Raw genomic sequence first — 125,750 nt, forward strand, 5'->3', positions numbered from 1 at the left:
CACATTTACACATGGGGAGGTACGAAATTACGTTGTCAGGTCTCGTTTTAAGCCACAATAAAGATATAGAAAAATGGGCTTAGAAGTCCAGCTGCTCTTCTTAGCCCACACAGATGGTGTGGAAGCGTCCTACTGGAATCACAGTGTGGATCCCTTTGAACACTGCAAAGGCTGAAGAAATGGTCAGCAAGTAGCACCGATTCAGTATCCGACCAATTCTAGCACTCAGTAATGAGGTCATTAAAAGTGTTTCTGCAGAACACTATGATGTCACAGTGAAGTTGACCTTATATAAAATGTTATCACATCATCATTTTATCCCAGACGGCATTCGTGTGACATGTTTTCGTGTTTAGTGTATTACTGAGTTATGACCAAAAACAAAAAGTGTTTTGTGAGGCAAATGAACTGTTAAGCACCTTTCTAGTCTTCTAGTATAGATTCAGATTAAACACTTAAACAAATGAAACCTTTAAAAACAGAATCATTCTAAATGACAGTCACAGATCAGTGACAGTAACACACTGAGCCCGGCTGAGCAGGACTTTTTTTGGCGCATTCAGTGGCACTATTGAAAAAGACACTGCTTTCACTTCTCACTAATCTTTAACTTTTTGTGAAATATTGGATCATCTGAACGGTTTGAAATGAAACCCTGTGAGATGTTCAGAGGGGACAACTGCTCACGAGTCAGAGACCTCTGAAACATGACAAGGAGCCAAAACTACTCACGGATTTCAAACAGGAGACTCCTGGAGAAGAAGTCTAGTAAACAATGCGTTGTATTTGTTTCTTTTATCCGTCTTTATCAGAGTGTGTGCCAGAAGTGAGGAGCCCCATGCTGTGTACAATCTCCTATGTCCTCCTGTCATCTGATTCCAGTTGATACGCTGATTGTAAACAGCAGATGGCACCAAAATGTTTTGAACAACGGTGAACAAGGTACTTTGGTCCCGTGCAAACACCTCACTATAGAGATGCTCCATTACAAATAAAAGTCTTTCATTCAAAACCAGCAAAATGCACTAAATGCATCAAATTAGTATTCATTTAGCAGTAAAATGGCCATGTGATTGATATCTTATTGTTGATTATTTGATCCAGTATTTCCCCTCTGGAGCCCCTCCAAAGGGTCCCCTGATTCATCTGAGTGTCATGAGATGATTAAAGGAAGAGTAATGAAGAAAAAGTTCTGACAGCAAATTTGTATTAACTTTGATTTGTATTATGAAATACTGGATCGTTTGAAAAGTTACTGAAATGAAACCATGTGAAAAGTTCAGAAAGAAAATGTCTCTTTAGTGGAATTTCTGCTGACAGCTCAGAGACATCTGAAACATGACAGGGAGCTACAACTACACACAGTTTGTTGGAAAGGTAACCAGCCAAAAAGGCTGGCAGCCACAGCCATTGGCTTTGGATAATCATATGTAGATCTTCTAAAATCTTAGATGTAACTAGAACCTATATCTTTCCATATTGATTCATGTCTCTGTCATATGTTGTATATGTGGTGTTTAAATATATTTTGGGATTTTGGAAACCAAAATTAGGAACTGTCCCAGCCAGCATAATACCAGAGCGAGCCCTGGAATTTGCTCTTTTAAATGGAATTCAGCCATTATCAGTATTGTTAATTCCAATTGTGCTTTTTCTTGATAAATCAAAATGTTACAAATCAAAATTCTGTTTATTTAGAGATTTAAAAATACTACAATACATTTAACACTTAAATACTAAATGAATATTGAAACAAACTAAAACACTGACTAGATGAGGGATGGATATTCTGATGTGACACAAAGCTGTCTTAGTAGGTAGAACTACTTCAGAATGCATTGTGGGTCCGTTAAGAAACTTATGAACCAAAAGTCATGACCAAAAGAGATGAACTGATATTTCTTTACTGCCACTTCTAACATAAAGGATGAGCTTTGAAGCTGTACTTCATAAATTAGAAGTTCCTCAAGTGCTCAGAAAAAATGGACATTTCAACATCTTTTATTCCATGACAAATGGACAAAGGAAGCAGGGTCATACAAGGTATCCATGTCTGGTGCTTACCTCAGGTACACCTTATACATTTCAGCCACAGATCTGCTCATCACCGGTTTGTTTGTTATTGTTGGAAACATGTGCCTTGTGGAGGAATTAACAAGAGACAGATAGAAGAATGTATACTTTTACTTTTACCTGTCTGTCAAATTCAGAGAAAAATCCCCCCCCGAAAAACTCTCGTCCTTCTAGACACAAATTAAAAGTAATTACATCGAAGATAAAAACATTTTCTCCTTTCATACTTTAGAAACAGGTGTCATGGTTGCCAGAGAGCCTGTGCGCAGGGAGGATATTAATTACAGACACACAGAATAGGGTCAGTAACTTTAACAGCTTAAAATAAGTCCTCAGCCTTTATTTCCGTCCAGCGGTCTCAGTGGTGTTAGACTGCCCTGAGAGCAGGAAGTATGGAGCAGTTAACAGATGTGTGTGAGGCACTCAGTCACGATGTCCTGCAGCTTTGCTTCACACTAAACACTGACTAACTTCTGCTGGAATGGAACATGCCTTCAGGAGCCTTTCTTGACATTTTAACAACTATAGAGCACCATCAATATTGACATTCATAATGTTTACTGTGATTCAGCCGCTGATCTCAACACTCCATGCTCCAGCTAAAGGATAAATGCTGGTTGTGCAGCCTGGTGTGTTAGTTGACAACAAGCAGCAGTGTGTACAGGGTACCCAGAGAAAACTTTCCACTCTCACAGTGGCAGTGACCCTTTATGTGCTGATTTGTTGGTCAATAATCACTGACTTGCAAACCCAGTTAAAGAGCTTTTATATCCATTCCATCCATTTCACATCTCTTCACTGTCTCCATGCAGATAGTTTTGGTTTTATCTGTTCAGGCTTTGAGGTTACTCTCTCTGAGACCTTGCCTCAACCTCAATAGAAGGTGGTGAATTAACTGCTGTTCTGTGGATTTTCCAGAATCAGGGATGTAGCCAGTATAAGTCCTCCAAATTATAAGTCAGAATACACTGCTTGTCACCAGAATAGCACATAAAGGCATTTTCTGATCTGATGACAACTTCAGTGCCTTCAAAAACCATTACAATGAATCTACTTTATGATGTGACAGCACCATGGTTAAGGTTTTAATTGGTTTAGGTAGAAAAACAACTATGGTAAGTTAAGGGAAATAACACGGCTTGGGTTTAAATTACCACTTCATAAAAAGACTACTCCACTGATTTAGCATTGCACTTCCAAGGCATTGTCGGACACGTTTGTCACTTGAAAATGCCTTTTTTTATCCCTCACACTCTTCCTTCTTTTGTAAACTGGCTACATGATCCACAGTGCAACTCAAACTGCAGGCAATTCTGAAGCCTCAAGCAAACACTACAGAGGTCTGGTTCTTTCTACTCCATGAATAGATTTTGTCTCCTAGATTCTAGAAATACAGTCACCAGGAGAAATTGAATTCCTTCAAATCCTCCAAATGTCCAAATATTTCCTTGTCCTTCTTTAACTGTTCAGTTATATACAGTATTCTGTCAATCTGATCCCATTACATGATACTTAAAATGTAGCTTCAGCCCTTCTTCACACTGCCACAACGTTAAAAAAAAAGGTGTCTGAGGTAAGTAATACTTTTCTTATCATTCTTACAAACACCATGTGTAATTTTTCCATTTTCTCCTAAAAAAAACATCGCCTCTGTCAAGAGTCCTCAATGGCACTCAGGACTCTGTCCAGAATTAGGGAGATGCTGATGCTGAAATTTTGAATGTCATTTCTCAGTGCTGTGAGCACCACAGATTAAAGTGGAAGGCAGGCAGAAAGACAGATGATCAAATCTGCAAATAAGAACAAAACCACCACCACCACCGTTTTTATATTTCTGGGTGAACTTGCCCTTTAATATCTCCATTTGATGAGATTGGCATGATTGAATCTTATCATGAGAGGCAGCTGGGGACAAAAATCAACAGCACTTGTTCTGTTTAAAAATGTACACTATGGAAGCTTCAGCTGCAGACTTGGAGCACCTAAAGGACCTTGCATTAGGTTCATTTTATTTAAATGAGAAGCTTTTTATGTTTAACTGTAATGAGAACTGCAGCTATTTTTTGCCCCAGAGCCCAGCTGAATGGATAACAGAAGACATTTTGCTTTGTCACAGTAGGAAAAGCCCAGGTGTAGATGATCAAATGAATGATGGCTGAATTACATTTAGCTGCTTTACTCTAAGGGTGCTTCCCTTGTGCAGGCTGGCCCACTGTCACAGCTTACTGGGCTACAGCCTGTCCGTCCTTAGGAGCTGGATCTCTCCTTCACTGTGGTGCTCCCAGAGGTTTCTCTTTTCCCACTGGGTTTTTTGAGTTTTTCCTTCCCGAAGGAGGGTCATAAAGGGCAGGTGATGCCTCGGACTGATCCATCGGACTGATCCATTGGCCTCATCGACTGCTGGACTCTTTATTAGATTGTTTGTTTGCTTACACTTCTTGTTTATTTCAGTGAACTTTGTAAAGCACTATGAGACACTCTGTTGTGATATTGGGCTATACAAATAAAATTGAATTGAATTGAATTGAATTGAATTGAATTGGTGCACAGAGTTTTGATTCATGATTAAAAAGATTAAAAATTAAAAAGAAAAAGATTCATCAATGCAAACCTGCTTCCATTTAACACCAAGTCTGTTTTAAATCATCCACAGTGAACTCCACACCTCACAGACCTGACATGGCTGTTGCAGTGGTTTCTGGGAATGTGAGCTGCCTCTCTGGGTCAACTATGTGCTAATAGTCTTACAGTGTTCTGAGAGGTCATAGTGACACTTGAGGCTGAAACCTCTCTCCTCCTACCGCCAGAAATAGAAAGCCACTCTCACATACTGTAGTTTCATAGGTATTGTTGGACAGTTTTAGGTGTACTTTACCATTATCCTGAATTTGAAATGTGTGAATTGTGTTTTTATGGTTTAGGTATTAGATCTGGGTCAGGACATTAGGACTTAGGACTCAATGCATGTGACGTCTGACGTAAATATTTTCATTCCTTTTGAAAGTTTATGGAATCCTGTGAATGAAATCTTGCTACAATCAAAATGTAGTTCATCTGTTTCACCTGTGCACTTTCTATTGAGTGCACTCTAATACTACAGTATACTATGTTTTGCTTCTGCTCAGAACCTCTGAGTGTGTGTAAAAACATTTTCACCTGCATGCCGTTTGTGATGGCAACCCACTTGTTTTGTGTTTGGCGATGTATCTGTGCATGAGGAGTAGTAAGACGCATTGCATTAATCAGCTATTGTCAATGACAATTCATGAAAAAAGAATCACGGTGATCACAAGTGCATTTTCCTATCCACCAGCAAACAGCATCTTACTTGAGTGAATGTCAAACTATTTAATAAATAAATATGAACCAAACTAAATAATAGTCAAACTTGAATAAGAGTCAAACATAAATGCAAACTATATTAAATATATATCACACAGTAATATATATATATAGCATCACAACTTGAGTATGTCAAGTATTCTACTTTTTTTCAACTTTGAGTTAATTAAACTAATAATATCCATCCATCCATTGTCTATGCCGCTAATCCTTAAGGGCCGCGGGGGGGCTGGAGCCAATCCCAGCTGAAAGGCAATAGATGGGCTACATCCTGGACTAGTCGGCAGTCAATCACAGGGTTAAACTAATGACATTTATTGTTGTTCACATTAATGTCTTAAAATGTGGGTGCTTTTGGATTTGTTTACACACATATTTTCATGCAGTCATTCAATCTCTTCCCCACAGTTTGGGCACTCATCTGGCTCATAGTCACCTTGCAGAGAACGAGCTGTGTTCAGAGGCGGGTAGCAGGTAGAGTGAAGTTGTGCTCAGTGAAAGTCACAGTACCCTGTTAACTGAAAGGCCACAGATATGGTCAAAACAAACGAAACAGTGATGATACATAAACTGCACCACACCACCATGCAACGTAGCGTCCTGGTGGGAAGTTCTAATATCGTTTGTCAGTCATCCAACTGCAGAGCTGAAATTAATACTTTCATCTCAAAATATTCCATGTGTGTTTTGCGAGTGTTACCTGCAGTTCACTGCTTATTTCATCACAGATACCTACGCCCTCTACAATGCTGCAGTTTTCTGAACGTCAGGCTCTATGACTGTAGAATTATTTGACTGTGACTTGGCAGAAATGCTTCGATCAGTACATGTGAACTGTTTGTACGTGAATTGTTTTATTAGAATTATTCACAAAACTACTCTAAGCAGATGCAAAACGACCACAAAGATATGCAAAATGATTATGAAGAAACACAAAACGACCACAAAGATATGCAAAATGACCACAAAAGGACAACAAAGTAGTACAAAGATATGCAAAACAGGTTGTAAGAGAAACAAAATGTCCCCAAGGCACTAAATAATTACAAAGTTACAGTCATACAGTCATAATGGCAGAGGAGCATCATTAAAGGAGATGTTTTCTGCTCAGCTTCATACTTGTATTTAGTTGTCCTACTAGAATATGTTTACATGTAATGTTCAAAAAACATATTATTTTTCCTCATCCTGTTGAACCACGCTCTTTTGGCCCTCTGTCTGAATGCTCTGTCTTAGCTCCCGTGTCCCTAAAGCCCACCCTGCCAAAAAGCCCTGTCTGCTCTGATTGGTCGACTCCCTTACCAGATACCGCCCAACACCTCCTGTATAATATTTATAGTATCCTTGATAGAATAGCTGAATCATTTTCCTTATCTTTCCAACTGTGTGGCTGACTACTACAGTTGAATTGCAGTGCAGTGTGCTCCAGAACTGACAGATGAAATAACCAGTGACTGCTCTATTTCTTAAACCTTGCTTGAAACATACAGCAGACATTCCCAGGGTACGTGGTAATTTAACATGCCTCTGCAGTCTGACACTGAAGGTCACAAAGGTCAGCACCAATACCTTCTGACTGGTATGGATGACACTGCAGGGGGTCCATCTGTAGACCTGTTGATTTAGACATGGTCACAGCAGAAATAACCCAGGGGGTCGAAACCTGTGGCACACTTCTCATCTTACAGTGAACTGAGAGATGACGGAGCAGCTAGAGAGCAGAATGAGGATGGGAGAGAATTCTGTCTTATTATTTGACTAAAGACAGAAGGTTTCTGATAAAAAATGTCATCCTGGTCCTCATTTTTGCCATTTTGACCACCAGCACCATCAGTTATGATAAATAATGCGATTAGAAATGAAAATAGATATCTCAAAACTGTGTATTATTGCTGTAAAACTACAGAGGACACTTAAGGGGAAAATACACAACAAAATGAGCAGGAAGTTAAGGGAAATACATTATGTACCAAGAGGATTACTGCATAATCCAGCAATAGGATTGCAATGGGTCCAGTTCACAATGAGCAAATCCAGTAGGAGGTCCAGTGAAATGTGTCCATAAGAATGTCACACTCTTTCAGTTTCAAGCTTTGGCCTGTACCTGGATCTATGTGTTGCTGTAACACCAGCTCCACTGTACATTTGGGAATTAAGAGTTTGGTATGGTCCCCATGCCAACCCCCACACAATCCCTTCTGTGGCTGTGTGTGCATGACAGTTACTGTGAACTAACACACAATAACTGTGTGTTATTGCAACCATCCTTGCAAGAGTTGCCGATGCTGTAAAAACACTGTAGAGATGCTGTCAGCAAAAAAAAAAAAACAGCAAGCACACAGAAAGACTTCTCTGGAGGACTATTTTAGGGCATTTTTTCCTTTTACTGATAGAGATGCTGGAAAAAGACAGTGGGTGGCAAACAGTAATGGCAAGCAGCAAAGGATCCCAGCTGGAATCAAACCAGTGACACTGCAGAGAGGTGGTTTGTGTCTTCACCACTGGCTACCAGTAGGGTTTCTGCCATTTCTGTTATCTCGGTATAGCAGACCATTGCCATGTATAACAGACTATAACTATGGATGCAGTACGGATTGCAGAAGCAGTAAAATCACTTTGTGTCAGTATGAAACGGTGTAATTAGCTTTGATAAAGTACAGTGAGTGATGGTTGTTATTGCAAAACAAAACCCTTCATTATGATTCAAGACCTGCACCACCCTGTTGGGGTTTGTTTTGCAGTAGTGACCGGCTCGCTGTACATTATCCCTTAGGCAGGCGTCACAGGTGCTATGGAGTGGTGACGGGTCTGGAATGGGGTTCGGGATAATGGTGGGCAAACTACACTCTGCAGTGGGATCTATCTAAATTTAGTATAGTTAGTCACCTGGGCCAGTTTTTGATGTTTCTTTGTGCCACATATGTGCTGCCAACTTGTTGTGAATGTGTTTGCTTGTTTTTTTTGTCCATTCTGTAATGTTTTACGTACTTTTCATAGCGTTGAGCTCTCTCAGCCCCCTAATGTTTAATTTCATTCCAATCATTCTAAAATCTTTCACCATATATGGAATTAGCTGTGTGTCGGTCATGCAACAGACAGTGATTATCAATGGAGGAATGCTGGCTTCACCCAGTCCTGACTGTTAGGTGTAACCATGTTGTTAATGACAGCAGCTCCAAGGTGTTGTGGTGATTGCTGAATATTTGTTTAGAATGACAACATTTGAAGGATTGTTACCACACACCACATACAACTATATCAGTGATCTCACCCACAGGTGTCTGCTGAGTGAATATTTCTGCGGTTTACCTTTTTGCAAATGATATGTAAAAACAGTATTTAACAAAGGAACTTTAAAACCCAGAATATTTGATCATTTTAAATCATTTTTGAATGGAAATATTTTCAATGATAAGCTCTATTTTTTCTGTAATCACATACTCCCTTTTAACTGTTTTAATTCAAATGATAGTATTTGTAGTGTAGTAGTATTTTAGAATACTTGGACTTCAACTGTTTGGATGAACACAAATTGAAGTAGCATGTTAAACATACAATACTGACTGAAACATTCATTTCATAAAAATAAAAGCATTATATTAAGGGATATAGAAAGGATAATAATAATAATAATAATACATTTTATTTATAGGTGCCTTTCAAAGCACTCAAGGACACCATACAACACACAGATAAAAACAAACAGTGAAAAGAACAAGTTAAAAGTTAAAATAGTTTTAAAAGGGGGGGAGATCTGCAGAGTGATATCACAGTGAGTAGGCTTGTTTAAACAGGTGGGTTTTGAGGTATGATTTAAAGATGGTCAATGTTTTGATGTTCTGGATGTCCGGTGGGAGGGAGTTCCACAGGCGGGGGGCAGAGCGGCTGAAGGCTCTGGACCTCATGGTGGTCATACGGGCAGGAGGGATAGTGAGGTGATATTCTGTAAATTTGCCAACAAATCTCATGTGCAGAGCCAAACCAACGCTGAACGTGTTTACTAAAAAGTGTTGTGAGTGCGTCAGAGCCTCCTCCCTCTGTGCCACAGAGCTCCGCTGTTGTCAAAAACTGCTCAAACACGTCAGTGAGCCACACTGTTGCACTGGGTGACGTGTTCTTTCATTACATACAAGCATACATCCTGTTGCCCCAAATAATCACTAGAACACCAAAGGTGGATTCATCGCTGAATAAAGCTCCCAACAAATGCACTGTTTCCTCTTGTTTGAGTAACTCTATGTTTGTGATCGATGTCTTCAGTAGCAACTAAAAAAAAAAAAAAGAGTTGGGAACTCAGAAAGTAGTAGACACATTAGACTTGTGTATATAATGTTTCTTTTTGTGTATATGAGGTTTTTTCTGTATATATTATGCTTATTTGATTTTCTCTTTCTTTGACTGTGTGCTTTATTTCTGTCCTTTGAGCTGCAATAACAGCGAACTTTCCCCACTGCGGGATCAATAAAAAGGTTTATCTTATCTTTTATCTTTTATCCAGAATAAGTATGGTGATTATGAGGAAAAACAGCAGACACGCTGTGACTTGAAAGTCACAGCAGCAGCTCTTCCTCAATGCTGCCACTTTCCTGGTGTAAATCACACAGGTTGCTACACAGGTGAGTCATATTGAAAGGCTGAGATGATATTTCACCAGTACTGGTTTTACACAGTGTTGTATTTTAACCATTAATACTGTATATTATATCTATTTGTGTAAAATGTTTTGTTACATATTAATACACATCCACTTTTCTGTACACTTCACTCGTTGCATTGTAACTAGTACCCAGCACTTTCATTATCTGTCATTTTCACCTTCCTCTGCTTCCTTTTGTCAATTGTGGATTTCGTTTATACTGTATGATGATTTTGGCCATACAGTGTTTGAACGTATTATCTGTATTCCAAAGCTCCCAGGAACAGTCCGACGCTCTGTAGCAATTTTAGTGTAGAAGTCACAATTAGAATTGCAGGTCACACAGTGCCCTTGAATCAAGATGTAAGTGTCAAGGGTCTGTCTAGTCTCCAAGTCTCTGACGTTGTAGTGTTTCCTGTGATTTTTCCTGAGAAACTTACCTCCTTTCCTGTGCTCCAGGTCTCCCGTCTCCACCAGACTCGCGCACCCCTCTCTGGATCTTTGTCTCCTGTTCCCTCTGCTCGCTACCAGGACTCCCAGATCTGAACTTAACAGATCAAATACAGAGCTGCACGTAATTTAAACTATCAGGCCAATTCTGTATTCTGTATTCTGTATTCTGTATTCTGTCTTTCTACTCACAGGCCTCACATTATGACCAGCCAGGTCTTCAGATGGCAATCTGCATTTTAGAACCCATTCATCCATCCCTAGTCAGGATGACTCCTATAGGCCATCAGCCTTTTTGACCTGCGTCATGCTCCGTGGGATATACTGCTCATGTGTTCTGGGAACCCACCGTAGGAGGTTCATGTGGTTTTTATGTACCACTGGAGATGCAGACTGACGTTGTAGTGTGAAGTGAAGGGGGATAGACATGTCACTGTGTTTAATATCCCTGTGCTGTATTGTGCTTTGGGGGTGAAGAGTAATATGACATAAGAGGAAACGGGAACACCACATGTGCTGTATTGACATCCTCCATGTTCACTTTACCGACAACTTGCGTTGACAAATTCAAGTGTTTGCACGCAGGCTTTGAGAGGCTCGGCTTGAATGAAATCATTAATTAGAACTAATTAAGAGATGACATGGATTATTTATGAGGGGAATCCAAAATGATGAGGAGGGAGGTCCTGAGTGTCACTGTGCACAAGGGAGATATGAGGAGAGGTAGGGAGGAAAGATGAGAAGGAGAAAGAAAAGCTGAAAAAGTAAAAACCCCATCCACCCAGAGATGGGCAGTGTTGCTAATAAATATATTTAAAATAAACATTTGAATTGAATGAATTAAATAAATAAATGAAAATAGATGGACAGATGGATTTGATAGATAACTTTTTGCCTATTCTATCAAAATATCATATTGTCCATCTATTTTCATTTATTTATTTAAAGTAAAAATACAGTGTTGCATGTTCCAGTGTATGGGCAGTTAGAAGAGCACAGGATTGAGTGAGTGAGTGTGTGTCACAGTAATGATCCCCTGCTGTAGAGAGCAGCATTAACTGGATTAGCAGTCCTCCTGGCTAATGAGCAGGAGCAACTATCTATCTGGGGGGTCTAACCTTCCACACGGCTGTGAACAGATACAGCAGAGTCTGTCACAGTGTGATTATCAGCATAGCACCCTGCTGCAGTACAGGCAGCCAGCTAGACCAGGCTAGGAAACTTTAAACCTGATGGAGGATGGCATGGAGCAGCATGAGCTCTATTTCTGTGTACTCATGTCCTACTTGTGGTCTATTCCAGCAATTTAGAATGTTTCCTGTATTGTCCCCTCTAACATACATAGTTCTTCACTCATACTCGTGTATTTTTTGCATTCACATATCCTATATTGTAATGAACAAGTTGATGTATATGTGTGTATATGTCAGCAGGATGACAGTAAAAGAATAGTGTCACTGTAGAGAAATGATATTCCACAAAAAAAGCCGACTACATGGATTGTCTGGTTTGAGAGAGACTGCTGGTTGAGCGGAACTCTCTGCACCAGCGAAAGCCAAAGTACACCAAAAAAAAGTCGAGAAGTGTGCACAATATATAGAGTAAATGTATAAACATGTTACAATGCATGTATGTGAATAGAAAGGCTGAAAATATATGTATGAGGGAAAAATTGAAATATCTATGTTATTGTTCTGTCTAGTCTCCCTTCATTCCCCGTTTTTTTTTCTGTTTTCCCTCTTCCCTTTTGCCGTGTGTGTGTGTGTGTGTGTGTGTGTATGCAGAAGATCAATCACCTACAAACCATTCAGCTACATTCACTACACTCATCGCCAGTTTGTCAGTTATCCCTCAGTGGTATAGACACTACAGCCAAAGGTTTCTGTGTGTTCCTGTGTGATTTTCCTGAGATGCTTACCGTTACTGTCCTGTGCTCCAGGTCTCTCGTCTCCACCAGCCACTCACACCCCTTTCTGGGTCTTAGTCAGAACTCCCAGATCTCCAGCCTCAGCCTGCCTTCCACTGCCTGCCCTGTCTCCCACTGCTAGGAATCTCCTTGTCAGCCATACCCATTCTCTCTCAGTAAAACCCTGTTTACAACTCTCCTTCGGCTTTGTGAGTCTGCGTTTGAGCCCAGCCTAAGAACTGACCTTAGCAATTTATTTGAAACAAAAGTACAGTGTGTTTACTGTAGTCCCAGGAAATTTGTTGGTGGGCCACACACAAACTGAGCAAGAAATGCAAAGAGAGAAAAAGATAATCCCACAAAAACAAGAAATTTACAAAACGACATTGAGCAGTGCCCTAAAATAGTAGAGTGGATTCAGGACCAGCTAGTGAGTCTAGTGTGAAAACATTAACAACAGGGATAATACAGTCCAGGTTTGGCAGGATTACTTTGTGCAGCTCAGTTTTATGCTAATGCTTCATCAGAAATTTTAATATGCTACTTTACCAAAGCACTCAAAGTATTTTGCTGTCCTTTAGGGGAAACCCAATACATACAACCCACGTACATCCATGGACCCCAGGGGATTTGGGGATCAATAACTTACCCTCTGACCTTTCCTTGAGTGTTGTCCTCAGGTCACGCAGTCGTACCTCGAATTTAACAAATGTTACAAAATATGATGCAACAGTAATCACACACAGATTTTGAAAAACCTAGAATAAGGCTGGGGTAGCTGCTTAATGTGGGCCGAGTCAAACATTTGACACGCTTGCACTTTTTCACACAGTAGTGAGGGGAACCAGGAGTCGCCTGAATCCTACATCCACCTCCTCACCTGTTCCTGTGAGCTCTGACCTGTTCCTGACCTGGTCTCTAGTCTTGGATTCGTGTAGCTGTTTGGACTGACTTCCTGTTACCAAAATGTTGTTGGTGCCCCCCTGAGCTCTCTTCTTGTACCACCAACATTCCACAATTTCTACTTGTGCGCAAGCAATATCACTGACTAATGGGAAATACAATATATTTATCATGACATTTATTGACTTCTAATTGTACAAAACACATTTGTGACACTTACGTCACTCAAAGCTTCTTCAGTTTCATCTGAAGTTGTTTCCTCATGTCCACACCCATCTCTAATGGAACCGGCTGTTTGTGGGTTGTTAATGTAGTAATAACATTATTCATGAGTCCCAACTCTAATTGACTGGCAGCCCCTTTGGCCCCCACTCCTTCCTTTGACGGAAACAACAGCTGCTTATCCAGAGAAAGGATCCTTATCAGTATATAAACAAACTTGGTTAAGAATTATTTACACACTAAATAGCATGAATTGTTCCCTATGTGAGATGATGTGGAGGGTGTGGTCAAATGGTGCGGCTCTAGTTTCAGACTTTTACAGCAGCTCCGGTAACATTGCTGACAATGGAATCAAGCACAAGAGGACATTATACTACACTATCTTTCCATGAGCAAGACAAAGCTTTCAGATGTCAAATAAGAATATTGTAGTAAATGTGATTTTTGTGTCCAGCAGAGATAGGGTTGGATTAATAACCAGGCAAAGCAAGCAACTGCCCTGAAGCCCCTGACCCCCAGGAGCCCCCAAAGCCCTATAGGGTCACTAGCAACTGTTGTAGTAGTTCAAGAAATAAAGTGCAATATCAACTGGGTGCATTTCTACATTTTTACTTGATGCTGTGGCCTGTCTTGTGGATGGGCCACACAAAATCAGTCATTGTTCCCACATCATGCTTATTCCTACATATATTTCTGTTAAATCAAATTACCAAAAAATCAGTCGACGCAGAAAAAAAATTGAGAACATGAAGTTGGCAGGGTACAGAGAATGGGGCCATTAGCAATGTGCAGGGAGATAGTACGGTGGCCGGGAGGTGCAAAACAATTTTACAATACGAGAAACACTTTTACAAAGCTGGAGACAAATTTACATTTTAGAAAACATTTTTACAAATCAGAAAACAAAATTACATTGCCATAACACATTTACAAGTCCTGAGACAAATTTACATTTGAGAAAACAAATTTACAAGACGTGAAACACTTTTACAAACGCCGAGACAAATTTACAAGTGACTAAACACTTTTACAAGCGGCCGAAACAAATTTACAAGTAACTTTTTCAACCGGAAAGGGAATGTACCGCGTTAATCGGCTCATATGTTCGCCACAAAACGGGCAAAAGACCGCTTGACTGCCGTCCATCGTGGGTCGCCATGAACTCCTTATCACTTCCGGTTCTACTCGACAGTTGGTACATTCCCTTTCCGGTTGAAAAAGTTACTTGCGGCCGAATATCAACCGGAAAGGGAATGTATCAACTGTACAACAACTGTGTTTCACGTCTTGTAAATTTGTTTTCTCAAATGTAAATTTGTCTCAGGACTTGTAAAAGTGTTTCTTGTATTGTAAAATTGTTTTGCACCTCCCAGCCACCGTAAGATAGAGTATAGGTCTAGTACAATCCCAACAAAAGTGGAATCGCTTGGAAACTGTGAAAACTCTAAAAACAGCTTTCCTATATTTTAAGTCAGACTAAAATTGTATAATTGGAGCAGATTTTGATACCAGCTGTTCTATGATGAAATGACATTTCTTGCATATGTTTTGGTTGTTCATCAACAGAAACATTAAGGCGCTGACTTGACTCTGTGTCTTATTTCTCTTTTTGCTTGTTTTATATTGTGCTTGACTGTTGTGCATGTGTGTGTGTCCTGGCTAAATTATATATTGTTCTGTACAAATGTGTAATATCTCATTTCTAAAAAGACAGCCAGCAGGTGTGTTACTCTTGTTTGATATGTTTTTGTCCCTTTTTTAATCCATTGTTTATTGATTACATGTTGGCGGCCTTATTTGTATGAAAAAGATTGCTTCAGTCTGTATTTCATTGGCTGGCATTACTGTGACACTAATTATACTGTCAGCTGTTTGTTTGCATAGCTGGATTTTTCATTCTGATTTGGAAGTACTTGTTATCACACACTCCTTCTGTCCTTGGTAGCAATAACAATGAATGCATATGACATCAAAACTAATATGTTGACACAACGGTTGTGAGCCACAATTGTATGTAGTCAGCTCTGCAGTCTACACTGTTTACAGAGCAACACGCGCTTTACACTTAATTCTGAGCTTGTTCAGCCTTCAGGTTGGCTGTAAGATATCCATAGGAGTATTAAGGCACTTGGTATTTACAAAAGCTGTGCAAAAAAAACCCAAACTCTATAATTCATAATAAAGGTCTTTGTTACAATATCACGACGTGCCATGCATATCAAGTCACTGAGCTATCCCTGGTCTAATTTGATTTACCACCAAAACAGCCAAACCCAATTACTGTGATTCAATTTGTGGGAACAAAGTGGAGCAATGATGTCTCACAAGATATTATTATAAGGTCAGTGTGATCAATAGGTCGGTGTACCATCATTTCAGGGGAACACTGGTCCTGAAGGCCCCTTAAAGTGACTTCTGCCTGATATTATGATAAAACGTAACAAATTTAGACTCATTTTGTAGAGTGAAACTTCTTGCAACAGCAAGATGATGATGGAGAATGGAGTTATACTGTACAGCTCCAAAGTACAAACAAACTACACTACACTACGTGGCCACCACTACAGCATTAGCTGGGAGGTATCTAGTGTAACAACCTCCACTCCTCTGGTTTCTTGGTTTTATGTGAGATGTTGGGACTTGGCTGAAAAGATTGTCTCCCACTCAGCCTCAATTAAGTGAGCTCCAACAATGATGTTAGGTGCTGAGTCCTGATCCCAAAGGTGTTGGTATTGTCCTCATGTTGTTGTCAACTCAGACATTGGGTCCTTCTACTAATTTTGTATATGAAATTGCACTATATTAGATTCTGTTCAATGGCAATTTGAGTCAAAATTACCTGGTTAAGTTATCTTTCCTTTTTTTCTTATTCTGATAGGCCTACTTTTTTACATGTCAAGTCAAGTCAGTGTTATTTATATAACCCAGCAGCACAAATAACAATTTTGCCTCAAGGGGATTCCCGATCTGTACAGCATACAACAACCTCTATTCTTAGACCCTGGATTCAGATAAGCAAATACTCCTCCCAAAAAACTCATTCATAGAGAAAAAACTTGTGTTCTCTGTGGTAGTGATGATGTGCTGGGGCCGAAGACATAGGTGTGTGGAATCAAATTCTTGTTTGTGCCCTAAAAGTGCTAAAAACACCATGGTGTTAACGGTTGGGCCCTACAGTATGGAAGCAAACACTGTGAGGCCACATGAAACCATGCAGGAAGCTTCTAGACAGACAGACAGACAGACAGACAGACAGCAGCGCACACAAAGAGTATTGGTGAGCCTGTTGGTGCAGTTTCACCCCCTCCCTCCCTCTCCCTCCCTCCCTACCTCGGCCCCATCTCTTCCTCCCATAGGAGCCTAATAACGTCACGCCTACTGTTTGGGTATTGTGATGTCTTCTCGCGACATTTCCGTCCCACTGAAAAAAATAGACGCGATCGATGACATCTCGCGAGGTCCCCCTCAGCGGGAGCCCACCCTTCGGTGATGCCGACTGCAGTGTGTATAATAGCGGCGGGGGAAGCGCTGGGAGTCTAGGAGGAGCTGCGGCAAGGTCGACAACAGCATCCTGCTCTGAACGACAGACAGACCGTAAGGTGGACGGGAGTCCCGCGGCTCCGAGCGAGCGAAAGTAGTCAGGGGAATTTTGGATTTACTGCCGCGGAAGAAGGAGGAGGAAAGTGGCTTAAAGTTTCCAGCCTGTAGCCTCATGTTCCGAGGCGGCTAACGAGCTATCCTTCATTACTGCCGCTCTCCCTCCGCACTGCCCTGCGCCTTATCTCACTCTTCGGAGCGGCGTGTTCGTCCCTGTTTATAGGAAGCCTCCCGGGCTTTCACACTTCCTCTACTTAGTTTCACGGGCCATAACGTGTTTTCCTCCTCACGGTTTTCACGTCCATCGGGTTTTTTGTGCCATGTCAGCACCATCCTCCGCGCCTTCCGCCCCGGCAGAGAGCGCCGCGACGGAAAATGATTTTCTAACCCAGGATTCGGGGCTGAGGCCGCCCGGTCCGACCCCCAGCCAGAGCCGGTTCCAGGTGGACCTTGTGGCTGAGGCAGCGGGCGCCACTGAAGAGAAGTCCCCGAGCTCCGACGCCTCCACCACTGTCCCATCCAGCGATAAGGCCACTGCCTCCGCTCTTTCAGATGGTCCGGGTGCTGATTCGGGGGTCGGCGGAGAGGAAGCTAAAGGCCGATTCCGAGTGGTGAACTTCGCGGATCCGAGCGGAGCGGGGAGCGCGGCCTCTCCGGAGGCACCGCAAGCTGAGGGGCTGCAGAACGGGGACACGGTGATGAGCGAGACCAGCTTGCACTCATCCACAGGGGGCCAGCATCACTATCACTATGACACCCACACCAACACCTATTACCTGAGGACTTTTGGCCACAACACCATCGATGCCGTGCCCAACATCGATTTCTACCGGCAGACAGCAGCCCCTCTGGGGGAGAAGCTCATCAGACCCACCCTGTCGGAGCTGCATGACGAGCTGGACAAGGTAAGCTGCCACACATGGCTGTGGGAACACTGCCCGACACCGCCATGGCGGTTTGCATTTATTTTACTACTAGAATGAAACGTTGAAATGACCTTACAACGTCGTTAAGTGTTGTTAATGAAAAGAATGGCACACTGTGACCATCAGGTGCTCACATCCTCATTTCATCCCCGGACACCCCATCATGTTATTCCAGGTCATGGATACTGAGGGAGTGCACATGTGCAGCCAGAGACAACATGTGCTTTTCCTTGCTCCTACTAGGTCACAGCAGGCCAACACACTGCTCTGTGTTATTAGTAGCATTTGCAGAATTAAGTCTAAGACAGAAGCTGTGGCTGACAGAGTCTGGGTGGTGTCCTTGCAGCTTGGTTACCGCTGATGTTTTTGTGGTCCTCTTGTCAGTTAATTTACCTGGTGAACAATTAGAGTATTGAAGGAACAGCCGTTAGAATTGGTCAGGTGAGTCACTTGTGAATGGCAAATGGCCATTTTTGTTACAATGGGCGGTTTGAAGTGTGTAGTGAGAACTTAGTGGCCCGTTTGATGTTTTTAAAGGTTCTATTTAATTAGCTCCCACCTCATTTGTTGGCACACTTCAGTGGAACTGGGGAGGCCAGACCAAAAGTACACGCTTTATGTGGTCCTGGATGTCCACATACTTTTGGCCACACTTGTAGCTCTTCCTCAAGGGTCCTCAAACTAACATTATAAAGAGAACTAATCATTTTGAAATAGGCCAAAAGTGTGTGGACACCCATGTTCACACACCGCTGGCTGTACAGTGTGAGTGACGTAACAAAGATCTTGGTTGCATCACATGCACACATGATGTTTTCCTCTTGCAGGCAGCTGTGACAGGGACTTGAGCCCCTGTTTGATGTACCTAAATCATGCCCCATCATGCAAGTGTTCCGTCCAGGCAAAGTCAACAGCAGCTGACTTGACAGATTTAATTTCTCCTCTGTAGATGTTACTTTCAGTGAAATCAGCTGCTGCGTTTGGTCGGAAGGACATTCGGGTCACAGGGGCATGTGACGGCTCTCGACGATATTTTGTTGAAATAACCACAGGTGCCCTGATCTCTGATTTTAGTGAGTCATTTCAACTGGAGCACAGTGAACTGGAGCATGTTATCTGACCCTAAGCAGCCTTTAATTGTCAAGGTCACATTTTGATAAACTTCAAAGTGACTGTTGGCAGCCGTAGCCTGGCTAATGCATCATAGGCCTGATGAATTTGCACTGGTTACTCACTCTGGAATAGAGACTTATTCCAAAGCCTTTACTGTAAACATCTAGGCTATGAATAGAAGACATTCAAGAAATGCAGGACGTAATCTGTGGCTGCCCTTAACTTTATATCCCTATGTGCTTTTTCTAAATTATAAATGCAGTTCTTTGATGCAGCTCAAGCAGATGATTCTCATAACTGATAACAAATCTGGTTAAAAGCATGACTCAGAGGGGCATTGTGAATGTAGCTGCTTGATCTTGTCTAGTAATTAAGCCAGATCCCATAAACGAAGCCAATCTTTGTTTCAGAAGTTATTAGAGTTGTAACCAAGGAAGTTAAAGGAGATGGTGGATGCCAACTTCAATACGAGTTAGTATTGACAAGGAGTTTTGCAATGGAGAGATCTTGGCGATGAAGCTGCTGACTTTATTTCACTGCAATGTTGGTGTGCAAATTTGCTGCAGTGATTTGTTAGGTTGGATGTGTTATCAGACCTCTCATAATTCATCCACATGGGGATCACATTCATGATCGGGATGATTGAAGATGCTGACTTCATTTCCAGCTTCAAGTACTGAAGGTTGTTAAAGAAAGTGTGGTCAGATTCATATTCTTGTTCCTGACTTTAGGTGAAGTTCTTGTACACAACATTTGCAGAAGCTACAAAGTCTTGTGCTGGTGCTAGGTAACTTCCCCTTTTGGCACGTCTTTATGTCATCACCAGCGGTTGATGCAACGCATGAATAAATTGCCTGGCACTCTGCACTGCTTACATGTGTTTACTGCTTATGCCCCTGATGATTTGGAATGACAGTACTGCCCGTATCCTACAGTGTGAGTGGACAGACGAATGTACAGCTGTTCTTCAAGCAATAGAATCTGAATGTTGGAAAGTCAACCACTGCAGTAGACGCTATTTATTATTGTGTGGTGGCAAACGAATTTGTACAGACTTGACATTGGCATCAGTTAAGATAGATTTAAAGACTCTGTACCACACCACCATATAACAGACCAAACAGGTTTACTGTTCACTGTGATTGATGACCTAACTTAGGCAGGGCTCATGTCTCTGCAGGCTGATTTTCATAGTGTGCAGAAAATAGTAGAAATGTGTCTCAGAATGGTGAGAAATGCATATTGAAAAATGGACAGCCACAATATGGTTTGGAAAATGATGCAAGTACATTTGATTTGTAATAAATATAAGTAATTCTGAAATGCAGTGGTGTACTCCTTTTTAAATATGGTAGCGTAGTGCTATTTGGTACTTTGTTAAAGGCCCAATTTGGCCCAGTCTAAGATCACTGTACTGCCCCAGTGGTCACATGATGGTTGTCTACATGGCTCACATTCCAGTGCTGACAGCAGTCATGGACTGGAGCACTACACAAAGAAGTTGGCTTCATGCTTTGCAGTGGCACAAATGCAGCCAGTAGACTTTTTTAAAATAATGGAAACACTCAAACTAAATCACCAGGACAAATACTGGTTGCCTTTAGGTAAACTGTTTTTGCTCCTTCCCAGTTTAATAAATTTAACTTGCTAATTTAATACACTTCAGGTGGATTGAAAAATATATCTCAACGTCCACTTAGCTGCTCTTGAACTTTTGATCCTGTCACAAAATCTTCATTAGTGATGGAGTCTGCTTAGCGATCATGGAACTGAAAATGTCCAAATTAAAAAAAAAAAAAAAATTCTGAACATTACAAGGGCTGTTTCCAAGGTCAAGAGTTTACTTTGAACTTCATGCTGTCAGCCAAGATGTAAGAGAAGTCATAAAAATGGTAATAGTTTGTAGTATAATAATTAGTTGTCTCATGTCAAAGTTCCATGTGTTTCAAGTGTTAGTTGCCTCTTGCAAATGTAACAAATGTCTCTAATTGGTATTTGACCCTTCTTTTTGTCAGTTTTTAGACATTTGATGAATTGCTTCAATGTTTTTCTTGAGGGGTTTGTACTATTTAGTCTACCCATTATTAATCTGGAGACGGCCAAAGAAATCGTTTTAAACATAACAAAGGAAGTGATAAGATGTTCAACACAAGCGCTTATTATCATGGCATGTCATGGGTGCTTGTTTCTACCTAGAGGAAAGTGCTCACGGTCAGGATATTGAGGCAATTTGGAAAAGCATTGACTGGCCTACTGTTCACGGTCCAAGCCATCGTCAGAACTGATTATTATTAGTAAAGCAGTTATTGTTGAACAGTTTATCTAGCAGTAGTTAAGTGAGTAGTGATGATCCCACTGTCCTTTTTTTCAGTTATCAAATGAGTGAGCAGAAATATCAGGCTGTTCAAGGGAAGGCCATTGTGTGGAATGCCATGTTAACATTCCAGAGTGAGATATAAGGCCCCCCCCCCCAAAAAAAAAAAAAAGTCAGCAGCATATAGACTACATCTGTTAAGAATATGGCAGATTTTTTGCCTTTATCTTGACACCTTTTTCCACTTAAATTACCTTTTATACAAAGCCATCACAATATATTGTGAAATACCAAAAAAAGTGTAAGTAGACTTAAATAAATACTCATGAGTAAACCATTTCAGAGGAAAAAAAAAAGACATTAGATATTTGTAGTTTTTAAACTCAGAAATATCAACATGATTATCACCGGTAATGGATGGACTAATTGGTCTGGATGGGGCCATACATGCCGACCTACCTAGAAATAAAGTTACTCCCCTGAGCCATACTGTTACTACTGGAAATGCAGACTATTTAGCCAATCGATACACAGGAAGTAAAGTGAACGCCCAATGGATTATGCAAGTTGTTAATGTATTGAGAGCAGTAAAACACAACTAAGCAGAGGTGTGTCAGTTGTTCGTGAAGTTGGAAGTTGGCCTGTTGTAGGGTTGAATCTTGACATATCAAGGTCAAGGACAACACTGGTTTCTTATAAAGCTTTAGATTTACTTTATGTAGTTTTCATGTGTAAGATGAAGTGGAAAATTCTGTCTCCAACCCATCACTGTAGGACGCAGGAAGCAGGCTTCTGCTTATTGTGTTTGCTCAGCTCTGGGACCAGTGAACGCAATAAGTTAGAACAAACAGTGTTGGTTTATGGTTCTACAGTTGGTGGAGGAGGAGGTGAGACCTTTTTTTACGATTGACCCGGACTTTCATTGCATAAATTTGAGACTCGAACTCAACCTGTATTTTTACTTAATTTCATCTATTGTGGCTCTTTAGTTTTGCTGGCTAATGCAACGCTCTGGCCTTTTCCACTGGGCATTGCTTATCTATTGAACATGCAACACATGACGCATGCAAGTAATTGGCAGAGACAGACAGAAATGTCTTAATAAGTTGAAAATAACTGAACCCAGTGCAAGCCTGAAGCTTTTTGGAAGAAAATGCAACAAACTTGAACCTAGGGAGTTCCGGACTGCAGGTCATGTTTGGTTCGGTTTTTAATTAAGGGTCTTGAATCAAGTCAGACTTTAATTTGGCATCACCAGTTAGGTTTAGCTGAGCAGGGCTCAGTTGGGTCGGGTCTTAAAGACAGGCTGTATTCTGGACTGACTCTAGGTTGTCCAATATGTCCCTCATAAGCAGGATACCTTTCTTCCTCCAGTCAGTTGTATAATTAATGAAAAATAGTGAAAAGCAATCTCCCTTCCCTTAATCTCTGAAGCAGCTGATGAACTGTTTCCGTATCCATCCAAGTAGTTTGTGATGAAAAGCTGGCCTCATATTTTCTCAAGGTTGTGTAGCGGAAAGAGGGCTTCTATTGTGTCCCCTAGTTGTAATATATTGGGTCTTGAGAGAAAGTGTGTAGTACGGAATCCGGAGGGGAGCCTGTTTCATCACTCCAAAATTACTGCTGCTAGCAGATATGCACGATCAACAGATGGATGACAGGATTTAATTAGCTGCTGGGCTCATTTCACGATCATGGAGACAGCACTGTTTGGCTCAATATCTGGGAAATGGCTTTTGGACCTTGAAATTCAGGGGGTTTGTGGTGGTTTGAAGGTCATGGTGAATGTTGTTTCCACTGTATCATGTCTAACATTGAACCGTTTCCCCCTCTCTGTACCACACACCCAGATCGAAATGTGGGATGGAAATTCCACTGTACCAATTGACTTTTTTTCACAGCAATCAATGAGTCATTCAGTGTACTCTTAGGGTAGTTAGAGACTGAGTGCTGCTGCTTTTCCCTGATTAATGCTGGACACTTCAGGTTCTTCATGTAACCTGATAGGGGCAGTGATGCTGAGCTTTACAAGTAAAAAGTCAGGTGTATTTGGTGGGGTGACCAGCAGGAAATGTCTTAGTGTCTTGTTGTAGTGGCCGTTGATCAGGTGGCAGCAGCCATAATAGCAGTGTGCTGTATGTCCATATTGACAAGTCAGACTGGAAATGGTGACAGGGCAGATTTATTCAGTCGGGAGCGGCCAAGCATACATGCGTTGTGCTTAAATATTGATGCTACCCTCTGTGCTACTCCAGCATAGCAGCTCCACTGTGTCTGAAAAGACATCATACACAGTTTCCCTTTACTTTTTAAATAATTAAGGTGATGTTGACCATGAGCTCAACGTAGACCTCTTAGTTTGGAAGTGGCATGTCAAAACTAACATATGTAAAACCATTTCTTTGATGTGCTGTTACTGCCCGTGCACACATTGCACAGTTCTTGTGCATGTTGTTGCAATAGCATTTTGCTTAACGGTAGCCCAAAGTGACGTAATGTAAGGTGGCAATGGAAGTTACTTTCTTTAGGGAGTAACCTATTAATTTCCTCTTGATTTATTCGATTTGCAGTATTTGATTTTCTTTGTTCTTTTTTTCTGTCAATATCATGAAGTGCCTTGATTTATCAGGTATTTAGTTCATGAGGTGTTTCACTGGTCATTCTTTCTGAAAATGTATTGTATCGCAATATATATCAGTGTTGCAATATAAGATTACATCTACCAGGATAACTTTATCCATATGGCTGATTAATAGGTTAATAAGTTTGCGAATCAATTCCCTAAAATGAAGTGTTTATTGCATTTGGTTGGTGCTGTGTGATGCAGTGCAGATTAACAGTGAAAGTTGTTAGGCCTTTGAGAATCTTAAAGCTCAGCACATTCACTAAATCTTCAAAAAGAAAATCCAGATGGCCTATAGATGACAGACATCAAGGTTGTTCTGTCTGGCATTAATAAAAAAAAAAATCCATGTCGCTTCACGTAGGAATAAAGGAGCTGAGGTCTAGTGTGGAATTTACACATTTAATCACATTGCATCCATTGAAAAAGCTTGTTATAGTCATCCATTAAAACTCTAACCAAACAGATTAAAAACATTACAGAAAACAAAATCATGAAAGAAACCATGTTCGACCTGCAAACTAGAAGCATGCGAGATAATCTCAGCTTCTCTTGTCCTAAAACTCCACCGACAGCCCTGAGACAAAGTTTAAAGACTTCATAAAATCTCACTTGAATGGAGTACACTGTATTGGTACGCGATCAACTAAAGGATCCCAATCAGTGATCGTAATATTTTCCAATTATTCCAATATTGTCAAGAGAATTAACTCATCAAAGCAAAGAGAAAGAATGAAAAGGAAAAAACACTTATCCCTTGTTTTTACAGCAAACCTATGCAGTTACTGATCTCTCAGAATTTTTGTTTCAGCATTATCTGATATTACTGGTCTCCAGTTACAGTGTCTGAGTGAACAAGACTTGCTTGTGGCTTTTCCTTTATGTCCTGTTTACATGTGACAGTTGAAAGCTGGGCGCCTCTAATGTTTTTCATTCTCCTTCTAATGGAAAAACCCGTAGACTTGTAAGTGAAGTGGCTCAGACATCCTCCAGTGTTGTTATGCGGATTGGTCCGATATCACACACACATAATGAATGTGAATACTGACGCATCGTCTGAAACTAAACCGAGCCTCAGATTATGTTCACATTCCAGCGATGGACTTGATGCTGAAGTTAATTACTGCTTTTCTTCATTGACCCACATTATGGTTGTACACAGCACTGCTCAGTCTTCCCTACCATTAGCCTCCAGCAGCTTACATTTGTAGCATTAGGGGAACTTTTAGCTTTGTGTGCCTCTCATTCACACATAGGCTTCATCATTTATGGTGAACATGGTGGAATATAGTATGAACGGCAGGGACAAATGTAATATCATTTACTCTTGCATCACTGACGTTTGAAGTAATTATCAAGGATACAGTTGCTTAGTTTGTATATACAGTATATGTAATTAATTTGTTTCTAATTTAATGTGGAATGCAGGACTTTAAATGACTTTCCCTTTTGAATAAAAAAACGTCTAACTTGATATATGATGACACCTTTTGCACGCTAACTGCTTACCGTTTTATTAAATGTAAGTTTTTTTTCAGGTAGTGCACAACTACTACAGCATAATTGCTGTTTTTAGTCAGTGCCCAAGACCAATTTTTTGGTAACCGCTGAAATGTGTTTGAAGCGGTGAATTAGAAACTGTTAAATACTATAAGACAACATTGAATGTCTGGTTAGATTCTTCCCTCCTTTGATCAGATGGTTCCGTCAGTTTTTGCATATGTGAGACTACATATCACTTATAAAGTTCTTGGCAGTTTTACATGAATGGCTAGATAACATTGAACATTTTGATAGTCTTCTATTTGCTTCTTTTGTTTAATGGAAAAAAACGAAAACTTTGGGTTACTTGTGTAACCCCAGTTCTCAGATGATATGGAAAGAAGTATCATTTTGATGTTTTACTGACACATGGGTGTATTTTCCTCACTAAAAAGATGATATAGATGCACCACTAGTTTTCACTCCTTTTTTCCTGGTTGTAGTCTTAAAAAGGTCAAAGATTTGGTACGGGTTGGTCCATTGCAACAAAGTTTATTATGGGGAGCATAACTTGCATTAAAGCCTATTCAGCACAGCTGAACAAAATGTCCTGACATTGGTCCAGTCTACCGATTCAACCAGGTTATTGCTCAGGGAATCTAGGCACACACCCATGTCACCCTCATGAATGTTTGTTACTGTGAAAGTTTTAAAAAAAAAGAACGAAAATGAGAAAAACAAGTTGCCAGGTTCTCTGCTCTGAGCACATGCTTCCTGACAAACGGTGACGTACAGATGTTTAGTTCGCTGCTCTGTACAGGAGATGTTGTAAGCTTGCACAATGGAACCTCTGTTTGAGTGTTAGGAGGCTGTTTTTTTTTTTACTCCCTCCCTCTATGTCTATCCTGCTCCCCCTTCTCTTTGTTTGCTGCACAGATTGTACACAGAAACAGGAAGCGAAGGACGCCCTGGGCTTCTGGTGTGGCCTTTGACAGGAGAAGGGAGTCCTTTTGTCTCAGCATCAGCCTTGGCTTATGGCCTTACAGCTGTTGTAACACAGACACACAAGCGGCAACAGCTCGTAAACCTCTGTGTGTCAGAGAGTGTGTGCTTTTTGTCTGCCGAAGACCTGGCTTCCTTCTTATCCCCACATCTACGTGCGTCACATGCAGCCTGATGTCAGAAATAACTACCCCACCCCCCTCCTGAGACCATTTGTAGCTTCCCTGTACGCTAATTAAAGTGGGAGTATGTAGTATGAGTATGAGTTGGGAATTTTTGCCCTACCTTACAATAAGGTGATGTATCAGCAGCAGTCATACAGATTCAGTGTAAAGTAAAGAGAAGTGTTCAAGCATGAATGTTGTGTCCATAACATTCAAACCTAGTTTGACATTTCTGTCCTCACATTTCTTGGTGGTTGCAGCCCCAAATCACAGAATTGTGTTTAGTTCATTTAGCCTGTTGAGTAAAGTAGAGATTTGTTAAATGCTATCTAGAGGTGAGATGAGTAGATTGACAACATATCTCCAAACTAACATTTTCTTTGAAAAAATCATCCTTGAAGACCTTACTGATGAAAGACTTGTGGAATGATTTTCTATTTTTTTGCTATTAAACACTGTCCACAGGCTTGTGAGAATATGCATTGGTGCACTTTAAAGAGACTGGTGTCCTGTTCAGCCAGTATGTCTATCACTCTAGTGAATACAGAGAGATGAAGCTTGAATACTATCAGTGCTTCAAATGGAGCAGCTGGTAGCAGCTGCAGCAGTGACAACAGATCAGCTCCTGTCAGATGTACTCTGATTTGCAAACACTGTGATTGTATTGACTAAACCAGACATGCCAGGGTTTAACAGTAATTATTGCCTGCTGGTCTGAGGACAGGAGAAAGTACACTCAAGAGCTTACTTTGCCAATTGGACCAGTGCTGAAAAAAAAAAAAAAAAAAATCTAGCCTTTATGTTTAGCCTACATAATGTCACTCCTAACCAGACCCCGACACTTGACACCTAGCTCCCCATGTTGGAGACCTTGGGCTATGCATACATTCCAACCAATCATTTTTATAGCTGTGTCACTGAAATTGTGAGAGCGACGGGTAGGAGTCTGGATGTCAAAATAGGAAAGTTGTACGAGGGAACAAGTGGGTTCTTATTGACTTACTTACTTTAATCAATAATGCCTGTCTTCTAAAAGCTATTATAGCAATAAACATTAATTGTATGCATTTTGTTAAATAAGCCTAATTTTATAATAATGCGGTCCAGTCTATGAGAACACTGACATGAACATCGAAGGTTCTCTACAAACTGCAGAGACACATGGAACATAACAGGAGTAAAATGTGGGTTACAAAAATATTTTACAACACTCCCCACAATATTCCTTTTAAAGCTTTCTCACATCATTGGCATTTTGTCCGCTTCAAGAAACGCGACAGTGATGACCTTCATAATCACATTTCCTGTTGCCTGCAGTCCTCGCTCCTGCAGCACTCGGCACTGCACGACAGATCGACTGTCCTCCCCCAGCACTGCTAAGCTCAGCACTTCACAAAGCACATGCACTATTTTCACTTAGGGGCACAGTCACGGTATGAGGGGCAAATGTTGACATCACTTTCTCACATGATTTCACCCCCACCCACCCACCCCTGTAGAGTGGCACAACAAACTCGCCACATTAAACTGTTAAAGCCCACAGAATTGACTGCAATGTGCAACATACAGAAAAACAGAGTGGGTTGTGCTTAGAAATGGAGCCTTCTGACAAATGTATGTGTATATATATATATTCAGTTCAAGATCAATTGTCTCAAAATGCCTCAGTGCTCAAGATAGCAAAGCCTTGCTCAAAGTTGTAGCCTTTCCTTATTTTGTTTTTTTTATGCGAGTTTCTGGTTTGCTGTTGCTAATTGAAAAAAGGTTTTTCAAAAAATTATGTTAGTTCCTCATATTTAGGCGTTGAAAAAAAAGTGTACCAAAACTCAAGTATTGTACTCATACTTGACACCAAGCCCTCAGTATATCTAACATGAAGTCATCAAAGCACACAGTAAAAGACAGCACACCTTTTTTAAGAGCATTTTTCCCTTTGCTCACGTTAGCTTTGTCTCAGGAAATGACTGCTCCCTCTTGTTCCCTTCAATAACCCGCTAAGAAAAAAAGTCAAGGTTGCCAGCTCTTAATTATTCACCTTGACCTGAGGACACGTTGACAATGAGATCTTTTATCTGTGTGCATCAGTTAACATACCACATGTCTGCAGCGCTGACATGTGCATGTTGTTCAGAAAGAAACCGTTGGATGAACAAGTCAAAGATATTTGAAGGTCAGGTTGACGTGACGGCAGTAGCTCACTGAAGCAGCCTGTTTCACAAGGAGGGAGCTGAAATCAACTTCCTGTGAGCTTGTGGTTAGCATCATGGAAAACTGGCAGACATTCCTTTTTATATACATGTTTATAAGCCACCACATGTGGGCTTGTGTGTACACATGCAAGCCGTATGGCAGGATGTGCCGACAGTCCGGTCAATTTGCATTCAATTGCTAAATGAAGTCGTTCTTGGAGGCTCTTCCTTGAGCACATGTGATGGAAAGTTGGAGATTAATGAGGCATAGGAACGAAAATTCCACCGGAATAGTACAGAAAACTTAATCTGAGAATTGTTTATTGTTGGCAAGTGTTCCTGTCAGTGTGGGAGTCAATATTGTGCTTATAGTCATTAATGTAACGGAACAAGAAAGCACAAAGCAGAGAGCATGAGTAACTGAGATGAAACATAGTGCACACACCAGTCCGGACAAAACCACCCTATGAAAGTGTTGGGAAAAAGTCACAAGTAATAACTGTGACTTGACTTAAAGGAAGTGAAGGTAAGTACATTGGATTCCAGCCATTTTTAAATCATGACCTATTTGTGCGACAAGAGAGAATTTCCGACTACAGACCCCCAGTGGTGGTTTGAAAAAAAGACAAAGTAGCACACATTTGGATAAATACGAATTATTCAAAGTGACTATAATTGATATTTTTCCAATAACAATATATCAAATGACAATGTCAAACAGAGAGGATGCTCACCTGAATCTGCGGCTCCCTTCAGCTATAGGGAGCGTTAGAACAGCAGACAGCAGTTGGTGAGTTTAGTGGAGATAGAACATCTAAAGTGCCAAAAGCTTATTTCCCCCAGCAGCTGGTGGAGACAAAAAAAGAGGGAAAATTCAGTCAATAGCATTATTTTGGGAAACGTTTTGAGAAAATGCAGTCCTTATGGGGCAAGTTTTCACTTTAGATTCATCAGTGCAAATCAAATACAGTAGAGTAATACTGAACCAGTAATGGGGCCTATCCTTGTATCCAATACCCAACACATCCTCCCTTCCACCCTAAACTAAAACTTATCAGTGCTCCCAAAACTGTGTCCGCGTCAGAGTAAATTCACAGACGCCGTTAGCTTACTGAGCAACAAAGCTCCTCACTGTTTGCAGGTGCCTCACTCATCACCTCTTTCACGCTCATGCCAGAGTCAAATAGTAATTTGACACAATTCCAAAACAAAAATCTCTGCAGTGTGAGGCCAGGCCATTTTGGTTCCATCAACAGGTCTCAGTGGGCAGCAGGATATCCAACTCTGGGAGAGTTTCAGTGCAGTAAAAGAATAATGAACTGTGTGGTGGGAGGTTTTTTCAAACAATGGTGAGATGTCCGAGACGGTGGACATCTGATCGTTCCCCTCAGTCACTGATGGAGTCATGCAGGGAGGGCGAGGGACTGTTAGCCTGAAATAGGTATCTGAGAATCCATCAGCATCAGCCTGGCTCAAAAGATGCTTAGCACTGCGATGTAAACTAATATGTATATTGGACACAGTGTACCAATACTCTCCTAACACTCTAAACCTCAGAAATGTAAATGTAAAAAACTTCATATTGGAGAAGCTACAATCAAAGAATGTCTGTTAGTTGTATGTAATAAATTAGTTAAAACAATAAATCAATTATTGAATAGTTGTGGGCTGATTTGAATGAGCGTTGCTATTGTTAATTAGTTCAGAGGCGATGTCCCCTCACAGATCTGATCAGAAATATTGCAAAATCTGTTTCCAGGAGTACAGAAATTAATTAAGTATCCCAACTCCTTGCTTTAATTGCTGCCATGATGTGAGTTCAGTATGTAGCTCTCAGTTCAGAAGTGCTCTACTCTTACGCAACCCAACACAATCCACTCTTCAGTAAAACTAAGTGCCTGTAGTGATGTCTGTTTTTCCGTGATGTATCTCAGAGCCAAACTGGCAGTTCCAGCCCCCCTGTCACAAACAGGAGCCGTATTTGTTTTTTGATTAGGTGTTTTGCGTCAGTCCTGATAATTTATGGGGGATGAATTATTTATTAGCATGTAGTCAGCAGAACATGCCAGTGTTTCCTGGAAATGAAGCACCGTCCTGGCTTTCTCGTCAAGTCATACAGGATTTGTAGAAGGTCTTGAAACATTTCTTTAAACCTCACTTGACTTTTTAGTCTTTGTCCAGCGGTAACTTTTGTGAAATCTAATTGCATCATTAGGTTTTCTTTTTTGGAACAATGTCGTCCGTGGCAAGTAATGGTACAGTTAGGACTGCCGTGCTAAGCTCTCGATGCTTTGGCATTGTTGCGCAAAGCCAGTCTTTGTGTAGCTTCAGCCATGTAGATAATGTTCACTAACTCGTCCTGTGTCGTCTGCTCTGTTCTGTGCCGTGCACTCAACAGTAAGAGCTCTCAGCCACACCAGATACAAGTCTTGAGTTGAAGTTACTGTCTGCTTCGTACATACTAGGCAGCATATAGAGCTTGTGCTGCATAAGAAGAATACCAAACTGTGGACGAATGTTGGGGCCGATGGCTTAAAGCTGACCCTAAGATGGTGTTTTGTGTAGTGTACTGTAGTAATTAAGATCTATTTAGTGTGGAACTGCTTTGGCTGGAAGATTTGGACATGCTCTCTCGATCCCCATTGGCAGGACTTTCACAGATGGAAAAAATGGTGGCTAGTTAAAAACGCACACAAAGAGGTTCTTCTAAGAACTGCAGATGACACGAAGAACACCATACCGCAGTGTTGGTCCAGACTGTGAAAAACTAGTTGGAAGCTGTTTTCACAATATTCAAATATATTGAATAGATTTGATACACAAGGAAATCTCGGAATAGGTTTTCCAACACTTGTATTTTGACATTTTTATCCTTTATTGCTACCAAGGCACTCCTCCAGCTCAGTTTTTGATTTTATACTGCATGCTGTGGTCTAATTTCAGACCTTTTTTTTTTAAAAAAAGAAGAAACACTGCATCTCTGTTTTATCTTTACTGTGTCTCTTTTGCAAATCAACCCAATGGACTAAATTTGTCAAAGCACATGATCATTTTTCAGATTTTTGCAGCATACATGTCTAATCATGAACAGGAAGCCAGTGTTTCCACATTCCTGAGCTTCATGTCATAAAGATAAATCAGTCAGAGCTAACAGATCTCATGGATGTGTTAAAGCATTCTTTCAATCACCTGTAGTTGACAAACAGAAAACACAGCAGAACAGTGTCTCATGATACTCATGATGTGAGGCACACTGCGGGTCTCCATTAGAGATGACATGAAGAGGCAGAGTCAGGCAGAAGCTGGCATCCAGTCTGACCCCCTTCTACAAACCAACCAAACAGATGCTCCCTGGTTGACAGTGTCCCTAATGCCACACAAGGGCAGCAGCCCCTCATGTCAGTGTTGCATAATGACATCAGTAGGTTGACCTGACATCACTCTTGGCTAAGAATTTTATGTCCCATAGCCCAGCTGTTTCAATAATTGTTGCCAGTAGCAGATTTAATTATCTTTGAATTGTTAAACCAACCTCATGCCACAGAATGGTATGCTGGAGCTCAGTTTGCTTTTCAGGCAGTTCAAAAAGCCACAGCCACTGAAATGAATTTCATTAAATTACACATGTCGAACCAAGCGTAGTTGTCATTTAGGGCTTTGTGTCGACATCTTTAGAACTTTTTATGGTACTGAACAACTATTGCAGTCAGTCAAGTACCTAAAGCTGCTTAGTTGTAAAGCTTTATTTACTCACTCTGTGGTCACTTAGTCCCTGACTAAAATCCCATTCTTACTAATTTTATTTAGACTTTGTGCTTGTGCTCTGAACGTCAGTTTTAAAAGAAACATGACTATTAATTTGCTGGAAGTCCAAAAAGAGGCAGAAGACGGCTACTTTATCACTTATGTTTACAACCAAGGGCAACACCATCATCAGAGAGGCTGTCTCTATGGCAACAAGCCTTTCACCATGCCTTCAAGTGGAGCCATTTACTCAATGAAGTAAGATGTGGTGACCACTGAGTCATACGACTCAGCTATAATCCATAAATCTTGATCATGTGTTCTCTTTGAACACATGTCTGTTGCATGCCTCAAGATTGTTTCTCAGCTGTTCCATTTGTATCTGCTGAAGTCGATTAATGGAGCCTCTTAGTCATTAACCAGAGTTGGACAATATCATTACTTCACTTTTGGAGGGTCACTGCTCTTCAGGTATTCTTTGTTACAAAGAACAATGTGTTAGACAGCAAATACTTCAAATGAAGGGATGTGAGTGTGACTCATGTAGAGTCAGAGACTTCCAGTGAGAGCACACTGTCCGTGTCATGGCCCATTGGCTGTTGAGAAAGGAATTCTTCCTTTAATTTCCTGCTTTGTCCCATGGGGTTATCTTTTGGACGGGTCCCAACACAGCTCCTGCCAAGAATTATGTTTTCACTCTACCTGATTTCTGTTTGATTCCTGACCTTTAGTTTGATTCCATTGGAATGTTTGCACTGCTTACTTTGTTGTGCTGGTTGATGGTAAGACAGGAAGAAGACGTCCACTGTCTCCAGTAAAGAGAAAGGTGGGATGGTAACTAATGCAGCAGATACTACATATAATCTGTCCACTATGCTCTCTAACACACAAACATGGATGTGTGTATCCGCTGTAGGGAATTACTTCTAAAGTTTTGTCAAAACTCTCTGGAAAAATATTATACCTTCGTCTATATGTTTTGTCAAGAAAACATCTGTTTTCAGTTTTTATGCTTTTGTAGTTCTTCAGAGTAATGCTGTGCCCTGCTGTAACATTTTCTCATCAGAGAGGTTCAGCCGTACACTAGATGCGCGTTTCTTCCTTCTTCTGGTAACTCAGGATTGACGAGGAAAAGAGGGTTTACAGCACGTCCTGCATAATTTTGCTTCCACTGGTTTTTTCAAGCCTCTTGCTTGTAATTGGAAGTATGGCAGTGTACATTTGAAATGTTTTGATGCCAACACAACACCTAAGTTTTGGTATACCCAAACAATTTTGCACACAAAACAAAAACCCTTTAATACAGTTAGTAAAATAAGCAAAACACATGTATCGTTTAATTTGGTATTGCTCAACACCAGTCGGTCTTCTTTTTACTTATTATTTGATTAGACTAAGCCCTTGTACTCTACACCAGTATTGCCAGTAGCGTATTCTCCGACAAAGTCCAAGCTAAGCCACTGCTTCTCTAGCTTCTGGTCCCATAGCCTGTGTTCCACAATGTGATGAGGAGTTTCTTTGACTTATCATTCTGAGACTTGATATTGGGCTATTTTCTTCAATTGAAATGCCAAAATGAGTGCTTTATGCTTAATGCTAATAAAAGACCAGATGTTTTTGTCATCCATTTCACTTCAACATTGCAGCTGTATCAGACCATTATGGTTACTTAAATGTTGACTTAATATCTTTTGATTGTATTGGCTGGTTCAGTTGTTGCCCCTGAACAGAATACCATATGATCATGTTTTGGCTTCTAAGAGGATTGATGAATAAAACTCATAATGAGCAAAAGTGTCCTTGTAAGTGTACAAATACATTTGGAACTGAAGTTAACCCTTACATGGAGGGATTTTAGCTCTCTACAGCCTGTCGAGCTACCTTGGCCAGATCTCAGCAGTGTTGCTGAGTCATTGAGGGGACACAGGCAGGGTGTTGATGTTGACAGATGGTCCACGGGAAGGGATGCTGAGTGATGCTCAAGCCCCCCCTCCCACAGCTCAGGTCTGTGCATGCCAGAGGCCTGGCACTCATGGATAATTTATAACACCTATTTATACACCCCACAGAATGTAACAGAGCCTCTCTGCTGAGATGTGTTCTTTCACATGTCACTCACGTCTCCTCCATTTCTAGTCAAGCTTGAATCCTTCAGGATGCAGCCATGTTAGTTTAGACACAGTAAGTTCTCAAATGAATGCTGGCACAAAGAAAAAAAGGCAATTCAATAATGAAGGCATTTAAGGGGGGCTCAAATTTAGCATAATCTGTCATGTAATTTCTGCAGCAGTGATTCCCTCCACCAGAGTTTCCCTTTTTAACGTAAATAGGGTTTCCATTCACTAAATGATCTACTTTTTAGTTTTCTTGTTCATTGTTCATTGCCAGACACAAGCAACCACAGTGTAAAAAGCAAGAAGACAATTAATTTAAAAAAAACGCAGAGACATGTCAAATTATACATTTAAAAAGCAGTTTGCGCCGATGTCTGTGGTGTAGATCTTATCAGTCTATTTACTGTATGTCTTTTCATCCACTTGAACGCTTTTAATGTGAAAAATCTGCAACTTTCACTTTCAGCTGCACGGATGCCTCACTAATCTATTAGAAAGATGTAAGAAAATGACTTTTCAACATTATCCTGTACCATCTACTTAATTTAGATAAATGCATTCATTACCCCTACTACATTAATCACTACCCTGTTTGTTTTTGTCCAGTTCCCTTTGTTCAGAGTTAATTTGCACAATTAGTCAGCGTGCGTCACTCTTGGGCTGTGTACACTATTGTCCTCGTCAGTGGACACGAACCCCGAAGGCATGGGCACATTACTGCTGATCAATGAACCGGGTCTGCTCAGCAGGCCAGAACTACATCACCACACTTCCTTTCTACTGCTGTAAAACGACACAGTGGAAGAGGATCCATAAACCCAAGGTCATCCATATCCAAAGGAAACTGAAAATGTGTCTTTACATTGGCATCTCATATTGAGACAAACAGGGATACGCTGAAACACATGAAATTGTTACTAATAAGTTGCCATTTTCCAAGCCAAATGTAGAATCAGATTTTGTGGCTTAATGTGCCACATACAGTCTTTTTGATAGGATCAATAACCTGCCTTTGACATGTACAGTCCATTATGACAGTATTATTCTAAAAATACAGCAGTTATAGCGGCAGCACTGTTGGCGGTGGAAATGTATTGAACAATAGCAGCATGTCGATGGAATAGTTATCACATAGCTGTATAAAATCTTTCACCAGTTTTAGGCCAAGCCGCCAACTTAGATCCACATATACTCGAACACTGATTAACAGGCGCTGATAACGCAACAAGATAATGCTGCAATGCACCAAGAAGAAGACCGCAAGCTAGTAAACATAGATGTTAACAATGCTGGATTTGAAGTGTTAAAAAATGCACTCAACACATTTGTCAAGAACAAAGACATTAGCTTTTGGCGAGAAACGCTGAATGCGAACAACTTTTGTTTTTTCCGCAAGAAAACTCCACAGGGCCCCTTTTGTATTAGCAGTGCGTGCTCACTGTCCCCATAGAGTCAATCATGTTGGGTTTTGGTGATCCAGTAGCCTTGAATCTAGTATAATAGTTATTTTCACAGACTGAACTGGTCATGGTCCTCAGAGGAAGAAAAAGCGGAGATTAAACTTTTTTAGCTTTCGAAGCAGCGAGACTTTAAAAACGACAAAATTGTCAGTATGTTTTTCATTCCAACCCTCAGTTTTATTGTGGCAGCAGTAGACATTACAGTGATAGGCTAACTAACTGCTGTTTAACATTAGGTCATGAAAAGGATAGTAATGACTCTAGTGATGACTTTTGTTCAGCTGTTGTAATGGATGTCAGAGCTGTTCTGAAGTCATGCTGTTGAGCTTATTTTTACCCGACACCCTTTTATGTACAATTTCCTCGGCCAGTGGAGGGAGGAAATGTCGTGGCAGCTTCAGAATAAGCACAGAGGATTGGTTTGCAGACGCCCTGTGTTCATCCTGAGGTCATTACCAGTGCTGTAAATGCAGAATGAACAATATGCTGTATACTCAAAGAATCATGGCAGCGAGGCCACCAACGTCACAATATTGTCTGCACACAGGAGGGGGCTTCCTGTGTTTTAACTGCTGTGGTAACACTGTCAGTGTCTCTGTTTTTAAGAGCTGGCGTCTTAAAAGAGCTTGGTTTCAAGAGAAATTAAACCGGTCAGCCACAGGATTTTTGTCACATTAACATTACATGATTATTTTGCCTCCTGTGCTGTTGATTAAAAGTGATCCAGATATCACATGGAAATGCAGTTAAGTCAGATCCATACATTTTTTTATCTTTTCCAAAGTTGCCTTTGCAGAGGAGTCTTTGGAAAATGACACAGAGCAGTCTTAATTCTCCTAAGGGTTTTCTGTCAGCCATGGGGATTGTTTCCTTGTCCTAGTACTGCTACACAAACTATTCATCCCTTTGACCAAATTTTAATGTTCTAGCTGCAAGGTCACCATCTCCAAATCCAGGACTCACAATGTCTGTTGAGCGGGCTATGGGTGACGACACCAATGTTTCGTCACATTCAGTGTTTCGCATACAAACATGATTTTATTTTTTGTGCTTAGGAGCCATTCGAGGATGGGTTTGCCAATGGTGATGAGCTGACCCCGGCCGAGGAGGCTGCTGCGAAAGAGTCAGCCGAATCCAAAGGAGTGGTCAAATTTGGCTGGATTAAGGGGGTGCTGGTGAGTCAAAGTGAAATGTTCTTTTTAAACCTTGCTTTCTCTTGAAGTTTTTGTGGTCTTCCCTTGTCTTTACTTGCTGTTTTTAAAACAAATCACCCTTATGCACTGTAAAAAATCACGAGGGTAAACTCAATGATTAGATATAGTAACATTGCTATTCTTACTTCTTTTGTACTGTTAGAGGTGTAATGAATTGTACTGTGAGCCTAAACCACTAAAGCACGCTGAAAGTTGGCAGTTAAACTCAGTAAAATGGATCACAGGTGAGCCATAGGGTGAGCCGCTACATAGTATGAACCTAATGTTCAAGTAGATGACACTCTGTCAAGGATTTTGGAGCATGAGCGTGAACTACTGGGGGCTCCAGTCAGTTGGTGGAGGAAGAAATTGCTCACAACAACAGAAAGATGTTGTTTATGCTGAATGTGTTTAATTTATTGAAAGCACAGTCGGTAGAGGATGAATCTTTCATGTTAAGATGTGTCTGGGTGTTCTCATCCAGCTTTTATTTTGACATGAGATGTCCTTCCTTCCTCTCTAATGTAAACTCAACCCCAGCACTCATGTTTCTTGGTTTTTAATGACTCTTATCAAGTGGTGTAAGATATCATCTTAATTTAATCTTCTGAAAGTGTGATAGTCACAGCAGGGAGAGGGGATCCAAGGTCAGGGTCAGTTGAAAACCTGTACCTCTGGAGCCGGGAGGGATTCTTTATTTCCTCACTCTGGTGAAGAGTCAACAAAGTGTTTTCGTTTCCGCGACTGTGTGTTTGGTAGCAATTTTGTAAGCAGCACACTTGAAAACGATTCCATCTATGTTGTTAAGTAATTCAGAAATTATTTTATTTCAATTTTTTCTTCCAAAACAAAACAAAGAAACTTAAGTTGCAATGTCAAAAAATAAAGGTAGACTTTAACAAGATCAAACATCAGAATAAAGTCTAAAAATAAAGTCTAATCAGTCTAGTCGAGTCAGTATAATAATGATAGAAGAGTAAAAGATTATTCTCATTTTGTCTAAATATTCACACCTGATTCTCATGTTAGTATTTAATTTAATATGATGTAACATGATTTTTTTCACATAGAAAATTCAGAGTTTACTCTCTCATTGTCTTCCCCATCAGTGGCCTGTTTAGACACAGCGTTGCATTTTTTTCCTTCATCTGTTTAAAAATGAGAGAACAAGCAGCTGTGTGCAGCACCGTACAGGACATCCAAGAACTGAGGTTCTTGTATTTTAGGCAGATACTTCTCTGGCTGGCATGAGCCACGTGGAGCTTTAATTTGGTTCTCAACACTTTTCTCAATCTCCCTCTGAAATGTTACAGTTAATGTGGTAGTTTTCTAAATGTTATTAATATCAAAAAATAGTTGAATCTTTGATTGGAAAAACCCAGCAGTAGAAAGTAGAACATTGAAAAACTACTTGTCTCGTTGAATTGAACCTGTTCCTTCTCTTGCACCCACATTAACAGTCCCTCCTCTCTGCAGGTCCGCTGCATGTTAAACATTTGGGGTGTGATGCTCTTCATCCGCATGTCATGGATCGTGGGTCAGTCTGGAATAGGTAAGCCGAGGTCACCTATGAGCTCAGTTTATTTACAGTATCCTGCCTTCAAAAGGAAATGATCAGCCTGTACTGTGGACATGGGAAGTTGTGTGTGCAGTCCGTGGTTAAAGGTATAAGAACACTGTTACTTAACAAGAAGAGTGGATGATGTCAGACTTGTCCTCAATAAAATGGGCAAAACTGATTTCAGTAATAAAAGATTAGACAAAACAAAAAAATTAAATAGACACAAGTAAGAGTACACTCTCAGGAAGAAAATTATATTTTAAGAAGATATTAAACATCCAGCTGTTGAGGTGGAAGTAGAAATCTCCAAACCTGCACAAATAAAAGCAAAACTGCCTGCAGGGCAGGTACCACTGGAGAGATATGAGAGAACTTTGGCACCCACCTTTAACTGATGTTAGATGATCCAGGCTACAGAGAAACAAAGTGGTCAGTCGGTCAGGCGCTTGTGTGTCCCATCAAAGGAAAACATTGGCCGTGTATCAAAGACTGCATATAACTGACACATTCGCATGTCACTGGCCAGAAAAGGGACTAATCATTGTGGCACACAGCCCATATTTACTGACACTTTGGCGCTCACTCGGTGGCCATTTTAAGGCCCGTGTTCAACTCTCTGTGTCAGTTGCTTTCTCGCTTCACACACGCAGCACAACTCCCAACTGCCCCTGACCACCCAGCGCTTGTTGATAATTCTCCACTTTGATGTGAAATATCACCACAAAGTGACACATGAGGCAGACGTGCTGTAACTTTTCACAGAGCTCCCAGAGTGATTGGAGGACCTGCTAGAAAACTGTTAACAGTATCACACATTCTTTTAATTGAAGAGCTTTGTAAAGGTCATACTGTGCTTTCTTCCGCAGCTCTCTCCTGTTTGATCGTTGCCATGGCTACTGTAGTGACTACCATCACTGGCCTTTCCACCTCTGCCATCGCCACCAACGGATTTGTACGAGGAGGTATTTATCCTTTCACTTTGTTTGCTAGAATGATCGTCCATCTAAAGTCACAAGAGAATATGTCCCAAAAGGATAATACCTCAATGAGCGGTGACTGACTCGAATCCTCCTCTGGAGCAGCAGAGATCTTGCGTAACATTTGGCCTCTTCCTGCTGTTTGGTGTGAAACGAGGTAATCCACATGTGTGATTTTAAGCAGCATGATCAGCTATCAGTCATCCATCACAGTGTAGAGTTGTGTGTGGAGCTCTACTTGGATTCAGATGAAAGAAGGGTTAGATACACATCCACCCCAGTGGCCTCAGTGAGGGGAGAAATTTAATGAGTCCTGAGATTGCAACACTTTGTGTTGAAGTGAATGGAAGCAGTGGTAGCTCCGGCTGGGTGGTCCCACATGGACGTTAACACATTCCTCAGTCATTGGATCAGGCAAAATAGGCTTGTAATTAGTTCAGTATTTCATACTGTAGTAGAAATGATACCTTTTGTCTTTGAGGCAGACAGAAAGTAGTATCAAATATTTTCCCCTCACAGACGTGCACAGTGGCCTTATTTCAATGTTAGGTTTGTCATTGGCATCCCTGCTACATAGTAATACAGCAGTTGAAAGTTAATAAAATGTCAAAACAGTCATTGAGGTAATGAGGTTTTTACATTTCAGTAAAGTAAGAGCTTTGTCAAATGTCAAAACAAATATATGTTGAGGACTGTTACATTAGTGTTGGATACACTCATGGTTACATTTTGTAAAAAGTACTGAGTTACTTTTATTGTTAAAATGAAGTTTGATTTTCTTCTTTATGTGTGAATGTAGGGTGATGTACAACTATAGCCGCTGTGCTGCTTGCACTATAAAGCCAATGTATACACAGTGTAAAAGGGGTTTGGAGCAGTCAAGGTGAATTTCTTACTCAAAAACAAGACTGTACTTAATATGTATAAGGCTTAAAGTGGTAGTTTGGATTTTTTCTTTCTCAGTAGCTTTCTCAATAGTAATATTGTTTTATAATTCCATAGATAATAGCCAGATTTCTACACACTTGATGAGTGGTCAGACCAAAATGAGCCCCATTTGAGCATGGGGACCTAAAACTTAAAAGATTTAATTCTACAACACAGTTTTCCATAGACAGATCCATCCACAACATAATGCACGTCTGTTTTCTGCTGAATCCACCATGGTCTTTTGGTAAGTCCAAGGTGGCAGGCAGGTGTAGGAGTAGAGAGTGTTGGAGGGACCATGCCTAGCCCCGCTGACACGAACACGCATGCTGTTTCAGTAAGCTGATTGGCAGTGTGATATGTGATCCTGAAACTAAAATACCCTTAATATAGAGCGTGGGCTGCACTGGGGACCTTTCCCATGAGTTGGTTTTGTGTGGGTGAACCCCTCATACAGTGTATTAAAGAGCAACTTTTGTATATCACGTCATTGGTGAACAACCCTTTTTTCACCACAAACTGTTGTCTGGAAAGAGACAAAGGAAACGAGGATTGGTGGTCTCTATCCTGGTCAGGCTGAGGAAACGTGCAAACCGCCCTTCTCTACAGAGTGTTCTAACAAATGTCAGTGGATAATGAGCTCGACAAACTCAGGAGATGTCCATACTGTCAAATGTACTGAGAGTTAACAGATAACTTGTACTAACATCTTGTCCATTACCTGTTATTTCCAGGTGGAGCATACTACTTGATTTCGAGGAGTTTGGGCCCAGAGTTTGGAGGTTCTATTGGTCTGATCTTTGCATTTGCCAATGCAGTGGCTGTAGCCATGTATGTGGTGGGCTTTGCTGAAACTGTTGTGGAACTTCTTGCCGTAAGTCTCTCTGTGTCTCAAGGTGCATTCAGGCAGTTGATGTTTAATGCTGTTTCTCATGTCTTATTGGTGCAATTCTACCACTCTGTCTGTCTTGGTGACTGTGTATACCCAACCTTTACCAACTCCGCTGAAGGTTCTTACCCAGGGCCTTCTTATTGTAATAATTCCTCCTGTTCATCCTGGCCGTTAACAGATTCCATCCTAATGTGCTTCCAGTGTTACAAAATGTGACTTGACGCTTATGTTCCCATAAAAATGATGGAATATATTTTTGTGCACAACGAGGCTTCACAGTTTGAGGTAGAAAACTCAACTTCAAAAGATACATTCCTTTTCGAGCAAAATCTATGTTTCCCATGACAGTGTTTCTGTGCTGAGCTTCTGTGGAGAGACAGTAACACACAGAGGGAATTCTGTCCCAAAAAGACCAACTTTGGAAGATACTCACTTGATTTGATGAATTCAAACTACTGAAACCCCACATTAACTTCAGATGAACTTTGTAATGTATTTTTACACAGAATGAATACAGAACATCATTTACAATGGACATGTATTATAAAGGGAATTCTTAAAGGCCACTGTGAACAGGAGGAATGATTACATCAAACAAAATGCTGGGTTTAACTTTAATATGGACACCTGACTATTGTTTTAAGACATCTTTTAATGTGGCTGCAGCAAGTAGCCGTGAACACATGCTAAAGCACCAACAGCTGTGTTTATAATGTGAATTGTGATGACTGGGATAACTGAAAATCTGAACATTTCACAATAAAGGTGTTTTAGATAGTGAGCAAAGTACCTGATCACTTAGTGCCAGATTCCTTTAAGTAAGCTGAAAGGTGTTGCTTTGTTATTGTTTCTTACTATTTATCTGTCAGTTTAATATAATTTCTCTGGAATATTGGTTTGAATAGTCTGAAGACCTCACAGTTTTAACTTGGTGACCTGAAGTTGCTTCAGCAATTTATTTTCTAGCTTTTCTCCCGAGTTCCCCATCATTGGACATTTGTCTAGACTGAATAAACCTGTTACGCCCCGGCTCGCTAGGAGTAAAGAGGCGTAAACATAAAGGACCAGGTGTACAAGAAAGGTCAGCTCACAGTTGTTTTATTACAAACTATCGACAATGACAGACGAAAAAGGAGGAGGGTGGTTGGCTGCTACTCAAACAAAATAACAAATCAGAACCGAAAGAGGACTCAACCTGAGTTTACTAAACTAACTAAATTGGGACACCACTCAAAAGTAAAAGGAAAAAAAAGACTTCCTACTCTGAGCTAATAACAAAAATACAGGGGAGTAGCACCCTTGGCGCTAAACAGCGTTTACACGAAGCTACCAACACACAAACAAAAAGGTAGCTATGTCTAAGCCCAGTCCTCACAGGATCGATGGGTTTTAACAAAGGAACTGGATTTACACGGAGAGGCAAGCTGTTTATCGAAGAGCAACACACACCACGTCTGCTAACACACAATCAAACAACAGCTGCCCCGACTGCTGGTTCCAGTCTCTTTTAAAGGAGCGCGCGGTGTTGAGACGCTCCCTCATTGGTTGGTCGGTCAGCCAATGGCATCCGGGTGTGGGCGGGCCGCAGTCCAAACAGTCACGCCTCCGGATCACAGGCGGTGCTCCATAACATACAGGAGGAGACAGGGTGAAACACTAACACAAAAGGGCATGGGCCGTAACAAAACCTCTGTGTCTAAATGAGTCTTTTGTAATATTAAGTAAAACTACATTTCAAAGAACTCAAATGTGGTAGTGGTTCATTGCTATTCCATTAAGCATCTCCTCATATTGTCTCTCAGGGCGTGGATGCCATCATGACAGATCAAATCAATGATATCCGAATCGTCGGCACCATCACAGTAATCCTTCTCTTGGGCATCTCTGTGGCAGGAATGGAATGGGAGGCCAAGGTAAGAACAGGATCCCACCTCTGATACACTGACGGCTAACATGAACTGTGTAGAACCTAGTAGTGCTTAAGACTAAATCCTGATAAAAATACCCATGAGCGGACAAAGAGCTTGATGCGTGCTTTGAGATATCAATTGTGACTAATGAATTAGTTAATTTGCTTCTCTGTAGGCCCAGATCTTCTTGCTTGTGGTCCTCATCACAGCCATCATCAACTACTTCATCGGAAGTTTCATCTCTGTCAAGTCGAAGGAAGCTGTGGGTTTCTTTGGTTACGACGGTATGGCCTCAACTGAAGCTGCTTCTTTTCAGGCAGAATTAACATCTGTACCACCCTATAACCCCGAGGGCTGATAGCTTTAGCAGTGTCGACACTAAAGGCTAAACTCTATTTTCCCGTCAGGTTCAATCATGTGGGAAAACATGGGTCCGGACTTCCGAGGAGAAACATTCTTTTCCGTCTTCGCCATCTTCTTCCCTGCAGCCACTGGTATTCTGGCTGGAGCCAACATTTCAGGGGACCTCGCTGTGAGTCACGCGTAATTACTAACAAAAAGAGATGATGCATCTAAAGGGGTTTATCCTAATGTCATACATTTCACTGAAATGAAAGCAAACTCATTATCTGTGTAGATTCTTCTGCACAGGTGCATATGAGTGGTGCTTTCATCGTGATAATTTGTTGGAACAAATAATTGTGAAAGAGCCTTCAGTGTGGCAGACACAGGATTGATGACATTCTCTAAAAACCCTTTATTGATGAGGATTAAAACATGCAGTTAAAGATTGTATGTAATCTTGAATTTGTGTTGTGGTTGTTTGTTGCAGGACCCACAGCTGGCCATTCCTAGAGGAACCCTTTTGGCCATAGTGATCACAGGAATAGTCTACCTGGGTGTTGCTGTTTCAACAGGTGCAGTAATGCCTGTTACATGTGACACCGTCTGTACCATTAACAATCAGCACTTTTTGAAGCCTACCACATTTCTGTTTTAATATGTGCAAAATACCTTTTTCATGCCAGGCTCCTGTGTTGTGAGAGATGCCAGTGGAAACCTGAATGACACAGTCAGCTCTCAGTTCACAAACTGCACTAGTGCTTCCTGTAAATTTGGCTATGACTTCTCTACCTGTAAGAGCGAAGGCAGCTGCCGCTATGGACTCCATAATGACTTCCAGGTATGAAGCTGCTCTATCGGGAGAGGAGGCTTGAATATATTTGGAACATTTCAGAAACGGAGGTTAAAATAAAAGTGTTGTTGTTAGGTGCAAAAGTCAAACAGTTTGGTTTACATTTACTCCTCCATTCAGATGATGAGCATGGTGTCTGGTTTTGGACCCATCATCACTGCTGGAATCTTCTCTGCCACTCTGTCCTCAGCTCTGGCCTCTTTAGTCAGTGCACCTAAAGTTTTTCAGGTAAGTGTTTCGTCCTAAACTGCATCAACATATCTGACTGACACAAATGGCAAGTGTTTTGAATTGTTGTACATTTTTTGATCATTAACAACTAAAACTCTAATGTTCTGTTTCCACAGGCTTTATGTAAGGACAACATCTACCCCGGCCTCAGCATGTTCGCCAAAGGCTACGGCAAGAACAACGAGCCCCTCAGAGGCTACATCCTGACTTTCGGTATCGCTCTGGCCTTCATCCTCATTGGTATGGCTGCACTGTCAGAGGTCACAATAAGCACCACTTAAACAAGACTAGAAGCCTACAGGCTGCAATATTCATTACCCTCATACACAGTACGATAATATTAGACTGAAGTAACAGCTAAATTATGATTTTGTGTTGAGGCTTTATTTCATTGTTATGTAATTTCAGAATGATTTCCAGCAGCTTTCCTGGGAAAAACAATTTATTTTGGTACAGATGAAGGGAAAATAAAGATGATGTTCCACCGATGCCTTTAGTATTAATTAATTAAATCAACCCTAAATATTCCATTAGTAAATGAAGTATGATTGAATATTTTATTGAGCTGAGCTGAGAATAAATACCAAATGACAAGGTTCTTTCCTGAAAAATGTTTGGAAATCAGTAGGAAATTATAGATCCCAGAAATGAAGTGTCATCAGTTTCACTGTTTCTGACTTTACCATTTAGCAGACTGAAAATAATCTAGGATGCATCCTGAGGGGACTAGTCAAGAAGACATTTTGAGCTGATGGTTGTATCACAGGAAAGTTTTCCATTATGACTTAACTGAGGTTGGAGTTGTTGACCGTTTGATGTTATCTTCTTGCAGCTGAGTTGAACATTATTGCCCCCATCATCTCCAACTTTTTCTTGGCGTCCTATGCCTTGATCAACTTCTCCGTGTTCCACGCCTCACTGGCTAACTCCCCAGGTAAGATCATGACCCAGAAATGACAGAAAATAAGTAAAACATGCTGTGTCCAAAAGTTAAGAATAAAGAGACATCCCCAGTCTGATTGTAAAAAGGAGCAGTTCATCAGCCATTATAGCAGAGTCACGGGTCATATGCTGTTTGACAATGATTGTGATGGGGAGGGATGGGGTTTCAAAAGCAATTACTTGAAGCTCTTAGATGAATTCTGAGCTGCAGAGTGCTTCAAAGAGCTTAGAGCCAGGGTTCTAAAGCTCACAAGAGAAATCCTATCAGACCTCACATGGAAAAACAAACAGGAAATCTGAGGTTGATTTAACGTGTATTTTCTAGTTGTACTACAACAACAGTCAGATGATCATTTATACAACTTGCCAGTTTTTCACAGGGATTCTGATCAACATGGCTGTAAATGTGCCGGTGTAAGCCAGCTGGCTAATATAAAACGTGTGAATTACCTGTAAATCAAAACAAGAGAAGACGGGTTAAACATCAAAGTAGCCACAAAGGTCACAGATGGGTATGTAAGGAGGTCATGGTGTCCGGTGGGAAATATACAGTGGAAACAATCAAAAGATGCCTTCAACATTTATGTCCAATCACCTGGTTCTTTCTTTATATTCATTAAGGATGTATCCAAGTTTGGGCTCTACCCTGGTCAGGTTATAGGTACCATAAGCCAGAGAGGTTATATCCCTTAAATGGCCTTTGGCTCTAGGTTCAATGAAAGTTTTAAATGAACTGTACCTTATTAACAACACATTTGGGGCACCAAAAGCATTAAATACAATCATTTGAGGAAGAAATGATGAAAGCGTTTGTTAAACACTAGATTTCTAGATTTCTTTTCTAATACCAGTTGCTTCCTTTCACTATATTTAATGCATGGTAATGTAAATACATGAAATCTCAGTGCAGTAATCAACTGTTAAAATTAGTCAGATATTAGATATTTATGATGAGGTTGATTTAAGATGGAAATTCCTTTATGTACCAACTTCCCTCCTTTGCCTTTGGTCCTCCAGTCACTCAGTTACTATGTTGTTCTTCAGGAGTGTGTTTGTCACTGTTACTAAGGCACCGCTGCATCAGATGCACTGGGCAGTGATGATCAGTGACAGTTGTGTTAGAACAAAAAGCCTCTGGCACTTTGAAGCCTTTTTAAATGTAGCGTACATCATTTCAGTGTGTCCCTGCTGTTTAATATCTGGTGTATCGGAAGAGTTTGCCAGGAGCTGCAATGATCGTGGGACAATACACTAGCATGAATTGTCTCTTGGCTGACATAACCTGGGTATTGTCAAATGACATACAGGTTAGGGACTGATCTCTGCTCACATAGAAGTACATAAAAATATCAGAATATATTAGTATATTCAGTGGTGATGTTGTACACTTTTCAGAAAATGCTACCCATTATGTTTGCTAGTTATTGGTTCTTAAAGGGCTGGTTCACCAAAATTACAGAAAAGCTTTCTGCTACCTCCTGTGGTATCCATCTGTACAGATCCTCCAGGTTTTGGGATGTCCAGTGGAATTAAGTTTTTGTTGGAAAAGAATCATAAAAAATGACATGCTTTAACAGCTATATCTTTTTCCAGACAGTGTTACTCTGTCTGTTTAATAAAGAAAAAGAAAAGAAATGGACGAAACATTCAGGTAATGTTAACTTGATGAAAGGCCAAAACCAAACTTAAACATACTTAACTGACGTTCATACACTTAGTTGCTTATGAATATTGATATTGATAATGTTGAAATATTGTTTTAATAGGGGATTAGAAAGGAGTAGTATCAATAATGGGATTCAATACCAGATTTAGATTAGTAAAATGCTAATGAACCTTTACGTTAATTAGTTGAGTTATTCAGATAAATGAAAACATTTTCTCTGGAAAGAGATGATATTCTGTGTACTTTGATTGTATTGGAAGCAGAAACTTTAGACACAGTTATCTAAAAACCTGGACAAATGATACCCAAACTGTCTGCATGGATAGATACCACTGTAGGTAAGTGAGAACATATTTACAGTTTTTGTAGTTTGGGAGGACTGAACCTTGAGCGAAGAGCTGAATGAAATGCATGTAGTTTTTTCTTTTTATATTGAGTTCTGTGCTTTTTCCCCCCTCAATACCAAAGCTCTAGCAGAACTCCAGGTACAGATTCTCTGTCCGCTTCTCACTCCTCCAAGCAGGTCATATAATTACACGGACTTAAATGGTACATGACTCAATTAGAGGCAAGCTGTAATGCAGACATTTACTAATGGATTTTACTGTCTGTGCAGCCACAAACTATAAGCCTCATTTGGTGTTCTGGCCTCCACGGGGCCAATCTCTCCACTCTCAGGGACACATAAAACCTCTGCATGGGGCTGAGAGGAAGAGCATTATCAATGTACCCTTTATGTCCTGCTGTGTGTTTTAGACTCTGTCATTGTGTAACTACACACAGTGTGACTGTATCCCATCACTAAATTCCCACTAGTCTAGTTTTTGTGCTACTCGGTAAACAAATGTGGTCCCTAATAGCTGGTATAACCCACTGGTCTCCAGTCTAACAGGCTGCTAACTCCCATTCTTTAACCCAAGCACATCTTCAACTTTAACTTTATCCATGCTCTTTAACAGCAACATTTACTATAATAAGACCTAGTTCATGGCGGATGACCATGATATCCTGATTTTTTTTCTTGTCATTTTAATTGCAGGTCTGATTTAATATGTTCCCACTTTGGACTTCAACTTGACCTTAACATGAAGTGCATTTCCTCAGTTCATCTTAATTATTAATATTGCAAACATTATTATATCCACACAGTATGTGACTAGCTATCTGTTTGTTTGCTGCCTTTGAATGTCCTTTGCCTTCTGTCGCAATGTTGTGACTTGCTTTCATCTGTGCTGTAGGATGGCGTCCCAGCTTCAAATACTACAACATGTGGGTTTCTCTGGCTGGAGCTGTGCTGTGCTGTGTGGTGATGTTTGTCATCAACTGGTGGGCTGCTCTCCTGACCAACGTCATCGTTCTGGGTCTTTTTATTTACGTCAGCTATAAGAAGCCAGGTGAGCCGTAAATTAATAATTTGGCACAATTAGGCCAACAAGTTCATGAAGATTTCTTGTGTCCATCCACTGTTTACAGAGTTATGGATTTATAGACATTGGTGCAAACAAACATTTATACCCTCAAAGTGTTTAAATAAAGAATATGAATTACAAAAACATTACTCATACACATAGTAACTTATTAGCACAATATATGATAGATGACATACATCATTTAATTATCTTGAGTCCAGAATCCGGTTTCACATATTTTTCAGATGACCTTTTTCAGATAACCTCGTTTCAAGAAAAAAAAAATCCAGTAAAGAAATCTTTAATAAAATAAAATGGAAAATTGAATAGACTTGAAGCAGAGTGAAACTACTAGCCTAACTTCACCAAAAGTGGAAAAGACATACAGCGTGCGTCAAGTAAATTATATTTAGAAAGCGCATTGCATTGCTACATGAAATCGAGCTGTTAAGTTGCCCCCCCTCCCCTGACATACATCCTTGCAGCTCTTCAAACACAAGCCTGGCCTTGCGTCTGAACCCACACCTGTGTGCACACTCAGTTTGACATGCAGCTACACACACATACGAGGCCTTCTCGATGCCTGTAACACCACATGGGTCAGACGGCGTTTGGCCCAGCAGGATGACCCGTAAACACACTTCCTAACTGCACTGTGTGTTTCTGCCTGCACGTGTCCTCCCTTCCAGATGTGAACTGGGGCTCATCGACCCAGGCTCTGACCTACCACCAGGCCCTGACCCACACTCTGCACCTCAGCGGAGTGGAGGACCATGTCAAAAACTTCAGGTACCAAATATGACGAGGCACCCCAACTAACCAACTAACTTCCTTCAAGCTGAACCAGCACCTATTTCTATGAAAAGCAGTCTTCTCACACTGATAGTGAAAACTTGTGTAACGCCTTTTTAGCTTTTCCACCACTCGCACGGTGCTGTAACATGTTTTTCACATTCGCCCATTCATACCCATTCATACGCTGATGGCAGGGGCTACCATACAAGGTGCCAACCTGCTCATCAGTTGGAGACCAAGCATTCACACAGCTTCAGGAGCAATATGGAGTTCAGTATCTTGCCCAAAGGTTGTTGGACTGGAGGAGCCCACTGTACCACTGAGCCACAGCCTGTAGATGGTCTCAGCGTTTTGAACATGCATACTAATTCTTTACCATGTATATATCACCATGCTAATTGAATAATTTGTTTGCATGAGCCATGAAAGCCATGAAATATGGCTGTTAGTGTATCCTGTCGTCAAATGAGCTGTGCTGACAGCTCACACACTAGTCATTGTCCAACACAATTTATAGTTTACACACAAAAGCTGTGAAGCTGCAAATAACCTTTCTGTGGCTATTTAAGAATTGTTATATGTGTTGTGGGGGGAAACTTTATCTGTGGCTAGTGCTGTGCTGTATGGTTGTAATCACTATAACAGTATTAACAGCATATTCTCCAATATGGATGTAAGGCATATCATGATGTGGCAATAGTACAGAAAATCACTCAATATAACTAAACCTATTGTGTAACGTGTAATTTGGTTAAAATGCAAACATCAATAACTGATATTGTTAGAATGATTGATTCCTACAACAGGTGTGAATAACACCGACATGATGTGATCATATCATCAAGATATGTTTGCCCTATAAGTTGCTAGGTGATAACAATGATAATCCAGCGCATTTTGGCAATATGCTTCAATAAGTGTCCAATATGAACCATATACAGTACTTATTTCATGAAACAACCAGGGGAAACGACTGGAAATTCAAAGAAAAGAAGGATGTAAGTACTGTTGATTAGCATAAGAAGAATACTAATAAAAGCATTGTTGACAGCTGGAGAAATTTTTTAATAGCATTTATTGGTATAATTGCTGTTGATGAACTTGAAATGTACCGAAAGCAGATATTCTAATTTACACTATATGTCTGCCATGTTACATGTGTTCATTGTCTAAATGCACATGGTGCAGTGGTGCTTTCGAGAACGTATTAGTGATAATGTGCCTCTGGACTGTTCCCATGGCAGCAAACCATTCAAGAGATTAAAAGGCATCTGATGGTGTCTTCGGAATGTCTTGTGTATTCCTCTGAGCTCCCTCCTGTCTCTTCTCACCGCCTCCATTCAATCCCATGGTGCTTAACATATTTGCTTTGAAGTGCGCTACTTTGCTCCCGTTTTTCTTTCTTCTGTGCTAAGGAGACTGAAGGAGGTGGCTGCAGAGCTCAAAGCGATGCTGTCATGGCAGAAGATGGAAACTATGTCATAGTTTACACGTACGCTGGCAACGGGCACTAATGCTGACGTACTGATATTTTCTCCTGGATTTGTCTGTAGACCTCAGTGTTTGGTGATGACCGGCTACCCCAACTCTCGTCCAGCTATTCTGGACCTGGTCCACAGCTTCACCAAGAACGTAGGCTTGATGATTTGCGGTCATGTTCGCACGGTGAGCAGATTATTATTGTTCTTTTTGTGTTTTAAAAAAAAAAAAAAAAAGATGTTCTAAAACCCCCCTAAATTGTTTCAGAGGCCCATGATGCTCCCACTCCAACTAATATGACATTATTGATGAAAGGATTTGATTAAATATTGAAGATGTTTTTGAAAACAAACTTTCAGAGAGACTTTCCGATGTCAACTTGTTGACTGAATGTCACACAGTCGAGAGTAATTAGCCTTACCTCAAATTCTTTTCTGTTTTTTAACCCTTTGCACTCCTGAAACACCAGCTGTCATAAAGCTATTTTAAAAAGTCAGATTATGGTCCTACTACAGTTTGCTGGCAGCAAACTGTTTTGCCCACAAAGGCTGATGTCACTTACGAACAACCAAACTGAAAGAGAGGCTTAACTACACTATGTGGGCCCCTGGGTTGGGTTACACCAACTCTGTGTAAATCCTTTACCTAGTGAGTCTGTTAAGTCCTCACTAAGCTCTTATTAACTGCAAGTTCATATGAAATGAGTGATTCATTAAATCAAGTTGCACCATGAAAACACAAGCACTATCTTAGCTTGTAGAGAGCTTTTTTTGTAAGAATTTCTTACTTTTGTATTTTTATGTTGCTGAGATATGTAGTGAGTTCAACATTTTATAGTTCAGCTGAACAAACTGTGGAGTGGAGCCACTGTTTTAAAATGATCTCAAACCTATCTTTGACATTTCTCTGCATGTGAATATAAACAAATTATTGGCTGATGTATGATGTCGTCCATGCAGAGCTCAGACGTGAGCACCTCAGTGAGCCACAGTGCTCATACAGTCAGTGCGTTTGTTCCACTCCCGTTTACACAGTGTAGAAAGCCTTTCACAAATCCCCTGCCAGGCATAACTGCTTCACAATGGAAAGGCCATTTTGATTGGATGAATGCAGGCTCTGTGCAGTTCAGCAGCTCTCTGCCTCTGTGGACCACGTAGCCCTCCACAAGTGGCCCCTGATCTGCTCTCCTGCCTCCTTCTGTTGCCTCCATTTGGGCTGAGAGAGAGAGAGAGCTCAGCTCCAGTTAAATGGTGCAAACACTCCCAGTTAATGGTATTACAGTTTCCTGGCTGAAGAGCAGCTTTGTGAGCTCTTTTCTTCAGAAATAAACAAAGTTTCTGATGAGGAGATTCAGAGCAGGTTGAATTCTTCAGTCTTCAGTCTGACCTGAAACATCTGATTAAATTAAGCAGCCTTGGAAAAGTTGACCCACAGAATTGTTGACATGTTTGTTGTTCCAAATGCACGGCTGGTTCATTAGTTATATTTTGTGTGTGCCTCCCCACAGGGCTACAGAAGGCCAAACTTCAAAGATCTGGCCACAGACCAGGCCCGGTATCAGCGCTGGCTGCTGAAGAATGAGACCAAGGCCTTCTACACGCCGGTGTTTGCTGAGGACATGAGGCAGGGAACTCAATACCTGCTCCAGGTAGGATTCAGATGAATTCTGCCTGCGTTGCTCTGGAGGATATCACAGAGTAAACGGCAAACAACTGCACTCAGATACGTCAGCCATTTACTTGCAGAGATTAATTCCCAAGAGGCGTTGCTCAAGCCTCTTGTAGACTCGCGCAGCAAGTGCCAACAGGTACCAACAGCCAGCAGTGTTGGCTCAGTGTTCTCCACTTGTGATAAATATGCCATTAGAGGCTTATCAAGACCAGCAAACACAATTGTTCAAGAATGTTGTCATCTGGAAATATTTGAAATTATTTTTCCCAGCTGAGGATAGTTCAGTTCTGTGTGTAAGAGGCTGTAATGTGTATTGGCTTTGGGACCTGCATGCCCTTAATGAGCTCAGTTCATGTCAGTTGTTACATTTATAGCCCAGAATCACATACAAGGTCTCATTAGGCTACATAGAAAACAATGGTTCCCAGGTAACAAAGGGAAAAGAAAAGAATTTAACTGGCATTATTTCATATTTTCTTATTTCCCCCAAATCCCATGACTTTACTTCTCTGTGTGACGCTCTGAGCTGCAGGCCCACTGGTTCCTTCTGACAAAGTCAATCTTGAAAAATACCTCACAAATAAAAAATTTTATTTTAAAAAAATCATTTTTTGATTAACGTTAATCGACAACTATGGCGCTCTATGGCACAGACATAAGCTATATCAGGCTTTGATACACACACAATACATGTTAGTAGGATGCATACAGTGTGTCTGTGCACTTATTGATGAGAAGAAAAATATAGAATATCACAAGAGACATCCTTATCTCTAAATATGGTGCTGATTGGCTTAAGTTTAAACAAGTGTACATTGGCACCATAACAGAAATGAGTCAATAAGTGAATTAATGTGACCGTGATTTAAATTCTTTTCCCCCCCAAGGCTGCTGGCCTGGGCCGCCTTAAGCCAAACACCCTGGTGCTTGGCTTCAAGAACGACTGGCGTGACGGCGACATGATGAACGTGGAGACTTACATCAGTATGATCCAGTAAGTTGAGCTGCTTCAAAGAGACGTCTGATGTTTGCAAACCTTAGTGGAAAAAGTCACCTAAACGGCTTGTTCTCTAATTACTCTACCGAAGATAATGTCTGAATGTCTGGGGAAACCATATTCACTTTGTGAGGAGCCCAAATATATGTTCTTTTTTCTTTTCTTTTCTGCAAATTAGACTTGATAGGTCATTTTTGCACTAATCCACTGGTTAATACCAGTTCTCTATGAAATTGAATAATTTTCTATGTAAATGCTGCGTACATTTAAAAGATGTCAGATGTATAGTATATATCGCCTGCTTTGTTTTATTGAAAAAGCTTCTTATCTTCAAAAAATTATCATTTTCTATCATCAATTTTCTTGGTTTTGCTGCTAAAGATACTGTGTTGACATCAGGGTGGTCTTATATTATATTTGGGCATCTATTTTGAGGTTATTTCAAATGAGCAGTGTTGTCAGCTAACCTGCGTGATTTTGTTTGTTAAAATAACCAATTAATTTTTTAAGTCTATAAATTGTCAACAACAAGAATCCTTGTTTTTTTCTAACCAACAGTCCAAACACAAATAGATTCAGTTTACTCTTTTAAAAAAGATCTAGGCAGTCCATTGATTTTCAAACCTGTTGACAATTGTTTTGTCAGCTGATGAATGATGGGAGTGTGTTTGCTTGGTTTGCGGCCATGGTGGTTGCCACGACACCCTCCCTGTCTTCAGACAGGCTTCAGAAACACGTGTGATGTCCCAGGCAAACTGCTGGATTTACCTCTTAGGGGGGCAAGACTTGGAATGTGGTAACTTGATAAAGCAAAAACATATTTAGGAATAGTAGTGCAGTGTCTGGAGCGTGTGGCTGTTTGGAGCGAGCTGATTGTTTGGCCCTGGAAGTGCTGCTTGCAGCGCTCTTGAGAACTGCTCATCTGTGCAGCACACTGGCCTGCACTCCCTTTAGTCCTCAGCAAAATACCCACCATGAGCGTCCTGAAAATCGACTGTGCAGTATCGCCTTACCACCCCTTTCATTTTAGTTTGTAATCTGCACATGAATTAACAGACATTTTCAATTAATTAAATTACCACAAAGTAATTGGTTTGAGCGTGCAGCCGTCCGGCCCCACGAGAGTCGGGGTGTAGAACGAGACTCACAGATATAACGTACAGTAAGAGCTGGCACCACTGCACACACTCTGTATGCATGTGAACTCCTGTCTCCCTGCTGAACCCTAAACCAGTCATGTGAGACTGCATAAAGGACTTAAGCAGAATGAGTTCCTGATTGTAAAGTGTGGAGATTATGGCATTAGAGCTGAAGGTCAGAGATGGTTCAGCCCCACAATATTAAAATCACAACTAATACGCTCAGCAATGTGCCCTTTACTTTCCCTCCGGTGAGTAGCTTCGGCAGTTAACACACTACGAGGTCCAACCTGCACGACTGAGCAAAGTGTTTGAACCAGCCACTTTTTTGTTCTCACTTCTCTCAGAGGTGCTCACTTGTCTTTCTTTGTAAATGCTGCGTGTCTTTGTAACTTCATTCTGTCCACTGCTGATGGGAATCTTTTTATTTATGTTTCTCCTGTCAGTGATTCCTTTGATTTCCAGTTTGGTGCCGTTATTCTGCGACTGAAAGAGGGCCTGGATGTGTCCCATATTCAAGGACAAGGTATCAAACACATGCACACACACGTTGAGAAGAGTTTAGCAATATGGTGGAAAGCAATATGATTTTTCTAATATTTATATATAACATTATATGGCAGATCCAAAAACCTGTACACCAAATAATCAAATTGATAAGCAATACAATGAACTAAAGCAAAACCTTGAATACTGTGAAGGCTCAAATAACCCAATATTCAAAGGTTGAGTTTATAATTATATCAGGAACTAAACAGGAAGTAAAGTGGGTAAAAAACAATCTATGTAATTCAGCATTTCCTTTATAGTTAGGGGTCAACTATAAGGAAATGCTGAATTACATAGATTTTTTTTCTCATGAGAGACAAGTTAAGGAAAGAAAACAGAAAGAAGACTGTTTAACTCTAAAGTTGATTTCCTTATTCTCACCCCCCCCTCCGCCCTCTTTTCTCTTCTGCCTCTCCTTCCGGCCTCTCGTTCCACTCCCTCCCAGATGAGCTACTGTCCTCCCAGGAGAAGTCCTCGGGGATGAAAGATGTGATCGTGTCCATAGACACCAGTAAAGACTCTGACGCTGATTCATCCAAGCCATCCTCCAAGGCCACCAGCCTCCAGAACAGTCCGGCCATACAGAAAGGTCAGCCAGCCTCAGTATGAGTGTCGCTGCACTCACCTCAATTACTTCTTATATTCCCACTTCATTTACAAACAGACCCTGGAAGAAATACGTTGTTTACAGTTCCACCGAGGAGAGAAGACCGTGGTAGGGAAATGGAAAAATGATCATTTAGTCTACATATTTTAGTAATTAACACTCTTCTATAAGAGAAACATCTTATGTAAGCTTTATTCACAGCATGTCTATGATTGGTTCGGCTGCGTGTGTGTCAGGTTGTGACAGAGGAAGGCTTTTCATCCAGGAAATCACTTTAACACCATTCTCAGAGGTCCCTCTTAATCCATCAATAGCTTCCCTTATTTTGCCCCCACACACACACACTCAATCACACACACTCTGACAGGAAGTCGCCTCTGTGACCCATGACCCTAGTTGTCCCACTGGGCCCAGTTTGTTAGTCCACAGATGTCTTCGGCCAGAGTGAGTGTGTGTGTGTGTGTGTGTGTGCGCACATGCAAACAAAGAAACTGTTCCCAGATTGTGGGAACTGTAGTACCAAACGTTCCCAACTACAGCCTGAGCCTGGTCTCGTCCAGCCTGGGTTTTAAAGGCTGATGTTCGGCGTTCATATTGGTCATCGTTACATGCGGTCAGGCTTCCCAAAATTGAACAACCAACCGCGTTGTCTCAAGTGTTACATGTAAGATGAACTATGCTCTGTGCCCACGTCATCTAGATCTGTCCGCCCATTAACACATCATTTCTGTTAGTTACAACTTGGCTCTTAGTAGCTGTGAACACAATTTCTATCTCTGTGCTCACCAAAATAACTATTCACTATTAAGCATACCCTGTTTCCTGTTTAGCTCCTGTTGTATTTGCTGCTGGTGTTATTTGCTGTCCGAGCAGTTCTTCCATGTTTGCCTAATGTCTTGATAAATTCACAGACCTACATTTCCCCAGTACTGACTGCTCTGGTCTAACAGAGATATATTCTAATTCACCCTTTTTTATTCTAATAGGTTCTACATCATTCTTTTGATTGCCAATTAGTTGCTGTTGATGAATTTCAACACTTCCTGCAGATGTTTCGGATTAGTAGTAGCTCAAATGGCACCAGCTCTTGAAACACCCACAGAATGTGTGAAGTTTCACTGACCGTAGCAAAACAAAGACGGCAAAGTAGAAGCAAACGGAACTAATTAGTGAATGAAAACAGTTTTGGAGAAAAGTAGGAAGGAGGAAGCCAAAGTGGGAGAGTATGACGTGACTGTTCTACTGATGGAATTAGTGCCGTGGAAATGAATAATGTGAGCCATTATAATGAAAGCATGTTAATAAGAACAATGTAATATAGACTATGGGCATGTACAACAGGCATGTGACTGTCCATTAGAGGGTAATTAGTGTGCACTCCAGTTGAGGGTGCCACACACATTGTGAACATGTTGGTCTGGTGAAGGTACAAGATGTAGCAAAGTGAAGATGAATGTCTTGATTTGGGTAATCCTGTTAGCACCAGCCAAAGCTCCTACCTGAGCCGTCGGTAAGACAGAATCTTTGCCCTCCTCACTGTGTGAGATTTTCATTTTAATCCAAGCCCAGTGGAGTAGTTCGGCTTTAGAACTAGATTAGAACTGATTCATGCGTATTTAATACCCTCACATGTCCGTGGATGTTGGCCAGTGGAAGCCAGAGTGATTTAACTAGAGTCCTGGCTCGGAACTGCTGGTTTTATTGTTCCGATCAGGCCTGAGAAATTTCCAGGTATCGGGGAGAAAGCGTTGAGTGCCCTGTTAAACTCCTGCCAGTAGAAAAGGTTCTTGTTTTTCCATTAGCCTGAGTGCCAGTCTGTTAGCATGGAGCTCACACACAGCTAACTGCTCTCCACAGGGCCACGTGTGTCTGCTTTGTGTTGTCCTTCTGACATTCTGTGAAATTGTACATTTTCTACCTCAGTCTAAAGTTGATGGCACATCAAATCGACATTTCACCTCAGTTCTGATTATTTTCTCTCCTTTTGTCTCGCATTTCCCAGATGACGATGATGATGGCAAAGCAACAACTCAGCCCCTGTTGAAAAAAGGCAGGAGATCCACTACATTGGGTTGCCTTTGAACCTTTCTCTTTCTTTCTTTTCTTTTTTTTTAATCTTTCCTTTCATACATTGCGGTATCTTTTGTGTGCTCTTTTCCTCTTAAGTCACATTTTGCTTTCCTTGTGCTCCCCTTTTTCCCTCCGTCACCTCATTATTCACAGTGTATTTTGAGCTCCTCTTGTATTAACATAACATCCTGCACCCTGCTGTTTCTGTCTTGTGTCTCTAGCTGTCTGTCCAGTGTTTCTGTCCCACTTGCTACTTGGCGTTTGGGAATAACATTTTGTCTTTTCCTCCCTTTCTCCTGCTCTCCTGTTAACAGTCTCCAGCTTGTAGCTCTAGCCCAGCCTCTGAAGCTGTACTGTATGTGATAGTGCCTTCAACTCGATCCAAGTCTTGAGTATTTAATGTCGTGGTTGTGTGCCAACATTCCTATTTCCTCCAAAGTGTCTGCGGTCTCTTTTGCCTGCTGCATCTTGTCTTTCTGAAGGTGACAGTTTGTCTGTAGCTTTCTTTTCCAGGATGAAAACTGCTCTCCTGTTTTCATGTTTCCAGCCCTATGCAGCTAACTCCTGAGCTTCTCACAGCTTCTCTCTCTGTTTGTTTGCTCTTCGGTGCTGATGGTGTTTCCCCTGTACTCATTTTTGAGAAACCATATGAAAATGAATTCAACTTCAGATTTAGAAAATAGAGTTAAAAGCAGTGGCCAATCCATAGCTGACCAACACACAATAAAAGGTCATTCATTTAACCCTAAAATCAACTTGCAGACACGTGCAGGTTTGTTTTCATACTGTAACTCCATTGGCTCCCATCGGCTTGAAAATGAAGAACCCAACTCTTACCTAATCTAGTGAGGCACTAGCTCGAAGGCAGAGTAGGTCGCCTCACAGTTATGAGTCTGACTTCAGCCTCTTGATGTTTACGTAATCCAGCACTTTCTGCAACACTAGCAGAACTCTGGATGTTGTACTCTTAAATGCACAGAAACGAATGGCTCCAAAAATCACCAATCCTAAAAACTACCAAAAGAGTACAGGGGAAACTGTAGTGCTTTGGTTTGATAACATGTCTTTTTAGATTCATTAGAACTGTGTAATGTGTTTTAAGTGCTCACCGTCACACCTTTTTCAAAACCACAGTAGTCTTACTGTCATTCAAAGTCAAGGCAGCGTTATCCCACAGACACACTGATCAGTCAGCGCTCTACAGAGTCAAACATCACATATGATTGTCCATAACTGACAGTACAAACTACACAGTTTGTCCACTTGGGATGTTAGGCTGTCCAACTCAGGACTCCCAACAGGCCAACAAATGATAGAAATCATTTTTCACTTGCCATTTAAATGAACTTGTGATTTGTTTGTTTGTGTGCTGTGGTGTATGTGTTTGGCAACCATCCCTGCAGACAAGAAGAGCCCAACTGTACCGCTGAATGTGTCTGACCAGAGGCTGCTGGAGGCCAGCCAGCAGTTCCAGAAGAAGCAAGGGAAGGGCACAGTGGATGTCTGGTGGCTGTTTGATGATGGAGGTGAGTGTGGAAGAAGGGAATATATACCTATAATATATATCGACTTTTGGGAGATCAGTACAATGGTGAATGTGACAGTTATCCACTATACACAGTAGATCAAACATAGTCCAAATAGCTGTGAACTAGTTTCTACTGGTCTAAATAAGACCTTATTGTTAGTATGACTGTGACAACACAGCACAGCTTGTATGTTTTAGAAATGTTTGCAAGGCCGACAATACGGCATCACCTTTTTATTGCCAAAGTAAAATAATTCTTTTGGTAGTTAATGCATTTTAAATCTTTGCAGAGCCAGAGCATGAATTTGGCATACCTCCCTTTAAAAGTATGATTTCTGTAGCTTTTACAGTTATTCTGACTCAGCATCTAGTCATTTTTAAGATTCATATCCAAAAAAATAGAAAAATTCAAACCAAAATTTGTTTTGGAAAAACTTCATGTCTAAAAAATAGCGTTGCCATAACTAACCTTTTCTCTTAAAGAGCATTGTATGTAAACATTTTGCACATACATGTATTAAAAAGATGCACACAGACATTCATGTGCACAACAATATGAGTGATACAAAGCAGGCGGCTGTCAGCAGGACAACACAGAGGCACAAACACCTGAATTAATACTCAAAATAAGAAATGGAATTGGCAAATAAACGCACAGCTGTTAGAAAGATCAGCTCTATAGTGATATGTTGATCAGTGGAGCTGACAGGCCCAATATGTTAATATGCCTCATTCTTTATTGGGCAGTATGACTCTGGGTGTCTGTCAGCCCAGCAGGATGTAAAGATGTGAACACGGCCAGAGGCGTGACTCATGTGTTCAAGACACCATGGCATGTGACACCTCAGATCTGGTTCATCATCATGTCAGTGTCTTTGCCAGTGACAACAGAGGCACTGACACTCTTTGGTGAAAGCAAAACTGTTGTTTGATTCAGTTGTGAAATTGTGGAGTGGAACCCTGTGCAAACGTGTGCTTCTGTAGAGGTTTTGAAGCTCCAATGTTTTCACTTTAACCTCCACCAGCTGCAACACAGCCGATGTTTCATGTTTTCATCACAAAAGCTCTGCGTTGAGCACCTGTTGGATGTCTCCTGTCCAGGTCTGACCCTGCTGATCCCCTACCTGCTGACCAACAAGAAGAGGTGGAAGGACTGCAAGATCCGCGTCTTCATTGGAGGCAAGATCAACAGGATTGATCATGACCGCCGAGCGTAAGTAGCCCACAGCACATTCTTCCCATCCATTATGTCGAGGCTGAAAGTCGACACAAGTAGATATCATAAAGATCAACTGATATGAATACATTTACCAAAAGCAATAACTGTTTGCTCAATTTTTCTGGGTGTATCACACCTGGTGACAGATGTTAAGTCTTTTATTGAGCCTTGAAAATAATAATGATTATAATAATGATGATGATTGTCTTGCTTTGTCTTGCGTACAACATTGGATAAGACCATGATGAAGCCCTACAACAGCCCAGGTGCTTTTGTATTCATTTGCATTCTGCATACAGATGACTACTACTCCTTATAGGACTATTATTCTGCCCTCCATGTATACAACTGGAGAGGAGCAGACATTAGAGGGCTTAGTCATATAAAAGCAGGAATGCAACTTGTTAGCAGTGAACACAGTGCAGCCATCTGCTTTCCTTTCAGCACCACACTCCTGCTCAGCTGCTGCTGACACAAACATGACACTAACACCGTTTGTCTGCAGCTACAAATACTGCTACGTTCTGCCGATGCTGTGTTTACACACTGCTTTGTTTCTGCGTTAGCCTTAAGAACTTAATATATTAATGCACATGTCTAAGACGCAGCCTAATACTTCTACTGACTTATACTGGAAAAATGGCAGCATGCAGGCTAAGATCGCTCCAATGTTGTGCTAATGCGCAGCTCAGCTGCAAAATTTAGTTGTAAATCATCAAAAAGAGAAACAATTCTTATTTAAAAGTTAAAGGTTTTGATTTTGAAATGGGCCATTCTACAGTCACAGTTTGGTTGACGGTCTTGGCGCTTACTTTGGGACACAGTGTTGGGACATTAACACTGCGCTAAGATGACCAATGCCCTGCAAGAGAAATGTTGAAGCTTTGGCAGGTTTTGTTGTGGTTTAAATTTTCGTAACCTTAAATATAAAAGCTCTGATACAAGTTGCAACCAACTTTGAGCCTGACTTAAAAGCTGAATACTGCCTAAAGGCTACCAACTGAACTAAAGGATCGCTGTGATGTCTCTACCAGCCATTATGGTTACATTTTATACCACTGATGACCAAATCACTGGTGACACACAATATTTCAGTCTTGCGCTTGAAGGTTTATAATTAATATTGGGAATGGCAGTTTGACAACACATTCACATGGTCCACCCACTGGAACTTGAGAGATTTTTGGCAGTTTTTCTACTGCTGACTGGATTCTCACCATCACTGTACCATTAAAATGACTTGGTAGGGACTTTAAACTAGCCGCAGACAGCTAGTCCACCCAAGTGAATGTTTTGCCATTTTGTATCAGTTAAGTGAGGTCTGCCCCCCAGTATGCTCCTTTTAAAGAGGGCTGCAAAATAGACAAACCACTTATGTTTGGAACAACAACACCACATCATGTGAGCATCCGGTCTGCGTTGTATTCCCTCATCTGTCTCCATCAGGACCTTTAGTGCAGTCCAAAATTGGTACTTTTCTTGTTATTGTGGGGAGAAGCTTTTCTCATTCAGTCTTATTCCTCTGCAATTTATCTAACTCTGCTGATATGAGGGCATTTAGAGTGACACTTATGCCTTCTAGCTTTTAGTCACTTAGTTCACAGCGTCATCAGATATTCATTGTCCATGTTATGTATCAGTATCGAATGAAAAGTCATTTTTTTTTGTGTTTTTAGACATTGCTTTCTTTCCTAGAGTGAGATGATCTCACATCTGTTTTAGATACAGAGCTGGACTCAGGACGTGGTTAGCCTAGCTTAGCACTAAAACTGGAAGCAAAGGAAAACAGCTAACACAGGACCCGTATGAATCAGTTTATAGCACAAAAGCATCTCTCATCCTCTGCTGCTCTTACTGTCATCTTATACCCCCCCCCCCAATCTCAGTCTGTCTCTCATTGTCCCCTACAGCTGCCTCCTACCTCCTTTTGTTGGATAAAATTAGCTTGGTGCTAGCCGAGCCTTTTATCTCTGTGTGCGTGTGAGCACCCAGCTCTATGTGCACTTTGAAATCCTCTTTGTGTTTGTTAACTGCAAAACTACAAACTGGCAATTAAAGTCAATATCTGAAACTTCCATGAATTCATACTACAGTATAACTATCATTATTAGTTGTAGTAGTATCCTTTTAAAACTGAAAGTCACACACATTTGACATGTTTTCACCCTAAAAGGTGGAGATTGTAACTCCAATATAAACGCTCCTTTTTGCTCTGGTTTGGTCTCCACCAGCTCCAGAGACAAAGATTTGATCTTTAGTTGCTCGTAAGTGCTCCACTGTGTTTATCAGAGAGCTTTCACTGAAAATGGCTGCCTGCTGCTGCTGTTAATATAACATACTTATTTGATTTGAATGTAGTCGTATTTTTTTGTGATTTAATTTTAATTTGTTGGATTTCCACATTTAAAACCAGGAACGTGACTGTACAACAAAACCAAACAATTTGAACATGTGGTGGTAGAAAGCTCTCCAGATATGACAGATAAGGCTTTTAAGCACTCGGCTTCTTTGAATGTGAAACTAAAGGAAATGACTCCCATACACAGAATGCCACAGTGGTCCCAGTAAAGCCTGTCCTACCTGCCTCCACCCTCCCAGAAACTCTATGTTCAAACTGAGCTATTTAAAACAGCTTCCCCTGGCCTTCAGGATGGCTCAGCCCTGTTATCTCTATCCACAGCTGCCTGAATTGAAATAGTTTTGCAGCTGGTTCCATGTATTTATCCCAAAGCTCTTTGTTTTTGCACAGGATGGCCACTCTGCTCAGCAAGTTCAGGATAGACTTCTCGGACATCACCGTGCTGGGAGACGTAAACACCAAGCCCAAGAAGGAGCAGTAAGTCTTCACTTCAAAGAGGAAAGCTTTCCTACCAACGGAGTCATGTTTTCACAGATTTCACCATCATTCCCATGTCTTAGGAAACTTTTGACTCATCATGCTCTACTTCTAGTCCTATGTGACATTGAGGGGGTGAAATGGCCTGTGCTGTCAAGGCCTGCTTCTCTCTGAGGTTAGGTAAAATAAAGGCCCCGTCTCTAGAACATGCCCTGCTGGGCTTAGACAACCACACAGCTTTCAACAAATTCCTAGTTTAATACCTTTTGTGTGAGTCACTTCATCACATTGTAAAAGTGTATGCGCATTGCTGTTAAGTAGAGCAGGTCAAAGTTGAACTTGGAAGAAGCTCTACAAGATTTAACAGAGGTCTACAGGAAGTAGTAGGTATTTGCTTCCAAAAAAGTAGATTGCATATCATAAACTGTTAAAACTGCTGATTTTTCATTTAAACCTTCCTGGTCACGTATTCCCTGTTGTAAAGTCTTTGCTCAGCACACTCAGCACCAGCATTTGTGTGGTTGATAGCAGAGGGCCAGTGGATGAATCATTGTCACCCACATGTGGTCTGTCTGTGTAAAGACAAGACATCAGTAGAATAGCTGATGTTTTTATCCAAAGCAGCTTACAATAAGTGCTTTCAGCCGTGTGGGTGGGACCCAAAATTATATCAAAGTATATCAACCTCATCAGGACTGCTTTTACGTGCTACATTTAGAAACAAGAGATCTTTTTTATGGGCCAAAGTTCAGTCTGAAGACTGGAGTCTCTGTAGAGCAGACAGTGGTGATTTTGTTGAGAGGAAGCTGGGCCCCCTTGTAGTGAGGGGAGTAGAAAGATGATTAGTAGTAATAGAGCGCCGTGGACGGGTGGGGCGGGGGGTTATGGTTGTATGCCTGAGTTACCAGACTGATGATGTCTTGATCTTCGATCGTTCGAGCTTAACACAAGTAGTTAAGTGCTGACAGAAATGCTAACCACACCCGTTAATAAGTGTAAAGGAGTTTCTGTTGCTGCGACCATTACGATCAGCTCATAGAACAAACAACTGAAACACATGATTGTGGAAGTGACTTGAAGACTGCTGTTCTTCATCTTTCTACATGACTGTTGGTCACATGGATTCAATGGTGCTTTGTCCTTTGGATGTGACTTAAGGGATCATTCCATCCCATTACAGTTTGATCCATCAATGATATCAGTTATAACTTAACAACATAAACTCGTCTCCATCCCCTGAGTGTTTTTAAGGCTTGATGATGTTGTGTAACCATGAAGCTGCTGTTGTCTTGCAGCATGTTGGCCTTTGAGGAGATGATCGAGCCGTATCGGCTGAAGGAAGATGACATGGAACAGGAGGCGGCTGAGAGGCTTAAGAACAGCGAACCCTGGAGGATCACTGACAATGAGCTGGAGCTGTACCGTGCCAAGGTCTGCACAGCGCTACGCACTAGAACTCACTGTATACTGTTGTTCTGTGTATCTTAATTTCAGAAAAGCATTGTCATTGTTGATCAGTTAGTTCCATATGATGACATCTTCCTTCTTCCTTTGGAGGAAGGAAGGGTCAGGGGAGTGAATACTTTTCTTATCCACCGCAGCCCATTTTAAGCGGTTATGTAAACACCTGGAGTGGAAACAGTTCAGTGTAAGCCAACACTGTGTCGAGTGAGCTGTACTGCTGGCTCAGAGTCAGTGTAGCAACAGCTTCTGATAATTATCTGGTAAGTTGATACCTGAATGTTTGAACCTGTGTTTGTGTTTGTTTTGCTCCTCAGACTAATCGTCAGATCAGACTCAACGAGCTGCTGAAGGAGCACTCGAGCACAGCCAACCTCATCGTCATGTAAGCTGCTTGCTCTCTCTCTCTCTCTCTCTCTGTGGGTGTGTGTGTGTTTTCATCTTAACGCTGGGTTAATGCAACAGTGTTTGAGGCAGCGTTCTTGTGTAGCAGCTGACGCCATATCAACTTTCCCGCTCCTTTAGTAGCAAAGACTCTCTTAGTCCATCTGTCTCTTCAAATATCCCCACAAATCTTGAAAAAAAAAAAGGACACACACAAGGAAATGGGACAGGTGGATGGTATTTCAAGTACTCAGGTTAGCAGGTGTTCAGACACAGTGTACAGCCGCCTTTAGGGTTTCTCCCTGAGAAATTAAGAGCATGGTTGCAAAGACTCTAAAAGCTCGATCTCTGGGATGAGGGAAGTGGTATATCTGCATCTAGTAGGGACGCAATGACAGTAAGTCCATCCAACATTCAGATGTCGATAATTGAAGAAACACTGTGTTAGTCCACCCCTCAGCATCCAGGGTAGCCTCAAATTCCTAATGTGTTTTGGGACAGTGACTCCTCTGTAGACCTTGTTGTTAAGAGGAGCGATGCAGGCTCAGTCTTTTAACCTTCAGCTGACTCATCATTGACTATGTTTACATGCACAAAATGTGAAAAGTACAATGTGGGTTTGTTTAAACCAAACAAAATTGGACTTATTGATCTTTAATCAGTAGTAGCATTAGCTTCACACATATTTAGCATGTAAGAAGGGATAAATGAACAGTTGACACAGGGGCACAGGAAGTGTAAGGTGTGAAAAAGACTGCTGTCACTGAGAGCAGTGAGAGGTGATGATGAGCACACTTTGAGCCAGTGTCTCCCTGCAGGCATGCTACTGGTGCTGTGTTGTACACAGGGACTGATTGATAAGTTAACAGGCGACCCCACATACATTGTCGTGGTCTTTTACTTATTTGCGTTTTATTCAGGCAAAGTTCTTGAATATCTGCTTGTGTGCGATAACGGTGCATATTGTACTGTTAATTGAACAAAAAGGGGTTTGAATAAGGAATAAAACCAGTACTGGTGTGGTGTCAGCACTGAAATGAATTTTAATGAAAGCAGCCCTACTAATGATTGTCCTCTCTGTTTGGTGCTTCCTCTTCCTCTTCGTCTGTGAAGGAGTCTGCCGTTGGCCAGGAAGGGTGCGGTGTCCAGCGCTCTGTACATGGCCTGGCTGGAGACGTTGTCTAAGGACCTGCCGCCCATGCTCCTGGTGCGCGGCAACCACCAGAGCGTTCTCACCTTCTACTCTTAAATATACACACGGATGAAGGAAATTCAAGTTTTTAAATGTCACATCCACTTCTGCCTCTGGGAGCAGACCCACATACACATCCCAGTTCCAGTCCAAACCTAAAGGTGCACCACGTACACTCCAGAGACGGTAGAAAACACAGCCACTGATGGAAACAATGCTGGTGGTATGAATAAAGATGAAGGAAGTGATATTGGTTGAGATGTGTAAAAGCCCTACAAGTGATTAAGGAATGTTAGGGTGGGGGTGGCGGGTGGTTGTAAGGTTGCCCACTCTGCTCCTTTCTTTCTATTTATTCCAAGATGTCTGGGTTTTTTCACCTGTAGCTCTAGTTTCTTCTAATTTCTTCATGAAAATGTCATTCTTGTCAAAGTTGATTTCTCTCAGGCTCCAAAGCAGTCGTGCACAATGTTCATGTTGTTCTCATGATATGGAACATCTTGATGTCATACTTGTTGAGTTAATTGGACCAGCTGTTGTGTTTGTGACGCAGCAATAATCCCCCTGTTGTTTTCCTTAAATATTGGGAGAGAACCATGCAGAATGCTTTGCAACACCTTCTAAAGCCTTATGGATGTGCCTTCCAGTTGAATCAGATAAAATAATTATAATCTCTATCCAGATTGACAATATTACCTATTATATTGGTGGATAATAGTTAGTTTTATTGAGTTTAAATGTGATTCCTTCTTAGTTGGAGCATTGTATTTATGCGAGTGGATTGCATGAATTTAATGAAGGGTGTCCACTTGATTGCATGAAGACTTTCTCTGTCATTTCTCTTTCTCTCTCTTTTACCCTAATCAACATTTTTATTTCTGGGTTTTTATTTTATATTCACTTTTTGAGTCTTCCTTTCAACACACAGTTTATCTTTCAGGCACAGTGCCTAAAATGTTTATATTGGTCTTAAATTTAAGATCTCGTTGTTTGTCAGAAAAGACATGACCCTAGTTTTCCATTAGCCTTGTCAGGTGGAAAGATTATCTCTCCCATGTAGCTGCTGATTAAACTAAATTAAGTCTTTGAACGGGTTTTGTGTTTCCGTGTCCACATGTACGTTTCTTCCCCTGAAAAGAAACTGCTCTACCCAACAAGCTAGTTAAAACCTTGCCTTAATGCTAGAACTAACGATTGTCACGAGTTCCTTTTCTCTTATAAGCCATACTGGCTGGACGGTTTGTGGGTACATGCAGATAGCGATCCATTAGCAACATGTTAGGAGAAGCGTTTCAGCACAATTGTCTTCTGTACTGTATATGCATCTTAATTTTATTCCCATGGTCCGCCTGCATTAGTCTGTGACAGTGCTTACTGTAGGCCTTTGTGTTGCTGGCGAGGTGTTCAATCAACAGATAGCAACGTATTCCACTTTGCCAGCATTAGAGCCACAGCAGTCTTGATTTTTGTACTCATGCACGCTTGTTTGGCTGCTTGTTTGTCTGGGTGTGTGATGAACTGCTGGTCTCCCATTCCCACAAAGCCTAGATGGGCAGAGAGAATGAACGACACGCAAGCTTCCCTCTGGAAGACTTGCTGGCAGGAAGAATGTGGCATTAGAATGTGTCAAGGCTGAGTGAAAATATACCTCTATGCATATGAGCTTGTGTTGCGTAAGTACTTGTAATAAAAGTCAATCGCTCCTTCATGTGAAAGGATCTACTCGCCTCAGTTCATTTAAGGAGCACTTTAGGCACGTTCATTTCCTTTACCCTAATTATTTCCTTCAACACTGGCTTTAAGAAAAACCTTGTATATATACCATTTTACAGTTTTAAACACTGATGTTCTTAATTAATGGGTCAAATGTATTCCCCTGTCCTACCATGGTCATAGAAAATGTTGACCTGGCCAGAGGATGTGGATTATTTTCAGAACCACACAGTTCTGACGTAACTGTGCTAAATTAAAGCTGGTTTCTGCTGTTACTAAATGGCAACTGCTGCTTTTTGGTGTGGTAATGTTACATTTATTCCACATGTGTGTTCAGACTGAATGATGGTGAATGAGTTTTCCAAGTGCAGCCATTGCTTACTAGATCAATGCAAGTGGATGCACGTTCTCACAGCGAAGCCCAAACTGAGACAAAGACACATCCACGAGTTAAAAGGGTTCAACAAAAACACACTTGAGTTACAATTCATGAAAATGGGGAGAGAAGAAAAAAAAAAAAAACAAGACGAGTATTTCCAAAAACAAAGAAGGAACTGGAAGTTGCTGTTAAGTCGTTGCTAGCCATCTTACAGCAAATGCCTGTACAATCTAGAAAGGTGAAAAAAAACATGGACAGCTGAAACACTGCAGCAGTCAGATTTGCATGGATGACGTGAGGCAAAATGTGTGTTCAGTCTGAACACACTTGAAGGTTGATGTAAGAAGTGCCCGTATAAATGTTCTCGGTGCGTCGCCCTGAGATATAAAAAGCTCCGTTTGAACTGCAGACAACACAAGAGGTCATAGCATACACGGGATCATGTTTTGCAAGCCGTGCAGTTTCTCAAAAATAATGGCACAGCTTATTGTAGATGATCCCTGCGTGCACTGTTAGCTAATGTCAGCAGTTAACAGGAACGTGAATGTGGACCTAAACTGCAACACAATTCAGAAAAATGGTCTATTATGGTGTATACTGGCTGTATATGAAAAACTGCCACAAAACTAATGGAATAAAACAGGGTTCTCTTCATTTGTAATGTATTTCTTTAGTTTCCCCCAGAAAGAGGCAGTTTTAACATTTAGCTCATTACTTGCTGTCCTCTACTGTATGCAATTTCAAAAGAGGAATGTGACAAGATTCTTAGGTTAGTTGAATGTATTGTATAATAATGAACACTATCGCTAGGAGTTAGCATACGTCGCCTCCTTTTGTTTTCCATTCTCATGTAAATGAACTGTTTCCTGCATAGATTGCAGTTAGCACAATGCAGCGTCCTGTGCGTCGGCTTCATTGTGCTGTTAGCAGTCATGTAGCCGCATTCCATCACTCATCACTGTGCTTCACCTGCAGAATGTGTAGGCTGGGTGTGACACGCATGCATCGTGTGGATGTGTGTGTGTGTGAGATGTGGGGAAAGGTTGTCCTGAGTGTACAGATACATTCAGTGCATACACAATAACTACGTACACTCATCATGCTGTTAAATATGCCCTGAGTACTTTCCAAGTATGTGACGAGCATGCACTGGGAGGAACTGTAAAGCTTTTTAAAACTTTGAAGGCACAGTCAAAGACAATCCCTGGTTAAAGTTAGAGCACACAATAGAATCCCCCAAATGCCAAAAATATCTTCCCTGCTTATTGTTGGTGTTAGTAGATCCGGTTTAGACTTGTGGAAAACCTTTCCAAAAAGAGGAGACCTGATCCAAAAAGTTGGATAATTAAACCCAAAGCAAAAACATTGTTGACCCAGGACCCTCCCTGATGTAACTACACCTTTTTCATTCAATTTTGGCCTTAACCAAGTTAAATCATACAAGTATACCTGGCCCAAACCAAGGACTAAAAGTCAAGATATCTCTGCTGATCTCTGATTTTGGCCTTTTTTAAAAAAAAATCTGTTTCTCGCAAGGCACCCAACTTTCTGAAAGTGCAACAGTAAATGACTGCAGTGTCACTTTAATTCACAATAACATTCCTGTCCATTTCCAGTTAGTACAAAAGTAAAGTACATTTTCATATAGTAACCGCTAAAACAATATGCAATGACAATTTGTATATAGCACATCGTGTACTTGTCATATACATACTGTGCTCTAGAGGGAGATTGTAACATTTGGGGGTGTTATTGTGCACTATAACAAAACCAAGTGTATCTTTAAACTCTGCTCTTTGTCCTGCTGTGAAGCACTCACTCTCCCTGTCACACAGCAACAACATTACAAACAAGAACACGGGTTACTCTATATTTGTATATTAAAGAATATATATGCCTCTGTATACATATATATAAATGTATCAGTCCGACCTTGAGGGGATCTTTGTCTTTGATAAGTCACATTAAGTCAAACAAAAAGACCTCCTGTAAACATTTTACAACCAAATACTAGTGTTTGTGTGTGCTGTTTTCTTCATTTATGTCCTGATAGATAGATCTAAAGCCTGTCCGACAATACTACTGTGTTCCACTGAGGAAACCAAATGTCACCTGTACTCCCATGTCATCATTAGACATCCCCTAATTATTATTGTATGTATTTTTTGCCAAAGTTCCCCTTCCTCTCCAGCCCCCATCTGTCATGTGTCGAGCCATGATGATGGATCAATGTGTAAAAAGAAATCATAACCTGGTCTCTGTATCTCATGGTTGTCGACCTCTTGTCCACATGCATACATTAACCTGTAAATAAACTTCGTAGTCTAATGGAATAACTTAAGGGAGAGGAGTAATTATGTTGAATTTCAATGTGGAGAAAGATATTTATTTTAGTTTAGAATTTTCTCCGCTGTTTTTTTTTTTCTTTTCTTTTTTTAATTTTTTGTCTTAAATATCTTGGTTTTGGTTGTAAGTTAATTTGCATGTTGATTTCTTTCTTTTTTTTCTTTTACTGTTTTGTTGCCTTTTGATTTTTTGCAAATTGTGTCTTTTTTTTTTCTCTTTTTGAGTCTGTATTTCTATCTTTTCAATGCCTTTTTGAAGAAAAGACATGATGACAAAAGCAGATCAAACCTGTTTTCTCCTGCTTTCACACATACGTGGATGGAATCGACCCAGCTGGTAGAAGCAGTAATGTTTTGATACACTGTACTGTTAACAGTCACAGATATGCTTTTTCTAACATTTTAACATTTATGATTACCAATACTTTGTACATCTTTATTGCAATAAATAAATCAAATGAAATCAGTTATATTTGAAGTCTCCTTTTCTGCTCTGTGTTATTTATACATTACTGAATAGTGGGAAAGAGTAGGGGGGTGGGAAAATGAGTGGCTACAAAATGTTTAAGGTGGATTACTACTTTATTGTCATCACCTCACTAAAACAATTGTTTAACATTGTCAAATTAGCATAAACTACAATTATAAATAAAATCATTTTTTGTGTCAATGCTTTTTTTTATGGAAAGTGCAAACATTAAAACATTACAATTGTTTGATGGCACTTAAGTGGTTGTGATTGTAGTTGAATAATTCATTATCTCAAGATAAAAGTGTTTTCTTGTGATTGAGTTAATTATCAAATGAGGCAATTAAGTTGTGATGTGGAGATAATGGAATAAAAAATAAATGGCTGCTTTTGTCTTCTGTACTTAAGGCTTTAAGATAACCCCTTTAAATCAGGGGTTTAATCCCTCACTGGGGGAAAGTTTCAAGTCAGTTTCACAGCTTGATGCGGTCAGATATGTGCTCTGTTGCACCTATGACCACACCCAACTGTGATGTCACAATGTGCTGACACCCAGGAGTACACCTTCAGAAAATTTCATGGTGGATAAAAAACTTTTCTGTGGATATTGATGGTCCCCAGAGAGTGTGGGAGCAATGTAGCAAAAACATTATGAGCATAGCTGTAAAGAACATATTACGATCCAACCAGTCTTCTAGTTCTAGTTCACTGTCAAAATACAGTAAGAACAGAACAATATATGACCACACCTGCAGGGAGGTGAAGTCTGAAAAGGTCCACTATTTAATGCCAGTGTCCTCCTCAGTCAGTTCTTCCTCTGTAGAACCACAACGGGCACTATGATAACAATAAGTATGACACAAATGGACAACATGACTGAGGAAAGAATTTTACAAAGTCGTTTCCTTTTGTGTTCTGCTTCTTTCTTCTTCAGTAAAGTATCAAATCCTGGAGTGTAGAGATCCTCCAGCCAAAAGTCCAGATCTTTAGGAGTCTTCTCTTCCTCCTGCAAAGAAAATTAAAATAAGCTTGACTAGAAAACATCACCATGTACAAGTAAGCCCTGTGATTCTCCTTGTCATTAATATCCATACACGCTGCTATGCATTAGTTTGTAACCTGCCTGTTCCCTTTATGCTTGTCATCTTGGAGCCAAAAATGGGGTGTGGGAAAGCTGTTTGTTGAATGAATGAGATCTAGAGTCCATATAATCAATGCTTAATTTACTGAGCCCCCAATCATTTCTATGTAATTACATGATAAAACACCATAAACAAAAATAACTTAATTAGTAATAGCTCAACTGCAGTTAGCTTTAAAGTCCACATGTCCTGTTTTTCCTTATTGCATATGAGATAATGATAAGAGTGTATCTAGAGCAAGGAGTGGTCTGGGTTACTCACATGGTCTGAAATAATTGTTTGAACTACCAAGTGGAATAGCACCATAGCACCAAGCTACCTCATAACTGTCACATTTGATGCATAGCCACATTTGGCATTTGCAAAAATCTTTGAAGATTTTTAAGTACTTAGTAGAATTTTTTTGTTTTAATTTATTTGGTTAGTTTTATTTAGCTGTGTAATTTTCTAAACTCTAATAGTCTATTTGAGGATTTTCAGTCAGGTTTTAGTGCGAACCATAGCACAGAGACAGCACTGGTGAAGGTTACAAACGACCTCCTTATGACATCAGACAGAGGACTTCTCTCTGTACTGGTCTTGTTAGATCTGAGTGCTGCGTTTGATACCATTGACCATCACATCCTATTACAGAGACTGGAACACTTCATTGGCATAAAAGGAACTGCATTAAGCTGGTTTAAGTCCTATATTATTAGATCGATTTCAGTTTGTACATGTTAACAATGAATCCTCTGTCCACACTAAAGTTAGACATGGAGTTCCACAAGGTTCGGTGCTTGGACCGATATTACTTACCTTGTATATGTTTCCTCTGGGTAATATTATCAGGAAACACTCCGTTAATTTCCACTGTTATGCAGATGATACCAAATTATACTATAAAGCCAGATGAATCCAATCAATTGACTTAACTCCAAATCTGCCTTAAGGACATAAAGTCCTGGATGAACAGCAATTTTCTGCTGCTAAACTCTGACAAAACTGAAGAGACCATATTTCTCCTGTACTGGCTTCTCTTCATTGGCTTCCAGTAAAATCTAGAATAGAGTTTAAAATCCTTCTCCTCGTCTACAAAGCTCTTAATGGTCAGGCTCCATCATATCTTAAAGAACTCATAGTACCGTACTATCCCACTAGAGCACTGCGCTCCCAGCATTCAGGCCTACTGGTGGTTCCTGAAGTCCTCTAAAGTAGTGATGGAGCCAGAGCTTTCAGCCATCAGGCTCCTCTCCTGTGGAATCTCCTTCCAGTTTGGGTTCGGGGGGCAGACACCCTCTCTACATTTAAGAGTAGACTAAAAACCTTCCTTTTTGATAAGGCATATAGTTTAGGGCTGGCTCAGGCCTTGGACCAGCCCCTAGTTATGCTGCTACAGGCTTAGACTGCCGGGGGACTCCCATGATGCACTGGGCTCCTCTCTCCTCTTCTCTTCTCTTCTCTTCTCCTCCTCCTCCTCCTCTTCCTCTCCATCCTTATGCTTCATGTCTCTTTAATGTCTGTTACTAACTTGGTATCTTCCCCGGAGCCTTTCTGTGCTTTTCTCATCTCTCTGGTTCCTGTGGATCCTGGTCCTGGTTCTCCTGCTGTGGTTCTCTGGCTTCATGAATCACTGCTGAGGATCATCAGCCACCGACACTTTTTACTGATATTAGTCCTGTTATTATTATTCAGATATTAACTATTGTCATGTTTTTCAATGTTACCATATTGCTCATTATTAGTCATATTATTAGTAATATTCCTAATACAACTGTATGCACCATGTGAGCAGAATGTAAACTGGTTATTAAAACAGGATCCATCCACAAGATGAAAAAACTTTGTTGTATTTTGTTTGTATTGTACTTCACATTTCTCATGGATATCTACATTCAAGTCATCAAAAACTGTGTGACATGCAGTGAACCTAGGGCTTTTGGGGCCCCTGGGGATCAGTTGGTAATTCAGCCTAAAATCCATGTAACAGTGACCCAGTAGTCACTGGCTCTCTTACAGCTGTTTGTTATGTGGCTTGCAGAGAAACAACAACCAACAAATCTGGAAAATGTTTGTTCCTGGCACTAAGAAATGAAATGAATGGTCTACACAGTGCATCATCTGTCCAGCTGTTCATCTGTCTGTCTTTTTTTATTTGCACCAATCTGTCTTCAAAACACACATTCATCCTGCCAATCATCCGTAGCCTCTCTTCCTCACACAAATTACCTTTAAGTAATCTGCAAGGTTGCTGTGGATTGTTTGGGTGTCGTACTCCTTGACAGTCCAGGAAGGCTTAGGCTGTTTGTTTTCCTCTGCGTCCATCTGCCTTATGTCCATGTACAGAGGGTTCCTTTTAATGTTGGACTTCAGAGTGACTGGAGTGATGTGCTTCTCCAGGTATCTGTCCACAAACACTACAGGTGTGCCCTCTGGGGATGGGGGAGACCTGTGCCCGGCCAGTATGCTTTGCTCCCTCTATGGAGACAATGAGGCATAGATTTTAGTAGACTTACAATGACATTTACAAGGCCGTCTAAATCAGATTTTTTTTTGCATCAAATGCATAATAACAATGTCATCTACATTTTATTTAAGCTAAATTCCTTTCATTTCAACAGGATTGACAGTGTCAGTGTTTTTACACTGTTATTCCACAACTGCAGCTCTCAAGATGAATAGAATTAGATGACACAGTAATTAGAAATAAAAATGATACCCACTCGTCTTCAATTATATGGTAAATATCCACACCATCATTTAGTGAGATAAACCTTTTCAATGCACAATGCATTCTAGCTGTAGGATTAAGCCTTAGGGAAAAGCAATCAGGAAGCCTACAGCCTTTTTCCCAGTTTTCTCTGGCCATTTACTGCATACATTAAGGTGTTGGTGTTGAAATTCCTCTTTAACTTATTTTCTCTGCTCTCATCTGCACTCAGAAATACCCACAACTTTTAACTTTCAGAAGTACATCAGAAATTCCTAATAGTTTGTTCAACATCAGACAAAAAAGCTTGCTAATACAATCCAGGTACTAACACTATGCTGCTGAACATATTTAGAAAGAGATATATAATAAGTCCCACACTTATTCACAGCCTTAGCCTTCCATTAATGCTATTTTTAGTCTAGTTGTGTGATTATGTTTACATTTTGCCTTGCTGAACGTCCCTTTTTGCTGTCTCCCAGTGAGTTTCATATCATATGAAGTGCTTCATTCCCGCCTGAGATGCTAATCATCAAGACGACTGATGCTGTGGCTCAGTGGAGCTAGGTAACCCAAAGCTTTTTGGTACAGGCCTCTGGTGTGACAGTGATCTCAGATGATATTGTTCTTTAGTTGTACGAAACCAATTCGCAATTGATCAAACAACCAGGGAGCATATGGTGTGGTATGCTGTAGAGCCCTCTGAGACCAAATGGTTGATTTTGGATTAAATAAACTTCACTTTATTGGACTAACAGCTCTTTCTCTGTTCTGTTCATAACATTTCTGCATTCTGGATCAAACATTCAGTCACACTTGCCCCTGGGCATGATGACTGATTAATACTATCCTGTTCTCCTGTTTCAAGCCACTATCACCACACAGCTCTAGATGGTGATGATGACTTCTGCTAGAAGATCATTCATCCACATCATAAATAACGGATTTGGGTACATCACTAATGTGGAATAACATATAAGGAAACAAAGGGGAGAAACAAAACACAGAGCACACACAGAATGAACGTGCAGTGAGAGGAGTTGTGAGTCCATACCTGGGAGTAGACCCTGTTCTGCCAGTGTCTCTGACTGGAAATGACAGCCCCGACCTGGAACATGCCGTGCGTGGCCGGCAGCATCCCAACGTCCAGCTGGAGGAACTTCTCTGGGTGGTTGTTGTTGGGCAGAACAGAGATGTCCATCCTGGCTGTGTTGCTCCATCCACACTGACTGCTTCATCTGCCGGCAGCCTGGCTGACATGCTCACTACAACATGCTAACTCTGTAATAATTCATGAAGAGCAAGATATTCATGAGCCTGTATCACTTGCAGGTGTGTGTAACGCAACCTGACCATTAAGAGCCTGACGCTGAAAACCAGCAGAGAGGTGGGTGGAGGCCCGGTCAGCTACATCCACCCAAGTCATCTGAGTGTTGTGTTACATAAAACCTGCCTGTAGTGTAATGCAACGACATTTACTCATAAATACTCATGAACACATGACCTTATAGGATATGATGATTTGTTATAGATGAAACTATGTAACAGTTTATACATGTGCAGCTGAAATAATTGGACTGACTCATTTTTCACGCCAAAACATTTCACAGTTCCATCATCTCACATGTTGCTTCTTTTCATTTACATTATATTTACGTTTTCAAAATAATGTCAATGTACTTTTTGATAATGTTGAGGTCTGAGGTCACAATTATTATTGCAATTATTAACCATTAATTGACCAACCTAGATTAGAATCAGGAGATTAATCCAATTGGTAAAGAAAAGAATCATTTGTTCAAAATGAAGTCCACCTCAACAGTAAAATCTTGCTTTTATGTTAATACATGAGGAATAACTAAAGGTAGAATATGTATTAGCATCCCAGTCACAGTAACTTTTAATATTTAGGCTACATTTTCCTACTTATCCTTCCATACTTTTACCTAACATCGTCTATTCATGACAGCGTATTGTTACAGTGTGGTAGCCTATCAGTACTGTTACTGTAGTCATGGATCTGAAAACAGAATTACACCTCTCTGTGTGATGCATGATAAATGCTATGATCCCTGATCTCCAGTGTCATCTCTGCTGCTGCTGTGCTCCAGCCTGAGGATGGTGATTCTAATGCCTCTGCGGGCAGCTATCATAGCTGACAGCCGAACACCTCCTGGTGATGCCCTGAACTTTCCACAGGGGCTGTGACCAGGCCACAACTGACTGTGGATCAGCCCTTTGCCTCAGATGCTCACATGTGATGAGGTATGTTGAATATGTTGCCAGATTTCTAAATCTGCAGCAGATTATTCATTTTTTAACCAATCACATAATGGCTTTGTCTATAAATCTTTTTTTTTTTTTGGGGGGGGGGGGGGGGTCATTTTTGCTTAAAATGACTTTAAAGATTAATCAGCAATCAAAAGCTGCTGATTAAACGGCGAGGTTCATTCCTCATGGGAGCATGAATGTGCTCAACAGATTTCCTTCATGAAAATATGCTCGTCACAGGCAAACAGATGGAGGAGGACGGAGGAAAGCAGCCTCCTTGGCCGAGGTTTAAAGCGTGTGTGTGTGTGTGTGTGAGTGTGTGTGTGTGTGAGAGAGAGAGAGACAGACACACACGCACACACACAGAGGTGGTGATGAGGGGGGCGGTTGCGGCCACATAGATGGGGATGGTGCAGCGGGGTTGCGCAGCAATCCGCCAACGATGTAACGTGGGAGGAGGAGAGGAAGAACCGGTGGAGCCTGGCCAATAAGGCGGATATTGCAGTTTTACCTTTTGCACATGTCCGATGTCGTCATTGGGAAACCACCATCGCCCTGCCTCGTCTCGCATCCCTGACAGAAAATGGATCAGGACGGACTGGGAGTCCGGGCTGATGCGGTAAGACATGGAGCTTAGATTTGCAGCACCGTGTGTATTTTCCGTGCTCTGTGCACGCGGACACACGTCCGATTCTGCATTTTGAACACCACGAACTGCAGCCCATCGTGCTGGATCGTCTCCCCTCTTCATTTCTGTTTCATTTGACATCGCTGCGACGGTCGTGGTGATTGAGCACGGTGTGGATCGTGCATCCCATTTTCGGATTTGTGCACATATCAAATTGCATGTAGCCGTTCGGAGCTTGCAAAGCGTGTCGTTGTGTGTGCGTGCGTGCGTGCGTGCGTGTGTGTGTGTGTGTGTAAGTGTTTGTTCTGGGCACACAGGGATGCAGTCCGCGGAGTCATTTCCCTGCTGGCTGATGTTGGACTAATGTGTTCCCGTCCTCGAACACTGACATCATCCTCATCAGGATTGTGGCTCCAGGCAGCAGCAGCAGCAGCAGTCAGGAGATACTACGCAGTGTTTGCTAGCTCAGCGCGTCAATGCGACGTTCATTCGGACTGATGCATTTCGGTGCAGCCCGAGTTCATTTCATTTCAGAGGAGACAGGCCCTCAGACCTGCGCTGCTGCAGGGTCACACAGGCTGCATGCGTCCTGCTGGTTTTGTTGTGACCAAACCGGCAGAATAGCTTAGCCACATGCTGCAGAGGCCGTAGTGTGTGTGTGTGTGTGTGTGTGTGTGTGCGGATAGATACTAATCAATACAAATCCTGCATTCATTTACTTTTCAAACCCAATTGTAGAACTTTTGAACAATTTGAAGAACTTAATGAATCTGCCCACAGGCCTGATGACAGTTTTCATCATTAAATGCTGATGAATTCTCTCATGCAGCCATATGGTGTCACAAAGTGTGATCACATAACCCTCACATAGAAGCTAATAACCACATGTATGCTTATTGCAAAAGACCCCAGTTGGTCCTAAGATTTATGAGTTCATTTCCAGTCAGCGATTTACTAGTTTGTCAACTAATTATTTCAGCACTATCTTGGTTTTATTCATTCAGTGCAGTGAGGCCGATGGAGAGGAGCTTCCCTTTCAGCCTGCAGCACCCAGGTGGCCAAATATGGCTATGTCTCTGAAGACAGCTAGTGATGGAGTGAGGAAACTGCAGCAGAGGCCAAACCCAACACAAACCTGATGACCTACAAACAATAATCATGATCAGTTAATGAGTTAGTCACTTCAGGTGAATCTTAATCTTTTTTTAATCTCCGGTCTGTTTTCTACATTTTCATGCTTTTTGTTTTTTTTTTCAACTATGTTTTAAACAAGACTAATGAAGGGATTTGAAAGAAAAACATTTTTAACGTTCAAAATTCGCCTCAAAGCTCCACAGTGACTCACTGAAAGTGATGCAGTAACGAGACAGAAAGTTATATATATATATATATATATATATAGTCAGAAGCAGGCGTGAAGAAGAACACCATTATTTTAGAATCTCTTTTGGTTGACCCCAATTCTGGATATAGTAAAAGCTGCAAAAACAAAGTGGTGCTTGGAACAAAGTCACATAGTTGTTTGAGATATAGGTTTCCTATTGATTTCACCACAATCCAATCCAAAAGTTGTTGAGACATTTCAATCAGTGCTAATGTGATGGACAGACCAGCCAACCAGCTAGTGCCCTGCGGCTAGGCAGCGTAATGATACAATGGTCCAAAAGGAGCCGCCACCCATAATTCACTGCAGTAAAAATAGATCAAACCAAGCCACCAGATTGAATTGACTCTCAGTATAATCTGTAGTCGCACATGTGAGCATTTGTACTTGCACGCTAGTGTCCTGGTTCTGACTGTCTGAGTGTTTTCTTGCCATTGGTGGCAGGGAACATAGAGTAACCTTGGTATTTATATCTCTGAAAACCCTTTGATTTGAACCGTTTAAAGCTTTCTGATATGTCTGCTATCTGTGCAGATGTGTAACTGACTCTTTCGACAGCCCTTCAGTCAGGAGCTGAGGAGTCTTGACACTGTGGTTTGGGTTCCTCGTCTCAGCAACAGCACTGGTAAATGAGGACAAGAATGATATTCTCTGTCAATGTCAGCCAACATACCAACATATGTATTATCATATCCTTTAACGGGATATGACTCTGTGGTTGTTCTTAAAGAAGACTGGCACATCCCACTGTATGAAGTGTAAAACGTGAATGTAATCAGCTGTTTCGAGCAGGATGGGCGACCTTTTTGGAAAGGAACCTCTGCAGTTACGTGTAGGAATGATCAAATGGAGGTGGCGAATGGACTGCTTTACCAATGGAGCTGTTGAGTAGAAAAAAGCGTAACAGTAGTTGTGTCTGTATTTTGCTTTACAAACATTACTTACATCCAGCTGCAAGATGAGACATCCTGATACATGAGAATGATGGTTAAGAGAGCGGAGCCAATGGTACAACTCTAACTAGCCCACTATCCCAGTATCAAACTGTGTTCATAGAGGTTCTGTTGCACACAATTCATGCCCACCACTTATTTCTGATGATGTTTCCAACTTTCATGCCAGAGTTGGAAGTTGGTGTCAGGTCACAATTCAAAATCTAAAAGCATAACCTCAATCTTTTGCTAACATTAAGTGTTCCATAATTATGAGATCTCATTATGAGATGCTAGATCGTAACTAATGATACAGAAGCGATTTTACGAAAAGATGTTTGCAGTTTAATTGTCTTTGGTGAATGTGATGCACATCAGTAGAGGGAGCTTCAGACAGAGCTGCAGGCTCAGCCACTGGCCACATTTGTGACACACACAGGTCTGTAGTGCTGTAAGTGGCTGGTGGGTGAATCTTATCTGCAGTGGAGGCTTTTTATCATGTCACTGGACATTTTTACAAGACACCCCAGGATTTCATAGCATCTCTCTTGGCATCTTTGTCCAGCAGCATGATGATTACAAGAAATGCAGCTGACACAAGAGCAAGAAGTGTCAATTCTTTTCAACTGAATTTGTTTTTATGGGCTATGTTGTGTTTGAAATAGCACTGGTAGCAACAAAATCAAACGCAGGCGTAGTAGAGACACAGACCATCCAAGAAATGCTGCTGACGCTTCTTGGAGCTTGTGAAATCCAGTGGCGGATTTATCGCCAGTGTGCCCACTACTGCTGAAGCACTGAAGAGACACACGAGGCAATACTGTACTGCAAATCGATGCAGGAACCAGAGAAGGAAACAGCATTTATAGAGCTGAAGAATCAGCTAGCCAGCTCACATGTAATGGCATACTACAGTCAAGAGGCTGAGGCACGTGATACAAGAGGCTACTCTACTGGCATTAGGAACAATCATGAGCCAAAAGCAAACAGATGGAGCACACAAACCTGTGACTGTGCCACTGATCCACACTGCTTCTATGTTTAGAATGAACAAGAAGCCCTGGCCTTGTCTGGACATGTGAGGAATGTCATGTGTTCCTCTGTATAAAACACAATACAGACAGACAATAAAAGGAAGGAATACGAGACAGTATCCAGTGTTAACCAAGGTCCAATCAACCAGCTCAGATCAGTCAATCAATAAGATGTAGCTACAGTTTAAGGCCAGCATCTAATGGCATTTAGACAAAATTAACTATTTTAACTATGAGGCACATTCACATTGGCTTCAGCTTGAGATTTTTGAAATAGCAGCTTGGGCCTCGCTCAGTCCACACTACTAGCAGAGCGAAATACTCCGAGAATCTGTTGGTCAGCTTTATAAAAAGTAAAAGTAAAACTGATATTTTGTGGCAATTCAGAATGGATATGCTTAAATGCCAAGATTTAACAAACTTACGCCCTCCTGGCCCAATTTTGACGGGAACTTAATAAGGCGATGTCATATCTTTTCAGGCTTGAAAGGCCTGATTATTTGACCCTCAACTAACAGCTTCTTTATTTGAAGTGCTATGGGTCACAGAACACTAACAAAGCGCAGCTCGCTGACTGAATTCTAATGGAGCTTGCAACCCATTTTGAGCATGTTGCTAAGTATCGCTGCCTTTCTTTTGGTCACAGTGTGCATAGTTTCTCGCCTGACTCATCGTGACAGATGTATTAGCTGGAGGGAGGGAGAGTGACATATAACCTAATTTTTGCTAGGAGCAATAGTGGAAAACATGGTCTTTCTCCTTCCTTCCTCTGACCCCGCTGTTTACTGCTCTTTGTTGTTCTGCTCTGCAAGTGTAACACAGTTTTCATACACCTTACTGTAAGCATTACATCATTTTGATATACCTTACTGCGAGTGTTACATCATTTTGATTCAGCTTACTGCACACATTACACCTCGATGATCGATCTTACTGCTAAGTGATAAAAGCCAATGATAAAACAGAGCCTTAAGCTTTAAGGATTGTTCTGATCTGTTATGGAGAGCCTCAATATAATTTTACCACAACCTCTTGTATGGTGAAATAAGTGAAATTCAAATATGAACCACCAAACACTGAGAGGACAGACCAGATGTACTTCAGTTTTGAAATCACTCGTGGACATGCTGACATCATATGGAGGTCAGTTCTCCCTATAGATAGAGTAGGATCCTTTGACTGCTTATTAACCTATACGGTGCTACATACTGAGTAGAGTAGATTACTCCGTATGAATAATCTCACCAATGCACTACCTCTGTGAAGGTGACCAAGACTGAATGAAAGACACAGCAGCCTATCATTAATGAGGATAGTACTGCTTAATGATAACATATGAATAACTTGATGTGTAACTGTACAAGAACAATTTGATTTGATATACCTTTCAATAAGTGCGTGGTTTACTTTGAATGAAACAGCTCAGTGGACTGTTGCAAGTCCTCCATACTGACCTTTTTCCACAGCGCTAATTCACTAATATCACCAGTGCAACAAAGGCATGTTAATTTCACCAACACTTTCCCTTCTTTAACAATGCTTTTTATAAAAACTTATGTTGTTTTACCCACTTAATTGTACTGACAAAGCAGAAGTGATTGTGAGTACTGAATGGAAGCAGTAAGTGAAAGCAGCAGAGCGCCGAGCATGACACAACTCTGTTGTTGTTCTGAAGGAGTTAGTGTTGTGGAAATGTCCATGATGTTGATTTTAGATAGATATACTTTATCGATCCCAGACTGGGAAATTGTAACGTTACAGCAGCATCAAAATGAATACAGTACTGCAGAAGATAAATATACAGTAAGAAAAAAACTCGAGAAGAAGGAATCTATACATCTAGGAATTGTAACACAATAATAAATAATAACCTCAACTATAATCTAAAATAAAAGATAAACAAAATATATCTGAAAAGTTGATCTACCTCAGTGATCAAAATATGAAACTAACATACAGATCCTTGTTTGTGCAAAGCAATGATCTCCTCTCTTAACTTTCTGGACAATTCTCTTGACTTACCCATATTTGTAACATGCAACCAAACATCACTGTGAACAAACCTCTAGCCAGTCTGAGTATGTGATGTGTTCTATCTCAAGCTCACCTGATGCACCCAATGAGGCTCTTGATCAGTTGCATCAGCTGTGCTTGAGACAACAGCTGATTTGCTGATTGTCATTAATAGTGACGTTTTGTGTTGAATTTGGAGAAACCACATGTAATATTAGTTGTGTTGAGCTTTTTAAAATGTTCCTGTCTGAGTTGTTCATTGAACACAGCTGAAAGTTAGTCATTTTAAATATAAACTAAATACATCTGAAAAGTGAACCCACGTAAGTAATCTAATATAAAATCCAAAATATCTAACATTACATTGTGCAGGTTGTTTATGTTTGAAAGTGCCGATTCTACACTGAAGCTAGGTTTTAGACACTCAACTCAAATTGCTTTCCTGACCTGAGTAATAGCATAGTGAATAGAATTGTGCGAGTATGTGAAACATTTATGTGTTTGAATAAACGTTAGAATTCATTGTTGGTTGGTATTAGTTTTAGATCCAACTCTAGCAGCTATTAGCAATAGATATTAGCAATATCTGCAGCATTTGTGTGTATATCTCTCTCTAGATGAACTAAATCTGTTCTTGTGATGTATTGAAATTGAGGTTTCTGTAGCAGGGCAGTCACCATCAACAGCACCACAGCGTGTTCCTGTAGTTCACTACTGAAAAGTTTGGCTGCAGTGTTAAGGTGATAAGTGATTGTGATAGAAATTAATGAAATGAGCTGGGGTACAAAAAGTGTATATATGGCTCAGTGAAGCTGTCCCTGGTGGAGTGGGACTGGATTCTGCTGTACCATCTGTCAGCCGGCAGCAGGCAGAACAGTTTGTGTCTGGGTTGATTGGGGTCTTTGATGATCCAGACAGCTCCATCCTTGTGATGTGCTGAGCACTTTTCCCCACGCTGTGTAGAGCCTTACGTTAGAGGCCAGTGCAGCCGCCATACCAGGCAGTGATGCAGCCAGGAAGGATACTGACACAGTGACGCACCTGTAGAAGTTGCAGGGTATCCTGGAGTCTATGTTGAGCAGTTGTGTTGCTGTCTGTGTGGTGAGTCCAGGTCAGGACTCTGATGTGGACCCTGAGACTGCTGCCTCTCTCCAGTGTGGTCCCATTGATGGAGATGACGGCGTGTCCTTTTCCCTGGTGCTTCCTGTAGTCGCAATCAGCTCTTTTTGCTGAGGTTGAGATGGAGGTTGCTGTTCTGCCAGATGTCTCATCATTGCTGCTGATCAGCCAATGGTGGTTGCATTGAGTTTTTCCTGCCACTGTTGCCTAATATAATATGTGATGCTGCTCATGTATTCTTGAATCCTTCTTTTTGAATTCCTCCGAAGATCGTTGGGTCTCTCTCTTAATGAAAGAGTTTGGTCTAGACCTGCTCTTTATGGAAAGCATCTTGAGATAACGCTGTTATGAATTGGCGCTATATAAAGAAAGATTGATTGATTGATTGATTGTTTGATTGTGAGTATACTTGATGATGGTGTTGGCGCCATAGGTGAGGGTCAGGGTGGTGCCCATCAGGAAGGACACTTCTGCCCTGGATATTACCAGTGTGCAGGGTTTCTGGGGCTTTTGTTCATCTTTAGCCGGTGAGGTAGATAAAAGCATGGCATAGAAGATGTATCAGGTAGCACAGAAGATGCTGAGTTTATCTGGGAGAGATGCATTATCTCAGCACTGATTTTCTTTTCATGGTCTGTAACTATTCTTAGTCCAGCCCACATGTTCCTGGAGTTGGAGCCCTGCTAGTTAGACTCTACTTTGTCCTTGTGTTGTTTCTTTGCACTCCTGTACTTTTATGAGTGTTCGTTCTTTAAGTTTGCTGTGGGCTTCCAAGTTAACTCAGGGCTTCTGATTTGGAAAGCAGCAGTCCTCAGTACACTGTCATCAATGCATTACCTGATGAAGCACTGACACATTTGCACACATGTGTGTGAATGACACATGTATCCCCATATTTAATGCTTACATGAAAAAAATACAAAAATGTTATCCTCTACTTTTCTTTGTTTTTCTTACTGAACCAAAATGTCCACAAAACAAAGGTATGTTCTGAACCATGGATGCTGTGTAGTGTTGAATGTTGATGTTGGGGGAGGGTAAGGTTAGAGAGGATGAATTAGTTCTGGTGGGCAGTCAGACATTTTCTAGGCTGTTCAGTGCCAATGGTGCAGTGTTGCAGTGCACTGAGAGCTCAGCTCCATAGAATAACCCCGTACCCACAATGCACCATTAAAACAGTGCTCACATTGCTCACTAACCACTAGTTTTGCTTTTTTTTTGATTATTTGAGAATTTTCTTTTTTCCTACAATATTTAAGTGAAGGCTGCTTATTGGATACTGGAGAGACTATTACTGAAAGAGGAACTTGCACTGATTCCAGGAGTGTGTGTTATGTTTATGTTGTGATTTTAATAAGGTGTGATGCTAAGCAGAGGGGCTTTTCGTTTCGGATGTCAGGTTTTTGCTAACAACACCTGACACGTAGACCTCATCAGTGTGTGAGTGAAGTGACAGTAGAGTGTCAGTTCTGAGCTGTGTGCAGTCATGTAGTAGTAGTTAATATAAGACATTTGGAAGCACCATGCTTGCAAAAATATAATGATTTGCTATAGCTTCTGATGGGCAGAAATCATCAAAGTTGTAAACAGAATTAAAAGAAAACATCTCAGCATTGATTGATACATCACAGTTGTATAGATGTTATATGTGTACTACATTAGTATAGGTGTGCCATAATGGTATAGGTGTGTCACATTTCCTCTGGTACCATTGATGAGTTCTGCATTATTCTTAATCAGATTAGGAAAGGTTCAGATAATTAATTGTTCAAATGTGTCATCAATTTATTTTTGAATGCCAAGAGAAGCAAGTAAACTCAGCCAGTAACCAAAACACAAGCACTAGACAACAGGACGTGAGGCAAAGCTAGCTTTAATAAATGCATCGCACCACAGATTCAGTGTAAAGGAAGTGTCAGAACCGCCACATTAAAGGCACAATCACCTTTTGTTATTAGTCAAGCACGCGGGACCACCAGTCCTACCAAGACCTACGTGACCTACTGATGGTAGATGTACATAGACACCTCACCATGCTGGGCTCTATATGTGAAAACAAGGTCCTTAAAATGAATCCTCATGTTGATGGGAAGCCAGTGTAAAGACGATTAGAGGGGCTGTGATGTGAATCGCCCTGCTGGACCTGGGTTGGTGGATGAATTAACGGACACAGTCCCACTATCGATCCCTCATCTTAACCGCATGTTTATTTTTTTTATCACCATAGCGACTAAAGCCTCCTAACCTTAGCAAAGTAGTCATCTAACCCCCACCTCAATGTTTCCCCAAATTTAACCAAGCTATTTTTGTGCCTCAACAAACCTTAACCATAGTATTAATACATCATGAAGATGAATGTGATCTGCACCAGTTTTGGAAGGCACAGACAAGTGATGTCACCTTGCTGATAGGGATGAGCATCAGATCAGAACGTTTTCTACGAAAGAGTGTAATTTCAATGGTTTTCAAAATCCTATTTTTGTCCCCCCACACTATTTTCATCCCCTTTATTGTTTCGGTTGATTTTCATACCAAAGTCTTTCTGAACATTTTACTATCCAGCTGCCAAAATCCACATTTGAAGACAGGATTTGATGAAAATGTTGATCCAGTCATCTGAATACCCTGTCTGCATTGCCCAAAGTGATGACCTTTAGGAGGTGGTGCGGCCTTTTTTCTACATACATGTAAGCAAGTAATACCTGCAAACAATACTCAGGAAAAGATGGTAAAATTGATCAAAGAGAAAATAGTTAAGATCATGGCTCAAGTTGTCCAGAGAGCAAAATAAACATTTCTATTTTTTTTATATGGAACGCATAATAATTAATATCATCATAATTTGTTGGTTTGAAAACTGCTTGGTGGATTTAATGTCTATAAATGCAGGAGGTGAATGTGTGCCAATAACACAGGGTTAGTGTGCAGTGGTGTGGGTTAATGTGTTTACAGTATGGTGGACTGGACCATAATTAGACTTTTGTCGTTATTAAATTTGAACATGACCTTCACTGACCTTTACTGCTCTCTGACAGTTGCACTCTTATGAAAGGATATTTACAAATGTGCACTTGGCTGCAAGTGCCACAGGAATGTAGGAAGACATCAGCCACGTCAACACATAATCATCCTCCATCTGCTCCGGTCTAAGCGTCTGCTCGACCAGTTGCTCAATCTGGGTCAGCTCCTTCCACTGCGGTGGTCTCACACAGGTTGCAGCAGCTTGTATTTTTTTATTATTATGTAAGCAGACTTTTAATTCCTGCATCTTTTTAATTCCACTCTATTTCATTTCCTGCACTAGTTTTAAAAACCTTTATGAGTAACAGATACCCAAATAATTGTTGTTGATTTATTACAGTCACTACCTCTTGAAATGGTATTACTTTATTTCTGCTTCTTTGATGTGTCTGATGATCATAGACAAATACCACCAGTCAACTGTGCACTTCTAAGAATGCACACTCAGCTGAGTGCAGTCAGTGTGATCAGAGACACCCAGCACCATAATGTATTATTGAACGGACTACGATTCATGACTGACTGGTGCCAAATTAAAGGCTTTTTACTGTTGCTACTCCTTGACTTAATAAAGTCAAAATAAACTCATTTATTGTCCAGAAAGCTTTATGATTACAAAGTATTACAGTTTGGCACCGGTCTGGCAAAAAGCAGCTTTCCTTATTATAGTAGCATCATCAGCAGTGTAAGCAAAAGTGATTTCATTTTCCCAAATGTGACTTAAGTGTGTAGAACATTTAAGACATGTAAAGCCTTTAATGGTGCAAGCCTGCTCAGTCATTTATCAACTTTAAACTTTCTGTGTCCTCTTCCCCTCTCTGCGATTGCTCATTTTAGTATAGGTGCTTTTTCTTAGTATAGGTGTTCACACATTGTCTTCCACCTGTAATTTACTGTATATTGTGTTGTCAGATGACTGACATGAACATAAAATAATGAGTTGATTAATTTCTTGGCACAGCAGTGTTGGATTTACTATATATCTTTTTTAACAAATCACTATTTTATACTTTATACTTTGTGATGACAGAGAGCAGGAGAGAACTGAACAGAGATGGAACCAGAGTCAGCAGGCTGTCCACTGCTCACCAAATAATGATCATTTAGCCATAATTAGTAATGTTTTAAACTATTAATGAAAACACTTTTGAAGACTAATTTTTACCACTGATTTATTGAAAGTGAGAATGTCGTGAAGTGAGGGCAGTTTGGCTGGTCCTCGCTTTGGGGCTGCAAGATTAGAGTTAGAATTAGGTTTAGGCTCAGTTTAGGGTAAGGGTTAGGGTTAGGCACCATCACCTTGTGATGTTTCTCACCAAAATGTGTACTGCATGCCTCATGCCTTTGCATGTGATGCAAATAAAATGGGGACCCATTCTCAAAAACATTGCCATATAGTGCTAATGGTGGTTGAAAAACTCCACAGGTTACTTTAAAGTTTGCAGTTCTGGATTCCTAGTCTGATGCTGTAGGCCTGTAAAGCCCATTTGTACACTGACAATGTGCTACACATGTAAAGTTTACTTGATTAGTTGCAGTATTGAGAGACAAAGGAACATACAAAAGCTGGATAATATGACCACTGTAATGTTTGGTGTTAGAATTAGCAGCTCTGGATGCAGTCATAGAGATTTAAACTCATGTATTTATATTCGGCCTTTTTGATTCCATTACCTTCATTGAAGACAGCGTGAAGTCAAAACCAACAGAGGAACTTATTTTAGACTTCAAATGAATGTCTTGTTACAGAGGAAGACATAAGAAAAATCTGAGATGGTTCTCAAAATAGTTTCTTTCATTCTTGTCAAAGCCCTTCCAGGTGGAGTAACCCCAGGAGTATTCAGTGTTTTTGGAAGTGAAGAAGCTATGTAGCTGTAAATGCTTTTAGTCACTTTTAAGTAAAAAACATACTACATTTGCATGGATCCCTACAAATGTAAAATTGAATCATATTTTAGTGAGAATTTGACTGTCCACCGGTGGGCAGTGCAACAGAAAAATAACTGTTTCAAGATTTTATTGAAATTCATTTATGTTTCTGGGTAATCCTTAACATGAAGTTAAGAAATAAACATCATAATTAGATGTTGACATTGACGTCATTTAAGGACACTTTAGCTTTCACTGACTGCATTTATATAGTGCTTTTATCCAAAGCGCTTAACAAGGGTTACTGCTCATTCACCCATTCAAGCATTCACTCACACACCAAAGGCATTGAGCTACCATGCACCTCCTGAGCCACCAATTTCCTATCTGGCAATGGCTAAAGTTCCCTAGGAAGCTTTTTACCGCCTGAATTAGAACAGCAAAAATAATTTAATTACACAAACCTGTCAACATGTTTCCACATGAAAGATGATTGCAAGTACAAAAATCAATGGACTAAATTGCAATACAGCTCTTTTTTGTTCCACAATCAAGCACGGCAAATTGAATATGTTGCACAAACTGTAAATATGTTCTAAATTAAAAATTAAAAATATGTTCTAAAGTTTGGTCTATAGACTACTAGTACTACTACCTACGTACAAGTAACCTGTAGGCAATGATATGTCTTCTCCATGCATAGTAGTTGGAATAAATTTGCATTGCCTGAATGAATGTCACTAACTGAAATTATTTGTTTTCTTTCTCCAGGCAACATCAACATTAAAGCAACTTGATGGAGAAAACTAGAGGAGTCCCTTTAAGATGACACGCACAGACCCGCCTGACATACTGGTAACAACTGTGCATCAAGATATAAAAGTGGTCCCCATTTCTTCACACTACAAGTCTTTGCAATCCTCCAAACAATGTGATTCTATAAATTACAGCACACTGGAGGACAGAAAGAGCAAAGTCAATAAGAGGCACTGCCGTACCTTTGACTATAGGTCATCGGACTACCCAAAATCACACAAATACTCAATGGAGTCCCCATACATGAAGACTGATAGGCACGCAGCCAACCCAGATGTTGCCTGGAATGCCTTGGGCCGCCAGCAGAGATATCGCTTTTCTGCTCCGGACATTTTCAGCCATAGGTTAACTCCTCAACCAATGGCTGCAGAGGTGGCCAGTGAGGTGGTTGTCCCTGAAAAAAAAGGAAGGACCAGGTCAAAAAGTGCCCCTCGAGTCCAGACCAGTCTCACTCCTGTGTCTTTTGAAGGGTCCTCATCTTCAGGAAGGAAGGGCAGAGAGTCCCAAAGGGCTTCAAGAGACTCTCGCTGGAGACCTGAAGTATCACCGCGTAGGGAGTCCTCCTATGCAGCAACTAGGGCTCATATGCATGAAGTCCATCCCATTAAGTTGCAGCCTCAAATGAGTGACAGCAGTAAGTATTCACCTCACTATGCTGCTGATAATTCTGAGGACGGAGGGCTGGATAAACCAGCAACTAGTCCTCATGTCAGGTGCCGGGTGGACATCAAACCTGATGACGCAGCATTACATCATTCAGGAAGGAAACAGGCTACAGCCCATGTGGACATACCCTGGCAGAGGCATCACAGTGGGGGGAGTAGGAGTCTGACTGTGCCACGCCATTTCTCTTACTCTAGAACACCAACTCCTACTGATTCATTAGGTACTGAGAGTAGGCAAGCTTATCAATATTCTCGCAGCATGCCTAATAGTTACCTACAACCCATGGAGATTCCCTTGCAAAGAATGCCTTCATCGGGTGATTACTATGGTAGGGAACGTAGAGCTCATTCCAGTCCTAATGTACCAACCAAGTTCTTTTATGCAGACGAACCAGGGAGATATGTAACTACTGCCCCTCCTCAACCAAGTTCTTACTTTCATGATGAACGTTACACACCAGGACAAACATATACTCCAAAAGTGCAATATGTGCAAGATCCAAGGACTCGAATGGTGCATGCTGTAGCTACAAGACCCTATTATTCTGAGATGGAGACCTATCCATACTCTGTGCAGCCAGGGTATCCAAAACCCTATGCAGCAAATGAACCAGGGCCATACATCATACAGACACCTCCAACAAGAATATTTTATGGGGATGATCCAAGGTCTTATCAAATCCAGACTGCTCCGCCAAGGTTTTATTATTCCAGCGACATGTATGCAATGCCACCAGAGCATCATATCCCAGCAAGGGCATATTACACAGAGGGCAGAAGACACGCTAGAGTCATTCAGGCACAAACAGAGGACTGGTATGGCTCAGATGCATCTGGTTATTCCACCAATCCTGCCTCATATGTATCTCAAGTCACTCCAACCAGAGTTCGTCAAGAGCCTGTTTTAACACCCTGGTATGCCAACCCATGTGTAGAACCTCAAAGAATTGGGACAGAATCCAAATCTTACTCAAGGTCCTGGGACAATATTCTTAACTCTCGAGTGGAGAGGGAACAACCACTTCCTGTACAGCGGGGTCAGAGCTATGACGATCTTCTTGAGTCCAGGAAGCCTGCAGCGGCCACAGATGACAAACCGCAGCCAGTAGTAGTCAATCTGTCCAGTTCACCAAGACGCTATGCAGCCTTATCAATGTCTGATAACTCACTAATTGACAAAAGCCCAACAGAAACATCAAAGAGCACTGCTAGTAAACTCTGGTTTGTCACCCCTGAGATAACAATCACTGATAATGACATTCGACCAGGGAAACTTAATAAGGTTGATGGACGGTCTGCCAGTTGGGATATTCTTGACTCCAGAAGCACTGAGGATCCAGAACTGTCTCAGCGTGATTTTCAAAGCTCAACCAAAGAGAAGATACATGACAATGCCTCACTACAGCAAAGCCTTGAACAACTTGATGAGCTTCTAGCAGATCTTGTGACTGATTACAAGCCCCCCAGTAGAAGGGCAAGTGAGGACATTCTGGATCAACTAAAGAAGTTAATTGATGAAGAAGAAGCAGTATCTCTTTCTAGGAAGAGCTCAAAGGCAGGTACAGAGGAACCAGCTCCTCTTGACAAGCAACCAACCTCAATAAGAATTAATCCTGACACTTTTCGAGACATGGATGGGGCCAGTGATGCAATGAAGAGTGCAGATGAGTGCTCCCCAGATCAAAGCCCAGATGAGGATGATACAATGATGTGCTCCAACAACAAATGCCGGAGGACAGAGACCCTGTTTAATGCTTGCCTATATTTTAAATCCTGCCACAGCTGCTATACCTACTACTGTTCCCGTAACTGTCGTAGGGAGGACTGGGACATTCATAAAGCAAGCTGCCTGTATGGAAGAATTGGTAGCATATGCCGTCACATCATCAAACACTGCCGGGAGACTGTTGAGGTCCACAAAGCCTTCTCCCGTATTGCCAAAGTTGGTTACCTTTCTCGAGGTCGAGGAGTTCTCTTCCTTGGTTTTCCAAACCCTGCGTCATCCAGTAACTTCCTGCAGTATGGTCTGGATAGTCTGCTTATGTCCCCTACATACCTGTCCCTCAGAGAACTTGAAAGCTTCAAGGACAACCTAGGGGAGTACTGTAAGGAGCTGCAGGAAGCTGGTAAAGAGTATGACCCAAACGAATGTTTCATCTTGAATGTATCTATTGCTGTCGGCGAGCAATTACCTGACGGGCCATCACCAAGGAACGAAGCTCCAACTGTCAGAAAATATGCAAAGGTAGCACTGGCTTCCTTCAGCCCTGAGAGAAAGGTTCACAAGAAGGAGAGTGACATGGAAACTCTCATCCTCACCCCACCCCCAGGAACAGCAGATATCGACAAAGAGGGAGAGGAAGGCAGGAAGGCTAGGGAAATCTGTTTTATCAATATACAACGGGAGTTAAGGATTCGAGGGGTTTTCCTACGCCATGAATACCCACAGGTGTATCAGCAGCTCTGTGAGTTTGTGGAAAATAACAGAAGGTTCACACCCACAACTATTTATCCTATTGATAAGAGGACCGGTAAACAGTTCATGTGCATGATTATGGCTGCCTCCGAGCCCAGGACGTTGGACTGGGTAGGCACCCCGCATCTCCTTGATGACATTATTTAAGTGCACCTTTTGTTGTAAATATATATGTATAGAAATACATATATATTGTTACACATATTTATATATCAATCCAATTACAAACATTTGTAGATAAGTATTTTGTTATCCAAATTATATATATTCATGTCTGCTTGGTCAGTATTATTCTTTTCCAGAATATTTCCTGTCAGCTGCAGAATGAGTACAGTGCATTATTTATTTTAATCTTTTTAAAAACTACATCCTTTTTATCCACCAACGAGTCATTTATCTGTATCCTGGTTATTTACTGCTTTGACACATTCCCTTTGTTAGGGATTACATAAACAGACATTCTTGTTTTTTTTCCAAAATATTAGGAACAACTGTACGTTCTGTAAAACTTAGCCTCTTAAGTGAGAGGGTCAAAGTTCTGGAAGTGAGTACAATATGACTATTTTTCATATGTGACTTGGTATCAGGCAGAAATGATTAAACATTATTTTCTTAGCTACGTAAATACTTTCTATGCAAAGTTGCTTCATGAGTTAAGTACCACATTCCTGTTGAAGGAGTTGTTTATGTTTTATATTATATTATATTATATTATATTATATTATATTATATTATATTATATTATATTATATTATATTATATTATATTATATTATATTATATTATATGTTTATCTGTAAAGAAGGTTTTTGTTGAAATTTAGATAAAACGTTGAAAGTTTTGTTGGCAACGTAAATCCTCATCATAAGAAAATAATGGAAACTAAGAAAGAGACTGTTGTGCTACATGAAGCTTCTATAAAAAAAATGGCACAAAATCTTAACTGTTGCTTAGCTTGGAGTACTATCCTGAAAGTTAAAGTTTTCCTTTTGCAGTCTAATAGTGTCCTTTGGAGAAGTTCTTAAATTCTGTTCTGCAGAATTACTAGAGCACTACTGGACTTGAAAGCAATCTCCACAATGGATACTGAAATGGTGCCAGGTACCAGCCACTCAGTAGGCGTTGGCCTGTATGGTTCAGTTTAAACACTGTGAATAGTAAGAGTTATCTACAACAAAAACAAAACTTGGTATAATACCAAGAAATCATGCAATTTCCTATAACACTGAAGTTGATGAGTTGTATTTTTAGATATATTTACAAATAAAAATATATGAATTAGCAACAGGAATTATTGTCCTTAGAACAAGGTGAGCCAGATTTGGCACAGTAGCTATATGGTACATAAATGCTTGAAGAAGTCATTAGTTGTGTATTTGTGCTGCACTAGGTTTATTACATGTGTGATTTATATTGTCCTATTTTGATTTTAGCAAATCAGAACCATTGCACTGTTCATTGGTTTCAGAAGTTTTAGAAACATTTATCAGTGTAACCTAGCCATGTTGCCTCATCCCTCTAGATACAGTACATTTCTTCATTTTGTTTTTGTAGTCTCCTGAATCCCAGATTTCCTGCCAGCACACTGATGGTGATCTGAAACGTACAGTTTTTACAACATCAATAAATTAGCTGGAACATATTGTATCCAAATATAATATCCAAACTATTGAAAAACTGACTGTCCCCCTTTGTCTAATGACACATGAGGTGGAGATGTGAAGGAGCATTTGTCAATCAGTCCTCAGTAAAAGTTGAATAAGCTGTTTTCTCCCACTCATTGGTTGTTGTTCTCCATATGAACCTTTTCCCTTGTGCTCTCAGCTTTCCTTATAGTTAATAAGACAAAGTATGGTGAAAATTGAAGCACATATATATTTGAAAAACAGACTTACTGAATTACACTTGTTTGGGCGACAGGACATGCTGTACAGATTCAGTGAAAAATTGCTGGCTGCATGTGATTCTGTTTTCTATGCTCTGATCTCATTTTAACATGACATTGATGATAATAACTTGCTTGATGAATGGACTTGTGAAAGTGAAAACTACTATGCTGTGTAAGAAAAAAAATAAATGAATTTTCCATTTTTGTCATTCAAGTTGAAATAACGTGTCAAAGGCAACGAAGAAGAGACCTCACTAAAATGTCAAGTAATCTTGTATTTTTTATACTTTCAACATACAGTATGTGTCTGAGTGTGTCTATTTATAAACCATATCTAATAAATGGAATGGAAACTCTGTCTGCCTGTTCTTCAGGTGAAGTGCGACAACACTGTGTCTGTCCAGCTGTATCAGTCAGTTCTTTCCTATTTCCCACAAGAAGTGAAGAAGTGGTCTATAAACAGGATGGTCTGAGGTCTACTGTTGGTACCTGGGGAACTTAGTTACTTTGATGATCTATTTTTACATGAGTAATGGAAAGATAGTCGGAAAACTAAGAAAAGTTGGTGTGGTGTTTGTTCCTTGGCTATATAGGGCCTGCAGTTAGACAGCATAACTTCATAGGAACTTAAAGCTTATAAATATTTACAATGACTTTGAAGGTTTATTATAGAAAAACTACAAACTACCCAGAGTCATCACCAATCAAATTAAAAGTTTACAGCTCCGTTTGTCAAGACAAATAATTGAAAGCCTCACTACTGGCCCTATTGAGCTTGTTATCATGTTGGTGAAGTTCTGTGCATGGGTTCTCCTGAGCAGGTTCCTTTCACTGACCAAGGCTGAGGAATATATTTGAGCGCTCCAGATGAAGTTAGTGAGTGACCCATTTCAACAGTTTCCTGGTATTCTCTGTGGGTCCTGAAAACGTCCCTCGTCACTCATTACCCATCTACAGAACTGAATTTACAATGCAGCTGTTCATATCCAAACACAGATTGACTGTAAGGAGAGCGAGGATCTTTTTCTTAATACAATACATACGTAACATAGCCTACAGTTGGTTCATTGACATTTTTCAGAAACCCATTTAAGCAGTCAACAAAAAACAGAAGACGACCAGTAAATCATTAATAGCAAATCATCAACAACAAAAATTCCTCAGAAAATTGCTAAACAAAAATAAAGATGATGATAGATAATTATCAAAGATAATCACTTCTTCCTACATTATCGGGCCCTCTGAGCCTTATGGACTCAAAATGAGAAGAAAAGGGGGAAGGAAGTCATTTCTGAAGAATTTAGATAGAAACTGGGATGTTTGGGAGGAATGGAAAAATATAACTCCCAAGTAAAGCAAAAGAAAAAGAGTTGTTAGTTGGAGCGTTTTTATGGTAGAGGACCTACATCATGTAACCACATGCTCCTGGCTCAGTTCAGTCTAGGCTCCAGCTGTGCCCTCCCTCATATACCTCACTTTTCTTGTTGTCTATTGTCTAATGCAAGGTGGTTGCCGTAGTCGTTCCTCTTGCTCCTACTGACAAGTGATCTCTCTGTAGAGTGATTGACTGATTGACTGATTGATTGATTGACCACACTTTGAGAGACAGTCCTCGTTCTGCGTAAGAATACAGTCTTAAATTCAGCCAAAGATAATCTGAAAACAGCAAGAGGGGATCCTCCAGATTTACTGTCTTAGTAGTATGTTTCCCAAACAACAATGGTGGAGGGATACGTCCTGTGGTGTGCGTAGGTTTGTTTCAGGTGTTTTGTTTTTTATTCTATTTTTCTATGCAGGTGTTACTTCAGCACCAGAGTGAACAGAGGATGATAACAGGGAACAACTCTTTCATTGTACATGGCATTTTTATGTGAGTATTGTTTTAAGACTTGAAAAAATTAGAACCTATCCGTGAAGGTACAAGGGGAGGCTGGGCTATTCCACCTACAGTGTGAGTCTTCTCTTCTCCCTGTCTGGTTTAGTTTTGCACATCCTTCCCATCTGTGCCCGCTCCTGTCCCCCCCCCCCCCCCCCCCCCCCTCTTTCTCCCTCTCTCTTTCTTTCTTCAGGGACCTCAGTGGGACAGGATGGAGCCTCAGACTCTGAAGATGAGATGACCCCCTCCATCACTGTTCTGGTGCTGACCTCCATCAGTCCTACGTTCCTTCATGCTCCAACTTCGATTTCACAATCAATCATTGAACTTCCTCACACAGGGGCTTTGTTACAGCTGTGTGTGTGCATATGTGTGTGTGTGTGTGTGTGTGTGTGTGTGTGTGTGTGATCTCACTGAATGTAGGCCATGACAGTGAAAGAATGTAAAGCAGTAAGGGTAAAATAGCTCAGGCCTCATTCCTCTGGCTGGGCACCAAGTCACTCGGCTCAGCATCTTTTGTGAGGGCTGGCAGTCTGACAGCACTGTGGAGGCTCAGATAAGTGCAGCACATTAGTGCACTGAAGTTCATTCAAAAGACCAGCTCAACTGTAGGCACAGTCAATACCAGGGCTCTGAAAACCCACCAGTGAATGTGCGTGTGAATGTGTTCACACAGAATGTAGGCCATGTGAGTGAAAGAATCTAAGGCGAAAAGGGGTAAGTAGCTGTTCCCTTAGCCACACTGTGGGACTGCATCCAGAGTGGACTGGATATCATTTTTTTTTAAATATATTTCTATGTTGGAGCTGATTGGAGCCTGGTTGGAGCCGATCCCAGCAGGCGCTTGGTGAGAGGCAGGTATTATCTTAGACATCCTGTATACATGCAGATCTATATGCGTGGGAAATGAGATTAACAAGTGAAATAAAATGACTATCACAGCAATGTCCACTACTATTTTATCCTTTTACAAGCTGTGATCAATTCACTGATGAGTTTGACATATATTCACATTACTTAAATTACACATATTGTCATCACTAAAATCAAAATCAGCACGTTGAATCCAAGCTTCATATTTTTCCTATATTGCTGACTAAACATACCGTATGATATAAGATATACGACAAGTGTGTCCTCTTTTAAAGGCAAGCTAAAGATTGTCACATGCTCTCTAAGGCCTATGGCTAGTCTGTCTGTCTGCCTGCCTGTCTGTCTGTCTGTCTGTCTGACATTGTGTCACCAGTATACATTACATTTTGCATTACAAAATGAGTCCTGGACTGTGGTGTATTAGCCCTTAAAAGCGTCGGTGCTGGGTGAGTGAGGCACGACCAGCAAAAGTAGGTCACAAATGGCCTACGTTCATCACCGACTGGCACTGAACATTCCTCCGGTCCCTCTCTGTGACTCCTGCAGACCTGTTTTTGGCCCAGAGGTCTTGCAAACAAGTAGGCTGGGGCGTGATCCTCTGTGAAGATTATACTCACCACTGCTACGCTATGATAAAAGGTCTCAAGTGTAAAAATGGAACCATCCTTTGGCAATACTGCCAAAAACCTGTCAGTTAAATCTTTGCCTTTTCCTCTGGAATGTCCGCGCTGCAAAGACTTAACACTTAGAAAGGATTCGTATAGAGTCCCTGGATTAATCCTCTCTAATACTGAGTCCAGAACAAAGTTCCCCAGCTCTTCATTAGTAAATCAGCTAATGAACTAATGGTCATGAGGGGCCAAGAAACCTTGGTGGTCCCTGAACATCACCATCATAAGCCCTTCATTTGCATATTCCAACTGTGCTCCATTGTGCAGCATCAGTACCACAAGCTATAGAACCCTGAGATGAACAGCGAGGCTGTTTCACTTTGGATTTCACAATTCACTGAAACCAGCTGAGACTCTGTTAAAGTCAAGCGGTCAGCGCCAACTTGACCACTATAACACTCCTTCAACAGGTGCTGTAATGTGCAAACTTCCCGTTGACAAATCTGTTCCAGGACCAGCAGGCTCAGGAGCAGCTGACACAGGCATCCTGGGGTGTCAGTGCACCACCAGATGGCAGTGTAGCTGTTTGTTGTTAAAATATATAAGAATAATATAGACATTAAATGTTTTCCAATGACCAGTGCAGGACTTCATTGTCGTTGTATCAAAACTATTTCCGGTTTTGGAAACAAGACAAAAAATATGCCATTTAATGTGTTTTAATTAATGCAATAAGATCAACATAAATATTGAAAACTGTTTGTTTTTTAAAAAAAACATATGAACTGAGTTTTAGATCACAATCTGTCATTTCTCTCCCATTTTCATATATCTGTCGAAGACAATCAAAAGATTTTTTGCAGCCAAACATGGGTTCAAACCCCCAGGAAATATATCATGTCCATGAAAAAAAGTGGACATTAAACTGGAGATTTGCTACAAGTCCTCACTCCACCGCACAATTTACTATGATGACGAACCTGTACACCTTTATTAAACATGTTTTCTAAGATGACATTTTGGACAGTGGGAAACTGGGACAGAAGTATGAGGCTGGATCTGAGCTCAGAATATGGCAGTTTTTTTGTATCATGTGTAACTTAAGGCCTCAGTATGCTTCTAACAAAGTGTCATGACTACAAAGATTCACTCTGAATCCAAAACAGACTTCACCACACTTTCAGACTGGACCCCAGAGTCAGATAAGCGGCTAGACTTCACCAGATTTTCCTCAGAAGATTACCCATAATCCATATAATTATAATAATAATAATAATAATCATTCATGGTTGTACTCATTTTTGTTGTAGGCTATAAACTCAAGAACTTGGAGTAGCTTGTCATAATCTAGTTGGTCTCTGTCCATCTACACTAACTGTGTTCCCGTGTAAGTGAACTTTTAAATGTCACATAAAAGAATAAAAAAGTAAATGTGAATACGGTGCGTTTCCATTGTACGGCTTGGAGCTAATAAATAATGCTACGCAAAGTGTAGTTTCATCAGAAGTTTACGTGACGCATGGCTGTAATACACTGAGTAGAAGTACTAGTTCTGGTTGTGAACCCCAAACGAAACCAGTGGGCTTGGTCACCTACGAGAGACAAATGGAGAGAAGTCTTCAGGAATTAGTTTCTTAGTTCTTATTGGCCATGTTTCGTGCTGTCTGAAGACAAAGACAAAGAAACGTAACGATTCTAATGGACGAGCCGACACACAGCAGCAGAAACAGCTGAGCACTGGTGAGAGTTCTATGTTTGCTATGTCAGAAATTAGTTGAAAAAGGTTTTTTCCATCTCCCATTTTGCATGAACTCTTTCAGAAACCACCTTAAGTGAGTGTAAAAGCTTTTTTTTTTTTTTTTTTAAGAAAAACTTGATTTTGAAGCTTCCATCAACTTTTTCTTATGCTATGATTCAAAACAGACTTAAAATATGTTGATGGAACATGACCAATGTCCTCACATTACACACATTAGTCATAAGCTGGTATATCTAACAGCTATGTAAGGGAAATTGTACTGTGTGTGCTGTCCATATGTGTTATAGTTGCTATTTAAAGAGTTTAAAGAGTTTTAAAGAGTTGCCACTATCAGTGCTTTAAGGAAAAGCACTTTCAGAAAAATACGGAGTTACAGGGGGAGGATTTTCAGTTCGTCTCCATGGAATCACTTGAAGTCCCGTTTTATTGTGTTTTTGATCCCCTCTCGGTCCAGTGCTCTCACAGGTTTGAGGTGACGATGGTGAATGCATCTCTGTGAGGGCTCAGGCAAAGAGTGGGCAGGGTGCACATTTGTATTCACAAACACAGTTCTTAGAGAGAGATCAGTCCGGCAGTGGGGTGCCACCAGCAGGATGCTGTAGGAACTGTGGGGCCTTTAACCACAGAGCCAGCAACACAGCCCTGAACACTACCGTGCTGATCATGGGGCGCTATGTACTAATCAGTGTCCATAGTTTGGCTCAGGTGCCACTGGCTGCTCAACAGACAAAAACAAATACAAGTGTACCTGCCTATGATGCTGCATACAAACCAAAATAACTGATATACATTTTACATAAAAATATACAGAAGTACATTATTTTCAGCACAAAAAAAAGATACGTTTCCACATAATTATGAATTTCATACATCATAATTATGACATCTTGTAATTATGAGGGGAGAAAAATGTTTTTAAAGGTCCTACAATTTCACAATGACTTCAGATGGTTTCTGGACAGAGCTATGTAAGCGAGTGCTAATTAAAGGCACAATAGATACAGTGTTCTGACACAGTACAAAGTACTTTCATCTTTTTGGGAAACTACATAGTTGTTGGCATTTGATTCCTTGAAAAAGTTGAAAACACTGTCAGCTTAGGTTTTCTTATGCTTTCAACTGCATCTCACGGTCTTCGTCAGAAGCTACTTACATATGTACACACAATCGCATGACCAAAGCTCTGTGAGTGTTGATTGAAAGCCCTGGAAAAAGCTTTTTTTTTTTAAAGTAATTGTATCAAATCTTTTATCTTAATAAAGACCCTATCTTAAAGCTGCACATAATTGGTATTAATCCCAGTTATTCACATTATTCTAATTCATATATGTTGAGCAAATGTAGCAGTATATAATATTTCTTCCTAAATTAAATCCATATTACATGCTGTAGTCCCTAATGTAAAAACCGTCGTAAGAAATAACAATTCTAATTTCTAGGACATGGGAACATTTGAGACCCCTGACATCAAGTGTTACTGAAATATTTCTGAATGGTTTTCTACAGATGAGATACCGTTTTAATGCTAAATCATAATTATGAGATGTAAAAGTCATAATTGCACTTCCATGAAAACATGCCAGTGTGTTTATAAAGCTACTGTGTGTACGGAATCATGGCAGTACTGTGTGAAACATTCACTCAAGAGCAGTTTTTACGGGTTCAATTTAATCCTTGCTCATTCACCTCGACACTTTTTTTCTTTGTTCTTCACCTGATGGTTGCTCTGTGTTGATACATGGGAATACGTGGTTCAAATTCAAGTAACATTAGGCTGGTTACATTAGTCGAAGCAGCAGAGAAACGTACACATTGGCACAGTGTGTAAAGCAGTGAAACAGGTGAACAATCAATAACCTGTTTGTTGGAGAGAAACCTTGTTGGTGTGATTTATTTGGTTCACCAAAAACAACCACCACAGCTGAACACTGACACCTTTCTCTGCGCCTGGAGCTGCACGTCCTCCAATGGCCACTAGATGGCTGTAAGAAAACTGCCTATGATGAGGTGGATGGCAAAGTCTCAGGCCAGCTCTTTAAAGTGGAATCAAGATAATAAGATCAGATTTTTACATTAAGAGACAAACTCACTATGATCATTTCTCCTCTCCATACTTATTTACAACTACACTGTAAGTGATGACATGACATGATCCACAAGGGAACAAACTCCACACAAAGCATGGCTTTAAGCAGTCTGACTGAGTACCTCCTGAAGCTGGGGTTAGACCGCTGAAACCTTTGTGGAATGTTTTAGTTAGTTGGTTTGGTGGGGAATGAAGACATTTCTTAGCTTAAAAATATTCTCTGTTTTCATTTCATTCAGTATCAGCCCTAAGCCACAGAGACTCCACTGAGCAGACAGGGTGGAGGGCTGTGTTCGCTCCTCACTGGTGCTACAGCTGCAGAAGTAACAACAATGTGGAAATAATATCTATTCTACTTCATCATTCTGCAACTACCAAACTCTGCCTTCATGATGTAGGTTGGAATGGTTGTTGCTCGGCTACAAGTTGAGGGGTAACATGGGAGGTAGGCTGAGGAGCGCTTGTCCATCTCAACCTATGGAAGATTACTCAAGTTCTTACTTTAACATGATGGGCCGCACTTAAGATTCAATAAGGGATTTGTTGGTTGTGGATCTTAATAAATCCAGATTTTTCTCATCTTGGAAACAGATCAAAACTAGATTTGGCTATTGGAATCCATCCATTGTATTTTTCAAAACAATTTAATCTGAAATTACATCTTTGTGTTTCCAGTGTTTCTCTGCTGGATGGGATACATCCCGGTAATCACATACAGGCTGTCAGGACAAAAAACTGCCAACAAACCTACTATAAGATATATAAGATACGTAGTTCATTTGGTCAAAGCTCAAATTCTATTTTTCCTATCATGCTGCTACAAGGGTTTGCGTAACATAAATTCCACCAAAGGATCCACACAGCTTGCCCCTAAAAATCAAGACTGCGGGGAATGGCCACATACACCAACTGCATGTCGGTCCACATGAACACCCAGTGGAGTACAAACACAACTGCATTCACATCTGCTATATCAGCGCCTCAAGTCAGACTGCTAAGTCTCATTCTCTTCAGTTTAGCGTAATTGCACAGGGCTGTGGAGTTTGTCCCCATCCTTTACAATGTAGTCACTCTACGAGGAGAACGTGTCACGTTAAGTGTGGACAGAAGGAATGACAACAGCGACCAATAACAGTGAAAACATGCATGTGGCATGTGGGTGTGGTGTAAAGATGGATCTGAAAATATCCCAAACTGTCCTTGAAAGGTACCCTGTTATTTGTTGCTAGGTATATCTACCTGTAGCCTTTGTATGTACCATGCTGACACAGATGGACCCAAAAATAGACTAACTTAAGCTACTGGGAGGTGAATAAGAAAACGTGTTTACTTAGTTGTGTGTCAGTATGGTTGAAGTGTAAAAACAAAATGAGCTGAACACATAAATGTTTACTACTGTGTCTCCTCCTTGCAAACTGCCTGCCTCTTGGTAGCTGTACGTTTTAATGCACTGTGCTAAACGCGTAAAATCAAAAGTACTTCCTTTGTTAGAAAACATTCCAAAAATGGCTTTTTAGAGCATTTTCAAACCAAATGGCTGGCAGTGTTTTTCACCGCCTTTTCCTGGAGCGTTGCTAAGTTTCATGGTGTAACACTGCCACCTACTGTAAATCTGTGGAATAGCCTGAACTGTTGGAATGTGTATTGTGCCACCTGCATCTTCATCTAAACATTGCGTCAGGGTACCTTTAAGGCTTTAAGCGACTTATGTTTGGGCAGCATTTTAGCTTGATTAACAGGCGTCTCTGCCAATCGCACTTAGCCATGCTGCTTGCTCGGCCGACCTCCGCTCTACCACAATACCCAAATGCAGATTTTTCTAGCTTCAAAATGGCAGCAAGGTGTGAACCAAAACAAAGAGTCTCATTTCAGCGAGTGATGACACAGCCATGTTTTCTCCTGCAGTCACTGTCACAAGGATGGCTATAAGCAGGGACAGAGACAGCATATAACCAAGTTATATAAGTAACCTCCCTGTGTGCAGGGTGATGATTTATCCACCAAGAAAAGTTTGACCATTTCTCTTAGCTGTTGCTGTCTTTTGAAAGCTTTCATATGAAGAGGCATTTTGTTTAAAATCCTAAAAATGTGCCATGATCACACCCATCTAAACCAACCCTGAATCAACATTGTTGATATACTCTGTGGCCAGTTTATTAGGTAGACCTAGCTGAAACGAATGCAGTCACAGTCCTGCAAAATGATCACTTTAGAACATGTAGTTTGTGTTGCTGTTGAACTGTATCACATTATAAAGAGAGTTGTCTGTTCTCTTAATATCAACGAGTAGGCTAAATCACAGAAACAGCAGTGTAATGCAATGCGACTTGACAAAAGATGAATCACAGATTGAATCAACACCTCTGAAACTGTTTCAATAAAAACAGACCATTCTAACCTTCAAGGGAGGATTTATAGCAGGGCTGTTGTGTTAGACTGCATTGGTTTTAGCGAGATGGACCTAATAACTGGCAACTGAGTGTCGATAATGTTAAGGTTGTGCTATCTGGATTCAAGGCAGAAGGATGATGATCTGTTTTTTAAAATCCAGACAATTTCACTTCTATTTCGTTATTTCATTATTTCATTTCCTGAATGTAAAAAAAAAATATTATGTACAGTAAATTAAAAATGGGAAGGTTTCTTTTTCATGTTGTTGCGTTATGGAGGACAGAAGCAAAGATTTAGCATGTAGCTTTGATTTGTTTGTTGGGTGTACGTAACCAACTTGTTGAAGCTGTACAAATCCATCCTGAAGGATGGAGCTTAATTTCAGAGGCAGTGAATGAACCAGAACTGACGGTGACGTGGCAGCCGAAACTCGATCCCACAATTCTCCAACGTCTCTTTCTTTTTTAGAGAAAGAATGAGTTTATTTTTGCTTGTGGACTCTCTTCACTCGTGCAGTTTCCCCACTCTCCTCTTCTTCTCACTCAGCAGAAGCACAGACATTCCCTCCCGCTCTGTTTTCTGCCCGTCGTTCTCTTCCTCTCATCTTCTATGACAGAACTTGCCTGTCAGTCTCCCCTTTGGTTTAGCCTGATGCTGTCAGTGTGTGAGACTGTCAGGCCTTGTTTATGCATCTGTCTGCGCATATCCAGACAGACAGACAGAGAGACAGGTGGCTGAGCAGCTTCAGTCTGTCTACTGTCCAGTCTTCTTCTCCTTCTGGAAACTGAAGCTGGTGCGGCGGCTCAGTTTCCGCTGCTTCTGGGCAAAGTAATCAGCCCGTGAGGTGCTGGCCCTGGACTCCAAGATATAGTTCACCTGAAAATATACAATAGGGAAAAACCCATTATAGGTTTTAAAACGATCATTTGAAACATACTTTACTACAGCTTTATATTCCTCTGTGCCATCTGTAACTTGTGTATTAACAAATAATGGAACATTGACAATTGTAATCATATCAAACATGATTACAGAGGACATATTTACTTACTTATGAAAACACAGTATTCACATATGAAAAGACAAACTACTTTCAAACTACTACTGAGCACAGTTTTAAAACCATCTGATTTGAACACGTGTATGAACAATGGTGTAATATGAGCAGACAGAAGGGTACTTGGTGCAATAAAACTATAAAGACTATAGTTAAGTAAATGGTCTTTACTTCTTCCACACTTACACAGACTAATCATCTGTTTAGTGACAGTCTCTGCTAACACTCATGCTTTGTCCTGTCCACTACATATCATTATATGATATTTGAATGAGAATGGCACATAATTAGCAGGATTTTCTTGCCCAGAAAACTGTTCGGACTTGGAAAAGAAACACAGGGCACAACACAGACGACCAGCTAGAACTCACCTTTAGCACAATTTCATTGACAGTAGCCGCATCAGACTCAAAGTACAGAGGCTTGTAGTCATGATTGCTGAGATAAGTGAGCTTAAATATCGCATGACCTGTGAGACACAGAGGAAAATCATGTTTAATGAGACAGGAATGGACAACAGAAATTATGCATGCCAATCACCCCTTCTCTCAGTCACGTCTTTGTGTGCTCTGAGAGGAAAAACACACTTCAAGCTGATGAAGATGACTGTGATGGCTGTGGGATGTAAGCACGATGAAAAAAACAAAACAAAACAAAAAAAAAATAAATGTAAATGACCCAAAAAGAAAAGCCATCTGATTCTTCACGGGACACAAATTTGCTAGTAAGATTAAGTTAAATGTCAATTTGATTCAGCATTATCATGTGAGAGGATGGCGCTATAATAAGAAAAAGACTGGCATGATACTTAATATGAAAATACCTTTACATGACAAAAAAGGCCAAGTGAATATTCACAGTACGTGAGTGTATTCATAGCTTCATTGGCTCTGTCAGCTCTAACATCATCAAATATAATCCTATTACCTAAGACAGAGCCTGATGAACACTGAAAATGCAACAGAAAATGTCATTGCAAATATTTAAGACTAGAGATATCCTCATTTGTTCCTAAGGATCAGCATTTGGGCCAATCCATGTAAATGGATCAACGTCAGCTAAAATAAACCAGAGTAAATGCTGATCCTTTCTTTACCGTTTTGTCCACCTCAGCCTGTTAATGAGGGAGTGTGTCTCTGCTTTACCACAGCTGACTCTATGCTGCAGCATTTCATGGCATATGAGAGTGAAAATTGGAGTGAATGAATGTGAAAAAATATTTGGGCCATTTAAACGCTAACAAATATTCAATCTCAGATTGGAATTTTCAATTGTATCATGTGGTGTTCATCAGTGAGACTTGATCATGGAAAAACTCTGATGCAGAACACGGTAAGATACTATTGAATGCTCCAGAAGTGAGAAGTCCTTATGGTGCTCAGGAAAGAATGACAATGTAAAGAAGGGGCTTGACTCACAATGAAATGTTGTCAAGATCAATACACTGAAACTGAAAAGTCTGCACATCATGACCTATGTGCTCTTTACGTAAAGCGTCCTTGAGTTCCTTGAAAGGCGCTACATAAATCCAAGTTATTATTATTATCATTACTATGAAAGGTAAATTATTATTCAGTGCACAGATGGTCCTGGTCAAGCCCCTCCTCAGCATGCAAACTGTCCATTTCCATGACAGCTTGTTTAAATTTCATCTGCTGCATGAGGACCATTTAATATCATCAAAAGCTACAAAACACCTACTAAACGGACCTTGAGAGAGCAGGTTTCTAAATGTAGTCGCTTCAGCATGTATATGGAAGTGTGCAAACTGAACAGGCTTCTAGCTTCTACTGTAAATATCATGCACAAAAGTAGAAATTGAGCCGGTGTTTGTGTGGTCCACTCACTGGGGCTTCGTTCCTCAACAAGGTCACAGGCACAGAGGTGGTCCGAGTCGATAGAAATGGGTTTCTGCCTAATCCAGAACTTAGTACTGGCCTTCTGATTGGTGACAGGATCAATCTCCACTTTCTCTCCTGAAATGCCTGAGGAAACAGTTTTTTTCATATTATTATATTCTTTTCATATATTTCATATACATGATACCCACTCATTGTTAGACTACAATCAAAAGACAGGTTTATGTTTTCAATTGTATAAAGGACAAACGTCACTTCTGCTGCTGCATTCTGAGGCTTTCCTGCCTTTTCTGTCATGCTGGCAGCGTGGCTCTAAGGGTGGCAATGGAAGTCAATCAGTCCAAATGTCTCATGGACATTTGGAACACAATCCCATTCCCCTCAGGATAAATTTGAGTACCTTTGGCCATGTCTTGCACAATACTTTGGTTTATAACCAACTATCTCCATGGCTACTGACTGCCTCAGCTGCTGGACTTGCTGTTTTTTGTTAACTGGCAAAGGTTGGCATACTTACACACTAAACTAAAATTGCGAACACGGTAGGCATTATACCTGCTAAACATTAGCATGTTAGCACTGTCATTATGAACATGTTAGATGGTGACATTAGCATTAAAGCCTCAAGTAAAATCTCACAGAACCACTACCAAGGCATTAGAATGTTGTTGACACAGCTTATATATTGTATTGTGCTGTTTTACAAGAACATGGCGAAGGAGTTTATAGCTAAATATTGTATATACACCCTGCTGACGCTAAATCCTTTGCCAAGCTGACATGCACTTGTACACTCTTTGAAAAGCCAAGTTTAATTTGATAGTCACTGTTTAGTTTCCTGTTTTTTGTTTTAAATGGTAATAAACAGCATGTGAAGGTCCCTGAAAAAGGGAAACTCGACAGAATGGGGACACCTTAAGCTCCATCAAAGCCACCAGTGGTGACAGCTATGTGTTCATATTACAGAATATCTTTCTGTGTTTGAATATGGACTACAGAACCAAACACAAAAGACACACTCTCTCTACACACACCAACACACACAGCTGCTAGTATTTGGAAGGCTTGTCAGCTGTCAATCATCTTTGAATGTGAGCCATTGCAAATAAAGAGACATGACATAAAGGCAGGTGTCAATCAAAGGCAGCATCAGTGGAGTCAACCCTGGGTGTTGATCCTCAAAGAAGTGTGGAGAACTACAGCAATGTAATCTGCTAATTTTAGCACGACAAACTACCTAGCTTGCACGCTCCAATTGCCACTGAAGACAGGAAAAGAGTTAGCATATCATTAGCTGACTACATTACTTTGGGAGGTTGTAAGTGATGATGGATAACGATTCTCAAAAGGACTGGGAACATCCACTGTGTTTGAGCAAGTCCCAGACACAAAATTACACTTGCTAATTTTATCATCCTAAAATCTGTGGCTCTGTCCTGCTCTGTGCTCAATTAAGATCCTAAGATATGCCTGCCAAACTCGTCAGTTAATATTCATCCATATTTAAGGGCCCGTTGCAGGGGTTTCGTTCTATAATGTACAACAAGTAAACAAACTGAAGACCGAGTTTTTGGTCAACTTGTGCTATCCAGCTACAAATACAGCTGATGAAACCTGCTAGTGCTAATTATCAGTGCAGTTGGGATGAGAAATGAGACTTTAGGAAACAAGGACCTATTGTTTCAAGAATAAAGTACATCCTATGCCTCCAATATCATTGTCAAATACATACAATCAATTATGTGAACTGTTTCCTTCATTTTTTGTCAGCACATTCTGAAACTTTAGGAACTGGTGAAAAATTATAACACATCTAAATTTTAGTCTCCAATAAGCATTATGTACCTAGCTGGACATCTGTGGTAAAGCGCAGCTTGTGGATCATACTGATCTTGAAGGACTTATAGTGGTGACTGCTCAACATGTCTTGGACCGTGGTGATGTCAATAGGAGGGTCTTCCTCTGAGCTCTCCTCGCCCCTGGAGCCTGAAGACAGAAAGAAATCCAATCAAAAAACAATCAGAACTTAAGGCTTAATTTTAACCTAAGATGTATAACTTAGGGGTAGAGCTGCACAAATAATCAAAATGTGATTTAAATTCAAATTTAGATGGCAAGAATTCTGCCATATTTATATTAGTGGGGAAATTGTATCAAAACAAAAGGCACCTATTTTTTCCTGATTTCCAGTGACAAATGTGCATTACTTCAAAAGACAAACTGTACACTGGATGAGGGGGGCACGTCATCTATGTAATCTATATATCTATCAAAGAGGAGAAAGCAGAGTTGCAGAAACCCAGCAGTGCTGAGGGAGAAAACAATCTCCCCATTTCTGGCAAAACATTTACAAATTAAAATCGTAGCGCAGTCTGCTGTGTGAAAGTGGATTCAAACACTCTGATGACACTCAAAAGTACCACAAGTAACATCCACAAATTTGTACCATCACCGGAAAGGATTTTGTCAGCAATGACATCATCATGAACTTGAAGATCACACAAGGCTAAAGCAGGTCCTTATCTGCTGGAGTTTGGAGGTGGAAAATGGCACCTTTGCCAGCACTGGAGCAAACATTGTAAAAGTGGTCTCACTTTGTAACTGGTCAAGGTTCAGTGTTTTTGGGCACAAACTACATCTGGCTCCAGGTAAACAGACAGAGTTGATTACACTTCAGCGTTTCATGTACATGCTATTTACAAAAATATTCTTTGTTAAAAAAAAAGCAGCGTCCCTATGATTTGTGGGAGAAAAGTGTGCTCTCACATTAGAGTGGAGAAAACAGTAAAACTGTCCTGAGATCTGGAATCACTGTTCAAACACTTATATCTACATCTCCTGTCAGATAAGAGGTGAAGGGAAGTAACCAGTGGTGTAGTCATTCATTGAGAAGATAAGGGTGGTAGCGGAACGCAGCTGACTGATTACTTACTATTTTCTCTGACCAGGCAAAACTCCAGGGTATTCTGGCTCTCCAGAGTCGAGTCCAAGTCTACTGCCACATTCGGCTCTGTCTGCTTCTCCAGACGATACATGGGCCCTGTTGGAGAATGACAGAGTTAGACAACAGCAACACAGCTTAACTATTCTTATCCAAAGTTTTAATTTGGTGGGTTCCATTTACTATTGTTAATAAAAGGACTGTACTCACAAACGTAGGCTTACCTGTTGGTTTGTTTCCAACCTATCTAATCATCTGACTTGTCATGTTTGTTGACTATTTTGGAGGGTACAATGTCATCATATCTAATCGGAATGATTAACCAATGGGAAAAGAAGGTAAAAACCAACCACTGGGCGACATCAAACCAAGACGTTTGATGTTGTCTGGGAAGAAAGTTCCCAGACTCCCTTAAAAAAATCATGCAGATTTATGAGCTGTTGATACAGGGGGAAGTTTATAGACTTCACATAAAGTATGCTCATACATATTGACATATTAGGACCAGCTGATTTCAGGCACTGGCTAAGTGAAAATGTCCAGTGGTAAAAGCAACCTTGAAGCTAAATGGTCACAAATGAGAAGCCTGCTGATGATAAACAATTTCAGCTTCCATAGTCACTGCTCCTCCTGGTGGATAAGAGATTACAGCTGGTTTCCACCCACACTGTGCTTGCTGTCTGATCATGAATCATGAATATCATTTTCAAATGTCTTATGAATTGAACTTTCATTAGATGAGCATGAAGTGAAAAGGTCTGGAGTCCACATTTCACTCTCTGTTCTGTGGCTGCTGTCACACTCAAAGACAATGTCACCTGGGTCACTGCGGCTCTACTCCACCTCAGTCCCAAAGCTCTTTTGGCAGACTAACAAAAGCTTGTATTCACTGTGTTCCTCTCTCCCTCTGTCCATTATTTGAATCCTAGCCTGTCTCCTCTTCTTCTCTGAGTTCCTGTAATGTGGACCCACTTCTGTGTGACCTCTTCAGGTCAGATAGAGTGAGATACAATTACCTGTCCTCAATAATGAAACACAAACATGAAATGAAAGCAAATACATAAAATGGACTCCCTGAGAAGTCACTTTTTTTAATCACAGAAATGATTTTATTCTTGCTGACTGCTGTGGACATTGCCGTAGAAGCTACTCGCTCAAGGGGAGCCTAACGAAATCCACAACAGACATGAGGAATCTGTCTCTGATTTAATGAATATATCTAAGACTGGGACACTATGAATGGGGTCATAACAACAGCAAGACTTAAGGTAACATTTACCCTTTCATATTGCAGGTTTGAAAAATGTCAGCAAGAAAAGAACATGATCTAAAAGATAAATAGCACAAAAGATATTGAGGTTTGTCTGACAGAGGAGCTGCAAACCTTACTATACTCTTCACCTGACTGAGAAAACCACTTTGTTCTGGTTTTATTCCCTCAATTTGATGTGATAAAAGAACTTCCTTCTCTCTCGCTATGAAATGCTGCTGGAGTTGGAGTATGGCTGAATAAAAAAAAATATCATAGTGTGATTTTCCTGACCTATATTTATGACCTATATTATACAAATTTGGATACATTTTTTTTAATCCAATCCTGGAAAACTAATCGCCTCACAGCTCCTTGCCCACTTGAGCAACAGCGGTTTATTCAAAATGTTCCAGTCAGGTTTTAGAGCCCTCCAGAGTACTGAGACTGCCCTGATTAAGATTACTGACGTCTTACTCATATATGCGGAAGCTGGTGACTCCACCATACTGGTCTTTCTAGACTTAAAGCTGTAGCCTGTAGCATTGAGAGGAAATAATACAACTTCCAGGTCCCTCCTCCTCCCTCTCGAGCGCACTTCAGCTCTACCTCAAAAACCTCTGTCAGGATACAGTGTGTGGATGTCAGCTGCCTTAAATCCTTCTGTCTCTTCATGTGATCCCAGACAGACACCATCACTTGAGGATAGTTCCTAATGACATTGGCTGTATGTTTTGTCGTTCAGACGGCCAATCAGACGCCTCTCTGAAGGTATTGATGATGGATTAGTATCTGCCAGTATTTCTCAGCATTGAGGACACCATTAACTCTGACAATTCCCCAACTCCATTTACAGAAATGCAGCCCCAAACTTCCACCAGCTTCACTGTTGTCTGCAGACACTCAGTATTGTTCTGCTCTCCAGCCAGGCAAATAAACTGCCTTCAGCTACAGCCAAATAATTCAAATTTTGACTCATCAGTCCAGAGCACCTGCTGACATTTTTCTGCACCCCAGTTCCTGTGTTTTTGTGCATAGTTGAGTCTCTTGGCCGTGTTTCCACATCAGAGGTTTTAGCTTTTTGGCCACAATTCCTCCATGAAGACCACTTGTGGCCAGACTTCTACGTACAGTAGATGTGTACCTGGTCCCACTGGTTTCTGCTGGTTCTGAGCTGACATCATCTGATCTCAAAGATAAGTAAACATAATGTGTCTTTCATCTGCTGCACTAAGTTTCCTTGGCCGACCACTGTGTCTACAGTCTACACTGTGTCTTCTTTGTGCGTCTTCCAAAGAGCTTGAACAGCACATCCTGAAACCCCAGTCTGCTTTGAAATCTTTGACTGGCAGAGACCTTGCTGATGTAGTAGAACCACCTTGTGTCTTGTCGCTGTGCTCAGTCATGATGTTTGACCTGTGACATGAACCCGTCTTCCACAGCCTCACCTTGGTAGCAGAGTTTGGCTGTTCCTCACCCAGTTTTAATCCTCCAACAGCTCTTTCTGTTTCAGTTAATGACTGTGTTTCCACCTACATATGAAATAGATAACCTGCTGGTATAATAGACTGGCCAAAGGAGAAGCAAGTCCAGCACCCTGAGACTGTACACTAAGCGGAGCGAGAGAGGCCAAGGACAGAACCAAGATCCAGAAATACATCAGAAAAATGGCCTCTGAAGATGAGCTGCTAAGTGAAAACCTCACGCATCAAACCTGAGGTATCAAAATGGATAATGCAGAAGAGGAGGATAAAACTTCTTGAAGAGACAAGCCCCTACATGGCATTTATCACCGACAGATGGAAGAGGGGCTGTTATCATGAAATCCTACCGGTGGCTGGAAAAGGCTGGATTAAAAGACAGCACAGAAGCACGAATCATGGCAGCACAAGAGCAGGAACTTAGTACAAGACCAATAGAGCTGGGGGTCATCCACACCAGACAGGACCCCTGGTGCAGGCTGAAACAATCCAGCACATAATAGCAGGCAGGAACAGCGTATATGGAGTGCCATAACCAAGTCGCTGGCAGAGTGTACAGGAACATCTGCACTAGTATGGGCAGGAAGTCTGAATGGTCAGAATGGAAGACACCTCCCAAAGTGGATGAGAAAGACCAAGCTAAGATCCTGTGGGACTCCCAGAATCAGACTGACAAATTGGTGATGGCTAACCAACCAGACGTCGTTGACAGAGTGTCTTTACTACTGCAATGCCCTTTACTCCTGTCTAAGCCAAAAATAAAAAGGCGTTTTAAAAATCAGCAGCTTGGTGCACGGAATTTCACTTTATGCATATATTCTAATTCTGCTACTCTTGTTGCTTGTATATTAGTGTTTTCTCCTATAGTTTTGGTATCATTGTTTTTTTGTTGCAGTCTATTTGCATTATGTTGGTTTTAATGTTGTTCTACCTGTATTTAATCGTATTTTTTCTAGCACAAGCATCTTGTAACTTTGTGAAGAAATGTGCTATACAAATGCCAGTCAATATGCCAGAGTCCACAATATATATTCTATGTAGGTGAGGTTTAGTAAAGGTTTAAACAGAATATATACTGTACAAACATTAAGAATTCACAGACACTTCCCTTGAGCTCTGGCAACTCATTTGCAGTTCAAACACAACCAATCATCTGAGGCCGAGTCATCACCACCTATCCAAATGTCACCACAGTTTTCCTGATAGTGTGCACAAGCACCATTCAATACTCCCTTATCTACTGGCACAGGCCACATCGTTTTATATTCCACTGCAGCCTTCCAGCACATCATATTTCACAGCCTCCTCCAGTCTGCCGTGCCTGCTCCTTTCATCCCTGCTTGTGCCAGGGCCTGACACGAAATTAGCACTTTTTCTTCATGGTGTTTGCTTCGGAATTTCTTAATTATGCTCTGATATTTTTGTGCATTTTTAACTGTTTCAAATATCCTTAATTCACAATTTGATAGGAAGGCATTTTAAGGCAGAGAGAGAAGAAAGCTTTCTGTGATAAGCACTCTGCTCTGCAAGAAAAAGAGGTTACTATAAATTATAAATATAAGATGTTCTTCAGATCTGTTCCGATGATTTCAAGTTTTTAGTATCTGCTCATTTTTTACCAATATTTTCCTTCAGCAGACAGAATAATGTGACACTATCTAACCCACACCCTTTGATTCTGAAGTCAGAGCTTCATGACTGAAGTCTAATTGTTCCAATTAATGTAACTTGATTGTGCGCCCCTCAAAATATTTTTCCCTTTATAGTTTATTTATCTCCTCATCCAGGTTGCCGATTCAAGTAAAGGGAGCAGAAGGAGAGTTGTGAGGCCAAAATACCGTGTGGGGTTAAAAGGTCAGGTGCATACTCGTGTTCTAGAAACAGTAAGTTCATTATTGTAGCTGATTCAGCCCATTCATCAACATGGTCAGCAGGTACAGCAGCAATTTGAAACACTTTAAAGTCCTCTGGTCTAAAGAGGTAGGAAACTTTAAAAAACATTTGAAATATAACTTTAAACCCCCTGCTTTAGACTGTGTCTTGTGCTGCTGTAATATCAATTCATCCTAGGGCATGAATAAAGTCTTATCTGTAGAAAAACAAATGCAAAGATTTGGAAATAAAAATTACTGGAGAAATGAGACATCTTAAAACATAATGGAGAGTAAAATCAACAACACAACTATCACATAAACAACCACGTATTAGTATTTGCAGTGATGTTCAGGGATGCTGATCACATTCAGTGAGGTAAATCACATGACTACGAAGGCAGCGAGAAGACAGAAATCATTACTTCAACACAGCAGCACAGTAGGACCTTGGACTGTCCTTGTGAAAAGAGGATGTGTGTATGCGAGAAAGACGAGGAAGAACCTGACTCTTGTGAGTAAATACAGTAAATGATCAATACTCATCTAAATGTAAATGAGACAATAGTCCTCTCCTGACTGTTCGTGTGAGGATGTACACGTACCCACAACTGAGTGTGTGTGTGTGTGTATGTGTGCGTGTAGAAGGTTGGGTGGCTTAGGTTACCATTTGGGTAGTTTGCCATAGACAGTGGGCAACAACCTCATCACCATCCTACATACATGGATCCTCCTCTGGAAATAGGAAACTCCTTTTCAGACAACAATGTACATGTAGAGAGAGGATTGTGATAACAAATGCACCATCAGTTTTATGTCTGACAGACTTAGCGCTTGTTGTGTCGAGGGCAAAGGTTCTGCAAGTCGTCATGGCATGTGGTCATGCAGGTGACAACACAACTGAGGATATAGCTGCCACAAACAAATAATAACAATACATTTTGCAAATAAGTTTAAATATGTAAAGTAATGAATATTTCTATATAAAAAGTCAGCCAATTCGTTTTAAAACACATCAACAGGAGGAAATGTCCTGTCTCCTGTCTTTGTAAAGGCATGTACAGGACCAAATGTACTACCTCCTTAAAAAGGAAGACATCACACCTATGTGGTCTGTTTATAGCCTCTGAGATTATGTTAACGAGAGAGGGCAGTACATGATACCAGTGTCAATACCTGAGCCTTTCTGTGAGCCTTTCCTCTTCTTGAGTGCTTTCTGGAGAATTTCCTTCATGGTTACCTTCAGACTGTCCACGGGGATTAGAGAGAAACCGTGAGCAGCATTTCTAAAATGGAAAAAAAATGGAAAAGGTTAAGGATGCCTCTGTAGATTTATCTCAATCATCCAGGCAGACAAAAATGTAAACAACTCTCCACTGAACCTAGGGCACCTGAAGACACCTGGCTGTTCATCTTAACTCCCTCTTTAGTTCTGATTGAATAGACATGTGGACCTCCAGTTTCACAGCAGTAAACTGGAAGTAATGGAATCCCCTTTTCGTCTTGGCACAATCTGCCAAGTTAGGAGTGTAAACTCTGTTCTGCTTTGACTACTGTGAATCTCCTTCCTGTTATCTGGAGAGCTTCTGCACTGATGGTCACTTTAATATTACACTGGCATTATATAAAAACATAAAAACAACGCACTGTTGAGTAGGACTTTTAGATGATGTGCCTCAAAGTATGTAAGAGGGAAATTACTGCCACACATAACACTATGTGTTTTGATTGGTGGCACCCTAACTAGACAGAATATAATACATTTTACACAGAACAGATCTTGGCAGCTACCGCAAAAGCAATATATTCTAATGTAAAGTTTGACCTCTTTCACAGAATTCAAACAGCCACAAATGATGCTTCATATTCAAAATCCTTCCAGATATAACTATAAAAGAGTATTTAGATTCAGCACCAAGCCCATGATGGTACATGCTAGATTTGGAGTGCTGTATTTAGAGTTAAAGCAAACGTGCCTTGCATTATTTGTCAATATGAATTATTATCCATTTCACTTCCTAATGGAAAATTCGTATTTGCTTGGAAAAACACAATTGCCAGAGCTTCTAAAATATTACTGGGTGCAGACTTAATATCTGTTAATCTTTCCATTCCTAGTAGATACAGATCAAACACAACAGTGCTGATGGTGTGCAGCCTGCTGCTGTATTCTATCACACGCCTGGAAAAATCAGGGTAACCACAACATTCACATAATCACTCCCTTTGACGAGTAGAAGCATGAATATGTCACTTATTTCTTCCTTACATTCTGACAAACAGTGACTGTCTGGAGGCGAGGCCAGGTGAGGAGTATTTCTCCACTAAGGCCAGAGTGCTGAAACCAAACTTGTGGATTGGCTCATTGGAGTCCAGTGGAGGGAAGTCAGTGTCCACCTCACCATCATCCTCAGCAATGTGGAGGCAGTAGGCGTTCACATTCTCACTGTAGAGAGATGTGACAGTAGAACAAGAGTTGGTTACACAGAAATGGACATCCTCTTAAGTTGGTGTTGAAATGTGTTTGTACTTACTTGAGTTTAGGTTCTCGTCCCTCGCTTGTATACTGCCAACAGATGAGTCCGATGAGGTCGTGAACACGGGCATTGGCGATGGTTACCACTGTCATCGGATGTACTTTCTCCTGAGCCATTTGCATTGAGAGGTAGACGTCTATTTTTTTTGTTGCTGTTGTGCCAATGTGGCCCTGAAAGGTGAGGAGACAGTGAGTAAATCATGCAGAGAGTGAGATAAAAAGTGAGCATCCTAAAACTACTGCACTCCCCTTCAGAGTAAATACAAAGTATTCAAATGATGACAAAACTGAACCAGTGATTTAACAGAGACAGACAAACACACACGCACACACAATACAATGAATAAATATAAAAAAAAAGAGAGAAAAGACAATAAAGAAACATCCCTTGACAACAGCGTAGTAGCAGTTAATCTCTTTATGTGATGTAGTGTGGATTTATAATTTAGCAAAAGTACAACAAGTACACTGAATTATAATCATGATTATTCTGGTCATTATTTTGCTCACAAATGATCTCGATCGTGTATTTAAACTGCCTTCATTTTCACAACGTATGACAAAAACCTATGAAGAAAGGTTGGTTCAAATGTACTAGTGTCTTTGTGATGACCAAACAACGTTTTTTGCCTTCCCCTTTAAAATGAGCTTCTTTAAAAGAAGATACTGATACTGAACGGTGGAACAACTCACCTTGCCATCGAATTTGGAGTATTCGTTGAAGGGGTTGTTGAGCTGCTGGGGACACTGCTCCAGCCGCAGTGAAAGGGTGGATTTAGTACCTGTCGTCCGCAGCCTGTCTTTGAAGTCTCGTTTTTCAAACAAGGACCCCAGATCTTCCACTGGACAGAAGGCATTAGAGCGGTTATTTTCAAGTACAAACACTTTAATAACTTTCTCCTTACCGCAGGAACATATCCAGATAAATGGAACGATTTCATGTCGGGATGGAAAAACTCATCACGTTGTTATCAAAACTTGTACATGGAAATGTAGTATTTCATGCAGGATGCATGTGTTCACCAATTCAACCAAATGATGGTTTTCCTGCTCAATAATGTGCTAATAATGGCCAAATTCTTTTTTTTTTTTTCTGTTTCTGTACACCTGGGGACACTCCCCCCTTAATCATCTCCTAACCTTTGCCTTTGCACCCCTTGGGGAGGTCCTGACTGCTATGTCATAGTAAATAATTTGACCATTCATTTCCTAAGCAGCCTTTTTAATCAGAATCAAGTTAAGCACTTATTGTAAGTTGCTTAGGATAGCAGCATTTGAAAGGTTTACAACACGCAGATGAAAAAAGTGAAACAAGTTTTTGCTACAAAGTTAGTAACAAGTTGTTATGGCTGTAGTGTGGTGTGTTTCGGTTTAGTGCCCTTTATGAGCACGTTACTTTTTAATAGATCCCTGATTTGTTTTGATCATTTTAATTGTTACTCCCCTCATCTCCTGGACCTCGTCAGACATGTAATAAAACTGCAGCTATACAGTGACTGCAGTGTTTTTATTCGTTTCATACATGTACTTGGAAAATGGGAAGAAACACTACCTGATTGGGAGGATGTCCTCTCTTTCCACTGAACATTTTTACATTTGATTTGGTTCTGCCGTTCTTTCCTTAACCTTTCAAGTCTTTGGGCTGGAAAGAAAAAAACAAATTTTAAATTTCAGTCATACGCAGACGAGCCAAAATCGCTTCAAACCTGGTGGAATTCATAACTGCATAAACCACATCATGAAAATACCAGTACACTTTCAAATGATTGGGCCTGTGTGAGAACAACACACAGACTCTCTGCCATGTGATATTTTGACTGACATGACTCACTTTATAAATACAGATGCAAATGTAGTACACACACCAAGAAGACCTAACATGGAATACATGTTGTATACTTTGTTAAACAGTTTTGTGTTGATCCCTCTCGTCTTACCAGCAGCCCCAGGTTTCTCACGGCTGTCTTGCTGGAGTCCTGATGAGACAGCCACCACAGGTCAGTTCTCAGTCTCAAGTCTCTCAGAGGATTGCAGCTTTCTACCCACAACCCACGACCAGCACTCCACCAAACTTAGCACAAAAGTCAAGGGAGCCAAAAGGAGCCATGCTGTCTACCTTTGGACTCCCTCCATCACCAAAACCACATTTACCTTCCAAATGAAGCACCCGATTGTAGCTTAAAATAGATTCACACTATTGTCATTTGATTCAAATGCACTGTACCTTGTATACTATAATTTTTACGATATAACACGCACTCACAATATAACACACCCACAGCCCAACTTAAATATGGTATACTCATTTGATGACTGAGATTTCAGGGGCTAACACAAAGACATCAGGTGACCTGATGAGCCTGAATTTTGACAAATATTGTCAATGAAAATAAAATCCTTGTTGTCTAGCATAAAAAAGGCCTCTTAAATGTGCCAAACAAGGGTTGGATTATCTGTAATTATACAAATCATAACCAAAGTAACTGGATTTGTTATCTTTTACATATACCATGTGACATCTCTGTACTGTAGAAAACTCATTCTATGGTTGTCAAACATTTTGTTTAATCTGATTGCCTCTGTTGCCGGAACTTTAGAAAACAAGTCACTGCATCTCTCTCCTCTGGTCAAGAATTGTGTGCCTAGGCAGCTGATAGTGTCGCTGCCACACGGTTATCAGAAACAGGAAAACTGAAAGTAAAAGGAAAGAGTGGCAAAAACCGAGCATCATCAGTGGATAACCAAAATGATCACCTTCCAAAACTGTCACGGAACAACCCAAATGGAAGCGAGATAAGATGTAGAGGGCAGATCAAATAAAACACAGCAGACACACACTGTGCTTCCAGACATGAATGCAGCAAATTCATATTTCAGCTAAGTTTCCTAGACCAAGACTAGAGAACAGCTAGCCTCCTGAGTTTTACAAATATTAGACTTCATGCATTTCAAATTCATAACACCAACACTAATAACTGACCTTGTTTGTAGTTGAAGGAGTTCTGTCAACAGTCTTTTTTATAATGGTGCTCTTTAGAGAGCGCTTTCGACCACAGGACAGTCTTTCTGTTGCAGTGCCTCTCCTAATAGATAGACATGGCCCAGCTAGTGATTCTAGTGTCAGCCTAATGTTTGATCTGCAGTACAGCAGCTTAGTTTTTCTCACCTGACTGACTGATGGAGCCATTAAACTTTCCCCATTGTGTAAAAATTCATACCGTTTTCTTTTTTTTTTCCCCCAGACACTGATGTGCTGCTCTGATTAAACACTGAGAACATCCAACTAGATCGATCAAACTATCTCAACGAGCTAAATCAGATAGCTCCTTGCTCATCTCATTTTGTTAAGACAGTGGTTAAGAGTTGTTGGTCTAAACAGTTGCCTCGGGCAGACTCACTGCCACTACTATAAAATAGTTTGACCACTTCTTGCAGGGATTCCAAAATTGCAGCAAACTGATTAAGGAAAAGGAAACTTTTCATATCTCTGGCCGTCACTGAGAACACTGTGATATTACTAAAAATAAGTCCGGCAAGTCAAGACACAAGCAGTCAGAAGATTAGACAAGTTGAATACTATCTGTCGTTTATCCAGATGATCTAAACCACTTTATTTGGAGAACAAACTGAAAGTGAGCTCCGCTGAGTAAGCACAGTGCGTCGAAACTGAAGCACAATGTGGGTCCGTAAAAACTGTGATGTCGATGATGTTTACAACAGGCCCATGTCATCATTAATCTTTGTTTTCTATTCCACAGAAGGTGAGGGTTGTTTCCAACCTTCTAATCTGATTGCTCGTGTGTCCTGACCCGCGTGGCCTAATTTTAGTGATGGAGCCGCAACATCTGAGCTATGGCTTTGGAGGGTACAACGTTCTCACAACTGATATAGAATAACATAACAAATGGCTGGAGTGACAAAACGAATCCCAAGTTGTTGTTTTTTTCTTTACTTATTGTAATTTTTGTACCTCGAAGGGGCTGATTAGTGTAGGTGAACTTTGCATGGAGTACGCACTGGATCTTTCAGCAAAGGGCACCATGGCCTCCCAATGGCCCCCTAGTGTAAGGTGCATACCGTGTTATTGCAGTGCCTGGGTTGGATTCTAGCTCTTGCATATTATTCACTTGCTCTCTCACCATGTTTTCTGTCTATCTTTACTGTCAAACTTTCAAATAAAAGCATGAGTCCCACTCCTTTGCCATAGCCACTGACATATATTAAGTTCCAGAAAGTGTTACTTGTCTACTTAATGGCATAGTAAAAAGATTTACAAAGTATATGGGCAAACAAAAGAGGTGTTAATCACCGTTAATGTGATCTGTGCTATTCACCTCATGGCAATTACTAAAATTCACACAGTGAACTGCAATCTAACCCCATGCTTTCCACTTGTGCTACAACAACCTCGAATGACACACAATTTGACTTGAGCCTCATGAAACCACTGGCCCAGATTAGACACACAAACCCCCTCCAAATGACAGCACAACAGGCTTTCTGGCTGCCCCCCTCTTAATGACAGGAGGGAGGTGTGCCTGATAGAAAGCCTGCCCTGCGAACCAAGCAGAGTCTGGAGAACAGCCTACCTGTGTTGGAGCGCCGGCGGATGCCAAAGTCCCAGCTGGAGGTGATGTCCATGGACTGGGAGAGGTCACAGGCATGATTGTCTGTCACACTGCTGACCCCCTCACTCAGGGAGCCTGACCCTGTTGACCCACAGCTGCTGCCAGGCATCAGAGCCAGCTGGCACTTCTCCAGATCCACATCCTGGTCTATAAGTACCATCTCACACATTCCTGTATCATCACTGGTAACATGAGACTGCCTGATGTGGGCCAGAATAATGGCTGGATTGTCCAAGAAAGCCATTTCCTTTGCTTTATTAATTGTGGCTTATAGCTTTGGATTTTCTCTTTGTCTCATGCGAAGGCACACTGCCTGTATGCTAGATGATCTCTCTCACTTCCTTTCAGTCTCTCTCCGAGAGTGTTGAAGTGGTAGCTGATGACAGGTGAAGAGCAGTCATCTTTTGCATTTCCTTTTCTTCCTTATTCTCTCTGTCCCATGACAGGAAAGGTGCCAGTACCTGTTTGAAGTGGGATAACAGTTATAACACGGTGGTGGGAAAAGTGAAAAACGGGTTCAAATCTATTTAAAAATAAATAACAATTAAGATTATGAATGGTTCCAAAACTCAGTTAGTTATGGTGGGCACAGCTTCCACTTCAAGTGTATTCTTTCCAAAAACCGACAATGTGACATTCAAGCCCACATCATGCCATGATCGACCAGCAGGTGGGGTTTGAATTGAATAATGGAACTGTTTCTGTCACTCGGGAATGACTGAGTGTAACACTATGAACACCTTCTGGGAGAGGCTGAACATATGCTATCCCATGTTTAAGCAATATTGCATCTCCCACCTCTCTGCAATGAGCTGCTTTTGATCCTGCCTTCAAATGAGGCTGTTTGGCTCAAATGTAAACACTTTTGATTTCCGATGTAGTCTTATACCACCTCATACGAAATTCTGTCCAAGCATGACTCGACCCTTAGTCTCTAGTATGGGTCAAGTTCTAGAAACACTGGATCACTGATTTAATCCAACCAAAAAATGAGCAGGGACTACATATCACTTTGGTGGTCAAGATCATATTTGAAGTATAAAATATATTTGCTGCTTAGACCAAGTAGCTCTGCAGATTTTCAATTTGTCCAATGTGGGTAACACAGGCCTAGGACCAGCCAGCCCAGAGTCTAAATATAGTAGGGGCTCTTGAAGCATTACAGTGCAAATGTGAGCAGTGGGTTTATGACTGGGAGGGATTAGACCATGCATACATCAAGTTACTTCAGAAATCATCTGCCATTCAACAGGTTACATCAGCATATTAGATCATCTCACTGGGCTAAAACCAAACAGGTTATTTGGAGACACTCAACAGTCAGACCAATACTGTGATTTTGTGGTGTCACAACACTGACATTTTGTCCCTGACGTCTTCTATGGGTGTTCACCACCACCGCACTCTTGTATTGACCAGTAAACAAGCGGTCTCTTATGAAACATACGTGTGCCTATCCTGATTATTTACACTGTGGACACGGAGCTGTTGGTGATTTCAACACGGAGATGAGAGCTGTGAGCGAGGGCAAAACACCGTCCACAGCAGTCCTGCGGTGTGTCACTCGCCTCACCGAGATACACCACTTAGCATGCCAGGATGCTGTGACACACTCCAACTTTAGCCAACGTTAGCAAACACACAGCGGATGCACAGGAACATGTTGTTACAACATATCTGTTAGTTCCCATTGTTCGAGGAGCTTTATTTCATTTTCAGGGTCAGTTCCTGCTGAGCTTCTCCGGCTGATGCTATCTGCAGCGGGATGTCAAGCTAGTTTTGTCATTTGTGACAAACCATTACATGTTGACAGTTTCTGTATAGCTTCTCTAAAGGAATGAGTGTTATTTAGTACTAATGCCCGGTGCTACTATTTAATACCTTCACCCAACAACCTGGCTAATTAGTGCTGGCTCCCGGTAGCTAGTTTGACATTAGCTAATGTAGCTTTTGTGTTTCTTAGCTATTCTCAACCACGCTAACTGAACTCCTACACATTAGCTAACTCAGCGGCCGCAGCTTAAAAGTGGCAACAACCCCAGATATATTCAGACAATAAACCCATTTAACCACGAATGTCAGTACAAATTGCATTGGTTGTATAAGCTCGTAAGCTTGTTCGGGCTAACATCACTGGAGCTTTCTTTGGGAAGCTAGCTATGGTTAGCTGCTAGCATAGCCTCCCAGAGTAGTAAGTTCATGACAGCGTCCCACCTTTAGGAGTCACGTCCGATGAGGGAAAGAAATGTCCACATTGCCCCATTTTATCCATGAATACTCCCAATCGTGACAATAACTCTTTTCACAAGTAATATTGCACTGAAGTAAAACCACAATACAAGTGCAAGTTAATGCAATCTGCAGAGCTCAGTAGCAGCTCAGTTTCACTTCCGGTTCATTTGTTTTCAGAATAAAAGACGATTTAGAAAGGTTTATTCTTTTCCTCACAAATTCATAAACAAAATGAACCAAACGATAAGGCTGCTATTTGTAAGCTATTGGTACGTATTCAGGGTTTCTGAGGAGCTACAGGGCAACAGTAAGCTCTGTTCCTGTTTTAACCACCAGTTTCTTCTGATCTTTGAGCATTGTG

At 40.8% G+C, this 125,750-nt stretch overlaps 4 protein-coding genes across 4 annotated transcripts; 2 read left to right on the forward strand and 2 right to left on the reverse strand.

Annotated features, from left to right (window-relative positions):
• Positions 1-17,036: 17,036 nt before the first annotated feature.
• slc12a2 (solute carrier family 12 member 2) lies at positions 17,037-71,990 on the forward strand. The gene is made up of 27 exons (XM_070850418.1): positions 17,037-18,034; positions 37,316-37,435; positions 38,930-39,005; positions 39,881-39,976; positions 41,653-41,792; positions 43,613-43,723; positions 43,896-44,004; positions 44,128-44,252; positions 44,553-44,637; positions 44,749-44,903; positions 45,036-45,143; positions 45,263-45,386; positions 45,979-46,080; positions 48,993-49,148; positions 49,853-49,952; positions 51,512-51,623; positions 52,945-53,085; positions 53,996-54,102; positions 55,691-55,770; positions 56,239-56,382; positions 58,403-58,450; positions 59,874-59,996; positions 61,100-61,211; positions 63,967-64,053; positions 65,349-65,484; positions 65,832-65,899; positions 67,012-71,990. The coding sequence occupies exons 1-27, from the start codon at positions 17,450-17,452 to the stop codon at positions 67,145-67,147; spliced, it is 3,486 nt and encodes a 1,161-aa protein (XP_070706519.1). The 5' UTR covers positions 17,037-17,449; the 3' UTR covers positions 67,148-71,990.
• An 808-nt stretch (positions 71,991-72,798) lies between these two features.
• On the reverse strand, positions 72,799-77,025 carry LOC139219341 (major intrinsically disordered NOTCH2-binding receptor 1-like). The gene is made up of 3 exons (XM_070851168.1): positions 76,879-77,025; positions 75,344-75,592; positions 72,799-72,999 (listed from the first exon to the last, which is right to left on the reverse strand). The coding sequence occupies exons 1-3, from the start codon at positions 77,023-77,025 to the stop codon at positions 72,799-72,801; spliced, it is 597 nt and encodes a 198-aa protein (XP_070707269.1).
• A 13,895-nt stretch (positions 77,026-90,920) lies between these two features.
• ajm1 (apical junction component 1 homolog) lies at positions 90,921-94,199 on the forward strand. Its single transcript, XM_070851118.1, has one exon. It carries the CDS (start codon positions 90,921-90,923, stop codon positions 94,197-94,199), a length of 3,279 nt encoding a protein of 1,092 aa, XP_070707219.1.
• Positions 94,200-105,563: 11,364 nt separating this feature from the next.
• mapkap1 (MAPK associated protein 1) lies at positions 105,564-125,522 on the reverse strand. The gene is made up of 12 exons (XM_070850672.1): positions 125,372-125,522; positions 123,119-123,618; positions 120,082-120,171; positions 119,223-119,371; positions 118,528-118,700; positions 118,263-118,439; positions 117,170-117,279; positions 111,384-111,491; positions 110,297-110,437; positions 108,440-108,577; positions 106,964-107,061; positions 105,564-106,411 (listed from the first exon to the last, which is right to left on the reverse strand). Exons 2-12 carry the CDS (start codon positions 123,399-123,401, stop codon positions 106,289-106,291), a joined length of 1,590 nt encoding a protein of 529 aa, XP_070706773.1. The 5' UTR covers positions 123,402-123,618; positions 125,372-125,522; the 3' UTR covers positions 105,564-106,288.
• Positions 125,523-125,750: the final 228 nt, after the last annotated feature.

This window comes from Pempheris klunzingeri, chromosome 19, assembly GCF_042242105.1.
Source record: "Pempheris klunzingeri isolate RE-2024b chromosome 19, fPemKlu1.hap1, whole genome shotgun sequence".
NCBI lineage: Eukaryota > Metazoa > Chordata > Actinopteri > Acropomatiformes > Pempheridae > Pempheris > Pempheris klunzingeri.

What these genes read in the sequence shown, in the direction of transcription:
- LOC139219341 (XM_070851168.1), bottom strand. Translation starts at nt 77,025, where the DNA reads ATGGACATCTCTGTTCTGCCCAACAACAACCACCCAGAGAAGTTCCTC. An exon ending in AGAACAGGGTCTACTCCCAG is followed by an intron (nt 75,593 to 76,878) that starts GTATGGACTCAC and finishes TTGTCTCCATAG; the next exon opens with AGGGAGCAAAGCATACTGGC. An exon ending in ACCTTGCAGATTACTTAAAG is followed by an intron (nt 73,000 to 75,343) that starts GTAATTTGTGTG and finishes TTTTCTTTGCAG; the next exon opens with GAGGAAGAGAAGACTCCTAA.
- mapkap1 (XM_070850672.1), bottom strand. Translation starts at nt 123,401, where the DNA reads ATGGCTTTCTTGGACAATCCAGCCATTATTCTGGCCCACATCAGGCAG. An exon ending in AGGCTCACAGAAAGGCTCAG is followed by an intron (nt 111,492 to 117,169) that starts GTATTGACACTG and finishes ATTCTCCAACAG; the next exon opens with GGCCCATGTATCGTCTGGAG. An exon ending in TACCACAGATGTCCAGCTAG is followed by an intron (nt 108,578 to 110,296) that starts GTACATAATGCT and finishes CTGTTTCCTCAG; the next exon opens with GCATTTCAGGAGAGAAAGTG.
- ajm1 (XM_070851118.1), top strand. Translation starts at nt 90,921, where the DNA reads ATGACACGCACAGACCCGCCTGACATACTGGTAACAACTGTGCATCAA.
- slc12a2 (XM_070850418.1), top strand. Translation starts at nt 17,450, where the DNA reads ATGTCAGCACCATCCTCCGCGCCTTCCGCCCCGGCAGAGAGCGCCGCG. An exon ending in GGGTTTCTTTGGTTACGACG is followed by an intron (nt 44,005 to 44,127) that starts GTATGGCCTCAA and finishes TTTTCCCGTCAG; the next exon opens with GTTCAATCATGTGGGAAAAC. An exon ending in ACATTTCAGGGGACCTCGCT is followed by an intron (nt 44,253 to 44,552) that starts GTGAGTCACGCG and finishes TGTTTGTTGCAG; the next exon opens with GACCCACAGCTGGCCATTCC.